Genomic DNA, 144,179 nt, shown 5'->3' on the forward strand with positions numbered 1-144,179 from the left:
TCCTTCTTTTCTTTGTTTTTGTTTTTACTAGGTTGGTAGGTCCATAATAATGCTGTTTGCTTTTTTCAGAAAACGCCATGCAATCATTTCCTACACAAAACCTATCCTACCTCAATGACTCCCTTGACAGTTCCCTTCTGAAGTCATTAGATATGTTCATAAACTCACAGCAAGGCAAAATTGATGCCAATGTTATGATGCAACATGCCTTAAAGGTAAAAAGTGAACACAAAACTAAAATTATAATGCGAGGAACGGGTATATCTGGAACCTTTGTGTTGGTGTTTCTGCTTTGTACAGTTTTGTTTTATTTAAGACGAAAAAATAAACCAAATAATAATATACCACTTCATCAAATCTCGGTTAACTGGATACCACACTCTTAACTGGTGTACTTCAGTGGTTACGTTTGAGCATTAGTTATTTAATTAGTTTATTAGTTTATTAATTTTGTTTATTGTACTTCAGTCTTTATTAAACAGTCTCATGTTAAAATAAACAATACTGTAGAATAGATATTCTTGCATTAATATAGGGTGGATTAAACAGGTGTTGCTATGTAATTTTCTAAGTGAAAAATCTATTTTTGTTTATTCATTGTCATCTAGATTTGTTACACTTATTATAACGATTTATGTGTGAACTATGTGATTCATGAGCGTACAGTGCTTTAGTAAAGTGATAAAGTATTTTCAACACACTTAATATGAAGTGTGTGTAATCGTCTATGTCAAGAGTTTTCATTGCTTGTGTTAGTGCTTTTGCCGATTGAAGAGTGGAGGAATGTCGAGTGGTAAAAATCGAGGGCGACTTTCTCCGAAGAGTAGAGGAATGTTGAGTGGTACTTAAAGACAGGTAAATAAATTAGTGAAATCAATGTGAAGTAAAGTAGAAATTAGAAAATAAATGAAAATCTTAGTTAGTTTAGAAGAATTACACACTGGCAAACAGCAGACAGAGCAGCAGTGGCAACGTCCGGCGCTTGCAAGTCAGCACGTTCAAGAGAAGCCATCGCCCTCCCCACATAAGCAGAAGCTGTCCATCCAGCCGTCAGGGCATAGCTCGACTGGCTCACGTGTTTCTCAATTGTCACATGTGATCAAAGGCCCTCGCCTACATTCCAAGAGCCAATAACCGACGTTAAGAAGATTCTTCGAGAAGCATTTCAACGTGACAGAAGAGGCAATGACCGGCTCACGTGTTTCTCAGTTGTCACATGTGATCAAAGGCCCTCGCCTACATTCCAAGAGTCAATAACCGACGTTAAGAAGATTCTTCGAGAAGCTTTTCAACGTGACAGAAGAGGCAATGACCGGCTCACGTGTTTCTCAGTTGTCACATGTGATCAAAGGCCCTCGCCTACATTCCAAGAGCCAATAACCGACGTTAAGAAGATTCTTCGAGAAGCTTTTCAACGTGACAGAAGAGGCAAAGACCGGCTCACGTGTTTCTCAGTTGTCACATGTGATCAAAGGCCCTCGCCTACATTCCAAGAGCCAATGACCGACGTTAAGAAGATTCTTCGAGAAGCTTTTCAACGTGACAGAAGAGGCAAAGACCGGCTCACGTGTTTCTCAGTTGTCACATGTGATCAAAGGCCCTCGCCTACATTCCAAGAGCCAATAACCGACGTTAAGAAGATTCTTCGAGAAGCTTTTCAACGTGACAGAAGAGGCAAAGACCGGCTCACGTGTTTCTCAGTTGTCACATGTGATCAAAGGCCCTCGCCTACATTCCAAGAGCCAATGACCGACGTTAAGAAGATTCTTCGAGAAGCTTTTCAACGTGACAGAAGAGGCAAAGACCGGCTCACGTGTTTCTCAGTTGTCACATGTGATCAAAGGCCCTCGCCTACATTCCAAGAGCCAATGACCGACGTTAAGAAGATTCTTCGAGAAGCTTTTCAACGTGACAGAAGAGGCAAAGACCGGCTCACGTGTTTCTCAGTTGTCACATGTGATCAAAGGCCCTCGCCTACATTCCAAGAGCCAATGACCGACGTTAAGAAGATTCTTCGAGAAGCTTTTCAACGTGACAGAAGAGGCAAAGACCGGCTCACGTGTTTCTCAGTTGTCACATGTGATCAAAGGCCCTCGCCTACATTCCAAGAGCCAATGACCGACGTTAAGAAGATTCTTCGAGAAGCTTTTCAATGTGACAGAAGAGGCAAAGACCGGCTCACGTGTTTCTCAGTTGTCACATGTGATCAAAGGCCCTCGCCTACATTCCAAGAGCCAATAACCGACGTTAAGAAGATTCTTCGAGAAGATTTTCAACGTGACAGAAGAGGCAAAGACCGGCTCACGTGTTTCTCAGTTGTCACATGTGATCAAAGGCCCTCGCCTACATTCCAAGAGCCAATAACCGACGTTAAGAAGATTCTTCGAGAAGCTTTTCAACGTGACAGAAGAGGCAAAGACCGGCTCACGTGTTTCTCAGTTGTCACATGTGATCAAAGGCCCTCGCCTACATTCCAAGAGCCAATGACCGACGTTAAGAAGATTCTTCGAGAAGCTTTTCAACGTGACAGAAGAGGCAAAGACCGGCTCACGTGTTTCTCAGTTGTCACATGTGATCAAAGGCCCTCGCCTACATTCCAAGAGCCAATAACCGACGTTAAGAAGATTCTTCGAGAAGCTTTTCAACGTGACAGAAGAGGCAAAGACCGGCTCACGTGTTTCTCAGTTGTCACATGTGATCAAAGGCCCTCGCCTACATTCCAAGAGCCAATGACCGACGTTAAGAAGATTCTTCGAGAAGCTTTTCAACGTGACAGAAGAGGCAAAGACCGGCTCACGTGTTTCTCAGTTGTCACATGTGATCAAAGGCCCTCGCCTACATTCCAAGAGCCAATAACCGACGTTAAGAAGATTCTTCGAGAAGCTTTTCAACGTGACAGAAGAGGCAAAGACCGGCTCACGTGTTTCTCAGTTGTCACATGTGATCAAAGGCCCTCGCCTACATTCCAAGAGCCAATAACCGACGTTAAGAAGATTCTTCGAGAAGCTTTTCAACGTGACAGAAGAGGCAAAGACCGGCTCACGTGTTTCTCAGTTGTCACATGTGATCAAAGGCCCTCGCCTACATTCCAAGAGCCAATAACCGACGTTAAGAAGATTCTTCGAGAAGCTTTTCAACGTGACAGAAGAGGCAAAGACCGGCTCACGTGTTTCTCAGTTGTCACATGTGATCAAAGGCCCTCGCCTACATTCCAAGAGCCAATGACCGACGTTAAGAAGATTCTTCGAGAAGCTTTTCAACGTGACAGAAGAGGCAAAGACCGGCTCACGTGTTTCTCAGTTGTCACATGTGATCAAAGGCCCTCGCCTACATTCCAAGAGCCAATAACCGACGTTAAGAAGATTCTTCGAGAAGCTTTTCAACGTGACAGAAGAGGCAAAGACCGGCTCACGTGTTTCTCAGTTGTCACATGTGATCAAAGGCCCTCGCCTACATTCCAAGAGCCAATGACCGACGTTAAGAAGATTCTTCGAGAAGCTTTTCAACGTGACAGAAGAGGCAAAGACCGGCTCACGTGTTTCTCAGTTGTCACATGTGATCAAAGGCCCTCGCCTACATTCCAAGAGCCAATGACCGACGTTAAGAAGATTCTTCGAGAAGCTTTTCAACGTGACAGAAGAGGCAAAGACCGGCTCACGTGTTTCTCAGTTGTCACATGTGATCAAAGGCCCTCGCCTACATTCCAAGAGCCAATAACCGACGTTAAGAAGATTCTTCGAGAAGCTTTTCAACATGACAGAAGAGGCAAAGACCGGCTCACGTGTTTCTCAGTTGTCACATGTGATCAAAGGCCCTCGCCTACATTCCAAGAGCCAATGACCGACGTTAAGAAGATTCTTCGAGAAGCTTTTCAACGTGACAGAAGAGGCAAAGACCGGCTCACGTGTTTCTCAGTTGTCACATGTGATCAAAGGCCCTCGCCTACATTCCAAGAGCCAATGACCGACGTTAAGAAGATTCTTCGAGAAGCTTTTCAACGTGACAGAAGAGGCAAAGACCGGCTCACGTGTTTCTCAGTTGTCACATGTGATCAAAGGCCCTCGCCTACATTCCAAGAGCCAATGACCGACGTTAAGAAGATTCTTCGAGAAGCTTTTCAACGTGACAGAAAAGGCAAAGACCGGCTCACGTGTTTCTCAGTTGTCACATGTGATCAAAGGCCCTCGCCTACATTCCAAGAGCCAATAACCGACGTTAAGAAGATTCTTCGAGAAGCTTTTCAACGTGACAGAAGAGGCAAAGACCGGCTCACGTGTTTCTCAGTTGTCACATGTGATCAAAGGCCCTCGCCTACATTCCAAGAGCCAATAACCGACGTTAAGAAGATTCTTCGAGAAGCTTTTCAACGTGACAGAAGAGGCAAAGACCGGCTCACGTGTTTCTCAGTTGTCACATGTGATCAAAGGCCCTCGCCTACATTTCAAGAGCCAATAAGCGACGTTAAGAAGATTCTTCGAGAAGCTTTTCAACGTGACAGAAGAGGCAAAGACCGGCTCACGTGTTTCTCAGTTGTCACATGTGATCAAAGGCCCTCGCCTACATTCCAAGAGCCAATAACCGACGTTAAGAAGATTCTTCGAGAAGCTTTTCAACGTGACAGAAGAGGCAATGACCGGCTCACGTGTTTCTCAGTTGTCACATGTGATCAAAGGCCCTCGCCTACATTCCAAGAGCCAATGACCGACGTTAAGAAGATTCTTCGAGAAGCTTTTCAACGTGACAGAAGAGGCAAAGACCGGCTCACGTGTTTCTCAGTTGTCACATGTGATCAAAGGCCCTCGCCTACATTCCAAGAGCCAATGACCGACGTTAAGAAGATTCTTCGAGAAGCTTTTCAACGTGACAGAAGAGGCAAAGACCGGCTCACGTGTTTCTCAGTTGTCACATGTGATCAAAGGCCCTCGCCTACATTCCAAGAGCCAATAACCGACGTTAAGAAGATTCTTCGAGAAGCTTTTCAACGTGACAGAAGAGGCAAAGACCGGCTCACGTGTTTCTCAGTTGTCACATGTGATCAAAGGCCCTCGCCTACATTCCAAGAGCCAATAACCGACGTTAAGAAGATTCTTCGAGAAGCTTTTCAACGTGACAGAAGAGGCAAAGACCGGCTCACGTGTTTCTCAGTTGTCACATGTGATCAAAGGCCCTCGCCTACATTTCAAGAGCCAATAACCGACGTTAAGAAGATTCTTCGAGAAGCTTTTCAACGTGACAGAAGAGGCAAAGACCGGCTCACGTGTTTCTCAGTTGTCACATGTGATCAAAGGCCCTCGCCTACATTCCAAGAGCCAATAACCGACGTTAAGAAGATTCTTCGAGAAGCTTTTCAACGTGACAGAAGAGGCAATGACCGGCTCACGTGTTTCTCAGTTGTCACATGTGATCAAAGGCCCTCGCCTACATTCCAAGAGCCAATAACCGACGTTAAGAAGATTCTTCGAGAAGCTTTTCAACGTGACAGAAGAGGCAAAGACCGGCTCACGTGTTTCTCAGTTGTCACATGTGATCAAAGGCCCTCGCCTACATTCCAAGAGCCAATGACCGACGTTAAGAAGATTCTTCGAGAAGCTTTTCAACGTGACAGAAGACGCAAAGACCGGCTCACGTGTTTCTCAGTTGTCACATGTGATCAAAGGCCCTCGCCTACATTCCAAGAGCCAATGACCGACGTTAAGAAGATTCTTCGAGAAGCTTTTCAACGTGACAGAAGAGGCAAAGACCGGCTCACGTGTTTCTCAGTTGTCACATGTGATCAAAGGCCCTCGCCTACATTCCAAGAGCCAATGACCGACGTTAAGAAGATTCTTCGAGAAGCTTTTCAACGTGACAGAAGAGGCAAAGACCGGCTCACGTGTTTCTCAGTTGTCACATGTGATCAAAGGCCCTCGCCTACATTCCAAGAGCCAATAACCGACGTTAAGAAGATTCTTCGAGAAGCTTTTCAACGTGACAGAAGAGGCAAAGACCGGCTGACGTGTTTCTCAGTTGTCACATGTGATCAAAGGCCCTCGCCTACATTCCAAGAGCCAATGACCGACGTTAAGAAGATTCTTCGAGAAGCTTTTCAACGTGACAGAAGAGGCAAAGACCGGCTCACGTGTTTCTCAGTTGTCACATGTGATCAAAGGCCCTCGCCTACATTCCAAGAGCCAATGACCGACGTTAAGAAGATTCTTCGAGAAGCTTTTCAACGTGACAGAAGAGGCAAAGACCGGCTCACGTGTTTCTCAGTTGTCACATGTGATCAAAGGCCCTCGCCTACATTCCAAGAGCCAATAACCGACGTTAAGAAGATTCTTCGAGAAGCTTTTCAACATGACAGAAGAGGCAAAGACCGGCTCACGTGTTTCTCAGTTGTCACATGTGATCAAAGGCCCTCGCCTACATTCCAAGAGCCAATGACCGACGTTAAGAAGATTCTTCGAGAAGCTTTTCAACGTGACAGAAGAGGCAAAGACCGGCTCACGTGTTTCTCAGTTGTCACATGTGATCAAAGGCCCTCGCCTACATTCCAAGAGCCAATGACCGACGTTAAGAAGATTCTTCGAGAAGCTTTTCAACGTGACAGAAGAGGCAAAGACCGGCTCACGTGTTTCTCAGTTGTCACATGTGATCAAAGGCCCTCGCCTACATTCCAAGAGCCAATGACCGACGTTAAGAAGATTCTTCGAGAAGCTTTTCAACGTGACAGAAGAGGCAAAGACCGGCTCACGTGTTTCTCAGTTGTCACATGTGATCAAAGGCCCTCGCCTACATTCCAAGAGCCAATAACCGACGTTAAGAAGATTCTTCGAGAAGCTTTTCAACGTGACAGAAGAGGCAAAGACCGGCTCACGTGTTTCTCAGTTGTCACATGTGATCAAAGGCCCTCGCCTACATTCCAAGAGCCAATAACCGACGTTAAGAAGATTCTTCGAGAAGCTTTTCAACGTGACAGAAGAGGCAAAGACCGGCTCACGTGTTTCTCAGTTGTCACATGTGATCAAAGGCCCTCGCCTACATTTCAAGAGCCAATAACCGACGTTAAGAAGATTCTTCGAGAAGCTTTTCAACGTGACAGAAGAGGCAAAGACCGGCTCACGTGTTTCTCAGTTGTCACATGTGATCAAAGGCCCTCGCCTACATTCCAAGAGCCAATGACCGACGTTAAGAAGATTCTTGGAGAAGCTTTTCAACGTGACAGAAGAGGCAAAGACCGGCTCACGTGTTTCTCAGTTGTCACATGTGATCAAAGGCCCTCGCCTACATTCCAAGAGCCAATAACCGACGTTAAGAAGATTCTTCGAGAAGCTTTTCAACGTGACAGAAGAGGCAAAGACCGGCTCACGTGTTTCTCAGTTGTCACATGTGATCAAAGGCCCTCGCCTACATTCCAAGAGCCAATAACCGACGTTAAGAAGATTCTTCGAGAAGCTTTTCAACATGACAGAAGAGGCAAAGACCGGCTCACGTGTTTCTCAGTTGTCACATGTGATCAAAGGCCCTCGCCTACATTTCAAGAGCCAATAACCGACGTTAAGAAGATTCTTCGAGAAGCTTTTCAACGTGACAGAAGAGGCAAAGACCGGCTCACGTGTTTCTCAGTTGTCACATGTGATCAAAGGCCCTCGCCTACATTCCAAGAGCCAATAACCGACGTTAAGAAGATTCTTCGAGAAGCTTTTCAACGTGACAGAAGAGGCAATGACCGGCTCACGTGTTTCTCAGTTGTCACATGTGATCAAAGGCCCTCGCCTACATTCCAAGAGCCAATAACCGACGTTAAGAAGATTCTTCGAGAAGCTTTTCAACGTGACAGAAGAGGCAAAGACCGGCTCACGTGTTTCTCAGTTGTCACATGTGATCAAAGGCCCTCGCCTACATTCCAAGAGCCAATGACCGACGTTAAGAAGATTCTTCGAGAAGCTTTTCAACGTGACAGAAGAGGCAATGACCGTGAAGTCGTTCATCTCCAGTGAACTGAAGTAAATAAATACGCGAGACGCTGTGGGCCCGACAGTAGTAGTTTTCAGTTCAGTTTCGGTGCTGAAGACCGTCATGCAGGAAGAGACTACATCGTAGACAGAAGCACCAAGTCCGCCGCTGTGATAGAATAGCAAGCCGCAGCCTCGCCACCAGAAGACAGAAGTTAGAAGGTATTCGAAGACTGATTTTTACGTACCCGGGTGACTCGTGAGGACGAGAAGGAGATGACCTCACATCAGCAGTCACCTGTGAGCTGGGATGAAGATCTGACAGCCGAAGACTGGCAAGCTGGAGTCCGTTGTTCGAGTCCGGGACACTGGCCTTCCCCCGCCGCGTCGCTCCGCTGGCCGACGCACAACACGGACAGACGCGGCCGCATAGAGAGAGAAACACTGGGACGCCACATCCAAGGAATCACCAACCGATTCACGAATTCGTTCTCAATAATTAAACGGGCCAAGCACGAGGCGCGTCTCCAGTCAACAGGGCGAAACAGCGACACGAGATATACACCGCCAGGCGTAATCAGACGCCGCCGCTCACGCAGCAAGGCTTCGCAAACGACACAGCTGCCGCTCTCCCTGCCAGGACAATCCAGTAAGGAAACCATTGTACAAATCTTTCAATAAAAGTTATCTTATGTAAAAATGCTGTTTCATTCTACCTCATATCCGAGCCAAGGAAGAACCCAAAAAAAATGGCTCTGAGCACTATGGGACTCAACATCTGTGGTCATAAGTCCCCTAGAACTTAGAACTACGTAAACCTAACTAACCTAAGGACATCACACACATCCATGCCCGAGGCAGGATTCGAACCTGCGACCGTAGCGGTCACGCGGTTCCAGACTGAAGCGCCTTTAACCGCACGGCCACACCGGCCGGCGGAAGAACCCACCCTGCCCACATGTTGTTAAGAGAGAAAAAGTAATTTATTTAGTGTTTTTCGCCCTGACATAATGCTTTACAATCAAATGCTCTTTGCAGTAATGCTCATCCTGACAAGTGACTAGCATCAAAAGAGAAAACCCAGTATCATCAGATTTTGTGCGTATAGACTTTTTTCTGTGGGGAAAGCTGAAAGGCGCTGTCTACAAAGACATACAAACTACATCCGATGATATGCGACTCCGTATTACTGCAGCCTGCTCGGACATCTTCGCTCAAATGCACGTGTGTAGCAATCGTTCTGTACCAGGCTGGAAGCGAATATTGCAGCTGCCAGTGGTCACGCTGAACACAGTCTGTAATAGTCAGGTGTCTCGTTACTCCGCAATACTAGCGCATGCGCTTGTGTTGCCCTTTAGTGTGTGTTACCACAGGTATTGTACAAATGCCGGTGTGGAACTTTTCACAATACGATATCGTGTAAACGATTCGCACTGTAATACTGCAGTAAACTTCACTGACATTCTAATTTACCCTAGTTTTAGTTTGTTAATGTCAGCAGGCAATGTTCCATTTATTTTTGCACAAAAAGTATACTTTCTGAGTATTATTACAGTCTGTTGATTGGCTAATAATACGAGCCCCTAACTATCAATCCATTCTATGAAAACTGCACGTCAATAGCACTTTCCATTTCCGCAGTATTTGCGGTTCAAGTTTTAGATGATTCACCCTTTATACAGGGTGGAGAAAAATTGTGCCACGAAATTTTAACCCTGGACATCGGATGCCAGTAGGAACCAAAATTACTAATGTTAGGTAGGTCGACAACGCTCCATTTTTAAACTACGGAAACTTGGTGCGACGCCCCCCGATTGGCCTGGGATTGTCCTGTTGCCGTTCGTCGGTTGACGGGTAGCGTTGTGGTTGTCGGTTCACACGTACAAACGTCCCTCACCCCGTCATTGCCCCAACGTGATACGCATACATGTCAAATAGGTTTTTCTGTTTGTCTTTACCTCACGTCAGAGGCATTCACTCGTAAGGATCGTTTCGGAGCATACACACGTCACCTGCGATTTAGTTATGCAGTAAGCATGGCGGCACAGTATTCGTTTGAAGAACAACGACAACGAGATATGGTTTTTGTTTATGGACTAGCCGACGGTAATGCGCATGAAGCTCGACGGTTGTATGAGGAACGGTTCCCAGCAACACGCCACCTACACCCGCAATACCGGCGACTTGACGAAACAGGCTCATTAGCGGGATATCATGGTGAGCTGGAAGACGAAAGGATGCTGCATTTGAAGAGACTGTTCTTGAGAGCTTCGAGGAAGCACCTACGACAAGTACTCGGGCGGATGGACACGACATGGGGGTTACTTATCGGTTACTCTGGGAGGTTTTGATCCATGACGGTTAGCATCCATTTAATTTCCATCCTGTCCAAGACCTAAATCCTGTGGCGTACTACGAATGCAGGCTAGGGTTTGCGGTGGTTTCTGCGACGTGGTGCGCGAGATCCCGATTTCCCCGCCATTGTGTTGTTTACCGAGTGCACCTTTCATCGGGATGGTCTTTACAATACACGAAACATTTGTTACGGGGCAAGGGGAAATCCTCACGTCACGTACGTCCACGGAGACCAGGAACTATTTTCTCTCAACATTTGGTCAGGCATTGTGGGTGACCATCTGGTTGGGCCGGTCCGTCCACCTCCTCGACTTACCGGGGAAAACTACCTCCACTTTTTGCAAGAAACTCTACCCAGCCTCCTGGAAGATGTTCCCCTACGCATGTGGTTGCTGCATGATGGGGCGCCCGCACATAACAGTCGTGCTGTGTGCGGGTATTTAAATGAACTCTTCGTCGGCCCGGTAACTGGCAGAAATGCTCGTAGGACAAGGCCCCTTGATCACCAGACCTCACGCCACCAGACTTTTTTCCTGTGGGGATTCTTCAAGTTTCTAGTTCACCCAACCGGACGCGAACCACCTAGAAATAAAGAGGAATTAATGGACCGCATTCAACATGCCAGCAATCACCTCAGGCTATGCCAGGAATCTTTGAAAGTGTTCGGCAAAACATCGTTCGACGTTACCAAGCTTGTATTGCGTCAGAAGGTCGCCAGTTCGAGCACCTGCTTTAAGTAAACAATGTCCTAGCTATAAAAAAAAGGCCCTTATCAGGGCCAACACAATTTATAAAACACTTTCTGTACGCGAACTAACAGCTGTTGACGGGTTTGTTCCCTGTATGTCTTATCATGAAACTACAATGGATGTGTCGGTACCCCGGCGGATTCACCACCAGGCCCCCAGAGTGGAAGGCTGGCGCGCTACCACCGAGCGTGCAAGCCGCCTTGGATACAGCGCGATCTCCGGCAGGCAAAGGATTGGCGGTCACGCGGTGTCCAGAGCATCCGGCAACAGGGCAGTCCCGCGGCCAATCGGGTGCGTGGCGCCTAGTTTCCATAGTTTAAAAATGGTGCGTTTCGACCTACACAACATTAGTAATTTTGGTTCCTACTGGCATCATATTGGCATCAGCTATCCAGGGTTAAAGTTTCGTGACACAATTTTTCTCCACCCTGTATATGTGTTGAGTCTGATATGTCATGTCTATCAGCGCGACAGCTCTTACAATTATTTCAGCGCGGATGCACATTACGTGCGAACTCCTGTAGAAATAAGGATGAACTGCCAGTAGGAGGTGGTTGGACAAGGACGCTACTTGCGTATGACAGGATGAGAATTTGCGTCGGCTGAGAACCATCCCAGGGTAGCCGACGGGCTCAAGGGGACCGCTCACGTTAAGCGGGAAATCGGAATTGGAGTCCCTGCCCGGCACAAATTTTCTCCTGCCGTCTTTGGATTTAATTCAAAGCCCGAATGCGGTTGATGTCAGTGGAGTCTCTCAAATTAACGTCTATAAAACATTAAAGAAAATATATGATAAAAATAAGTTAATTTTAAGCAAGAACTAAATGCTTAGCAATCTGTTAACTAAACTCGAGAACCGGAACTTAAATAGTGTCAACTATTTATTCACAACCGATACAAAAGAGTTACATGTTTGCACCTGCTACTGTCCTTCAAAGTAGTCACCAACGTTGTGTAGAACCCGTTGTCAGCGATGTGGAAGGCGTAGTATACCGTTAGCAGAGTTTGTTCTGTTGATGGTGCGAATGGAGCGGTCTACTGCCTGCCGAATCTCTGGAACAGTTCTGAAGCTAATGCCACGAAGTGGTTCCTTCATCTTCGGAATCAAATAAAAGTCACAGGGACTTAAGTCCGGGGAGTATGGTGGCTGGTACAGTACTTCCCAGCCCCATAGACCGAACAGAGCAGCCCAGCTTGCGCTGTATGCGCCCGCGCATTGTCGTGCAAAATGATTGGTGGGTTGCGCAGAAAGTGTCGCCGCTTCTTTCGCATAGCTGGTCCCAGGAGAGGCTCCAAAAACGAACAGTAATACTATGCATTGAATGTCTACGGTGGAGGAACGTAATGCGTTAGGATAACACCATCACAGTTGTACACGAGAATCACCATAACTTTCACCATACTGGGGCTGTTACGCACTTCCGACTTTCTCAGCGACCCATTATGACGCCATTCGTTGGATTGGCGTTTCAGTTTTGGCTCGTACAATGTGGCCCATGTGTCATCCATTGTTACGATACGGCGTAAGAAAGCCTCTCCTTCGCGCTCGTAGCGTTCCAAGTGCGTCTGAGCAGCGTCGTAACGCATCCATTTCTGCATTTCCGTCAATTCATGCGGAACCCATCGTGATGCAATTTTGCGCATGCCCAGGCGTTCCTTCAGGATGCGAAACGCCATCGTATGCCGTAATCCGGTTTGGTGGGCGAGCTCACGAATCGTACGGCGTCGATCACTGTCCACTAACGCTACAACAGCATGTACTTCTTCTTCAGAGACGCTAGGACGACCTGCCCGATGCATGTCTGCCACTGTTTGCAAGACCTTCGTTGAAGGCTTTTACCCAACGTGCCACCATTCTATACGGCAATGCCGATTCCCAGCAAGCCTCTTGAAGACCTTGATGACACTATCGTACTGTACGACCTCTGGCACATTCAATCTTCATCCAACTCCATTGTTTCGAAAACATAGTGACACCGTTACGTTAGACCACTCGCTCACAAGTGACTGTGTTTCCCTCGATTGTACGCACGGCGGTGACGTGGGACGGGCGAGGTAAGGTAGGTATGTCAACAACGTGTGCTATCAGCGACAATAGTAGATTCCATTTGAAACACGTATGTATTCATTGCCAGCGATGGCGAGGCATGACAGAATCTCTGACCAGAGAGTTATTTATCGTTGTTAGTCTGCGCTTGACCGCGCGAGAGTTCAGTAGTGTGTGGCGAGAGGGCAGAGAGAGTACTCAGTCTGGTACAGTTGTGTGTGGCGAGTCGGCGTGCGTCCGCGGTGTGTTCTGCCCACGAGTCTGGTCAGGAATGTGGTGGACGATATGTATATTATTATAGAAGGTAATGAAGCAGCATTGCGCTCACCTAATAACGTATGTTAATTGTAATTGATTTGTTCAAAAAATGCCCCAATAATAATTTTTCTATAAAGTAACCTTTTTAAAGAAAAAGATTCATTTCAAGTTAAATAATATTTCCTATGCATTCCCTCCAAGAATCAAAATTAAATATACGCCAGCATTGCACGGAGCTGTGCCGAAAAATAAGAGCAGATATAGATGCAGTGTTACTGAGGTAAGAATTTATCAGGTTTAATTATTTCACAGGGCCGAAGGTCAGCGCAGCTGCCCTTATAAAATTTATCAGGTTTAATTATTTGTGTTAAGATGTTACATACAGTTCTTGGTTCAGTATTTAATTAACATTATTGTGGGTTTAATGAGCAATCATCTTAACGTTAATTTTGTGGGGACTTTACATTTGGGCAATTATTATTCTTTAATTTTGCAAGGAGGTTACACTTGGCTCTCATTTTTATTATTCATTTTTGTGGGAAGTCAACATTTGGCACATTTTTTTATAATCATTGACTTTCTAAATTTCTAGCGGGGAGGTTACACTTTCATTATTATTGACTTTTAAAATTTTTGCGGGGTGGTTACACATTGCATAGTGTCTCCACAGAAGTGTTGCCTCTATTTAAGTTCCAACCTCCGTATTTCGATTACTCTTCTGATTCCAATAGATTTGATGGCCCGTCCCAGCTACATGCGTCTATTTAGTATTTTTCCTCCTTTTTGCCAGCGAGAATTCTTCTACGCAATTCTTTCATGGGACAGATCTAGTAAAGAGATTGCCTACACTATGCTTGGCCGTCCTCTTTTGGAGTACTGCTGCGCGGTGTGAGATCCTTACCAGATAGGGTTAACGGAGTATACCGAGGAAGTTCAAAGAAGGGCAGCATGTTTTGTATTATCGAAAATAGGGTAGAGAGTGCTGCGGAAATGATACATGATTTGGGGTGAACATCATTAAAACAAACGCGTTTCTCGTTGCAGCGGAATCTTCTCACGAAATTTCAATCACAAACTTTCTCCTCGGAATGTGAAAATACTTTGTTGACACCGATGTACATAGGGAGAAACGGTCATCATAATGAAATATGGGAAATCAGAGCTCGCTTTTCCCGCGCGCTGTTCGAGAGTGGAATAATAGAAAATTATCGTGAAGGTGGTTTGATGAACCCTCTGCCAGACTCTTAAGCGTGATTTACAGAGTAGCCATCTAGATGTATATGTAGATGTAGACTGGTCTCCACGTGGTTTCACCAGTAGTTTCTGTGAACTTTTCTTCTATGTTCTATATGTTAAACTGCTGCCGCGTGTCCACATTCCTTGGTTGTGCATGGACATGAAGAAAGTTAAACAGACCTGCAATGAGGATATTTGTACAGGACCAACCATAACGTCCTTCCCCAGAGAATTATTTAACTTAAGCAGAAACAAAAGGATGGCACTTGATGAAATCCAACCAAAATAATATGACTAAGACTTCGGAAAAACGAACCAAAGACCAGTACAGGCATCTGATGGCCTCGTGAGAGTCCGGTTAGTGAAAAATGAAGTCTACATCATGCCATGCGGGTAATGAAAACCATAATGATGATTTCTGAATTTCGCTTCAGTCAGTTATTTCTTACTAGAAGCAACCATCGATGCCGCTGACCGTTATCACTAATGACGATTGCTTAAGGGGAACATAACAGCCTAGTAGAGACTGACTGGGCTATGACCATCTGAAGTTGAAATGGAGTTCAAAAATGGCTCTGAGCACTATGGGACTTAACTTCTGAGGTCATCAGTCCCCTAGAACTTATAACTACTTAAACATAACTAACCTAAGGACATCACACACTTCCATGCCTGAGGCAGGATTCGAAACTGCGACCGTAGCGGTAGCGCGGTTCCAGACTGTAGCGCCTAGAACCGCTCGGAAACTCCGAACGGCTGAAATGGAGTATTTATTATTTGTATTACTGAGTCATTACTTTAAGTACGATTAAAATGTTTCGAAAACTTTAAACTTTGACAATAATCTGATGGAAACTTCAAATGGTTCAAATGGCTCTGAGCACTATGGGACCTAACATCTTAGGTCATCAGTCCCCTAGAACTTAGAACTACTTAAACCTAACTAACCTAAGGACATCACACACATCCATGCCCGAGGCAGGATTCGAACCTACGACCGTAGCAGTCGCGCGGGTCCGGACTGAAGCGCCTATAACCGCTCGGCCACACCGGCCGGCCTGATGGAAACTATGGAGTATTTTATGCTTGTTAGGTCTGCAAGTTCTATTCATGTTACTGTACTGAAAAGCAGATCAGTTATCAAATTAGTAACGTATTTTGTCTCGAAATGAATTTTCGTTCGCTTTAAGAAAGATGTACCCGGCAGTCGAAGTGAACAATCCGCATTTCGCAGACGTATTTTGGTTACGATTAGAATTACAGTCGGATCGAATTCCAAAAATCCTCTTACATTTCAAAACGATGTGCATTTGGTGCCCACAGATCTGAAAGCCAGTCTGCGAAAGGTTTCAGCTGTATCGAGTGAGCTGAAGTACGCTGCCCAGTCGGTCCATTAGCAGTTCAGAAATATTCAAACGTGCTTTGTCACAGAGAATAACAATGCCTTTCGACAGGATTACAAAGTGTTTCGGCCGCTTTTTACTTTTTCACCGTGCATAACAGCCGTTATTCCATTGTGTTTTCGCGGAATTCAAATAGGAGATACGTGTTTCGTTTCCTGTGAGGATACACGACAGAAATGCGTAACTTCCCTTAATGTGCCTCTGCGTTAACTCCACATTCTGTGATTCCTTTGTTCTCCACGCGCTTTGTGTAGAACCTACTCAGCGCCGCATTTAATCTCGATAGTGATGCACTAGCTAATAGTACTACTCATACCAAGCAAAGCTCTCTGGCTCTTTCAGCTTTCCATCTGCTTTCGCTGTATCATTTGATGTAATCATGTGACGACTCTCCGACGGACATATTATGTTGCAAGGAAAAGCGTTCGTCACAGCTGTTTAAGCTGATACGGTGCTGTTCACTTGCAAGGTGGCAGGCTAGATGGCATGACCAAAATATTGACTAATTGCGCCTTATCACCCCGTAACTGGAAGAATGCATCTTTTGAAATAAAACCTAAATCTGAAGGGATTATATTTTGTAACAGTAGGATGTCATCGTCCATGTATTTGAGTGCTTATGTACCACGCTATTAATGCGTCAGAGAAGGCTGCGTGTTAACAACAGTTTAACATTTTGTAGGTTGCCTCGAGAGCCCCAAGACCAAACACATTAGCGTCTCGCCGTTACTGCACTCCCGAGGATAATCGTACTTTCCGCCCTCGTTACTATACGCTGTAGTTATTTAGAAACACCTTAATACTATGACGTGGCATGGGAAGTAGTAGGTTAGCTACAAATAATAATAACGATACCATAATGAACCGTCAATTTTAATTAAGGGGTGCATTGCCCTCTCTGAATCTGCATCTCACATTAGTAAAGGACTGATAATTATAATCATGCTTGGCGCCTACTTTTCATGACGAGAGCACACGAAAAGCTTCTAACTCTGGCGAACGTCTTCCCTCGCATGCCATTAAAGATATTTCAGCAGTTCATGTTAAGCCGCGCGGGATTAGCCGTGCGGTCTAGGGCGCTGCAGTCATGGACTGTGTGGCTGATCCCGGCGGAGGTTCGAGTCCTCCCTCGGGCATGGGTGTGTGTGTTTGTCCTTAGGATAATTTAGGTTAAGCAGTGTGTAAGCTTAGGGACTGATGACCTTAGTAGTTAAGTCCCATAAGATTTCACACACATTTGAACTAGTTCATGTTAAAAATTATCTTTAGCACGAAACAGATACTCACTGCAGAAAGCGATCTTCCGTTCCTTACCCATACATGGAACCCAACTTCCACAAACGCCCTGAATTTACAAAATGTATGAAATTGTGAAATATTATATAACGAAATTTGCGCTGCCACACGGGACTTTAAGCGAACATTCTTAAAGAAATACTCGCTCAGCAACGCGTTATAAAACTGTATCAGAAGTCCGCGCCTTAATATTGCCTACACGCGATCAGCAGTTCACCTGTGTGACTGAATAATGAAGACAAAACTTTAGAAATTCTTGTGTATGAACAATGAAGACAAAACAACAGAAATTCTCGTAAGTGTAAGGCCACGCACCGCAATCACCCATTATGTTGAAAAAGCTTTTTGACCCTAGAACACAGACCTACAAAAATTGCACTTGCACACGCAGTTAATAGTCACTTGCTACACGAAAGGTTACTTTCTAACATTTCGTGTAAACAGTGCGAAATTTGCCGACGGAAAAAATCGCAACACCAAAAATAATTATGTAGAGTCATAAAACATCGGGAATACATTTTTCTAGGTAGCAAATTTATGTGATTAACGTTCTAAATACACGGGTTGATATACGCTCGAGGTAACTCATTGCAAATGTGAAATGCTGGTACATCAGGAACCGGTGTAACCGCCAGAAAGTTAAATGTAAGCGTGCAAAGCGCATGCATTGTATTTTACACGTGGCGGATGTCGGTTTGTTGGATGGAGTTCCATGCCTATTGCACTTGGTCGATCAATACAGGAACGGTTAATGCTGTTTGTGGATGACACTGGACACGTCGACCGATGGTGTCGCAACCAAGACAACATTTTGACACTCTTTAAGGCATGTTGAGATACAACAGCGGTATGCGGTCGAGTGTTATCCTGTTGGAATGCTGTTCATGAATGGCAGCACAACAGGTCGAATCATCAGATTGACGTACAGATTTGCAAAGTGCGAGGAATAACGACCAGAGTGCTCCTGCTGTCATGCGAAGTCGACACCAGACCACAAGCCGGCCGGGGTGGCCGAGCGGTTCTAGGCGCTACAGTCCGGAACCGCGCGACTGCTATGGTCGCAGGTTCGAATCCTGCCTCGGGCATGGATGTGTGTGATGTCCTTAGGTTAGTTGGGTTTAAGTAGTTGTAAGTTCTAGGGGACTGATGACCTCAGATGTTAAGTCCCATAGTCCTCAGAACCATTTGAACCATTTGAACCAGACCACAACTCCAGGTTTAGGTCCAATGTGTCTGGCACGCAGACAGGTTGGTTGCAAGCATTGCGACCGGAGCCCGAACTTCTTGCGCCGTACATTCTCGTAACCATCGCTGCCAGCAGTCACGTACAGTGGCTACGTTCCTGCCAAGTGTTGCTGTAGTATCTCAGAAGAAACATCAAGATTCTCCTAACCCTACTACATGATCCCTTTCAAACTCAGTGAGATGTTGATAACAGAATCTTTATCGCGTTAAAGGCATTCTTGACTAACATCAACTCACCACGTCCAATCTCAAAAGTAACTAAGCTCATGACCGTTACAGCGTGTATTTAAAGCATCTACATCTACATCTACATACATACTCCTCAATCCACCATACGGTGCGTGGCGGAGGGTACCTCGTACCACAGCTAGCATCTTCTCTCCTTGTTCCATTCCCAAACAGAACGAGGGAAAAATGACTGCCTATATGCCTCTGTACGAGCCCTATTCTCTCTTATCTTTGTGGTCTTTCCGCGAAATATAAGTTGTACTGCAGTCAGCCTCAAATGCTGGTTCTCTAAATTTCCTCAGTAGCGATTCACGAAAAGAACGCCTCCTTTCCTCCAGAGACTCCCACCCGAGTTCTTGAAGCATTTCCGTAACACTCGCGTGATGATCAAACCTACCAGTAATAAATCTAGCAGCCCGCCTCTGAATTGCTTCTATGTCCTCCCTCAATCCGACCTGACAGGGATCCCAAACGCTCGAACAGTACACAAGAATAGGTCGTAGCGGTCTCCTTTACAGATGAACCACATCTTCCCAAAATTGTACCAATGACAACTGCCATCACATGCTTGTCCCACTTCATATCGCTCTGCAAAGTTACGCCCAAATATTTAATCGACGTGACTGTGTCAAGCGCTACACTACTAATGGAGTATTCAAACATTAAGAGATTCTTTTTCCTATTCATCTGCATTAATTTACATTTATCTATATTTAGAGTTATCTGCCATTCTTTACACCAATCACAAATCCTGCCCAAGCCATCTTGTATCCTCCTACAGTCACTCAACGACGACACCATCCCGTACACCACAGCATCATCAGCAAACAGCCGCACATTGCTATCCACCTTACCCAAAAGTTCATTTATGTAGATAGAAAACAACAGCGGACCTACCACACTTCCCTGGGGCACTCCAGATGCTACCCTCACCTCCGATGAACACTCACCATCGAGGACAACGTACTGGGTTCTATTACCTGATTAGCATCCACATAGGGGCGCTACTAGCACCACTCTTATGCGACTGGCGTGAAGGCATCATTTTTCAGGTGTAGAAACACGCCTTCAAACTTTCGCCCAATTCCTTGGTGTTGCGATTTTTTTCCCATCAGTATAATTACCTGTCGCTATTCATATGCCGTTCCTGACGCTCAGAACAGTGCCCAAAAGAGTTATTATTTTGAAAAGTGTTGTACCAACGCAGAATGAACATTTTTAGGGGTGCGTTCATGTACGCGACGTGCCTCCAAGGCTGTCTGAAAGTGAATAGTTGTTGCGAACGCGACGGTTCTTCAACCGGCGTCACTCCCCACCTCACGTATGTATCAGCACAGTGAGACACATCGGAATACTCAATTTTACAAATGAGTAAACGCATACTAAATTTCATGAAGAAAACTAATTCATTAGGTTCTGTCATCCACTACTTTCTTAAGCATGTCAGTAAAATAAACAGCCAAATCTGAAGGGTGCGAAATACACAGGGGCTATTTTACTACGTTTCCAATATATCGAGATATCCGATGGCAGATCGGTATGGGGGTTCCCCTTCGACATAGGCGATCAATAAGCTTATTAACTCATGGAAGGTCTACCTACACGAAGACTGTTGTAGAACAGTCTAATTACTCTCCATACCCATCTAACTTGCAGCCATGTCAGCTATCCGCCCTTACAACACACAGTGACTCACCGACCTCTATATGTAATGTCCAGTAGAATGACTGGCCAGCGCCATTTCATGTGCTCTCTTTTACTTGAGTTTAGTTATAAACAGTTTTTCCCAAGTCACCTAGTGGGTTGGGCGAATTCATCTTGTCTTCAGTATTACGAAAATATTACTTGCGACTTTAAATAAAAGTAAATGAAAGATAGATGGGGAGATATTTACACAATACTACGCAACTCAGTTGCTACGGTACACTTTCTACAAAGCCTACAGACAAAGCTGCATATACGAGGGCTGTCCAGAAAGTAAGTTACGATTGATCGCGAAATGAAAATCACAGTGAAAATCAGAAATGTTTCATTTGTAACAGTTAGCTACATCTTTCAGCTACTTCTCTACGTAGTCGCCGTTCTGACTCAGACATTCGTCGTAGCGTTGTACCAACTTTCCAATACCCTCATCATAGAAGGCAGCCGCCGGTGCTTTCCGCCAATTCTCTACGCTGGCCTAAAGCTCGTTGTCTGTGCCAAAATGTTGTCTTCATAGCCAGCGGTTCGTTTGAGCAGAGATGAAACTCAGTGGGAGACAATTACGGGCTGTATTGTGGGTAACCAAACATTTCCAATTGAAACGATGCAGAACATTTTCATTGCCCCTGCAGAATGAGGCTGAGAATTGTCTTGAAGAAGAAACCGCACGACAGTTATGTAATGTTGGTTGCATAGCTTCAGGGGAACATTCTCACCAGGCCCTCGTACTTGACGGGAGACACTATTTTCTATAACATCTTTACGCGCTCACTAAGAGCTCAGGAATGAAAAGAGCGACATAATTCTACCTAGAGTCATACTAGAGACACTGCCCAACACATCTTTGCAAAGCTTTATCGGATTTTCATAGTCGTTCCCATTTCGCGACCGATCGTAACTTACTTTCTGGACAGCCCTCGTACCTGCAAATAATGTGGGTTTTGGTTAGGAACCGCCCGATATTACCAAAGCTCACTTCTCGTTTCCCTACAGTAACAGTAAAAGAACCTCTCTAATCTACTCCCGTCGTCTATATTTATAAAGCTAGTCAAAATTAACTTCACCGGGCGGCATATCAGTGCTGAGAGATCGCTTTGGGGCGCTGCAGGCAGAGGTGCACAAATTATCATTCCTGCCTGCCCGCCCCTGTCTCGCCGCAACCATTAAAGCAGCTCCGCCTGCCGCTACGGAGATAAAAGGAAACGTGTACTGAAGTACAGGCCAGCTTAGGTTTCCGCAAGCAGGGCAAGTTTCACGGAACTCTTTCAGCTTGCTGCATCTGACAATAGGTTGCGCTGTCAATCCAGAGTTACTACACAAAAGCCAGATCTATGTTTGCTTGGATAGTTTCACTGCAGCTCTTTTATTATAACGGTGGAAGTTTGTAAAATGAACAAAGAAAACTCAAAGGAGATGGAGGATTAATTAAGGATTTGGGAATATAAAGTGGTCGTTTATTTATGAGGCAGCTTCAGATAAATCGGTAGGTGTCTCGCAATGCAATTTTTTTTAAAAAGTCACTAAACACTCATTTGGGAACCTCGAATATGTTACGATATGTTTATAAATTTGACCATCAGTTACATCACTCCATGAATGCTTTGAAAGAGGACAAAGACTTAGTGGCTGACAGCGATGCGAAAAAGTGTGCTAACGACTTTAGGCCATTTAGCAATATAAGTTGTTGTGGTCCTAAGCCCGAAGACTGGTTGGAAAAATTTGGCAATTTGTGGTAAGGTCTTATGGGACTAAACTGCGGAGGTCATCGGTCCCTAAGCCGATCCACTGCTTAATCTAACTTAAACTAACTTACGCTATGGACAACACACACACCCATGCCCGAGGGAGGACTCGAACCTCCGACGGGGGAAGTCGCACGGACCGTGACAAGGGGCCACAGACAGCGCGGCAACCCCGAGTGGCGAAGACTGGTTGGATGAAACTCTACAAGCTAGTATATACTGTGCAATCCTCTTCATCTCCTAATAACTACTGCAGCGTACATCCATTTGAACCTCCTTACTTTATTCATCTCTTTATCTCCCTCTACATTTTTTTAGCCCGACACTTCCTTATAATACTAACGTGGTGATTCCTTGATGTCTGAGGATGTGCCCTATCAAAAATGCCTTCTTTTGGTCTAATTGTGGTATAAATTTATTTTTTCTCCAAATTCGATACATTACCTCTTCATTAGTTGCTCGATTTACCTGTCTAATCTTCAGCACTCTTCTATAGTGTCACACTTCTAAAGTTTTTATCATCTTCTTGTGTGAACTGCTTATCGTCCACTTCCACCGCTGTACAAAGCTATACTCCTTTTTATTTGAGTCATCAGTCTTATGACTGGTTTCATGCGGCCCCGTACGAATTCCTCTCCTGTGCCAACCTCTTCATCTCAGAGTAGCACTTGCAACCTACGTCCTCAGTTATTTGCTGGATGTATTCCAATCTGTGTCTTCCTCTACAGTTTTTGCCCTCTGCAGCTCCCTCTAATACCATTGAAGTCATTCCCTGATGTCTTAACAGATGTTCTATCATCCTGCCTCTTCTCCTCGTCAGTGCTGTCAACATATTCCTTTCCTCTACGATTCTCCGCAGAACCTCCTTATTCCTCATCTTATCAGTCCACGTAGTTTTCAAATTTCGTCTATAGCATCACATCTCAAATGCTTCGATTCTCTTCTGTTACGGTTTTCTCACAGACCATGTTTCACTACCATACAATGCTGTACTCCAAACGTACATTCTCAGAAATTTCTTCCTCAAATTAATACCTATGTTTGATACTTCTAGACTTCTCTTGGCCAGGAGTGCCCTTTTGGCCAGTGCTAGTCTGCTTTTGATGTTTGCCTCGCTCCAACCGTCATCGGTTATTTTGCTGCCTAGATAACAGAATTCCTTAACTTCATTCCTTACTTCATTATCACCAATCTTTATGTTAAGTTTCTCGCTGTTTTCATCTCTGCTACTTCTCATTACTTTCTGCTTTCATCGATTTACTCTCAGTTCATATTCTGTACTCATTAGACTGTTCATTCCATTCGGCGGGTCCTGTAATTCTTCTTTTGCTGTAGATAGCAATGTCGTCAGCGAATCTTATTACTGATATCCTTTCATCCTGAACTTTAATTCCATTCTTCAAACTTTATGTACATCATTGCTTCTTCGATGTACAGATTGAACAGTAGGAGTGAAAGACTACATCTCTCTCTAACACCCTTTTTAATCCGAGATCTTCGTTCTTGGTCGTCCACTTCTATTATTCCCTCTTGGCTCTTGTACATATTGTCTCTCCCTATAGCTTACTCCTATTTTTCTCAGAATTTCGAGCATCGTGCACCATTTTGCATCGTCGAACGTTTTTCCCAATTCGACAAACCCTGTGAACGTGTCCTGATTTTTCTGTAGTCTTACTTCCATTATCAAGCCCAACATCAGAATTGCCTCTCTGGTACCTTTACCTTTCCTAAAGCCAAACTGATCCTCATCTAACACATCCTCTATTTTCTTTTCCATTCTTTTGTATATTATTCTTGTCAGCAACTTGGATGCATGAGCTGTTAAGCTGACTGTGCGGTAATTCTCGGACTTGTCGGCTCTTGCAGTCTTCGGCATTGTGTGGATGATATTTTTCCGAAAGTCAAGTGGTATATCGGCAGACTCATACAGTCTACACACCAAGGTGAATAGTCGCTGTGTTGCTATTTCGCCCAATGATTTTAGAATTCTGATGCAATGTTATCTATCCCTTTTGCCTTATTCGATCTTAAGACTTCCAAAGCTCTACACTGAACCCCCTATCTCTTGTATATCGACTCTCGTTTCTTCTCCTATCGCGTCATCAGACAAGTCTTCTCTCTCATAGAGGCCTCCGTTGTACTCTTTCCATCCATCTGTTCTCTCCTCTGCATTTAACCGTGTACTTCCCATAGCACTCTTACTGTTACAACCATTGCTTTTAATTTCACCGAAGGTTGTTTTGACTTTCCTATATGCCGAGTCAGCCCTTGCAACAATAATTTCTTTCAATTTCTTCACATTTTTTTGCAGCTATTTAGCCTTAGCTTCGCAGTACTTCCTATATATTTCACTCCTAAATGAACTGTATGTCTGTATTCCTGAATCTTCCCGAACATTTTTGTGCTTCCTTCTTTCATCGATCATCTGGAGTATTTCTTGCGTTATCCAAGGTTTCTTCGCAGGCATCTTCTTTGTGCCTATGGTTTCCTTTCCAGCTTCTACGATTGCCCTTTTTAGAAATTTCCATTCCCCTTCAACTGAACTGCCTACTGAGCTATTCCCTATCGCAGTGTTTATAGCCTCAGAGAACTTCAAGCACATCTCGTCATTCCTTAGTACTTCTGTTCCCACTTCTTTGAGTATTGATTTTTCTTTACTAATCTCTTAAACTCCAGTCTATTCTTCATCACTACTAAAACGTGATCTGAGTCTTTCCCTGCTCTTGGGTACGCCTTACAATCCAGTACCTGATTTTGGAATCTCTGCCTGACTATGATGTAATGTAACTGAAATCTTTTCTTATCTGCCGGCCTTTTCCAAGGATACCCCTGCTCTTGTGATTCTTGAACAGAGTGTTTGGTATTACTAGCTAAAATTTATTGCAGAGCTCTATTATTCTTCCTTCTCTTTCCTAGTCCCAATCCCATATTCTCCTCTAATCTTTTCTTCTACTACGTCCCCTACGATTGCATTCCAGTCCCCCATGACTATTAGATTTTCATCTCCCTTTACGCACTGTATCACCCTTTCAATATCCTTATATACTTTTCCTATCTCCTTATTTTCGGTTTGCGACGTCGGCATGTATACCTGAACTATTGTTGTCCGAGTTTATTTGCTGTCCATTCTGATGAGAAGAACCCTATCACTGAACTGTTTGCTGTAACTGACTTTCTGTCCTACCGTCCTATTCCTAACGAATCCTACTCCCATTATACCGTTTTCTGCTGCTGTTGGTATTACCCTATACTCATTTGAAGAGAAATCCTTGTCTTCTTTCCATTTCACTTCACTGACCCCCACTATATCTATATTGAGCCTTAGATTTCCCTTTTCAGATTTTGTAGCTCCCCTACCACGTTGAAATTTCTGACATTCGACGCCCCGATTCGTAGGACGTTATCCTTTCGTTTGTTATTCAATTTCAATCTTTTCCTCATGGTCATTTCTCCCTTCACAGTCCCCCCCCCCCCCCTACGCGGAGGTCCTAATGGGACACTATTCCGGAATCTTTTGCCAATGGCGACATTACAAGCCCCATGTCCTGTGGATGCACAGTATGTGTCTGCAATGCAATAGTTTCCATTGCCTTCTCAATCCTCATGCCATTGACCGTTGCTGATTCTTCTGACTTCAGGGTCACTTTTCCATCCCAAGAACAAGAGGGTACGCTGAACCTCTGTCCGCTCCTTCGCCCTCTTTGACAAGGCCGTTAGCTGAATGAGTGTGACTTCTTTTGCCAGAAGTCTTTGGCTTCTATTGCTGATGATTTTTGTTCAAAATTTACGAGGTGGCAGGGTTCGAACCCGGGACCGAGGACATTTTTGTTAGTAAACTACTCGGCAAGACGCAGCAGAGGAGCGCCTCTGAGGATGTCCAGCGCAGTCCTGGACGAAACTTCAGGAACAGAAGAGTTTCTTGTGAAACGTCCCCTTACAATAATAGTACACTACTGTGCTTAAACTGACACACAATATTTTTAGCGCAACGCAATCTGACTTTCAAAATTCCCTACAAAAGAATGGCCCTGACTAACATTAAACTATACCTTTCACAAATCACTTACCTCACAAAAATCTTGGTTACTCCCACTACTGCAATACAGCAAGCGCCACTACTGCCAGCTAAATAAAAGATTCAAACTATGGAAGGCACTAACTACTGATAGGGATAGTTAGCAAATGAAAGATATTAATAGAGAACAAACAATGTATTTACCTTGATATCATATATATATATATATATATATATATATATATATATATATATATATATATATATATATAGAGCAGTTCATGACAAATTTCAAAACTCCGCCATCTCTCTCCCCACATCCACCACTGCTGGCGGCTCACCTCCAACTGCTCAACGATACGCGCTGTTCAACTACAATGGCGAGTATTACAACAATGCAAAGCAGCCACAGGCTGCACACAGCACAGCCAGTGATTTTCATACAGAGGTGGCGTTACCAATAAAAAAAACCTAAACAGCCTACTTACATAGCCCCCATGCTCCCCACAAAAAATTTTACAAATTGGTTGGGGCAGTGGCCAATACATATTTGTTAAAATTTTTCATAATCGTAATTACAATAACAAAGAAATCAAATGCACACACTTATAGATACAATGTTGGTCAAAAGCTAAAATTTTCTCACAGTCCATAAAGACAGTCCTGATCATTCATCATAATAGTAATTACTGTTTTTTTTCACAAAGTCTCATTAGTAAAAGAAATTGCACACAGAAGTAGTGGATTTCCATGCAGTCTTGAAGAAGTAGTGTTGTCCTTCCAATGGAAAGACAGTGCTGACTCTTGACATGCTGACAGGTAATGGGCCACAACAGAGCAAACCCACAGCGGAGTCAATCGAAGTTTTGAAGAATATCGTTTGGTAGGTCATCACAGAGCAGACCCACTGTAGTCCTGGTAGAGATTACGGTATTGGTGGGCCACCAGAGGCGCAGACCCACTGCAGTCCTTGCAGAAATAATGGTACAGGTGAGTCATCAAAGATGCAGACCCACTGTAGTCCTTGTAGAGATAATGGTACTGGTGGGCCACCAGAGGTGCAGACCCACTGCAGTCCTTGTAGAGATGGCCAGCAGCCATCTGTTGTGACTGTGCAGGTGCACAATCACCATTGAAGAGTCTTGCGGATAATATAGCAAGTCCATAAACCACCACTTGTGCACTCACAAAGTTTTTTTATTGTCTTGAGAACCAGCAATGCTGTTAACCAGTCCCTTGCTGAATTATTAACACACGTGCAAACACTAACAGTCCCTACTTCTCACATATTGTCCATATACTATGACCAATAGAAACGTGTGCAGTGAAATGTAACTTACAAGTTACTTAATTTGATGACCTGGTGTCAATTACAATTTTATAACAGAAGAATACAATTACAAAGGTACAAAATACATCATTAAAGAACATAACAATACAGATAACATTTGTAGTACAGGTTTTACAATAGAATAGAAATAAACATATACATCAGTGTTACAAAAATAATGACATAAGTACATACATAAAGATTAGAATAAATTTTGAAACATCAACTTCACACATGAGCATTAAAACAAAACAGAATAAATAATGTCTAAGCATATTTGCAAGGTAAATAACATATTATTAATGCCAATTATATTTGAGGATAACAGTATTCCTCATCATAGTGAATGTAGCTTAGTATTAGAAAAATTCTACAACATAAGTCTTATCAGATAAACATATAAATACAGGAAAAACATAAATACACAAGGGAACACAAACACATAGTGGGATAACACAAGGAAAGGACAGGGTTTCTTTTACTGCAGTATTTTGCAAACAAAACTTTCTTTACTTCTCGGAGATCTCCCTTCGTTCCTCACTATTTCCAAAAAGTCCTATCTATACCTGTTTTCTGTATTCTAACCATATTTCTTTCAAAATAATTATGGCTCTTTGTACAATACTCATTTTGGCCCAAATCTTTCTTTATATACCTTGTCAATGCATTGCTTCCAATTCATCATAGTTAGTTTCTTATATAGTCTACCCCCTCTTAAGCAACTTAAATCTACTGAGCTCAGATGCTAAACTAAGGGACGAGGCAATGCAGTAGCACAAAACAATTAACACAAACAGCAATGATCAAAAATACAAATGGCGAAGCAAGCAACATAAATTACAACTAACATAAGGCAATGAGCAGCAAACAAGAAAAATAAATCTGGCTAAGCAGAGTAACACAAATTAAAATTCAGTAGCACTATGCCTGGCAAACAGCAGCAGCAAAAAAAAAAAAAAACTTATCTCTAAACATGACATAGCTCAAGCAGAAAAAATATTACACTAAAAATGGCCATGTCTAATACCTATGTCACATCTTAACACTAGAGTGATGCATCACGATAACTTACTCTACCAAAAAAATTACCAAGTAGTTGAAAAGAAAATTATGTATGCAGTTCCTGTTACTAGTCCCTTCTTATTGTTCTTTCCATTCCAAGAGCTCCTTTTTCGACGAATGTGGATCATAAAGTAATTATTTAATAGATCTGTTGACAGAAAGTGTTCACATTAGCAAATGCATTTAATTTTATTTTATGAAACCAATGCTGCAAGACAGCTGGAAACCAGATATCAAATGAAATAAGCAATTACGCAAACCAAAGCATAAAAATATCATTCAATAGTCATGTGACATTTCATAAGTTAGTAGACATTCTCTCAAATCTCGTAGATATACACTTGTCCTAATCAGGTGTGCAGATGTAAGAATGTTTCCAAGTTATTATTAGCGTGTCGTATTTACAATGCTTTCTACAAAGGAACGTCAATAGCGAGGATAATGGCCTCCCTTTTTTTTTCTACCTGTGCCGCTGAAAAGGGCTCGCAATAATGGCTTTTTCTCCAGGCGTCTGACACACCTGGCCTCTCAGCTGGGTGCCCACGACGCTTTACGTGCAGGTGGTCACTGAACTTTCTTACCGAAATATTTACGACACCAGTTTCCGCTACAGTGACAGTCTCATATAAATATATTTCACAGGTCAAGAATTTGGGTTACAAATCTGTAGAAACAAAATCCTATAAATATAACAGCGTCCAAAAAATTTTAGCCAGCATTGTGATACATTTACGCATTTACACACATTTCCTACCTCTTAAAGTACGATTCTTGTTTTCCAACATCCTTTTTCACAAGTCAGTGTCCCTAACCGCTACTCATTACTCCTTACCTTATTACACATATATATATATTCGTCGACGCTTCTTTAATATTTCATTGTATGAAATATGTAGCATAATCAAATTCCTCATATAGCATCAGCTTCTTGACCATAAACATACCTCAGCAGCATAATACACATCGTCGTCGTAAAAATAACATCATAACACCTCAGTCAACTCTCAAAATCGTCGTAGCTTCCTCCAATAATTTCAAAACCTAAAAGGAATTCTCTGCTCATTTCAAAAGTGTTATCTACTTCAAACGTACTTTAAAATCATGCTCCCTTACCAAATACATCTTTCAAAGCTCTCATAGTATCACAATGGTTCCAAAAAAATATGAACAGTTCATAAAGTACAGACAAAATACAATTTCATAAGTGTGAAGTTACCCAACTGTGTAATTACGTAAACATCTGTCACTAATGTAGTAAAAAAATGTTTGTTTCTTTGTTAAATAATCAGATAGCTGTGTAATTCTGTGTTAGAGAAATATGGTACCGATGTGTAAAGTTGTATAAGCAAATACCACATTAGCTAGGGTTCCTTGTGCTTGCCAAACACATGGTACACAAAGTAAGCGTGTACCCCCCTGAGGATTAATGTAATTATACCCTCAGGTGTTACAGATTACAGCAATGGAATGAAATGTATCACGGAAAACTTTCTTTGCAATTCAAAAATCTTTAAAAATAAACGTTTTAAGTACAAAATTAATCACTCAAATACGTGTCCTGTAGCGCTAAACTGTGTGTCATGTTGTAAGATAATCTCTGTGGAAGTCTCGTAGTTATAGTCCTCCGAAAGCTAAGTTCTGCAGAAGTCAATGTACTTACCTCATGATAAACAAAAGTGAAATGCTTTGTGTATAGATATCGTAGTTATTACGCTTATTGTTGTGATGAAGAAAGTACTGTGCTGTAACGTATTGTTGTGCCACGAAAAAGGCTGTCTCATTGTTGCTATACCACAAAAGTTACTACTAAAACATGTTTTTCTTTCCAGAAGAATTCAGAAAAACTGTGCAAATATAAAACAGATACACCGCAAAAGCAACATTGTAAATTGTCACTCATTAGTAGCGTCGTGATAAAATCGTGTAGCTGTCACATAAACTAACCTCTGTGTCATCTGGTATCTCTCAGAAAGCACTTTAATTTCAGAATGTATTTTCAAATAAACCAAAATGTTGCATTAAAATCTCATTAACAGTACTGGTAAATGTTCTAAGTATGTGAGCCTTATAGTCGTTATGTAATCGTGCAACAAACAAGCAAGAATGCACACACACAATAACACTGTGTCGTCTGTTCACTATAACAATGCATTCGCAATTTCTGTTGAAATAAGTTCTCTTGGTTCTTGACTGAATATTTAACTTCAAACAGTGTTGCATGTTAACAGTTTCTTAAGTCTGACAAAGCATACTAGAAATGTGAAGTGAAAAGTTTTATGGCAAAGACAAAGTTAAAAAGAAGATTATTTTTCAATAAACGGTTTTACATGTGAAATATGGTGTAACCCTTTGCTCTTCCTAGTACGCAGACTTTCAACTTTAACGCAATTGTCAAGTTGTATACATCGGTAAAGAATGCTAAAATTTTTCTCAAGGCTAGCGTCTTATGTTATTGTTCTCGGAGCCAGCGGGCGCACGCGGCTGCCTCCTTGTGCGAGTCATTGTCTGTCTCTTTGTTGGCGCGCGCCGTTATTGGGATTAGGAGACCTAACTTCTACAAATTCACTCTGACGAGAAGGCCCTGCCCTGTTTAAATCCCGCCAGTTCTGGTGCAATTCAGGTCTGTCGTTACGAATATATCGTCTGTCGTCATGTCGGTAGGTTCCGTAGTTTCTCCCTTGTCCGTCACGTGGTGGAGAATTTCTCCCTGAATCGTAACTGTGCGCCGAACTGTTGCGTCTGAAGTTATTCCTCCCTTGATAATAATTGTTTTGGTTCCCATATTGTCTGTTTCTATGGTAATCTCTATCATGTTCATTACTATGGAAATGCGATCTTTCTCTGTAACTATTATTACTCTGCCAGTGGTTGTCATATGGGTGGCGTCTGTTTTGGTCACGATTTGTGTTGTGAAAATAGCCTTGTCGTATCCAGTTATTATTTCTTTCGTCACGGAATTGTGACGGATGTGACCTGTAGTTGTTGTGTTTCTGTTTTCGCGTTCCGCGACTGTCAGTGTCAATTTCCAGTTCTTGTAAGAGTCCCTGAAAAGCTTCAATGTCGTCTTTGCAACGTCCTGCCAAAATAATATGTCGTAAATGTTCAGGTAATTTGATTAAGCAAATGCGGATGAGTTCTGAGGGGCTGTATGGGTTTGACAGGTACTGATTCTTGTGCATCATGTCTTCAAAATATTTCACAAGACTGGAAAATTCAGATTGTTCGAAATGTTTCATCATTATGATGCTATGTTTTACTCGGTCTTGTGTGGCTTGAGACCAATATGCTGAGAGGAAGGCATGATAAAAATCTCCTTCACTGTGACAATCGTGAATGACCGATCGCATTCTTACAGCTGGTTCATTCTCCAAGTAGCCACACATAAATTCTAACTTGTGCTCCAATGACCAGTTGGGGGGAAAACAATGAGAGAATTGATGCAACCACGCTTGTGGATGAATGTCGTTGGCAGAATTCTTAAATGTTTTGAATTTACGTGTAGTAATGAACAGCTTATAGTCAAAGTCATCATGTCGGCGAGTCGCGTATCGGTCATTGTTACGTCGTTTCGGCGGTTCCACTTCAAAATTCGGTGCACCTTGCCAATTTCTTTCATAATTTCCGAAATGCGCTGTGTTATTCTTTTGTGGCTGTTCCGTATTTCTATGTCCCTCTTCCTGTATTGGGGCGCGAGTGTCCTCTGAAACACGTAATTCTTGTATTACCTGTGTCAGCTGATCTTGTACTTCTCGGATTTCTCTTTGGTGTTGCGTATTAATTTGATTCTGATTTTTTTGAATTTCCTAATTTGTTCGCACTCTTCTGTGTCATTCAGATTATCATCTACCTTCGTAGATAAATTATTTAGCTGATCCGAAAGTTCAACTACTTTCTCTGATAGTGTACTTATTTCCTCAGTGTGTTTTTCTGAACCAAGTTTCAGAGTGTCCATTTGTGTTGAAATCGTATCTACTGTGTCCTTTAAGTTTTCTTGAGTTTTTGCAAATTGCGTAACCGAATCGGTAGATGCAACTGAGTCAATTTTAGCTTGCAGGGTGTCGTGATTTTCATGAACAATAGTTTGCAGTTCTTTTATGGCTGCTTCGTGATTCTGTAATGCATTTTCATGACGCGAAAAAATAGGTTGGAAATGCTCACAAATTTGTGTTTTTACGTCATTACAGACTTTTTGACATTTCGATTCAATGTGATGTAACTCAGTAGTTAAATCCTCACGTGTTTGTTCAAGAGTTTGCTCCAATGAGTCTAACTTTTGAAGCTTTTGCTGTGTTTGTCTCTGATTTTGTTCCATTGTGTCTAACTGTTGCTGTGTTTGTCTCTGGTGTTGTTCCATTGTGTCTAACTGTTGCTGTGTTTGTCTCTGGTGTTGTTCCATTGTGTCTAACTGTTGCTGTGTTTGTCTCTGGTGTTGTTCCATTGTGTCTAACTTTTTAAGATTTTGTTCCACTGTGTCTAACTTTTGAAGATTTTGTCCCATTTGTTGCATTAATTGCAATAATAATGTATTAGTGTCTGGAATCTGTTTCTCTATGCTTTTTTGCAGTGAATTTGCACCGGCAACATTCACATTTTGACAAGTGGAAAATGTGTCTTGACTCATTTGAGAAAACGGTGAGAACCCAAAACCGGAGTCTACAGTATTTGCAATATTGTGTTCTGTCATTCCCGATTCCTGAGGCGAGCTGTTGCCGACCGATCGATCGATAATGCTTCCCTCTTCACTAATTGTTTCACTGTCCACGCCATTGTTTGCCGCCCGCTCCATTTCCCTATGCACAATTACCAAATTACTACTTTGAACATTAGTTAATTCATTACTCGGTGGCGCTAACACACTGCTTTCGTCTTTACTGTCATTTCTCAGTTTACTTTGGAGCCTAGTATTACGTTTTTCACACGCCATTATTGTCACAGTATTTCACACGACAACACAGAAAAACACAATTTGAAGAGCAAAAATAAGAGAACACATTAACATAACACTGAAAATAATATCTAGTTAATTGCAGCTGCGAAATACTTGGTGCAAATCTACATGCATGCCACAACTGTTTTACTGTACAACAATGAAAGACTGCAACTACAAAGGAGATTTTCTCTACAATTACGCGCTAGCAATAAACAAAAGCTACACTAATTACACAAACTACAAGAAAAAAATCAGAAGATTCCAGTGAGGTATCCTGGCAGGGTCGCCATATGAAACGTCCCCTTTCAATAATAGTACACTACTGTGCTTAAACTGACACACAATATTTTTAGCGCAACGCAATCTGACTTTCAAAATTCCCTACAAAAGAATGGCCCTGACTAACATTAAACTATACCTTTCACAAATCACTTACCTCACAAAAATCTTGGTTACTCCCACTACTGCAATACAGCAAGCGCCACTACTGCCAGCTAAATAAAAGATTCAAACTATGGAAGGCACTAACTACTGATAGGGATAGTTAGCAAATGAAAGATATTAATAGAGAACAAACAATGTATTTACCTTGATATCATCATATATATATATATATATATATATATATATATATATATATATATATAGCGAGAGAGAGAGAGAGAGAGAGAGAGAGAGAGAGAGAGAGAGAGCAGTTCATGACAAATTTCAAAACTCCGCCATCTCTCTCCCCACATCCACCACTGCTGGCGGCTCACCTCCAACTGCTCAACGCTACGCGCTGTTCACAGCCAGCTGCCTAACACTACAATGGCGAGTATTACAACAATTTAAAGCAGCCACAGGCTGCACACAGCACAGCCAGTGATTTTCATACAGAGGTGGCGTTACCAATAAAAAAACCTAAACAGCTTACTTACACTTGGACCACGACCTCACATCCCGAAAGGTTTACCAGTAGCTATGTCATCCGGTCGTGAAAGCCTTCATTCTGCACTGTGATCTCTTCTGGAGCATACAGTTTCTCGATTTCAAATTGTGACACACAACGGCGGTCGTGAAAGCCTTCATTCTGCACTGTGATCTCTTCTGGAGCATACAGTTTCTCGATTTCAAATTGTGACACACAACGGCGGACAGAATATTGACCATTTCTCGCGCCAGTATCATGACAATTAGAAACCGATGTCATTTTGCTGTTTATGCGGTTTTTGGACCCAAGACAATTAAAAACCGACGTAAGTTTTTATGCGGTTTTTGGTCTCCGGACAATCAAAAATAATGTCATTTTTCTTTTTATGCCGTTTATGGCCGAAGAACAATTAAGAACGGATGCGGCCTTTGGCCGCAGGATAATTAAAAACTGATGCAATTTTGCTTTTTATGCTGTTTATGGCCTCGGGACAATTACTTTTAGAAACTGATTTTTCCCATTCGATTTGGTACGACCTTGCAGTGGCGGATGGGCTTACCTAACTAACAGTGCCACAACATTTGACAGTCGAGCTTGTGCAGTCATGCACACTAAACAGTACAGATGGTGTAAATTGCAACTCAAACCATAACCGTCGTATTACGATTCATCAGTCCTTTGTAGCCGACCCCATTTACATTAAGACCCTTACAGCGCCAATGTCTTCTTCTTCTGCTTTTACAGCCTCATTGGACGACTTCAGTCAATCATTTTCTCGTCATCTTCTTCAACAAGCCAGCGCCATCTATTGTACCAAATTGTCTTTTTTTTCATGACGTTTTCTCTTGCGTCAATAATATGCTGTTCAAATTTGACGTCATTCTGAGTAGTTCTTCTCTTTCTATAGTGTTTTGAAACTGTAAGTTTAATTACAGACATCCCGTACGCGTTTTTATGAAAACGCAAGCGCCATATCGCAGCGCAACACTCTCTCAAAATCACCCGGTATTAACCGTTCACAAAATGTGTGTGGCTGTTTGGAACAGCGGTTGAAACGTAGCAGTCCACATCCATTCAGTTTGGTGGTTCCACGGGATTTAATCACAAATGAGTGGCTTCAGCCTAGATACGGCGTACTCGAAGGAACATTATGGGCTGCCATTATTACACACACAAAAGACTGGCGTTTTGATTATTTCGTCGTCGAGGTTGTTAGTGACGGGTATTTGGCGCGAATGGACAAGACAAGGAGCGGAAACAGAGCGGTTCTGGCTGGGGCGAAACCTCTCCTCCCTTCCTCCCCTCTTCCACTCCTCTCCTCTTCCCCTCCACGCCTAGATCCACCCCTCGTCGAACAGCCATCATCCCGCACCGCTACAGAGAACACAGGCTGTGTGTTATGCCCTCCGCTGGTCTTGTTTTTCACACATGATTTACGAAGCTGTCAGTTGCAGAACCATTCTTGTTTGTTGATGCTACTAGCATTTTTAGGAAAGGACATGAGGAAGCTGATTCACAACAGAAAGTCGCTTTAACAACAGAAGAAACAGAAAGATAACTCACAGATATTTGTATGGTAGTAAATTATCAGGAGACGGTATGGACGAGCCTTAGAGACATCAGAACAACATCAACAGGAATATAATCCTACTGGTCTGCAGCATCAAACACACGTCTTGTAACCAGCCCCTTCCTCATCGGCCTATTGGATTGCGATATAAGTGACCGTGATCGCTTATGCCTGGTGAAATTTTACAGGGAGGTAGGCTATCATGACCGAAGGAAAATAATACTGATCAGTAGGAGGAAAGTATACAACAGACCTGGAGGAATAATCTATTGAAAACCTAACCGAAATAGTGACAATACTTTTGAAATGGGTGGAATTTCGTGCAGTAGTTTACGAACCACGCAAGAGGGAAAACGGTACAAGTAATATTTAATACAAAAAATACTCATTACCGAAAAAAGGGATAATTAAACGGTCGTCAGTCCAATAGGACAATGAATATCTGAAATCCTAAGAAAGGTAATGATAAAGACGCAAACAATCACTGGCGTGACAATAGGAAGTTGTCACGCCGTTTCACAACACAACAGTTCACGAGGAAATAAATGAATCAGAAAACACTGAGTTTGCAGTTACTTAATCCGAAATACTACATTTTGAAAACAATGTTAAATGAAGTTGCTGGTTAAATAAATGAGTGACTGTAACCGAAACTTGGTTACGTAAAAAATGACTTACAATAACCTCATCGTAACGTAATGCAAAATTTGTAAAGGCAAATAATTTACTTTTAATTATTGAAACAGTGAATTGAATTTATTTTAAGAAAATGATCAACTGATTTACTTATAACATAAGAAATATGAAATACGTACAAGGCCACCAGAAGACACTTGCTAAGATTAATATAGAAGAAATGAAATTCCCACTCTTAATTTGTGCTTATTAGTTTCGCCAGTGAAATTTTACGTTACCATAAGTGGGTGAAGTTAATACTCAAAACTGCAAATTAGTTGAGTCTCTGCTGTGGAATACTATAATGAACACTTACTGAAGCAGCAAAATTTACAGTGAAACTGGTCATTTTCAAACAAACAAAACTGGCAATCTTCATATTTTTACTACACTCGGTTATTGCATGGAAAGGAAAGGGAGCCTGATTGGTAATAATGTCTGAGGGCAACAACAACACAAGTACCCTGTGAGTTTTAAATAATGCAGGCTATTATTCATGAAAGATAGTTATTAAAGTTTGTGAAAGAAATGCCACTGGGTAGTGCCAGAACAATATTAGTTATACTCTGACAGCTGTTGTAGCCGATGACAATGCTTCATCCACCTGTCCACTGTGACCAGGCTTCCAATACTCGAGGATTAATAAAGTAGGAACGCCAACGTTGGCGCGATCGTAACTGCACACCACGTTTGCGCGTGCGCCCAACAATCACTTCCTCACTTTTTCAAGACTGAATCTTGTGTATCTCCTCTCTGCTCGCAGAGCGACGGAGACTCCCCATACGCAAAAATAAACAACGGCACAGCTACTGCCACTTCTTCGTTGCTATCGAAACATTTAAACATAGGTCCCTTGGCGATTACCCTGCAACATACAACATTTACTTTATAATTACAATCAATTCTACACTGAAGAACTAAAGAACCTGGTATACCTGCCTAATATCGTGTAGAGACCCCGCGAGCACGAAGAAGTGACGCAACACGACGTGGCATGGACTCTCCTAATGTCTGAAGTAGTGCTGGAGGGAACTAACACCATGAATCCTGCAGGTATGTCCATAAATCCGTAAGAGTACGAGGGGATGGAGATCTCCTCTGAACAGCACTTTGCAAGGCATCCCAGATATGCTCAATAATGTTCATGTCTGGGGAATTTTGTGACCAGCGGAAGTGTTTAAACTCAGAATAGTGTTCCTGGGACCATTCTGTAGCAATTCTAGACGTGTGGGATGTCGCATTGTCCTGCTGGAATCGCCCGAGTCCGTCGGAATGCACAATGGACGTGAGTGGATGCAGGTGATCAGATAGGATGCTTACCTACGTGTCACCTGTCACAGTCGTATCTAGACCTATCGGGTGTCCCATATCATTCCAACTGCACACGCTCCACACCATTACAGAGCCTCCACCAGTTTGAACAGCCCCCTGCTGAAATGCAGGGTCCATGGATTCATGAGGTTGTCTCCATTCCCGTACACGTCCATCCTCTCGGTGCAATTTGAAACGAGACTTGTTCGACCAGGCAACATGTTTCCAGTCATTAACAGTCTAATGACGGCCCCAGGCGTAAAGCTTTGTGTCGTGCAGTCATCAAGGGTACACGAGTGGGCCTTCGGCTCCGAAAGCCCATGTCGATGATGTTTTGATGTTTCGTTGAATGGTTCGCACGCTGACACTTGTTAATGGTTGTAACTCCGCTTCCTTTGAACGAAAAATGAAGAATATAAAAATAGTACCCCAACGCCCAAAAGTCCCAAAAACCAAGTTCCAAATTTCATAAAAAAACAAAGAAAAAATGAAACAAAGTCGCTTTTGGAATAATGTTGCTTGAATAGTAGCCCGTAGATAGAAAAGAAATTCAGTACCAAGTAGATTAGTGTTTTGAAAAAGAAAGAAATAAAAACGATAGAATCCCATTAGTTTCAAAATAAAATCATTGTAGATCGCAAAATACCGTAATTAGAAATCACGGAGCAGAACGAACGATCTTAAAGAATACTCCTTATGAGTACTCTTTAATAATCGTGTGTAATACCTAAGAGAGAGTCATGCATTGTTACTGTGTTAGGAGAGTTTGCCGGAGCAAGTCATACCTCAGCGTGTGCTCGTAAACGTGGGCGCGACGAGATTGTTTTCTTGAACGCTAAAGATTTGTGATCTACTACGACGCACTGAACTTGTAGGAAGTAAATCAGTAACTTCAAATAGGATCTCACGTAGAATCTAGATAGTCAAAGATTCGAAATTGTCTTAAATTGAATATTTTCAACAAAAGACTGGACAGTACCCACAGTTAGAAACTTTTAATGATGGACCGATATAGAGACTAAACTTTGAAACCGAATTATGAGAAAAGAATTAACTTTCGTAAAATCAGTTAATGGACTCTGGAACTTGCATAATATCTTGGACTGAAGTATACGTCATTAATTCCACCCAGATAGGAAAAGCTACTTCCTTACGGCAATGTCATGATGTGAAAATAGTGCAATAAACCAGCATTCAGTGTTATTACTGCTTTAATAACTTCTTTCAATCCGTTCAGTATTGTGTACTCAGTAAATAATTATCTGTGCGGCGACATTGATTGCCCAAGGGACGCGGCGTACATAAGTACTCTTTGCCCCATAACAAATTATCGCTCTGTTACGAACTACTAGTCTCTAGTAAACTGAAAAACTTTAGTGGAGATATTGGTGTTGTACATGTAACGAAGCTATGATTAATACTGGAATAGGAATTGATATATCCCTACGTGCAGCTGTGTTTAAATACGCCGGGGAGCACGTAATTGTTTGACTTGATCGAGACAAATAATACGCACTCGATAGGACTTCAGAGCAGCCCAAAAATATTTTTTATATAACGTCAATATATACAGCTCTACCGCTAGTTAGCCAGACTGAGACGTTATGTGGTCCAGCATTGAAATCTGCATCAGTTTGCCGAAGGTCCCGTTTCTGCAGGATCTTTTCCTGGCCGCAGCAGTGTCGGAGATCTGATGTTTTAACGGATTCCTGATATTCACGGTACACTCGTGAAATGGTCGTGCCGGAAAATTCTCACTTTATCGCTACCTCGGAGATGCTGTGTTCCATCGCTCGTGCGCCGACTATAACACCACGTTCAAACTAACTTAGATCTTGATAACTTGCGGTTGTAGCAGCAGTAACCGATCTAACAACTGCGCCACACACTTGTTGTCTTATGTAGGCATTGCCGATCACAGCGCCGTATCTTCCTGTTTACATATTTCTATAGTTGAGTACGCTTGCCTATACCAGTTTCTTTAACGCTTCAGTGTATATGGTCACAAATAAATGCACTATTACATCCATTACGTATTAAATATAGTTTCTGTAATAAAGCTTACAGATTCAGAAATAGCAATATATTACAAGCTATCCATAGATATTAAACGGCAAAAAATTTTGGATGGTGCAGATGGTGTTTCATCTGCATTTTCGGTGTTACGATTTGGCCGCATATATAGTTTGTTAGTCACATGTTCCGTATATCATTTGAACGATTCTTCTATCGAAATGATATGGACCGATTCAGTTTCAGGATATGTGATTAGTGTTAACATTAATGAACACATTTTTAGTTCTACTCATGCACCTGAACTTTTTTTACTGAATTTCCATTTTTAGGTACAAATTATTCACTGTAATAGAAGGAGTTTTCCGGGGGAAATGATTTTAAATTAGATTTAAAAGTTTCTTTCTCTACCTGTCAGACGTTTTGTGATATTAGGCAAGCGACCAAAAATATTTGTAGCTATATGTTGAACTCCTCCGTGAGCCACTGTCAGTATTAACGATGGGTAATAAAGGTCATTTTTCCCTCTAGTGTTGTAAGTATGCACATCATGTTCTCCTCAAATTGTGATGGACTACTAATGACGAAATGAATTTCATTAGTGAATATATGTATTGTGACGGCGGAGTTACAATGCCCAGCTCCTGGAGGAGGTACGAACATATGACTTCCGCGAGTGTACACCACATATTATTCTTACTGCTTGCTTTTGTGTAATCAATACTTTCTTTCTAAGTGATGAATTATCGCAGTAAATTATTCCGTATGACACTATTAAGGAAAATATTCCAAATATGTCAGGAATTTGATACCTTTGCTTCCAAGATTCGCGATTGTACGAAGTACAAATGAGGGGGTTAAAGCCAAAGTGGTGTAAGTCATGTTTCATGCATTTTGAGAAACAGAAAGTTTTGTGAGAAGCATTATAATAAATTCCACAAGAAATCAATACCACTTTTTTTGTGTTTTACATCACAGGAAGGTGTCATTGTTTCAACGTGTTCATAATTGAAAACGGTTTAATACAAAATTATGTGTCTTTTGAAGGGCCCAAATGACTTACACCATTTTGCCTTTACCCAATCTTGTATTTGCAGTAAATTTAAATAAAACTAAAAGTCATTTTTCATGACAAATGATATATTTCAGAAACAACTAAGAGCAGTACAACGAAATATCCTTTCTTAGCTATGACAATGTTCAGTCATTCAGTCACGTTCAGTATCAACAACATCCAGCGGGCCTGCATCATCTACTGTTGCTTCAGCTGTTGTAAGTCCCTGGAAGTAAGCATGGTTGATGGGTGGAATGTATGGTAGAAGATCGAGCATGTCCCTTTTCTTTTCCTTGGTTACAGGTCTTGGTCCATGGTATAGGTTTTCCATAGCAATACGTCCAAGTGAAACTGGCCTTCCTGGTTTGGCTGGCTTTAGACATAGAGCGGAGAATGGAAAATCCTCATTAAGAGTCTCCTTGTAATAGAGCATAAAAGGTTCGTTCTTCATAAACGAATCCACTGCATATTAAACCACGACACTGGTCTTTTAGCGACATTTTGTTTTCTCCTTGTAGTAGCTTGTTCAACATTCTTCGTTGACTTGAAGTCTTCACGTGACATTTTCATAACAATAAAAGCTTTCTTTCTTCTTGATTTTGCGATTATGGAGCACCAATCAGCAGGAACATAAACTGTTTTACCTCTTGCATAGGATTCTATAGATTCAAAATCTGAATCATTAGGGAGATAGGAGTGGCCACTAACCATAAATTTATGGTCCATAATGTCGATGTTAACACTGGTGTGAAGCAACTTCATGAGACACAATGCAAATTTCAAATTCCTATTTTGCCCCGTACAAGTGTCACTATACATGACAACATGTTTTGAAGCTGAAGCTCTTGTAGTAATATGTTTTGTAACACAAGAACCTATTTCTTGTGACCCACGTGAGGCCATTGTCTCATCCCATGTGTACATAAAGCCAATATCAGTTGACAGCTCATGACAGCCAAGATTGTATAAGTACATGTTTCTTTTACAATAGGCCACAGAAGTGGTCAGTTTGGGGAATGGTAGAGCTTTCTGCAAGTCAAAAGTGAAGGCATAATACAATTTATCTTATGCAAGTTCCAGATTCCATTAACTGATTTTACGAAAGTTAATTCTTTTCTCATAATTCGGTTTCAAAGTTTAGTCTCTATATCGGTCCATCATTAAAAGTTTCTAACTGTGGGTACTGTCCAGTCTTTTGTTGAAAATATTCAATTTAAGACAATTTCGAATCTTTGACTATCTAGATTCTACGTGAGATCCTATTTGAAGTTACTGATTTTTTTATCTAATTTCATTGATGTTCTAGCAGCCTCCGCCTTTCGAAAATGAAGTTCGTGTTGTACTTCCACGTTCTTTCTTTCTATTGCATCTTCTAAAGTGGACATCCGTATTTTGTACTTGTCACACTTCACACAGGTATCTTTACGTGGAGCACGAAAGTGCAGGTTGAAGTCATGACTGAAACATCTGCGATAAATGGGCTCTTTAACAGGTAAGATTTTTTTCTCTTTGCAGTATTCTCTGTATAAGTTATACATAAGACGTACATTAAGGTCAGGGGATAAATATTTTCTGTTTGGATTTTGAGCTCTTGTATAATGAGACTGGTGTGAGGGGAATGATGAAATATGCTTCCAGACAATATCCATTCTTTCATCAGAGATTTTGTTCACGGGTATCCCACTTCCTCGTTTGTCCGATCCTGGTTGCTCTCCCATTTTCAACTTTTGTACAGCTCTGGTCATCCGCCCATCTGATATTTGGAATGTTTGAAGGAAATATTGTTTGCGTACTTTAACACTAGTTGCATCAACTTGAATATAAAATTGATTGCTGGTTGACTTTGGCAATCTTGACCCATCTCTAGGACGCCTGTGTTCAGGACTTGTTTGCTTAATTAACCGACATAAAGAAGCATTCTGACAGGAAAAAGAACCTAAATTCCAAAATGTTTCGAATGAACTTCTGCGTGTCACTTCTGATATCTTATCTATACATTTTAATCTGCAGTTACAATTTATGTTTGAGAACGTCTTTTCAGGAACCTTTCTCCCTTCCTTAGTTTCATATGCCTGACCCAAATTTCTTTTTTTCTTTCTTTCCTGCTTCGTACTCCCCCTTTTTTGCCTCTTTGTACTTCGATTTGGTAATTCATGTTGTGTTATTTCCACTTCTTCCTCTGCAACCAAACAAACAGGCATAATTATTTTCCGAATGTTATGCTACAATGTTTTGAGGTTGTGTATCAAGACTGTTACTATTTTTACCAATTGTTTTGCAGAAATTATGCTACATCGTTTAGCTCGCGCACCACGTTTGCTTTTATTTTCAGTGAAATTACGTTTATAGGCCAGTCATTGCTAAACTTCAAAGACATGATAATGTGTTACTAACGTAATTGGCCAAATGATAGACTACGTGAGTTAAACTTACCTGAAGAACCAAACATTTCATTCTCTGAAGGATCATAATCATCACTAGATCCTGCATTTTGCAATATACTGGGTTCACTACTTGTGTCTTCATCAAATTGAGGATCCATCTTCACCAAAACACGTAAACTACACAGTAAGGAAAGCACACCTTAGAAGCACTTAGAGGAGTAATGGCGTAAGTCAGACTTGCACCGCGATGCCTGTAAACAAAGCGGCTGTTTCATTCACAAGTGAAACTGCTAACGCCATCTATGGCGGTAAGAACAAAACTGTGAGTTACACCATTCTTCCATTTAACAGCTCTATATTTCAAAATTGTATTGCAGCACGTAAGTCAATAATTTTAAAAACGTGATTTACACCACTTCGGCTTTAACCCCGTCAAATGTAGCTGAACTTAATTGTTTGAGAAGCTCAATAATATGCTTCTTCCAGTTCACGTTTTCATCAGTATGAACAACCAAAAGTTTGGAGGATTCTACTCACTTCCTGACTTCTACTCATGTGCTACATCAGTTGATGGTACGACTGTATTCGTTGCACAGAACTGAATATACTGTGTTTTTTCAAAATTGTGGGAGAATCCATTTTCAGACAACCATTTATTTAATCTTCAGAAAATGTAATTTATCAACTCTTCTGTTGCTTTCTCTCTATAGGGATATATTATAACATTAGTATCATCTGCAAAAAGCACCAATGTTGTTTGTTGACTGTTAAGTGGAAGATCATTGACATATACAAGGAATAGGAGTGGACCCAAAATTGAATCCCGTGGAACTCCCCAGTCACTAAAATTTTCTACCTTTCGGACATTGTATGAATTATTCAGCACGGCCTTTTGCATTCTGTTTGAAAAGTAAGATTCAAATCAGCTGTGTGTACAGCCATCAATCTCAAAACTTAAGTTTTTGTAAGAGAGTATCATGATGCTGCGTAAATGCTATGCACTATCAATCATCTTCGGATGTAAAACAGACGGAAAAAATACTCTTTGTAAAAAGTTCTGTCTACTGATTTGTGCAATATAAAAAGAAAACAAAGTGACAAAAATGTCGTTACAGGGCGTAGCAGGTCACATGTCGTGAAATCAAGTAATGAGTCTTTAAAATTACTCTGTGTTTCCTGACAATGCTATTTAAGGCAAAAAGAAGCGTAAAATTGCTAGAGAGCACCACTAACTGGTTTGATGCAGCTCTCCAAGCTACCCTATCCTGTGCAAGCCTCTTCATGTCCGAGTAACTACTGCAACCTACAACCCTCTGAAACTGCCTACTGTATTCATCCTTTGATCTACCTCCACGATTTTTACACCCCTCCACCCACGATTTCCTCCATTACTAAATTGTTGATCCCTTGATGCCTCAGAATATGTCCTACCGACCGATTCCTTCTTTTAGTCATATTGCACCAAGAATTTCTCTTCTCCCCAATTCTGTTCAGTAGCTCCTCGTTACTAATGTGATTTACCCATCTAATCTTCAGCATTCTTCTGTAGCATCACGCTTCAAGAGCTTGTATTCTATTCTTGTCTAAACTGTTTATCGCTGATGTTTCATTTCCATACTTGGTTACACTCAATACCAATACTTTCAGAAAGGGCTTCCTGATACTTAAATCTATAATCGATGTTCTCCCCTTCGAAAACGCTTTTCTTGTTATTGCCAGTCTACGTTAAATATCCTCTCTACTTCGACAATCATCACATATTTTGCTTCCAAAACAACAAAACTCATTTACTATTTTAAGTGTCTCAATCCTAGTCTAAATCCCTCGCATCACCTGATTTATTTCTTCTACATTCCAGTATCCTCGTTTTGCTTTTGTTGATGTTCATCTTATATCCTCCTTTAAAGACACTGCCCACTCCGTTCAACTGCTCTTCCAAGTCCTTTGCTGTCTCTGAGAGAATTACAATGTCATTGGTAAACCTCAAAGTTTTATTTATTCTCCTTGGACTTTAATTCCTACTCCAAATTTGTCTCCTGTTTCCTTTACTGCTTGCTCAATATACAGATCGTATAACATTAAGGATAGTCTACAACTCTGTCTCACTCCTTCCTGAACCACTGCTTCCCTTTCGTTCTCCTCGTTTCTTATAACTGCCGTTTGGTTTCTGTACAAATTGTAAATAGACTTTCCTCCCTGTATTTTACCCCTGCCACATTCAGAATTTGGAAGAGTGTGTTTCAGTCAACATTGTCAAAAGCTTTCTCTAAGTCTACAAATGCTAGAAACGTAGGTTTTCCTTTCCTTAAGTCATCTTCTATAAGTCGTAGGGTCACTATTGTCAACCGTTTTCCTGCATATCTCCAGAATCCAAACTGATCTTCCCCGTTGTCGGCTTCTGCCAGATTTTCCATTTGTCTGTAAAGGATTTGTGTTAGTATTTTGCAACTGTGACTTATTAAACGGATAATTATGTAATTTTCACATCTGTCAGCTCGTGCTTTCTTTTGAACTGGGATTGTTATGTTCTTCTTGAAGGCTGAGGTTATTCCGCCTGCCTCTTACAACTTGCTTACCGGATGCAAGAGTTTTGTTAGGACTGGCTCTCCTAACGTTCTCAGAAGCCTAACGTAATGTTGTCTACACCTGGAGCGTTGTTTCGACTAAAATTTTCTGTGCTTTGTCAAATAATTCACGCAGTATCGTATCTTCTTGTTATCTTCCTCTACGTCCTCTTCCATTTCCATAATATTGCCGTCAAGTACATCTCCCTTGTATAGACCCTCTATATATTCCATCTCTCTCCTTTCGCTTCTTTGCTTAAAAAAAGTAATTTAACAAAGTGTAAAGTACAAAAACAGAATGTTTTAATGTAAAACGGTTCGTTTCGCATCAGAAAATTGCGAAATAATTTAATAAATAAAATGTAAAATACAAAAGGGAAGCAGAGAGGGAAGGCTGTTATGTCACCGAAGAATTCATGACAGCCGCCAGGAGCAGCTTCTACCCGGCACGCTGTGTGCTGCTGTTGTTGCCGGTACTCGCCAGTGTGCTGATGTGGGCGAATGGCGCAGCGCCACGCGGAAGCAGAGTCGCCGTCCTTCCGTCTTCAGACGAGGCAGGAAGTGTGATAATCACTTTTTCTTCAGTACATCATCGTGTCATATTTTAACACACGTCGTCAAAATATCACATCACCAGAGCAGTTCCTCAGCAATGTTAAAATACTCGTTCTGATGAAACTCTCAGTTTGCATTTAAAATCTGTTCCGCACAATACTTTTTTCTACTAAAGATTTTGATTTCCTGTAGCACACAGAGCAATCTTCCTTTAGACGCTGTATGTAGCAGCTTCATATTAATTTGTATATCTTACGTAGTGTGTTTATTTCTGACAAGGGATTTACCAAAATCTTTTTTATTTTGGGAGTGTGATCTTTAAAGCGTGTTTTACACGACAGTCTTATCATACCTGTGTAAAAGTGATCGCAGTCAAGTAGTTAATTTTGTACACACCTGAATTGAAGAATTTGTCACGTTTAGGTCCATGTTTATGCCGTGACGTAAACTCCACGTATTGCTCGTTTGAACACCTATTGTAACATTCGGTATTTTAAAAATATTGTTCTATTTTTTTTGTAATTTTTGCCATTATATGTCACAGAAACGTACTCAGTTTTGGTTTCCTGGGCCTTAATTAGGTAGTGGAGCGATTACTTTTCTTGGGTGCAGCGTTACACGTCAGTATGAGTCCTGTCAAAGTATGTGGTGCTATGGCGTACCTAGCCTCACTCAGGAAAGGGAAAGGTAAGCTCGCTGGACTAATAGCAGAAAACGTATAGTGGCGTGGCAGAAGTCATGGGATAGCGATACGCACATATACAGGCGGCTGTAGTAAAGAGTATAAGAGGGCAGTGCGTTGACAGAGCTATCATTTCTACTCAGGTGATTAATATGAAAAGGTTTCAGATATGATTATGGTCACACAACGGGAATAAACAGACTTTGAACGCAAGAATGGTAAGTGCAACTATATGAATGCGATACTCGATTTCGAAAATCGTTAGGAATGGCTCTGAGCACTATGCGACTTAACTTCGAGGTCATCAGTCGCCTAGAACTTACAACTAATTAAACCTAATTAACCTAAGTACATCACACACATCCATGCCCGAGGCAAGATTCGAACCTGCGACCGTAGCGGTCGCTCGGTTCTAGACGGTAGCGCCTAGAACCTCACGGCCACTCCGGCCGGCAAAATCGTTAGGAAATTCAATATTTCGAGATCCACAGTGTCAAGAATATGCCACGAATCCCACGTTTCTGGCATTACCTCTCATCAAGGACAATGCCGTGGCCGACGGTCTTCGCTTAACGACTGAGAGCAGCGTGAAGTTGTTAGTGTTAACAGGCAAGCAATACTGTGTGAAATAACTGCAGATATCAACGTGGGATCTACGAGGGACTAATCCGCTAGGACAGTATGGCGAAATTTGCCGTTAGTGGGTTACGGCAGCAGACGACAGATGAGAGTGCCTTTCTATTAGTACGACATCGCCTGCAGTGCCTCTCCTGGGGTCGTGAAAATATCGGGTGGACTCTAGATGATTGAAAAACCGTGACCCGTTCAGATGAGTCCCGATTTCAGATGGTGAGAGCTGATGGTAGGCATCGAGTCTGGCGCAGACCCCGCGAAGCTGTGGACCCCAGTTGCCAACAGGGCACCCCTTGCAAACTGGTGGTTGCTCGATAAAGGTGTGGGACTGTGTCCTCTGGTCCATCTGAACCGATCACTGGCTGGAAGTAAATGGTTATATTCTGCTACCAAGAGACCATCTGCAGCCATTCCTGCACTTCATGTTACCAGACACTTTCAGTGTACGTGTAAATAGACTTCTCAAGAGCAGGATCTTTAAGAAATTCAAACTGTGAATTTGACAATATATTCTTTGTGGTCAGATGATTAACAAGTCATTTGTAAGTTGCTGTTTCCCAAAATATTCGAAAATGTTGGAATTTCTGTACAGAAGCTTAACTTAAGGACGTTTCAGCCAGTTGGGAAATGTTCCAGTGATAAACGACTGGTTACACAAATAACTTGCTACTAACCATAGAAGGATACACTAATTAACTTTGTCAGTATTTTATCGTAACGATTAGAATTTTTTTTATATTTTCAAAATTTTATTCTAGACATTAGTTTGTCTGATACAGTGAGGGTTATATTCACATTACTGAAGTTATTAGTATAACTGTCGTAATACATTCAATGGCAGCATCGAATCAACGTGACAAACCCCATCGCTTACGTAATATTTATGGAATGCTCGTCAAAAACTTTTGCGATACTATACACATCTATTAACAACATATAATGAATACTTTATCTTGCCAAACACAACTAGCTCTTTACTCACACAAAGGAATTTCAAATTGATGCCGTATTTCTAGATTTCCTAGTTTTTGACACTGTAGCACACAAGCGACTTGAAGTGAAATTATATGCTTGTAGAATATCGTCTCAGTTATGTGACTGAGTTCGTGATTCCCTGTCACAGAGGTCACAGTTCGTAATAACTGACGGAGATCATCGAGTAAAACAGAAGTGATTTCTGGCGTTCCGCAAGGTAGTGTTATAGTCCCTCGGCTGTTCCTTATGTATATAAATGATTTAGGAGACAGTCTGAGCGGCCATCTTACGTTGTTTGCAGATAATGCTGCCTTTTGACGTGTAGCAAAGCCATTAGTAGATCAAAGCAAATCTGTATGGTACGAAAATTGGCAACTGACCTTAAATAATGAATTACTGTCGCGCTTTCGTATGACTCAGCTGCACAACGATTGGGATTCACGATATCCAGATTTATGGAGCTATACGATAAGTTCGTTGATTCGAAAAAAGCGTATGGAACATGAAGATGGCAAAATGAATTGCTGTATCTGGTTGCATTCGAAATAAAATGAAAGATCTTAAAGTGTACGGCTGATGGTAACGTTTACTGAATTGAAAAAATTATTAATATCTGAGGTTTGAAATGTGACATAATTCTACCTCTACATCATACTCTGCAAGCCACCTAATGGTGTGTGGCGGATGGTACTTTCGGCACCACTATCTTATCCCTGTTCCACTCGCGAATAGTGTGTGAGAAGAATGATTGTCGGTGAGCCTCTGTATTGGCTCTAATTTATCGAATATTCTCCTCGTGGTCAATACGCGAGATGTATCTGGGGGGAAGTAATATGTTTTCTGACTCCTCCTGGAAAGTGCTGTCCCAAAATTTCAATAGTAAATCTCTCCGGGATGCACAACGCCTATATTGTAACGCCCGCCAGTGGAGTTTGTTTAGCATCTCCGTAACGCTCTCTCGCCGACTAAACGATCCCGTGACGAAAAGCGCCGCTCTTCGTTGGATCTTCTCTATCAGTCCTCCCTGACAGGGATCCCAGATAGATGAACAATACTCAAGAAGCGGATGAACAAGCACCTTATAAGCCTCTTCTTTCGTGGATGAGTTACATTTCCTTAAGATTCTTCCGATGAATCTGAGTCTGGTATCTGGTTTTCCCACTATCTGTTTTATGTGGTCACTCCACTTAAGGTCGCTCTGGATATTTTACGGCTAGATATTTTACGGCAGACGCTGTCCCCAGGTGTTTGTCATCAATAGTGTAGCTGTACAGTAGTGGAATTGTTTTCCTGTGTATGCGCAATATGTTACATTTACACTCCTGGAAATGGAAAAAAGAACACATTGACACCGGTGTGTCAGACCCACCATACTTGCTCCGGACACTGCGAGAGGGCTGTACAAGCAATGATCACACGCACGGCACAGCGGACACACCAGGAACCGCGGTGTTGGCCGTCGAACGGCGCTAGCTGCGCAGCATTTGTGCACCGCCGCCGTCAGTGTCAGCCAGTTTGCCGTGGCATACGGAGCTCCATCGCAGTCTTTAACACTGGTAGCATGCCGCGACAGCGTGGACGTGAACCGTATGTGCAGTTGACGGACTTTGAGCGAGGGCGTATAGTGGGCATGCGGGAGGCCGGGTGGACGTACCGCCGAATTGCTCAACACGTGGGGCGTGAGGTCTCCACAGTACATCGATGTTGTCGCCAGTGGTCTGCGGAAGGTACACGTGCCCGTCGACCTGGGACCGGACCGCAGCGACGCACGGATGCACGCCAAGACCGTAGGATCCTACGCAGTGCCGTAGGGGACCGCACCGCCACTTCCCAGCAAATTAGGGACACTGTTGCTCCTGGAGTATCGGCGAGGACCATTCGCAACCGTCTCCATGAAGCTGGGCTATGGTCCCGCACACCGTTAGGCCGTCTTCCGCTCACGCCCCAACATCGTGCAGCCCGCCTCCAGTGGTGTCGCGACAGGCGTGAATGGAGGGACGAATGGAGACGTGTCGTCTTCAGCGATGAGAGTCGCTTCTGCCTTGGTGCCAATGATGGTCGTATGCGTGTTTGGCGCCGTGCAGGTGAGCGCCACAATCAGGACTGCATACGACCGAGGCACACAGGGCCAACACCCGGCATCATGGTGTGGGGAGCGATCTCCTACACTCGCCGTACACCACGGGTGATCGTCGAGGGGACACTGAATAGTGCACGGTACATTCCAAACCGTCATTGAACCCATCGTTCCACCATTCCTAGACCGGCAAGGGAACTTGCTGTTCCAACAGGACAATGCACGTCCGCATGTATCCCGTGCCACCCAACGTGCTCTAGAAGGTGTAAGTCAACTACCCTGGCCAGCAAGATCTCCGGATCTGTCCCCCATTGAGCATGTTTGGGACTGGATGAAGCGTCGTCTCACGCGGTCTGCACGTCCAGCACGAACGCTGGTCCAACTGAGGCGCCAGGTGGAAATGGCATGGCAAGCCGTTCCACAGGACTACATCCAGCATCTCTACGATCGTCTCCATGGGAGAATAGCAGCCTGCATTGCTGCGAAAGGTGGATATACACTGTACAAGTGCCGACATTGTGCATGCTCTGTTGCCTGTGTCTATGTGCCTGTGGTTCTGTCAGTGTGATCATGTGATGTATCTGACCCCAGGAATGTGTCAATAAAGTTTCCCCTTCCTGGGACAATGAATTCACGGTGTTCTTATTTCAATTTCCAGGAGTGTATTTACGTTCATGGCTAACTGCCAGAGCCCGCACCATTCATCAATTCTCTACAGGTCGCTCTGCAAATTCTTACTATCTTCTGGCGTTGCTACTTCGGTGTAGACAATTGCATCATCTGCGAATAGCCCTAAAGAGCATCCGACTCTTTCTGCTTGATCATTTATGTATATTGTCAACAGCAATTGTCCTATCACGCTTCTCTGTGGTACTCCGGATATTACCTCTACATCTGTCGATTTTGTTCCGTTAAGAACGACGTGTTGAGTTCTATCTGCAAGAAAGTCTTGGATACAATCGTAGGTCTGCTCCAATACTCCGTAAGCTCGTATTTTTTTCATTAAGCGGCAATACGGGACGGTGTCAAATGCCTTACTGAAATCAAGGAACACGGCATCAACCTGACCGAGCTGCGTTTCGCAGGATCTCTCTTTGCGAAATATATGTTGATTTCTACAGAGGAGATGTTCATTTTCGAAAAACTGGTGAACGTGACAACTCCTTGTTCCTTGATTTTCACTCTATACAAATATTATGTTAATCCTGTAGCATTTAACGTAATTACACCGGTGGTAACGAATGTTCAAAGAGGCAGATTATGAATGGGTCTGAAGAATTGAAGAACAGCTGAATGGCATTCTAGACTGCAAGAAATACACTCCTGGAAATTGAAATAAGAACACCGTGAATTCATTGTCCCAGGAAGGGGAAACTTTATTGACACATTCCTGGGGTCAGATACATCACATGATCACACTGACAGAACCACAGGCACATAGACACAGGCAACAGAGCATGCACAATGCCGGCACTAGTACAGTGTATATCCACCTTTCGCAGCAGTGCAGGCTGCTATTCTCCCATGGAGACGATCGTAGAGATGCTGGATGTAGTCCTGTGGAACGGCTTGCCATGCCATTTCCACCTGGCGCCTCAGTTGGACCAGCGTTCGTGCTGGACGTGCAGACCGCGTGAGACGACGCTTCATCCAGTCCCAAACATGCTCAATGGGGGACAGATCCGGAGATCTTGCTGGCCAGGGTAGTTGACTTACACCTTCTAGAGCACGTTGGGTGGCACGGGATACATGCGGACGTGCATTGTCCTGTTGGAACAGCAAGTTCCCTTGCCGGTCTAGGAATGGTAGAACGATGGGTTCAATGACGGTTTGGAATGTACCGTGCACTATTCAGTGTCCCCTCGACGATCACCAATGGTGTACGGCCAGTGTAGGAGATCGCTCCCCACACCATGATGCCGGGTGTTGGCCCTGTGTGCCTCGGTCGTATGCAGTCCTGATTGTGGCGCTCACCTGCACGGCGCCAAACACGCATACGACCATCATTGGCACCAAGGCAGAAGCGACTCTCATCGCTGAAGACGACACGTCTCCATTCGTCCCTCCATTCACGCCTGTCGCGACACCACTGGAGGCGGGCTGCACGATGTTGGGGCGTGAGCGGAAGACGGCCTAACGGTGTGCGGGACCGTAGCCCAGCTTCATGGAGACGGTTGCGAATGGTCCTCGCCGATACCCCAGGAGCAACAGTGTCCCTAATTTGCTGGGAAGTGGCGGTGCGGTCCCCTACGGCACTGCGTAGGATCCTACGGTCTTGGCGTGCAGCCGTGCGTCGCTGCGGTCCGGTCCCAGGTCGACGGGCACGTGCACCTTCCGCCGACCACTGGCGACAACATCGATGTACTGTGGAGACCTCACGCCCCACGTGTTGAGCAATTCGGCGGTACGTCCACCCGGCCTCCCGCATGCCCACTATACACCCTCGCTCAAAGTCCGTCAACTGCACATACGGTTCACGTCCACGCTGTCGCGGCATGCTACCAGTGTTAAAGACTGCGATGGAGCTCCGTATGCCACGGCAAACTGGCTGACACTGACGGCGGCGGTGCACAAATGCTGCGCAGCTAGCGTCATTCGACGGCCAACACCGCGGTTCCTGGTGTGTCCGCTGTGCCGTGCGTGTGATCATTGCTTGTACAGCCCTCTCGCAGTGTCCGGAGCAAGTATGGTGGGTCTGACACACCGGTGTCAATGTGTTCTTTTTTCCATTTCCAGGAGTGTATAACTGGAAGTACAAATTCTTGTGTCTGACGAAATGTTCAACTCATAACTGTTTGTATGTATTAATTATGGTAGAATTATGCTATTCAGTTTCATTCTTAAACTAAATGTTTGTCTGAAACCTAAACTTTCTGAAGACGTTGATTTTTCTGACCATCATGCCTCAGAAAAGTTGCTACCCCTGGAACCTATGGTATTTTACAACTCATAAATGTGTCTCCCCCTTGCCTCTCCCTTACGCTGAAATGACAAAAGTCGTGGAGTTAACGCCTAATGTCGTGTCGGATCTCATTCTGCCCGGTGTAGTGCAGCAATTCGACATGGCATGGACTCAACAAATCGTTGGTAGTCCCATGCAGAAATACTCAACTCATCTGCGTCTAAGGCCGTCCATAACTGCGAAAGTGTTGCCGGTGGAGGATTCCGTACACCAACTGACCTCTCGATTATGTCCCATTAATGTTCGATGGGATTCACGTCGAGCGTTCTGGGTGGCCAAATCATTCGCTCGAATTGTCCAGAATATTCTTCAGTTGAAACGTCCGGGCTGAGAGGCCGTGGTCGATATATAAAATTTCTACCTGACGTTTCGTCTCCAGCTGCGAGAGACATCTTCTGAGGTCGTCCGGCTACTGCCACTGAGGCTCCAGGTACTCTAGCATTTATAGAGAGTAAACACCCGCTTAGCCGAACATAAAAGAAACTGTCGCTTAGGACACATCGAAAAATCGGCCGTAGCTGAGCGTGTTTTTCGAGATGGGAATAACGAAATTAAATTTAATGAGATAAGGGTTCTAGGACGAAAATCGCATTATCATGCGCGCATGTATAGAGAAGCAATAGAGATTCACAAACATCATAACAATTTTAATAGAAAAGAGGAAGTTTTAAAGTTAGACAAAATATGGATGTCGACGTTGCGCCAGCAGAATGAGAATTGATTACTCTCAATCGACATTGATGACGCCTTCCAAAGATAGGCATACTGTCGGCATCACGTGACGTATGGTGGTGCCCTCTATGCTCTCTATAAATGCTATTTAAGGTCAGTTGCCAATTTCCATACCATACAGATTTGCTTTGATCTAATGATAACTTTACTACACGACAAACGGCAGCATTATCTACAAACAACGTAAGATGGCCGCTCAGACTGTCTCCTAAATCATTTATATACATAAGGAACAGCCGAGGGACTATAACACTATCTTTGGGAACGCCAGAAATCACTTCTGTTTTAATCGATGACCTTCCGTCAATTATTACGAACTGCGACATCTCTGACAGGAACTCACAAATCCAGCCACATAACTGAGACGATATTCTCTAATCGTTACGATAAAATACTGACAAAGTGAATTAGTGTATCCTTCTGTGGTTAGTAGTAAGTTATTTGTGTAATCAGTCGTTTGTCACTGGAACATTTCTCAACTGGCTGCAACGTCCATAAGTTAAGCTTCTGTACAGAAATGCCAGCATTTTCGAAAATTTTAGGAAACAGTAACTTACAAATGAATTGTTAATCATCTGACCACAAACAATATGTTGTCAAATTCACAGTTTGAATTTCTTGAAGATCCTGCTGTTGAGAAGTCTATTTATACGTACACTGAAAATGTACTTAATATTTTAGGTAAGAAATTACAGGGTGCTGATGTTGTCTGCGATCGGTCAAAGATGTCTGACTGTGTAAATCACCGTATCATTTGAAGTAAATGTGCGGTCAGTGAAACTAACATGGGAATTAATAAATTGTTGCTAGACATTTTTTTGTTATTAAACTTTGAAAATCCACGCTATATGCTATTCGAAAACTATTGAGAGCGCCTCCCAGTACCCGTCTAAAATACAGAGCAGATAGAAAATGTTGACAGTGGTAAGTGTTCTTGGAATTTCAACTCGATAATAAATCCAGTTGGGAACAGAATACCTCAGAACTACTGAAGCACACAAACAAATTTTTACTTGCCATGCGTACGTTATCAGACACAGGTGACATAAAAGTAAAAAACTAGCATACTTCTCTTATTTTCAGTTTGTAACGTCATACGGGTGCTTAGGGCCTTGTCGCAGTGGTAACAGCGGTACCTGTCAGATCGCCGAAGTTAAGCGCTCTCGGGCTGGGCTAGCACTTGGATGGATGACCATCCGGTATGCCGAGTGCTGTCGGCAAGCGGGATGAACTCAGCCCTTGTGAGGCAAACTGAGGGGCTACTTGATCGAGAAGTAGCGGCTCCGGTCTGGCAAACTGACGTACGGCAGGGAGAGCGGTGTGCTGACCACATGCCCCCTCAGTATCCGCATCCAGTTACGACTGTGGGCTGAGGATGACACGGCGACCGATCTGTACCACTGGGCCTTCATGGCCTGTGCGGGAGGAGTTTAGTTTTAGTTTAATGTTCTACGGGTAAGCTAAAATTTTCAGCGTCTAAAAGCGTGTAATACGAATTATATGCTGCGTGAATTCAAGAACGTTCTGAGCGGCCTCTTCATGGAACTGAGTAAACTAGCTACCGATTCCAATATATTTCTTCCTTAATGAAATATGTCATAAATAAATCATGGAATCAGTACTACAAACAAGAATAATCTTTACAAATATTTTAAGCTGTTTGCTTTATTCCCGAAACATTTCTTCAACAACTTTCCTGCGGATGTAAAAAGTTTAGATACTAGTAAAGCTCATTTTAAGACGACCATTAGGGATTTGTTAGCGGCAAACTCCTACTCCACTGACGAATTCCTTTGTAGAACGCACTGACGCAAGTACATTATTAATAATACGAAATAACGTGTTACGAAAATCGAAATTCTGTACATCCTCAATCCCAATTGAAATTACAAGTTTACAGATACCAGTAGCCACTTATTTTATTTTGCCCGTACGTTTCAGAGACTTAAACTTACATTACCTGCTGGATGCATGTCAGGTAATAAGACAGGCATGTGTCTTGAATACGACTCTGGGGCACATACATACATTAATCCTTGTTCCATAGATCATGAATACAACATTTCGTAATGATGTGGAACGTGTCATTTTAACATAAGTTTTCTTCATACAAAATAATTTTTTTTTACAGTTACTACTTCATATCTAAGAATTCATCTACTGAGTACAAGGATTAGTCATTCAGAAATTCTTTTAATTTGCTTTTAAATGTTGGTTGGCTATCTGTCGGACTTTTAATACTATTTGGAAAATGACCAAAGATTTTTGTGGCAGCATAATTCACCCCTTTCTGTGCCAAAGCGAGATTTAATTTAGAATAGTGAAGATCATCCTCTCTTCTAGTGTTGTAGGTATGCACCTTGCTGTTATTTTTTAATTGGGATGGGTTATTAATGACAAATTTCATAAGTGAATATATGTATTGCGAAGGTACTATGAATATCGCGAGTTACTTAAATAAATGTCTGAAAGGTGATCTTGGGTGGGCCCAGCTGTTATTCTGATTACCAGCTTTTGAGCAACGAATGCTTTCTCTCTTATGGACGGACTGTCCGGAAATATGATGCCATATGAAAGAATAGAAGCTTTCGAAATGTGGTGCTACAGAAGAATGCTGAAGATAAGGTGGGTTGATAACATAACTAATGAGAAGGTATTGAATACAATTGGGAAGAAGAGAAATTTATGGCACAACTTGACTAGAAGAAGGGATAGGTTGCTAGGACATATTCTGAGGCATCAAGGGATCGCCAATTTAGTATTGGAGGGCAGCGTGGAGGGTAAAAATCGTAGTGGGAGACCAAGAGACGAATACACTAAACAGATTCAGAAGGATGTAGGTTGCAGTAGGTACAGGGAGATGAAGAAGCTTGCACAGGATAGAGGAGCATGGCGAGCTGCATCAAACCAGTCTCTGGATTGAAGACCACAACAACAACAACATGAAAGCAGTGAATGACAATAGGCATAGTAGGGTAATTTAATGATATGTTTATCATCAAAATTTGCAATAACCCTAATAGCATAAGTAGCTGAACCTAACTGTTTCAGCAGATCATCGATGTGTTTGTTCCATTTCAATTTCTCATCAATGCCCATAAACAGAAATTTTGAGTATTCTGTCTACATTTATCAATCGTGCTATGCCATTTACTGTACAGAATTGTATATACTGTGTTTTTCCAAATTTAGCGAGAATCCATTTGTAGATAACCACTTAATAATTTTCTGAAAGACGTTATTTACAAGTTCCTCAGCTGATTCTTGCTGGTTGGGTGTGATTACTATACTTGTATCATCAGCAAAAAGAACTAGCTTTGTATCTTCTTGAATATAGAGTGGCAAGGGACCCAAGTCTGAACCCTGTGGGACGCTATTTTTGATACCTCTCCACTTATAGGACTCTGCTGGTTTTTGCAAACTATTTGTTCTGTTAATTTCAACCTTCTGCAATCTTCCTGTTAAGTATGAATTAAAGCATTTGCGCACTGTCCCACTCATACCATAATACTTAAGCTTATCTAGGAAGAATTTCATGATACACAATAAAAAGACTTTGAGAGATCACTAAATAACACAATGGATGATGTTCGGTTGTTCAGTGCATTTAATATCTGAGCAGTGAAATCATATATAGCATTTTCTGTTGAAAATCCTTTCTGAAAGCCAAATTGACATTTTGAATTTTTACAGATATTTGATGAAACTCTTAAATACATTACTTTTTGAAGAATTTTGGATAAAGCTGTCAGAAGTGAGATGGGTGATAGTTGTTAGCATCAGCCCTATCCCCTTTTTTATGCAATGATTTAACAATAGCATATTTCAGTCTATCTGGAAAAATTCCCTGTTTCAGTGAGCTACTAAATATGTGGCTGAGAATCCTACTTATTTGTTGGGAACAAGCTTTTAGTACACTGCTGGAAATGCCATCAATTCCATGTGGGCTTTTACGTTTGAGTGAATTTATTATTTCCTAATTTCAGTAGGAGAGCTGGGTTGAATTTCAATTTTATCAAATTGCATAGGTACTGCCTCTCCCATATACTGCCTTGCATTTTCTAGTGAATAACCGGATCCTATTTTCTCTACAACACTTAAAAATTGTTTTCTACTTCTGACTTCTTGTTAACAAACTTTCATTGTGTTTGATAAAAATACAGTCTTCCTGTGCTCTGAGTTGCCCTGTTTCCTTTTCAACAGTATTCCAAATTGTTTTAATTTTATTATCGGATGTGCCAATCTCAGACATAATGCACGTACTTCTGGACTTTTTAATAACTTTTCTTAACACAGTGCAGTAGTTTTTATAATGTTTCAGTGTTTCGGGATCATTACTCCTCCTAGCTGTAAGATACATTTCCCTGTTCTGTTTACAGGATATATTTTATCCCTTTAGTAAGCCATGGCTTTTTACATGGTTTCTTACAATTATATTTCACTATTCTCTTAGGGAAACTGTTTTCAAATATACTCCCAAAGGTATAATGAACTAGGTCAAATTTTAAATTAGCACCTCTGTACACCTCATCCCACTATTTTGGAAGACTGTTTTGCATTACTGTATGGAGCTATATCAAATACTGTAACCAGTGGAACTGATTTCAGTGGTCTCAGGTTGCTTTTTCGGTCGTGTTTATATTGCATACATCATCACACACATCACTGGAGAGAGGGCAGAAGTTGCCCCAAGTATGTACACAAAATACATATATCTTCGTGACTGACATAAATCCAAATGATGACGGAGATTTAAACATCTTAAACGCATAGTGGAAATAAAATAAACTGTGACTGGTAACTGTGACCCTGTAGTTTCAAAGTATATACATACACATGTGTGTGTGTGTGTGTGTGTGTGTATTTTGTGGTGCGGGTATTTCTACTGATTTCTGTTGTTGACTGAGGATGGGGTACTGAACAACATTGCATCAGTACTTACGTCATTTGCAAACTAATAATTATAGCTATTACAAGCCATATGTTTTTAGGTCAGGTACTACCTCTAAGTAAATGTGGCAAGAGAAAGGCATTGATGCTTGTACAGCTGGTCAGGTGTTGAAGTGCGGATGTGTGGACGCTAAACAGTCCGTGTTGACAGGCATATTATGCTTAGTGGTGCAGTTACAACCAAGCAGAAATCATCAGGTAGTAAATTAGATGACATGTTTGCAGATAAAAAACAACCAATACACTGATGAGTCCACATATTAAGGTACTACATATAAAAATATCTGCACTTATATATATTCCAGAGGAAACATCAGTACACTCTTTTTGGAGGTTTCCAATCCACTGATGATTTATTGTTGTAACAGTGCGACTGGAATACATGGAAAGGTTACATTTTCATACTAATAACACAAGTCCTTCTGAAGTACTAGGTATCGACTCAAGGTGGAACACTCATATTAGTATGTGGTGTGGACACCATGGGTGGCAATACAGGAACTGACTCTGGCATCTAGTGCATCGTACAGATGGTGAATACTGCCCTGGGATAGGTTATGCCACGCCTACTCACGTGTTCACGTAGTTCTGTAAGAGTTGTTGGTTGACGACTCGCACAAATAACTTCTCGCGTCATCATATCTCATTCGTGCTCGATTGGAGACAAGCCCAAAGGTGGTGCTGGTCAGGGAAGTTGCTGCACGTCTAGCAGAGCACGTTGAGTTTCAAGGACAGAGTATGGGCGAACATTATCCTGTAGGAACAACACATCACCTTCCTGTTGCAAGAAAGGCAAAAGAATGGAGCTAAAAACATTCTGCACATGCTGAGCGCCGGTTAGCTCCCTTTCTTAAACACCAAAGGTGAACGAGAGTAGCTTATCACACCCCAGACCATGAGGCTTGGGTTGGGACCAGTGTGTCTTGAACGGATGCACTCTACGTCACAGCGCTCACCAGGTTAACGTCGTACGCGCCAACGACCATCAGTTGTGTGCATACATTATCTGCTTTTATCACTGAACACCACGGGACGCCATTCTATCTTCCAAGTGATCCTCTGACGGCAGCAATCGAGCCGTGCACGTCGATGGTGTGGCGTGATTGGGAGACGGGCTAGAGGTGTGCTCGCCCATAGTCCCACTGCTAATAACCGATTCACAACAGTTCATCCTGATACATGTGGGCTACAAGCCCTCTCATCTGTGCTGTGGTAGCTGTACGATCTGCCAGTGCTGCCCTTACAACACGGCGATCCCGGCGGGCGTCTGCACTACGTAGACGACCAGAACCTGGTCTCCAGGTTTGAGAATGGTCACGTGACCACTGATAACATCATGTTGCACAACTGACGCAGCATGTCCACTTTGTGTGGCAGTTCTCCGAATGGACCATCCCGTCACTCAGAACGCCACAATTTCACCCCTTTCAAACTCGCTCATTTCGCTGTAGGAAGCACGAGCGCGTCTCCGTGGTATGATTGGGTGCATGCTTCACACATTTGCACCAGACTCAACCTTCTGGCTGTGAACATTCCTTGTAAAAGGACAGATAAAGACGACTGTCTAGTGGCTATGCCACTACGCAATCTGTCGACGGATGATGGTGAAACCATTATCAGTAGGCCTACTACTACTACCCCCACGAGACATATGCCGCCACTGGATAAAAATCGACGTCGTCTTTCCAGCTGTACTAACTCTTTTGCCGGCAATATATACAGGGAGTCCTATTTATGCCGCGCGGGATTAGCCGAGCGGTCTAGGGCGGCCGGCCGAAGTGGCCGCGCGGTTCTGGCGCTGCAGTCTGGAACGGCGAGACCGCTACGGTCGCAGGTTCGAATCCTGCCTCGGGCATGGATGTGTGTGATGTCCTTAGGTTAGTTAGGTTTAACTAGTTCTAAGTTCTAGGGGACTAATGACCTCAGCAGTTGAGTCCCATAGTGCTCAGAGCCATTTGAACCATTTTTTTTTTTGGTCTAGGGCGCTGCAGTCATGGACTGTGCGATGGTTCCGGCGGAGGTTCAAGTCCTCCCTCGGGCATGGGTGTGTGTGTTCGTCCTTAGGATAATAGGTTAAGTAGTGTGTAAGCTTAGGGAATGATGACCTTAGTAGTTAAGTCCCATAAGCTTTCACACACATTTTTTTTGTCCTATTTATCTTGATCACCCTAAATTGGCCGGCTGGTGTGGCCGATCGGTTCTAGGCGCTTCAGTCTGGAGCCGCGCGACCGCTACTGTCGCAGGTTCGAATCCTGCCTCGGGCTTGGATGTGTGTAACGTCCTTAGGTTAGTTAGGTTTAAGTAGTTCTAAGTTCTAGGGGACTGATGACCTCAGTGCTCAGAGATATTTGAACCATTTGAGCCATCCTAAATAACTCTTTGTTCAGATGCAAATTACAAAATGTTTTAATCAAATGTTCTTTAGCTGTCACGGGGACATCAATCAGCATGATTGCCGTCGTTGTAGCTTTGTTTTTTACAAAGATATGAACAGCGGTATGACTTTTTAAATGGAACCGTGTATTTTTATTCTGTAGTTCATTTCCCCTCCTCAATCAATCAATGTCGTATGACTAGGGCCTCCCGTCGGGTCGACCATTCGCCTGGTGCAAGTCTTTCGATTTGACGCCACTTCGGCGACTTGCGCGTCGATGGGGATGAAATGATGATGATTAGGCCAACACAACACCCAGTCCCTGAGCGGAGAAAATCTCCGACCCAGCCGCGAATCGAACCTGGGCCCTTAGGATTGACATCCTGTCACGCTGACCACTCAGCCACAGGGGGCCTCCTAAAACACAACGTTATTAATTACGTAACACAACATTGACTTTGAGCCCGGGATCACAAACTCGTCGACTTGCTGGAGTTGTCAGACAACAAATGATACCAAGTAAAAAGAAGACACAAAATTGGTTTTGACTCTCCTGTACCATTGCCCAGGATTAGAACATTGAAAGGTGCTCAAAGTGGTGACCCTGGACACCGATACGCTGGTGCACTCGTTGAATGAAAGAATTATTTACTGCTTCCAGTGTTGCCTGCTAAACAGAATTACAAGCAAGCACGATACGTTCCTGCATGTCCTCTGGAGTTGTTGGAATATCGCGATAGACAACGTCTTTAATTCATCCCCAAAGAAAAAAGTCCTGAGGATTTAAATCAGGAGACCTAGCAGGTCACGTAACAGTTCCTCCTCGACCAATCCATCTGGCAGGATACCTTCGGTTCAGAACACGACGTGCACGCAATGCCTTATGTGCTGGACATCCATCGTGTTGATACCACATAAGCATTCTGGTTCTTAGCGGCACTTAATCCAGAAGAGGAAGAATTCGTCTGAGGAAATTGGCATACGCTGTGCCCATTACACCACCATTGATGAAATGTTCCACCTGTCTAAGCCATCATGGGTTGTCGCTGGACCAATAACGCATGTTCCTTGTATTTACCTGTCCTTTGTTTTAGAAGGAACATTCATCGTTAAATAGAAAATTGGAGAAGAATTTCGGTTTGGCGAGGATTTGCTGCTGTGCCCACTGACAGATCTGTACACGATTCTGGAAATCATTCCCATGCAATTCTTGATGAGGTGTACATGGTAAGGATGGAACCGGTGACGTGTAAGAATTCGATGTACACTGTTTGAGGAATGCCAATACCATGTTCAATCTGTGTGTGCTCGCATGTGAATTCATAGCAAGAGAAGCGAGAACAGTGACTTCGGCAGCTTCGTCTGCGCGAGTGCTACGACTATTGCGTGGGTTGAAACCTCCCGTTTCGTGAAGCGTCGCAACAAGACGAGAAAACATCCGTCGCGGAGGTGGGTTCTTGTCAGGATATCGCTCTCTGTACAGTTCCACTGCCTGCGTAGCATTTCGCCTCACTTCAACAACAACAACAATAAAAGAAACGTTAAGTCGATGCAGTTTGTAGGGAGGACAGCCTTTACTGTAAGCCTGCTCTACACAACAGTATTTAAAAGGACTAAACTACTGTACTACATGTACCCGTAAATAAGACAACATTATTGCAATTACTGTTCTGCTAACTTACTTTCCCTATAGATGAGTAGCATTTCTACCTTCTCTTTTTTGGTGAACATTTTACTCACACAATTCTTCAGCTGACGATGGCTGACGGAATGACGGGTGGGCATTCTACTTATGTTTACATTTGTCCTCTGTCAACGTCAGCACGTGGATGTGTTCCATTATCCCCAGTACCAGCACTAAGAGCTGGGAGGGTGAATGTCAATGTTGTATTATGCAATTAATAACGTTTTGTTTCAGTGAATGGTACACTGTGATACATTTTTGAATAGGTCTTTAGGAGAGGAAACGAATTACCGAATAAAAAATACAGGGTGCCATTTAAAAAAGTCATACTGCTGTTCATATATTTGTAAAAAACAAAGCTACAACGAAGGCAATCATGCTGATTGATGTCCTCCTGACGGCTAAAGAACATTTGCTTGAAACATTTTGTAATTTGCATCTGGACAAACAGTTATTTAGGGTGGTCAAGGTAAATGGGACACCCTCTATATAGGGTGTTCCATTGATCCTGACCGGGCGAAATATCTAACGAAATAAGCGTCAAACGAAAAAACTACAAAGAAAGAAACTTCTCTAGCTTGAAGGGGGGAAACCAGATGGCGCTATGGTTGGCCCACTAGATGGCGCTTCCATAGATCAAACGGATATCAACTGCATTTTTAAAAATAGGAACCCACATTTTTATTACATGTTCGTGTAGTACGTAAAGAAATATGAATGTTTTAGTTGGACCACTTTTTTCGCTTTGTGATAGATGGCGCTGTAATAGTCACAAACGTGTAAGTACGTGGGATCAGGTAGCATTCCGCCAGTGCGGACGGGATTTGCTTCGTGATACATTACCCGGATTAAATTGGATCGTTTACCAATTGCGGAAAAGGTCGATATCGTGTTGATGTATGGCTATTGTGAAGTGGGGTTCGAGCTGTATTTGGAGTTTAAACTGAGCATTGACATGAAAGTGTTGTGCTTCCTGGCTCAGCTATTTCTCCGTCGAGATTACGAATTGTGTATGCGATGCTGAATGTGCTGTCTGTTTTATCTAAAGGTCATCGGGCGCAACAAGTACGGCTCGTGTCATTTGGTAATTTGGCTGCATTTCGCCGTACTGCTCTGGATTTTTATCGTAGCCATAGGAGGGGTCACGCGGACGAATAATCGGCGAGCTTCAGTTTGATGCAAAAGCATTTGTCAGGCTTGTATTAACGCACGCCACCTATTAATCTTGTTTAATAATCGCATGATGTCTGGGAGATTTGCGTTCTAGTCTACATTGTGAGTGGTACACTATGTTTTGTTTTGAGTGAGTGCCATTATGTTTTGTGTGTTCACATCGATGGCTTTTGCAGCTGTGTTTTTTTAAAAATTATTAATGAACGGGCACCCTTACCCTTCATAAAGCTTTTTTAATTTTTTTAAAAGTAAATATATTTTCTAGCTTTGTTCTTGGTTAAGATTAGTGAGTTGTTTTCCTTAGAGAGATATTGGCTAATCTTTGACTCATGCCATGCAAGATGTTTTTGAAGTCATGTTGTGGGAGAGTCGTTTCAATCTTTTAGTGCCTGATACGTATTTTGTCTTAAGTATTGATAAAACGTTACTATTTAAGTCATAATTAATAGCAGAAATTTATTCAGTGGAGCTCCTGATTTAAGATCTATTTCAGATCACATTGCCCAAGAAAGTGTTCCGGTTTCGTTTAGAGCGTCAAGGATAAACTATCTTATTTAATTTTGAGACGTGTTATAATAGCTTCTTTTGTCAGTTGTAGATCACTGAAGAGTGTGATCCCCTCATTATCATAAATAACCTATTTGAGACAGTTGACTGCATTTTGGGAGACCCGATCAGACGGTTATGTTGGAAGCTGTTGTGTGATGTTGTATGACACAAAGGTTTTGTATGCAATTTAATGTTAAAACTGCACATGCCTTAAAGAAAAATAGTTGTTTCCGTTGCCGGCCTTTATTGTGGTTTTCAGTTTTTTAAGCTGGCTGCTTTTATTGTATTTGTTTGATAACATAAAATTATGTAAAAAATTATAGGTCTCCATTTCTCGATACCTTCCACTACTGAATGTGTATACTACCTCACGGTGATTCTGAGATACCTGTATAACATCTAAATCTGCATGGATACTCTGCAAATCACACTTAAGTGGCTGGCAGAGGATTCATCGAACCACCCTCACAATAATTCCCTATTATTCCAATCTCGAACAACACGCAAAAAAAAAAAAAAACGAACACACATTTTTCCGTGCGAGCTCTGATTTCCCTTATTTTATTATGATGATCGTTTCTCCCTATGGAGATCGCTGGTAACAAAATATTTTCGCATTCTGAGGAGAAAGTTGGTGATTGAAATTTCCTGAGAAGATTCCGCTGCAACGAAAAACGCCTTTCTTTTAGTAATATCCACCCCAAATGCTGTATCATGTTAATGACACTCTCTCCCCTATTTCGCGATAATACAAAACGTACTACTCTTCCTTGAACTTTCTACGTGTACTCCGTTAATCCTTACTGTAAAGATTCCAGACCGCGCAGCAGTACTCCAAAAGTGGATAGACATGCGTAGTGTAGACAGTCTCTTTAACAGATCTGTTACATTTTGCAAGAGTTCTGCCAATAAAACACAGTCTTTGGTCTTCCTTCCCCACAACATTTTCTGAGTGTCCTTAATTGTAATTCCTAAGTATGTAGTTGAATTTACGAGCTCCAGATTTGACCGACTTATTGTGTAACCGAAGTTTAACGGTTTCCTTTTAGCACTCATATGGATGACCTCACACTTTTAATTATTTATGCTCAATTCCCAATTTTCACGCCATACACATATCTTTTCTAAATCGTTTTGTAGTTTGTTTTGACCTCCTGATGACTTTATTCGACGATAAACTATAGCAGCATCTGCAAACAACATAAGACGGCTGCTCAGATTGTCTCCAAAATCGTTCGTATAGATAAGGAACAGCAGAGGGCTTATAACACAATCTTAGGGAACGCCAGAAATCACTTTTGTTTTACTCTATGACTTCCCGTCAATTACTATGAACTGTTACCTCTCTGACAGGAAACCACGAATCCAGTCACGTAACACAGACGATAATTCATAAGCATGCAATTTGACTACAAGCCGCTTGTGAGGTACAATGTCAAAAGCCTTCTGGAAATCTAGAAATATGAAATCAATTTGAAATCCCCTTGCCAATATGACTCATCACTTTGTATGAGTAAAGAACTAGTTGTTTCACAAAAACGGTCTTTTCTAAATCCTTGTTGACTGTAAGGGAATAGACTGTTTTCTTCGAAGTAATTCATAATGTTCGAGCACAATACATGCTCGAAAATCCTGCTGCATATCGACGTTAACGATATGGGCTTGTAACGTAGAGGATTACTCCTACTACCTTTCTTGTATATTGGTGTAACCTGTGCAACTTTCCAGTCTTTGGGTACGGATCATGTCATCGAGCGAGCGGTTTTATATGATTGTTAAATGGTTCAAATGGCTCCGAGCACTATGGGACTTAACTTCTGAGGTCATCAGTAGGCTAGAACTTTGAACTACTTAAACCTAACTAACCTAAGGACATCACACACATCCATGCTCAAGGCAGGATTCGAACCTGCAACCGTCGCGGTCGCGCGGTTCCAGACTGTAGCGCCTAGAGCCGCTCGGTCACTACGGCCGGCTATGATTGTTAAGTGCGGAGATATTGCATCAGCATACTCTGAAACGAACCTGGCTGTTATACAGTGTGGACCGGAAGACTTGCTTTTATTGTTTTGAGTTGCTTCAGTACTCCGAGGATATCTACTTGTAAGTTAGTCATTTTGGTGTATACAAGGTGAATCACCTAAAACTTGCACCGCAAATATTGCGGGAGTGGTAAGTGCTATTGATGTGCGATATTCACATAATGGATTGGTAGTCAGGGGCTCGTATTGTTGTTAACCAACTAACAAGCTGCAAAAATACTCAGGAAAGTTTTTTATGCGCAAATATACACTTTTTTTAAATGGAACAATGCCTGTCGACATTAACAGACTAAAAATAGGCTAAATTAGAATGACATTGTGTTTGCTACACGAGTCTAGTGTGGCTCGTTTACGAGATATCGTGTTTTGAAACGTTCCCACACTGACATTTTTACAATACCTGTGGCAACACACACTAATGCACAGCACAAGTGGATACACTAGTTATGTGGATTCAGACCAGTAACGAGACAATTGACCATTACAGGCTATATTAAAAATGACCATCGGCAGCGGCAGTGCACGCTTCCAGTCTGGTATAGAATGACTGCTGCAAACGTGCTAGCATTTCAACGGAGATGTCCAAGCACGCTGCAGTATTACGTCGTTGCATATCACTGGGTGTAGTTGGCATGTCGTTATAGATATCGCCTTTCACCTTTCCCCACAGAAAAAAAGTCTACAGGCGTAAAATCGGGGGAACGGACCGGCCAAGGTACAGGTCCTCTGCGTCCAGTCCAACGATTTGGAAACAATTTGTGAAGACATGCTGAAGTACTTCGTGCACTGTGGGGTGGACAGCCACCATGTTAGAACCACACGTTTCTCTTAATTTGCAGAGAAACGTCTATTAGCATCCGTGAAAAATGGTCTGTTAGGAGGCTGTGCTACTAGTGCTTGTTCTGTGTTCCGTCTATGAAAAACTAGCCTATGAGCTGAAGGTTCCCTATCCCACGTCACACGTTAACACTCCATGGACGCTGACGTTCCATCTTACGAAGCCAATGGGGATCGCCAACAGATCAATAGTACACGTTTCGGCGGTTTACTTGGCCATGATTGGTAAATGTGACTTCATTAAAATCGAGATACGATTCTCATAATCGTTTCCACGCAGCTCTTCATGGAGATAGATGTGATGGGGATGGAACCTATGTCGATGGAGAATGCGCAGGACACTCGCCTGGTTCATGCCGTTTCCCCGTGCGACTTCGCGGGAGCCAACGTGCGGGTCACCTGCAACAGCAGCAAGAACATTAATGTCTCCCTCTTATGTCGCCACTTGTTTCCTTCTTTTATGTTGTCTAGGTGTTACACTACCACTTTCACGAAACTGACTGAAGACGTTGATAAATAACTTCCCAGGTGGTTGACGTCTGTTGCGATATTTTGGCGCATGAACAGTACAAGAACAAACTACATTCTTCCTACACTCACCATACACAATGAGCAAGTCAGCTTCTTTGCATTGAGATTTCCCATCCTCCACTCAGGACCTAATGCTTGGATTGCCACACACTAACTGTGTGTGCACAGTCGCAGTGCACTTAAGAAACACACAAACACGCCGTAAGTAAACATAACAACACCGTACCTAGCAACTATCCAAACTGAATGGCGCAAACAATTTCGTTGTGGGAATCTTTCAAAATACGTTATCTTATAAACGCCTATCACTAGAATCCTGCAACAAACAGCACTGCCATTCTAATTTATCATAGTTTCAGCTTGTCAATGTTAATAGGCATTGTTGCTTATAAAAAGTGTATGTTTGCACAAAAGATTACACTTTCTAAGCATTATTACAATCTGTTGATTCGTTAAAATACGAGGCCCGGACGACCAATCCATTTCGCGAAAACTGCACATCAACAGCACTTTCCATCTGTGCAATATTTGCGGTTCAAGTTTTAGGTGGCTCACCCTGTATATACACTCCTGGAAATTGAAATAAGAACACCGTGAATTCATTGTCCCAGGAAGGGGAAACTTTATTGACACATTCCTGGGGTCAGATACATCACATGATCACACTGACAGAACCACAGGCACATAGACACAGGCAACAGAGCATGCACAATGCCGGCACTAGTACAGTGTATATCCACCTTTCGCAGCAGTGCAGGCTGCTATTCTCCCATGGAGACGATCGTAGAGATGCTGGATGTAGTCCTGTGGAACGGCTTGCCATGCCATTTCCACCTGGCGCCTCAGTTGGACCAGCGTTCGTGCTGGACGTGCAGACCGCGTGAGACGACGCTTCATCCAGTCCCAAACATGCTCAATGGGGGACAGATCCGGAGATCTTGCTGGCCAGGGTAGTTGACTTACACCTTCTAGAGCACGTTGGGTGGCACGGGATACATGCGGACGTGCATTGTCCTGTTGGAACAGCAAGTTCCCTTGCCGGTCTAGGAATGGTAGAACGATGGGTTCGATGACGGTTTGGATGTACCGTGCACTATTCAGTGTCGCCTCGACGATCACCAGTGGTGTACGGCCAGTGTAGGAGATCGCTCCCCATACCATGATGCCGGGTGTTGGCCCTGTGTGCCTCGGTCGTATGCAGTCCTGATTGTGGCGCTCACCTGCACGGCGCCAAACACGCATACGACCATCATTGGCACCAAGGCAGAAGCGACTCTCATCGCTGAAGACGACACGTCTCCATTCGTCCCTCCATTCACGCCTGTCGCGACACCACTGGAGGCGGGCTGCACGATGTTGGGGCGTGAGCGGAAGACGGCCTAACGGTGTGCGGGACCGTAGCCCAGCTTCATGGAGACGGTTGCGAATGGTCCTCGCCGATACCCCAGGAGCAGCAGTGTCCCTAATTTGCTGGGAAGTGGCGGTGCGGTCCCCTACGGCACTGCGTAGGATCCTACGGTCTTGGCGTGCATTCGTGCGTCGCTGCGGTCCGGTCCCAGGTCGACGGGCACGTGCACCTTCCGCCGACCACTGGCGACAACATCGATGTACTGTGGAGACCTCACGCCCCACGTGTTGAGCAATTCGGAGGTACGTCCACCCGGCCTCCCGCATGCCCACTATACGCCCTCGCTCAAAGTCCGTCAACTGCACATACGGTTCACGTCCACGCTGTCGCGGCATGTTACCAGTGTTAAAGTCTGCGATGGAGCTCCGTATGCCACGGCAAACTGGCTGACACTGACGGCGGCGGTGCACAAATGCTGCGCAGCTAGCGCCATTCGACGGCCAACACCGCGGTTCCTGGTGTGTCCGCTGTGCCGTGCGTGTGATCATTGCTTGTACAGCCCTCTCGCAGTGTCCGGAGCAAGTATGGTGGGTCTGACACACCGGTGTCAATGTGTTCTTTTTTCCATTTCCAGGAGTGTATGACACAAGATTTGGTACTATACGTTAAAGACTCTTAAGGCTTCTTCATTTATCCCTGAGCGCCGCAACCTATATTTAGTTGAGACTCCTTCGAATAATCAAGCCTTGGTCTCCGTCTAAATTTTTATCCTCACTTCACTCCCTCTCCCCTCCCTCCACTTTCTTTTATTAGAAAATTAACGATTCCTTAGCTCCTCAGGGTGCGTCCTGTCAATCGAGCGCTTGTTTTAGACATGGAATGCCATTTTCTTTTACTCCCAAAATCTGTTTTGTGGCCCTTCACTAGTTTCCGATTTTCCCTTCTGCTCTTCATCATTCTTCCGTTGCACTACGCATTACAGCCGTCTGTTCTATTCTTGTCTGTTCCACTTCCGCACAAGGACACACTTCGGACCAGCACGTTCAGAAAAGAAAAAAATGGTTCAAATGGCTCTGAGCACTATGGGACTTAACATCTGTGGTCATCAGTCCCCTAGAACTTAGAACTACTTAAACCTAACTAACCTAAGGACATCACACACATCCATACCCGAGGCAGGATTCGAACCTGCGTCCGTAGCGGTCACGCGGTTCCAGACTGAAGCGCCTAAAACCGCACGGCCACACCGGCCGGCGTTCAGAAAAGACTTCCTAACACTTAAGTTTATATTCGGTGTTAACAAATTTCTCTTTTCCAGTGACGTTTCCTTGCTATTTCCAGTCTCCTTTTTACACCCGCTCTAATTCATCAATCGTCAGCTGTTTTGCGGCGTTAACAGTAAACATCATCTACTACATTTAATGTCTTATATCCTAATCTAATTCCCTCGGCATCACCTCATTTAATTCTGTTTCAATCCGTTACCACCGTTTTACTTTTGCTGATATTGATGTTATAACTTCTTTTCAAGATGCTGTCCATTTCCACTTCGTTCAACTGTTCTTCTAAATTCTTGTTGTCTCTGTTAGAATTAGTCAGAAAGAAATAAAATAAATAGAAAACAGATTTCGCAAGCGATCTGCGACCTGTGACCTCGCTACATTCTCAAATAACGAAATAACAGTTACCAAATAAAAAGAAATACAAAAAGAACACGCAGAAAAAACTGGTCTGCAAATCTCTGCCGGCCACTGTGGCCGAGCGGTTCTAGGCGCTTCAGTCCGGAACCGCGCTGCTGCTACGGTCGCAGGTTCGAATCCTGCCTCGGGCATGGATGTGTGTGAGGTATTTAAGTTAGTTAGGTTTAAGTAGTTCTAAGTCTAGGGGACTGATGACCTCAGATGGTAAGTCCCATAGTTCTTAGAGCCATTTGAACCATTTTTCAAATCTCTCTCCAGATGTCTGAAGTCTCCTGCTGAAAATTAAACATACAAAAATTAGACATAAAATACGGCAATATATACAGAGTTTCTCATTTCGAATATCTAGGTGAAATCCTCGAACCTACAGGAGGAGAGAGAATCTCACAGAAGATTCGACTACGGCAAGATACAGGACTTACATAATATGAAATGCATATCCATCCACACAAACATCAGACACTGCACCGAGCAAGGCGGCGCAGTGGTTAGCTCGCTGGACTCGCATTCGGGAGGACAACAGTTCAAAACCGCGTCCGGCCATCTTGATTGAGGTTTTCCGTAATTTCCCTTAATCGCTTCTGGCAAATGCCGTGATGGTTCCTTTGAAAGGGCACAGACGACTTTCTTCCCTCATCCAATGGGACTGATGACCTCGCTGTTTGGTCCATTCCCTAAATCAACTTATCAGACATGAAATACTTTCTGCAAAGGGGACACTAATGTTCTTTATGAAAAGCGACACGGGAAACATTCTGGAGGAAGAGCGCAAAGTCATGAGAAAAAAGCTGACGGAAGAGGGATATATATTACAGTATAGGAAAACCATAGAGAAGATCTTAAACGTACCAGTAGGTGTGACAAAAAGAAGGTTAAGGCTCTACGAGCGCATCAGCTTGTTACCGTTAATAATATTACCCATATAATTCTGACATATATGGAAGGAGTGAAATCAACACGACCATGAGTCACGTAAGTCAAACTTCAGCTATAAAAAGTGCGAAGCGATCCAACAGAAACCGAGGACAGAAACATATGGAGAGACAAGATACAGAAGTGGAATGTGAAATCAGAAAATTGTTGGTAACGGGGGTGCCAGGTTGAGATTCATTGGGAGAGTCCTTAGAAAATGTAGTCCATCAACAAAGGAGGTGGTTTACAAAACACTCGTTCGACCTATGCTTGAGTATTGCTCATCAGTATGGGATCCGTATCAGGTCGGGGTTGACGGAGGAGATAGAGAAGATCCAAGAAAGAGCGGCGCGTTTCGTCACAGGGTTATTTGGTAAGCATGATAGCGTTACGGAGATGTTTAGCAAACTCAAGTGGCAGACTCTGCAAGAGAGGCGCTCTGCATCGCGGTGTAGCTTGCTGTCCAGGTTTCGAGAGGGTGCGTTTCTGGATGAGGTATCGAATATATTGCTTCCCCCTACTTATACCTCCCGAAGAGATCACGAACGTAAAATTAGAGAGATTCGAGCGCGCACGGAGGCTTTCCGGCAGTTGTTCTTCCCGCGAACCATACGCGACTGGAACAGGAAAGGGAGGTAATGACAGTGGCACGTAAAGTGCCCTCCGCCACACACCGTTGGGTGGCTTGCGGAGTATAAATGTAGATGCAGATGTAGAATTGTGGGAGCAGGGAATCCTTCGACTCGTGAAACAGTGGGACACTTATGGTCAGGTCTCTAGTGGTGAAGCATAGGCTGTTCCACTCTCGGTGCAAAAGGGAACGCACAAATGACGACAAGTGAAAGTTAGTAGAGATTCGCATGTCTGTGAAAATATCTATACGCAAAACATACGACAACTAACACCATCACACGTTAGCAAAGGATCTGGCAGAGCACGCCAGGAAATTCTAAGGAGGAGGAGGAGGAAATTGGTGTTTAACGTCCCGTCGACAACGAGGTCATTAGAGACAGAGCGCAAGCTCGGGTGAGGGAAGGATGGGGAAGGAAATCGGCCGTGCCCTTTCAAAGGAACCATCCCGGCATATGCCTGAAGCGATTTAGGGAAATCACGAGGAAATTCTAATCTTAGGTAAAATCGCTAAGCGCGTATAAGCAAGCTGGACGGAAGATAGAAAGAGACTCCAAAAGGGAAAAAATGAAAGAACCGTGGAAGATCAGAAAGAATGCTCAAATGACACAAAATGAATTGTCTGATCTAAATGGTCTCGATGCAGATTATACGGTCTCCGGCTGCTCGCTGCATAGCAGCACCGTAATTATTATTTATTCGTTTGTTACCTCGTTTCTGTAAAAATATCTTCACAACATAGAGTAAGCCTGTAATACGCTATAGCTTAAACATGCGTCAAGCGACACACAACAAAGGGCAATGCAACAAGCATTAAACGAAACACTGAAGGCCTACTGTGGCGTGGCTATTGTCGCAGCTTCATTGCATTCAGTGAACCTAAACACGAGTTGCATATTCGGCAACTCTTCATCAGGAAACCCATCCACAGTACTGTTGTGTAGCGGTGTCAACGTACAACTGACACTGTCGGAAAAGCAAACCCAAGGCAGAACCGAGAAGTACAGAACCCAGACTCCAGGGCAACGAGTTAAAGAGGGCATTACTGTTTCAACCGTAGGTACGGTGAGCGAATGCAAACGAGACACACCGCGCGTAGCGTCGACTTTTGCATTGTTGAGCACTATTTTCAGTGCAATGCAGATTCAGAGCTAACTGGGGTAAGAAACCAAAACAAAACTCAACAGTTTGGTTAAGAGCAGCCGAAGACCAAGTTTCCCTTATACGAAAATATTCAGGAGGGATCCCTGAATAACCTCGTTATATATAATTTACACTTTTTATTTTTTAACTATTGAAATGGCATTTGTAGACTTAGAGAAATCTTTTGACAATGTTGACTGGAATACTCTCTTGGAAATTTGGAGGTACCAGGGGTAAAATACAGGGAGCGAAATGCTACTTACAACTTATAGAGAAGCCAAACGGCAGTAATAATGGCGAAGGGCATGAAAGAATCTGAACACTGAGCAAACAGTAAAGGAGACCAAAGAAAAATATAGAGTAGGAATTAAAGTACAGGGAAAAGAAATAAAAACTTTGAAGTTTGCCGATGACATTGCAATTCTGTCAAAGACAGAAAGGTCTTGGCAGAGCAGTTGAAAGAAAGTGATAGTGTCTTGAAAGGAGGATATAACATGAATGTCGAGAAGAGCAAAAAAAGAATAACGGAATGTAGTCGAATTAAATCAGATGAAGGTGAGGGAATTAGATTAGGAAGCCAGACACTTAAAGCAGTAGATGATTCAAATGGTTCAAATGGATCTGAGCACTATGGGACTTAACATCTATGGTCATCAGTCCCCTAGAACTTAGAACTACTTAAACTTAACTAACCTAAGGACATCACACACATCGATGCCCGAGGCAGGATTCGAACCTGCGACCGTAGCAGTCGCGCGGCTCCGGACTGAGCGCCTAGAACCGCTAGACCACCGCGGCCGGCGCAGTAGATGAGTTTTGCTATTTGTGCAGTAAAATAACTAACCATGGCCAAATTAGAGAGGAAAAAAAAACATAGACTGGCAATGGCAAGAAAAACACTTCTGAAGAAGAGAAATTTGTCAACATCTAATATAGATTTAAGTCTGGATATCTTTTCCGATTGCCGGCCGCTGGTGGCCGAGCGGTTCTGGCGCTACAGTCTGGAACCGCGCGACCGCTACGGTCGCAGGTTCGAATCCTGCCTCGGGCATGGATGTGTGTGTTGTCCTTAGGTTAGTTAGGTTTAAGTAGTTCTAAGTTCTAGGGGACTTATGACCTCAGCAGTTGAGTCCCATAGTGCTCAGAGCCAGCCATATCTTTTCCGAAAGTATTTGTCTAAAGCGTAAACATATACAGCAGTGAAACATCGACGATAAGGATTTCAGAGAAGAAGAGTATAGAGGCTTTCGAAATGTGGTGCTACAGAAGAATGTTGTAGATTAGATGAAGGTGGATCGCGTAAGTAATGAGGAGATACTGAATAGAATTGAGGAGACAAGAAATATGTGACACGACTTGATCAATTTAATTTAGTATTGGTGGTAAGTGTGGGGGTGAAAATTGTAAAGAGAGACCAAGAGACGAATACAGTAAGCAGATTCAGAAGGACGTAGGTTGTAACCGCTACTCGGAAATGAAGAGACTTGTACAGGATAGAGTAGCTTGGAGAGCTGCATCAAACCAGTCTTCGGACCAAAGAAAACAACAACAACCACCTATTTATTTTTTTATTCGATATCCATAGGAACCATGTCACGATTTGCGAAAAGCTCTTTTTTTTGTAAATATGTACTGTGTATTCTTGTTTCGTGACATGTTCTGCATTCTTGAGAATCTCTTCATACTGTTTCTACGTAACAAAACGTATACCTGATCTTAGACACACAAACGGAGTCGCTGCAACAAAGTAGATGCGGCAGACGGGAAGCTTGTATCAGTTTGGGTGGAGACCAGAGCGAGAGAGTGCGTGATCCAGTGTGTGGAGTGGCTGCCTCTGGGCGGCAAGGCGGCGCTTGCTTGGACGGGACTGACAGCTCACAGCTAACTCTGCCCGCGGCAGACAGGAAGAGGCGGCGCCCACGTGCCATCGCACGTGCCGCCGCTGGCAGCCGCCTGTCACTTCCGCAGGAGCGGCGCGGGGGCGGAAGCGCTGCTACTTGCTTTATTTCTAGTGCGAAAATATGACTTGCGGTACGAGCTGTTCTCAGGCCTGCTCCACGCTCTGGAAATGCGGAGGAAAACTTCCAGAGATAGACTGAAGAGCCAAAGAAACTGCCTAATATCGTGTAGGGCCCCCGCGAGCACGCAGAAGTGCCGCAACACGACGTGGCATGGACTCGACTAATGTCTGAAGTTGTGCTAGAGTAATTCACACCATGAATCCTGCAGGGCTGTCCATAAATCCCTATGAGTACGACGGGGGAAGATCTCTTATAAACAGCACGATGCAAGGCATCCCAGATATGCTCAATAAAAGTTCGTGTCTGGGGAATTTGGTGGCCAGTGGAAGTGTTTAAACCCAGAGGAGTGTTTCTGGTGCCACTCTGTAGGAATTTTCGACGTGTGGGGTGTCGCACTGTCCTGGATGCAGGTCATGGGAGATAGGATGCTTAACTATGTGTCACCTGTCAGAGCCGTGTCTAGACGTATCACGGGTCCCATATCACTCCAACTGCACACGCCCCCACATCGTTACAGAACCTCCACCAGTTTGAACAGTCCCCTGTTGACATGCAGGATCCATGGGTTCATGAGATGGGCTCCATACCCGTACACGTCCATCCGCTCGGTACAACCTGAAACGGGGCTCGTTCGACCAGGCAGCATGTTTCCAGTCATCAACAGTCCAATGTCGGTATTGACGGGCCCCGGCGAAGCGTAAAGCCTTGTGTCGTGCAGTCATCATGGGTACACGAGTGGGCCTTTGGCTCCAAAAGCCAATATCAATTATGCTTATCTGAATGGTTCGCACGTTGACACTTGTTGATGGCCCAACGTTGAAACCCGCAGCAATCTGCGGAAGGGTTGCACTTCCGTCACGATGAACGATTCTGGTCAGTCATCGTTGGTCCCGTACTTGCAGGATGTTTTTGCGGCCGCAGCGATGTCGGAGATTTAATGTTTTATCGGATTCCTGATATTCACTGTACTCTAGTGAAATGGTCGTAGGGAAAAATTCCCACTTCGTCGCTACCTCGGAGATTTTGTGTCCCATCGCTCGTGCGCCGACTGTAACACCGCGTTGAAACTCACTTAAATCTTGATAACCTGCCATTGTAGCAGGAGTAACCGATCTAACAACTGCGCCAGATACTTGTTGTCTTATATAGGCTTTGCCTACCGCAATGTGTATTCTACCCGTTTACATATCTCCGTAGTTGAATACGCTTGCCTATATCATTTTCTTTGGCGCTTCAGTGTATTTAGTAATGTACGTTTTTCTGTTTGATCTGAAAGGGCTTCGTTTGGAGAGCAACACGATCAACGATTATCATCGTAGCTCTTTATAACCACATACCGATTTTAAACGGATTTCCTTTTACCCTTGTAGGATTCATTAGTTAAAATTTCCGGGCTGAGAGACCGTGGTCGATCTGCAAAGTTTCTTCTTCCTGACGTTTCGTTGCCAACTTCCGAGGTGCCCGCAGTTGGCAACGAAACGTCAGAAACAAGTAGTTTTGCAGATCGACCACGGCCTCTCAGACTTGAAGTTTTAACTAATGAAGACGCCGGTCGTGAAAGCCTACAGCTTGTAGCATTGTTGCAGCCCTCCTTCCTTTCAGTCCTTTTAACGATCGCTGGACGGTATATCAACAAAAACTGTAGGGTTGCTGACAGGTTAAAAGACGTAACAGTGCCCAACTAGGTTTCACAACAATTAACTCTCACAGCACATCAAAACTGCGTGCTGGGTCGGGATTGGAACTTGGAACCTTGCCTTTTACGGTAAATGCTCTTTCTACGTGACACGTCCAGGCCCAACTCATGACCTGCCCTCTCAACTGCAATTCTGCCAGTAACATCCTCCTCCTTTCCTCTCGAAATGCGTTATTAATATTATTTTCAATGAAATAAAGGAGGTAAATAATTACCTTCTTCATCTCAGAGGGTGTGTCATGAGTGGAAGATTTACTGTATCTTAATTATTCCTTGAGAGCTCGCTAACGCAGTTGTGCGATACATTACAAATCTTCAGCGCGCAGCTGGGTTGTCCCTTCTAGTGAAAAGCGGTTGTTCCTCTCTTGTAATGGCGACATAAAGTCTTCCTTGTTCATGTCGATCGGGACAGCTCGGACATTATACAGCTATGAGGGGCGTTCAATAAGTAATACAACAGATTTTCTTTTTGAAAGCAAGATGGTTTTACTCAGGATTCCAATACATCATATTATTCCCAAATCTTTTCACAACAAAAGTGGTCCGTGCGGCTTTCCCCGTCGGAGGTTCGAGTCCTCCCTCGGGAATGGGTGTGTGTGTTGTCCTTAGCGTAAGTTTAACTTAGATTAAGTAGTGTGTAAGCTTAGGGACCGATGACCTCAGCAGTCTGGTCCCACAATACCTTACCACAAATTTCCAAACTACAGAAGCCTTTCTCAGCGCACTCTCCGGTCAATGCGACGGCCTTACGCCTCCTTACTAGGAGAACCTGTATGCCCGCGTGGTAGCACTCAACAGGCTTACTTTGTCGCCAGCGTCATGTTGCATCAGTAACGTTCACGTCATCCATGTGCTGCTTTCTGCAGAGTGCACCATTCATTGGCCAAAATAGATGGGAGCTGTATGAAGAAGAACAGTCTAATGAAGTTTTGTGAGCTCCTCTCGGGTTCACAGACTTGTGTGAGGCCTTACGTTGTCATCGAGAAGAAGAACTTAGTTTGCGTTTTTGTGGCGACAAACACGCTGAAAACGTTTCATCAGTTTCCTGAGGGTAGCAAAATACACTTCAGTGTTGACCGTTGCGCCATGACGGAGGACATCCAACGGAATAACGCTTTCAGAGTGCGTTAATACCGTCGGCGTGCGGCTTTGTACCGTTTCTTTCTGGGAGAGTTGATGTGGCGCCAGTCCATGGATTGCCGTTTTACACTACTGGCCATTAAAATTGCTACACCAAGAAGAAATGCAGATGATAAACGGGTATTCATTGGACAAATATATTATACTAGAACCGAAATGTGATTACATTTTCACGCAATTTGGGTGCATAGATCCTGAGAAATCAGTACCCAGAACAACCACCTCTGGCAGTAATAACGGCCTTGATACGCCTGGGCATTGAGTCAAACAGAGCTTGGATGGAGTGTACAGGTACAGCTGCCCATGTAGCTTCAACACGATACCACAGTTCATCAAGAGTAGCGACTGGCGTATTGTGACGAGCCAGTTGCTCGGCCACCATTGACCAGACGTTTCCAATTGGTGAGAGATCTGGAGAAGGTGCTGGCCAGGCCATCAGTCGAACATTTTCTGTATCCAGAAAGGCCCGTACAGGACCTGCAACATGTGGTCGTGCATTATCCTGCTGAAATGTAGGGTTTCGCAGGGATCGAATGAAGGGTAGAGCCACGGGTAGTAACACATCTGAAATGTAACGTCCACTGTTCAAAGTGCCGTCAATGCGAACAAGAGGTGACCGAGACATGTAACCAATGGCACCCCATACCATCAGGTTGGCCCTGACTAGTATTATTACGCAATCTGACTGCATAGAACAACAACAAAGAATGAAATGGAAATTTTCATTAACACAATTAATTAATTAAGTCCCCAGCAACTATAAAACCTACGAAACCAAAGCACAAGTGTAACTGTTCTGTGTGTGGAAGTATGACTCAACGTACGCATCTGGCACGGTTCTTCTTCAACAACACAAGAAATTTTAAATATCATTTATACTGAATTAATTAAAGAAAATAGAAATACCATAATTACTCAAGAAAACCAGAATTACACTCTAATACAAGAACACAAGCCAGATGCTTTGTTGACTGAACCTGTAATGACGCATTATTCAGGACATTGAAATAATGAGAAAGAAAAGAAAAGTAGTTTGTTACCTTAATTTATATTGATGAAAAGCACTCTAGACATTACAATCTCTCCACACCGACTCGCTACTATCACATCTCAACAAGAACTTTTCAGTATCACACCTCAGCAAGCACTGCCTACTAGCTCATCTCAACAAACACTCCTCACTACGATATCTCAGCACTGACTACCACGAGTTCTCCCAAAGCACTGCCCACTACGAGTTCTCAATAATCACTGCCAGTGGAGGCGGCGGAACAATACTCTCTAGCGCGATCTCTGGCGCTGTGGCTCAGTGTAGCCACCTTTCATATGCCCTTCCTCCACGGGCTAGAATTTGATGGTATTTTTGCCAGCATTGGTGGTGAAAATACCACCAAATTCGTCAAAAAAATACAGTCAGAAATAAAAGATAATATTAATGCGTAAATATCATATAACTAGATAAAATTTTGGCTTCGCACTGACCTTTCAATAACCTAATATATAAAATACAGTAAGCAATACAAATTCTTTCATACATGTGACTTTACATAACAGTTTACACAAGTATTATGTGGTTAAACAGTTCAATCAATAGCGTCAGCAATGACGAATATGTGCAGGTAAGAGTCTCATAACTTTTCACAAACAGTAATACACAAAAAATCAGTTTATACAAATATTCACATAAACGCTTTCCATAGCTCAAGAATATGCAGTTGACAGTTCCAGCAGTAGCACCCAGCAATGGTCAACAGGTGCAAATACCAACAAGTAACATTATTTCAATAGAAGCAGTCCATCAGTGGCACCCAGCAATGTTGAACAGGTGCAGACACCAACAAGTAACACCATTTCAGTATAAGCAGTTCCATTAGTTGCACCAGCAATGTTGAGCAGGTGCACACAGCAACAGGTGACATCTTTTCAGTAGAAGCAGTCCACCAGTGGCACCCAGCAATGTTGAGCAGGTGCCGACACCAACAAGTGACATCATTTCGGTAGAAGCAGTCCATCAGTGGCACCCAGCAATGTTGAGCATGTGCAGACATCAACAAGTAACACCGTTTCAGTATAAGCAGTTCCATCAGTGGCACCAGCAATGTTGAACAGGTGCAGATATCAACAGGTGACATCTTTTCAGTAGAAGCAGTCCATCAGTGGCACCCAGTAATGTTGAATAGGTGCAGACACCAACAAGTAACACCATTTCAGTATAAGCAGTTCCATCAGTGGCACCAGCAATGTTGAACAGGTGCAGATATCAACAGGTGACATCTTTTCATTAGCAGTAGTCCATCAGTGGCACCCAGTAATGTTGAATAGGTGCAGACACCAACAAGTAACACCATTTCAGTATAAGCAGTTCCATTAGTGGCACCAGCAATGTTGAACAGGTGCAGACCGCAGTCCATAATATTCACTTTCACTAATCACACTGTTCATCAGCAGAAATTAAACATGACTAAATGTCACACATCATGTTGAAAAGTGCAGCACCATCACTAATCAGACAGTTCAGGCATGAACAATAGTTTGAATACACATACAATGCTTTTACACTAAACATGCAAATCATAACAAATACACAAATGATATCAGATAATTGTCCTATTAACTATTACAATACACAAATACCAGTAAACCTATAATATTTATGGGTGTCAGTGCAAGCCACAATAAACAAGTAAAATAATATTTAGGAGATGGGTTGGGATCACTTCTCTGGGATTATAAAAGGAAAACACACAAAACACACTCACTCATCTTTCATCCACATTAGTGCTACTGTGTAATTGAATAGTGTTAACTGTGTAAATGCAATTCTGTCAAAATTTTATGTTCATCATGTGTATCAAGTAGTAGTGGCAGCAATGTATAACAGTCAATAATAGATAGTCAACGTCATAGTCATCATGTCAAGACCAATGTTTGCCAAGCCAGATCAAAATGTACGGTTGCTGAACAACTGTCAGTGAGCCAAGATATGCAAATACTTCCTCTCTTCAAAAAAAGTATATACTGCTTAGTGATTTAACAAAGTGTGTGTGTAGACAATCTTCCTTCTACTTGAGTGTTCTAGTCTGCCATCTTTATCCTCCTTGTTCCATATAGACCAACAAAAAAAAATATGCTCCTCACTTACTTCACCTCTTATCCACCAAAACTCCAATAATCATCAGCATCACATAATCTCAATACTTCAATAATACCTCTTCAATACGTCGATCATCAATATCATTTACCTTACCTCTTGTCCACGAAAACTCCAATCATCATCAACTTCACATAATCTCAATACCTCAATCATACCTCTTCAATACGTCGATATATATAAACCTCATTGCCAATATCATTTCACTTCCATAACAACTCTTTCCTCTAGTCAGTCTCCTCGAACAAGTGCAGACAAAATCCTAATGCAAACCTCAATTCATCATCTCATACAATCCGAAGACACAATGTCAACACACAACCTCTCGTGTAATCCATCTGATCCAAATCTGCTACTCATTATAAATTATAAGATACATTTTGTTTACCTTGTCCATCATTAAATAAAAGAAATGCGTACATGACCTCTAACAGACTTAGTTCGAATAACTCTCAGTAATTAATTACGATTACGGAGTGTGAATGATCATAATATTTCACAGTGTGTACACCACTTCAAGAATCATGGCAGAAGCAAACATGTGGAGTATTTCTTGTCAAGTGTCACTTCCTATTTCAATTGCTCACGAAGAATGCAGTGTAATAACTGTCAATGGTCTAAACCTAGTGTTGGTATGTCACGTCGTTAGCTTCCTTCCTATTAGCATAAATTTATACAGCTTCCTAAAAACCTCCAGCTCATGTGACTTCTATGCAGTTTCTTGTACCAATGTCGTTCGTAGAATTATAGCAGTTCATTTTCTTATCTTAAAAATATAAGGCACTGAGCGTAAGCAAAACATGCAATAGCGCGTAAATATACCAGTAGAGAACAGAATGTCAACAAGTGGATACAGCACAATCCCTACAACGAGGCTCTGCCAAGCGAACAATCTATAATTAATACCACAGTGTAACCTAAACTCTATGTTTGTACACAGTATATCAGCATTTCTATATACCAACTTATAGTTATGACAACAAAACAGAAGTGTGTAAATATGCAATCCATACGCACAGCAGCAAACATATATCTTACGTAATAAACAAGTCATTAGCATCATTCAGCATAAGCAAATAAATGTTCATATGTAATCTTAATAAGTAAACATGAAGGCGCAAGCAGATAAATCACAAAGTGTAACCTACATACCTAACTACAGTCAGCACAATTAATCAGGTGATAATTATAATTTAAATAAATAAGCACAGCAGGCACATAATAGAAAAATATGACATCAGTGAAAAAGCAGTGCAGCCAAGCGATGCATAATATATACAAATAACAAGCCTGTTCATTAATCAATCATCGTCAAAATCAGTTAATGTGCGTAAGCACGTCGCTTCACAAGTAAATTCATAGAACATGAAATTTAGCACAAAGTATGAATCACGTAATCGCAAGCAGCAAATTACGTCTAAAGTACGTACCTAAGTGGAAATATTTTACCTGAAAAATAAACTCAATTAATCATTACCTTTTTAGTTTATTAGTTTCATCTTCGAAATTACATTCTTCCTGAAATTTTCTCGATAGTAAGTCCTCTTAACGTCGGACACACACAGAATTTACCTGAAGGTCTTAAATATTTTACACAACCGTATCCTGAAAAATACTGAACGTTAATAACATAATTTATAAAGTCACCATAGCTTTGTACAGAATTTATTCGGAGAATTTAGATTGTGTATTTGTTTACGGCTGTCAGTGCATTCGCACTGAGCGCTCGATCAGCTGTAGGCGCGTGACGTAGGAAGTGATTGTTTGCGGTCAACGACTGCCTTGTGCGGCGCGCAGACTTCACTGTTGCTTTGAGTATCTGCCGCCGCCGGAACACGGCGCGGTATCCTTGTACTCTCCGCATGTTTACGTATAACTGTTGATGTCTCAAAAATATGTCATTCCACAAAAATTTTAACGTTCGATATATGATGTATTCCCTTAGAGCGTCGAGATTTAAGAGTTTCTACTTCAACAGTGTTATCATGGATAATTTTGCGAATTCTATATGGACCGTTATAAAGCAGAAAAAATTTGCGACATAAGCCTTTTCCTTTATGAGACAAACGGTGAGAATTAACACCTTTGACCAAATGACAAAATTTTTAAACGACCAGGACGTTTAGCTGATTTCTCTCTTCTTGCAGCTGCAGACGCAATATTTCGTAGAGCCAGGTTGACAACTTCAGAATGCCGCAGTTTCCGTGAAGGCGGAAAAGGAACGATTTCAGAAATGCGATTTGTTGGTACTTTATTTTTTAATATCAGTATAGGCGGTAAAGAAGTTGAGTCATTAGGAAGTTCATTCAGAATGTTTTGAAAAATATGAAGATACTGATCCCAAGTTCTGTGATTCTGATGACAATAAAGACGGCACAATTTATTGATTTCCTTCATCAATCTCTCTGAAGCATTAGATTGAGGGTGAAAAAGTGAAATAAAAATTGGTTTAATCTTACGACGCCGTAGAGTATGAAGCCAAATTTTAGAGCGAAACTGTGATCCATTATCTGATATAACCTTTCCAACATGACCAACTTCTTTAAGAAAATGTTTGATGAAAGCATTAGATACTGAACGAGCTGTTGCTTTGCGTAAAGGTGTAAAACACACATATTTTGACGTCAATTCCACTGCTACGAAAATGTACGCAAAACCATTAGTAGAACGAACCACTGGACCGAACAAATCGACTGCAGCCATGTCCTTTAATTTCGCTGGAATGATAGGAAACAACGGTGCTCTGTGAGAAACAGTTGGCGGCTTAGCCTGTTGACATAATTTGCATTTGGCAAGAACAGAACGAATACGTTTTTCCATATTACTGAAGTAACAATTTTCTCGTAATTTATGAAAGCATTTTCTGGGACCAAAGAGCGCATAACTGAAATGTGTAAACGAGGTGTGGCCAAATCATCCAATCTAACAAAGCGTCTAAGAAAATTACAGACACCAAGGAAACTACGAACATCACTTTTTGTGGAAGGAACAGCATAATTACGAATAGCATCTAGTTTCTCTGGATCGGGAAGAATACCTTCTGTAGAAATAATGTGACCGAGAAATTTCACCTGAGAACGACCAAATTCAGATTTATCCAAGTTCACTGTAATGCCAACTCTTCAAAAATACGTAATAATGAATCCAAATTTTTGTTGTGCTCACTCCAAGAACGTTTAGCAATACGAATATCGTCAACATATGAAGTAATGTTGTCACGAAGATAAACAGGTAAAATTTCGTTTAAATTACGAATGAATGCTGCAGAAAATATAGTAAGTTCAAATGGCTCTGAGCACTATGGGACTCAACTGCTGTGGTCATAAGTCCCCTAGAACTTAGAACTACTTAAACCTAACTAACCTAAGGACAGCACACAACACCCAGCCATCACGAGGCAGAGAAAATCCCTGACCCCGCCGGGAATCGAACCCGGGAACCCGGGCGTGGGAAGCGAGAACGCTACCGCACGACCACGAGATGCGGGCAAAATATAGTAAGTCCAAACGGTAATTTCCGAAGTCACTTTTGGGTAAAATCGTCATATCCGGTTAATTTTTTACCTACTGTCTAGATAGATGGATAGTAGAAGAGTTGTTTTTATAGATGCAAAGAATAGTGAAAGAGTAGGCAGCGGTGCAGAAAACTAAAAGGGAAATAGCACCACTACAGCTCGGGGCCCTGTGAAGGCTACGACACATATTCACTTAGTGTAGTGAATCCCCTGAGGACATTAATAGCTGCACATAAATTTCAGTTTGTGACTTTGTGGCACATCTGGCGGAAGTGCGTACGTAAATTGATCTAACCATGAACATGGATGTATCTCATTCTTAGAATTACGAAAGATCTTAAATTTCCGAACAGTCAAAAAGTGTTTATAGTCAAAGTTTTCGCCTCGTGGCGACAAAGACCTACCGCGTCTGTCCCAGTCCCAGTGTTGATTATTGTCAAGTTCGCGCGCCTGGCGCTCTCTTGTTGCATCCCGTAAATGAAACAAATTACTTTCTTCAAAGCCCTCTGCTATCTGTGATACTAAAATTCGTCTGCTGTCTTTTCCTACGATTTCGCTTTCAGTTTGTTTGACTTGCTTTCGTAATGCCTCAACTTCCCTTTTAACACGTTCATTAAATTTTCCTTGATACTCTTCGGTCTCTGCAATTGGTAATGGAGCTGTATCATCCGAATCTCTATCCCCATTTAAACTAAGACTTGTCAATTTATCTGAAATCTCCTCAACTCTTTCCGATAAATCACCTATTTTTTCTTTCTGTTTATTTACGTCTTCCGTAAGTGTCGCGACTCGGGTTTCAGTATTGTCACATTTAGTAGTTGATTGTTCACACTGTTGCGTTAAGTCATTTGTGCTGTCATTTGGTACGGATTCCTCGATTTTCTCAAATATTTCCTCCTTATCGTGTGCACTTTGTAAATTTAACTCTGAAAATTTTTGTACTATGACGCGATCTTTTTCTTCCCGTTCTCTGTCCTGTTCCTCTTGTCTGATTTCTGTTGAAATTAAACTATTATTGTGAGCATTCAAAATCGGTTGTGCTTCTTCTCTAATTTCTTTGTTTGATTCATCATTCGTATTTTTGAAACATGTCCCTATTCGTGAGCATAACCGTGTTGTCAAAGTTCCCATCTCTGTTTTTAATTCAGATCCTAACCGTGTTCCCATTGTTCCCATCCGTGTTTCCATTTGTGAGTCTAACCGTGTTGCCAAAGTTCCCATCTCTGTTTTAAATTCAGATCGTTGTGAGTCTAACCGTGTTTCCATTCGTGCTCCCAAATTTAATATAGCACTCATCAACTGCTCCATAATAGCCGGTTCGAAATTCTTTTCGCCCCTAACATTTCCCGCGAAACCAACTTCTTTTGTCATAGCTGTAAAGCTATCTGTGTTCGATACTATTTCAGAATCTTCTATCGTTAATCTCGTATTCTGTAAATTTTCTGATCGAGAAAAATTTTGAAATGGTTCCGGACTATTTTCCCGACTTATTACATTGTTTTCCACTTCATTATTCATCACACTGTTTTCCTCTGTTGGCGAGTTCGCCATGTTAACAATTTCGTCATTCTCACTATCCATCATTTTTGCCTTTTTCATTTATCGCGTGATCATTTACAAAATATACAAAACTCGTCACTATAAAAAAATTACACACAATGACACTATATCTCCAACAATATCATTCACACGAAATGCTTCCCTCAATCACGATCATCGAACAATTGAAATAATTGCACTAAATTGTCAAACCCATAGACAAGACAACAAAAATTAAATTTTTAAAAAATACCATTAGAAAAATGCCAATTACCAAATCTACACATGCAATATAGACTACAATTACTAAATTACAAATTACTACAACAAAACTACTGTCTACTATTTTTTACAATCAGAAGAATACCAAGGGACGATCCTGGCAGGGTCGCCACGTGCATGGGGGCTTAATTAAAATAAAATGCAAATAATTTTAATTTTTTGATTTAGTAGCTGTCTGTTCGGTTACGAAGTCTCGTAACGGTTGGCCCTGACTAGTATTATTACGCAATCTGACTGCATAGAACAACAACAAAGAATGAAATGGAAATTTTCATTAACACAATTAATTAATTAAGTCCCCAGCAACTATAAAACCTACGAAACCAAAGCACAAGTGTAACTGTTCTGTGTGTGGAAGTATGACTCAACGTACGCATCTGGCACGGTTCTTCTTCAACAACACAAGAAATTTTAAATATCATTTATACTGAATTAATTAAAGAAAATAGAAATACCATAATTACTCAAGAAAACCAGAATTACACTCTAATACAAGAACACAAGCCAGATGCTTTGTTGACTGAACCTGTAATGACGCATTATTCAGGACATTGAAATAATGAGAAAGAAAAGAAAAGTAGTTTGTTACCTTAATTTATATTGATGAAAAGCACTCTAGACATTACAATCTCTCCACACCGACTCGCTACTATCACATCTCAACAAGAACTTTTCAGTATCACACCTCAGCAAGCACTGCCTACTAGCTCATCTCAACAAACACTCCTCACTACGACATCTCAGCACTGACTACCACGAGTTCTCCCAAAGCACTGCCCACTACGAGTTCTCAATAATCACTGCCAGTGGAGGCGGCGGAACAATACTCTCTAGCGCGATCTCTGGCGCTGTGGCTCAGTGTAGCCACCTTTCATGGTGTTGTGTTAAGGCGGCGAGGAATACAGCGAGCTCACACGTTCGAGTACCCCAGCTGGTGGACGAGTGCGTCAGTACTACCAGCAGAGACGTCCAGTTGTGCAACGAGGTGTTTGGCGGTGATACGTCGATCACCTCCAATGAGAGTGTCCGCACGTTCCAACATTGCAGGAGTCGCAGATACCTGCGGCCGGCCGACACGCAGAAGATCGGACAGGTTTGCGCGATCTTGCTGCGATGATGACAGACGCCTCGCCGAACGAATCAGTATGTTTTGTTCACTGCCAGGTGTCCGCAGATATTCTGCAAGCTCCGATGAATATCTGCGATACTCTGGTTTTCGGCCAAAATAAACTCAATGACAGGTTTCTACTTGGAACGCACCTCCGTTACGGACGCCATTTTTGAAGGCAACGTATAGCGCTCCCATTTATCAACCTCATGGACCTGTAGGGCATGAAGCGGGAATATTTCACTGTGTCCCACAGCAAATTCTGCTTTTTTTCAACTGAAATTGGCCGAGAAAAAAATGTATTGCGTTATTTATTAAATGCCGCTCGTTTTTACGTCTCCTCCCTTTTATTCTTCTTCTTCTTCGTCACTTCATGGATTAGGCAGTGTAGTCAGTTCCTACTTCAAAACATCTTACCATCGTTCCCTTCGTTTTCCAAGATATATTTTTACCTTAGGCGTATAATAGTACAACAATGTCCTTGAGATCCACTCCTTCCGCATTGTATCAGCATGCTGTCTCCAGTCACTTCCGTAATTTACAGTTTTTCCTTCCAAGGAATTGACTCCTAGTTTTTCCCTTATTTTTTTATTTGCAATTTCATGTGAAAGAGTACGGGTGTTCAAAAGGCCTCTCCGCATTGCCGTGTGATTGTTAGCCGCGCGTGCCGTATGCCTCAGTGAATATACCGAAATGGAACTCAGTGAAATACAAGTTATTAATTTATTGAATATTAATTTTTACTTACAGATTTTCACATTAAATGTTGAAAGTGTCCCCCTGTTGTTGAATACACAATTCAATTCGTCTAATCATGTTTCCAAACACAAGCTGTAACATTTCTTCTGTAACAGAAGCCGTGAAAGTGGATATTGCAGTTTTGAATTCATCGATCGATTTTGGACGGTTTTTATAGACAGTTGCTTTCGCTGCACCGCAGAAGAAAAAGTCAGGTGGTCCTAGGTCAGGCGATCGTGGAGGCCAAAGTCCCTGTGAAATTATGCGATCACCAAAAACATCAGCAAGCAGTGACATTGAAACGCGAGCTGTATGCGCGGTTGCACCATCTTGTTGAAAATAACAGTTCAGTATTTCACTAAACACAAGTTATCCTATGAATGGGTACAGAATACCACTGCAGTATCGTTGTGCGTTTATCGTTTCGTTGAAAAATATGGCACCAACAATCTGACGTCTAGAAATTGCAATCCAAACTCCTATTTTCACAGAATGAAGCGGTCCCTCATGAATACACCATAGATTTGCAGTACTCCACATACGAGAATTTTGCGAGTTCACGTACCCGGATAAATGAAACCCCGCCTCATCAGTCAAAAAGGTTTCATTAGGAATAGCCCTTCCATTTTGTTGATCGAAATTTTTCAACCATTGACAATAATGCAGTCTCTTACCATGATCAGCGTTTTTCAGTTCTTGCACGACTGTCACTTTGTATGGGAAAGGTTCAATTTTTTCCTTACAGCTGTGTGGGCCGTTCCGACAAAATGTTCAAATGTGTATGAAATCTTATGGGACTTAACTGCTAAGATCATCAGTCACTAAGCTTACACACTATGGGACTTATCCTAAATTATCCTAAGGACAAACACACACACCCATGCCCCAGGAGGGACTCGAACCTCCGCCGGGACCAGCCATACATTCCATGACTGCAGTGGCCTAGACCGCTCGGCCGTTCCGACACTAACATCGATTTCCTGGGCGAGTTTTCTTACTGACATGTTCCGACTCATGGACATTTCATCGGAAAAAAACTCTAGGACGACCACTTCTCAGTGCATCTATCACTGAACCCGTACTTCGAAATTTGTAAGTCAGATCTCGCACAGTATCGCGATGTGAGAGTGTTGTCTCCGGGAAAACTGAATTAAATGTTTGGCGAACTGAAACTGTGTATTTACCGCCAGCTTTGAACACTTGTTCGACTAAAACACACGTTCTTCAATGGTTAGCATTTTAACAATGACAAAAACGAAACAAACGAACTGAGGAACTAAACTTAAACGTTCAAGTCAACATATAACGACACACACCAACGGTACCACTGACGCTGGCTGAGATAAACGAAACAGTGGAATGTTGGGAGAGCCCACTTGAAGGGAAGTAACCCAGGCAGGCGAACAGTCATACGGCACGTGCGGCTAACAATCATAAGGCACTGCGGAGAGACTTTTTGAACACCCCGTATATCCTTGTGCTCTTGCTTAAGAATCTCATTTCTCGACTTTGGATAGAAATGTCGTTTCTGTTCGTCTCATTGCGTATTTCTAACAATTACCTTCTGCACTACGGTGTAGCAGTTCTTTCTACGTATGGTCCAATTGCTTCGAGCTGGTGTCACTTGGCAATGACACATCATGCGAAAGTTAATTCCGACCTTAAGTTTTGCACACCATTTTCGTTTCATGTAAAGGTGATTAAGATTAAATCCACAAATTTCGTTTCATCTTACATGTTTTGCATCCATATATAGAGTTCAACACTAGGATTAAGGAAAATTGACTAGTTAATTGTATAGAGCTTTCAGTTAAAAAGATAAACACCAAACGAGCAGTTGGAGAAGTTTACCGAAAATCAACATGAAATAATACAGGGTGACAATTATTGAACTATATGAAACAAAACGTAAATTAGTCGCAAACTATGGCGTGCAGACACTTTATTCAACATGTGAACGTCACTACAGATGACATGTTCGATATGTAGGCCATCATTGGCGATGATGTGGCGCAGACGAATAGCGAAATTCTGCATGACCCGCTGAAGTGTCAGAACATCGATGCTCCCGATGACATCCTGAATGCCTATTATCAGCTCAGCAATGGTTTTGGGGTTACTGCGGTAGACCATGTTTTTAATATAGCCCCACAAAAACAAGCCGCATCTGTTTAGATCCGGAGAATATGGCAGCCAATCGAGGCCCATACCAGTGGCCTCTCTATACCCCAGATGCAGAATGCCGTCCTCAAAGTGCTCCCCCAGGACTCGATGGGGTCGAGCTCCGTCTTGCGTGAAACACATCTTGTCGAAATCAGGGTCACTTTGGATAATGGGGATGAAATCACCTTCCAAAACCTTTACATAGCGTACGGTAGTCACCGTGCCATCAAGGAATGTCGCACCGATTATTCCGTGACACGTTCACGCGTTGAGGGTGAAGCGACTTCTCGATCGTGGAATGCAGATACTCAGTTCTCCAAATGCACCAATTTTGTTTACTGAAGAACCCATCCAAATAAAAGAGGGCTTCGTCGCTAAACCATGCATGTGCATACTAATTCCTACTATGCCCCGCTGCCAAACGTGCAGTTCGAACGTCCTAACGCAAATCGTTCAGAAGTCATGACGATTTTTTTTCATATAGTTCAAGAACTGTCACCCTGTATTATCATTACTGAATATTCCGATATACCATCAGCTCAGAAGAAAACAAAATTTATTCCTTACTGCAGATCTACTGTTCTTAGGTGTGGTACACAAATTAAATATTTGTTCTTAAACCACTTCAGTTAACAATAAAGATTAATTTTATAACATTACAACACTATTATTAATAATCTGTGATTTTTTCCGTCTACCTGCACCTGCGGAAAGGCTCTGAGCACTATGGGACATAACATCTGCGGTCATCATTCCCCTAGAACTGAGAACTAGTTAAACCTAACTAACCTAAGGACATCACAGACATCCATGCCCGAGGCAGGATTCGAACTTGCGAGCGTAGCGGTCGCGCGGTTCCAGACTGAAGCGCCTAGAACCGCTTGGACACTGCTGCCGGCGCGGAAAGTTTTGGTCCCAGAGGAAAAGAGGACCAAGACCATTTTTGTAGGAAATCTAATGTAGTTAATTCTCTACTATAAAGCATTTTCGGTAGAAGCCGCAGTTCTCGTGTTACTCAAGAAACTCAATAAAAACATAAAAAGTGACCTTTAAACCCAACCCCACCTCCCGCTCACACCCCACCGGACAGGTCCGCCACAATCCCACCCAAACATAGTACAAAAATGTTCGAGTACACGAATTTTTCGCCTTCTTTTCCTCCGTTGACTGAACTATAGCAAAAAGATGGGTTCATGTTCCTGTCACAGTCCGATAAAGAAGAGTAATAAAAGTAACGTGCTTGCGTTTATTAGTTTAATTGAGCGTCTTGCCACGACTGCTGTATTTGGGAGTCAGGATGTGAATTCAACTCGTGTTTCAGGAAGCATAGTGATGCTAGTAATTCGAGTGCGTTGGAATGACACGCTATTGATAATAGTATGGAACTTCCACATTCGGTATAGAAGGGCACAACACTTGATGTCCTCGAAGTAACTGAGACCTTTCCACAGCACAAAAAAGTGGCTTCAGTAGAAATCGTTTTTTTATCCCTGTTTTGCGACCATTCGAATTATCTCTGGACCTCTGTGTGTCAATTCAACAACACTGTATTAGAATATTCCCTTGTGAAGAATCGTTTCAACAATGACAACTTTTATTTGTACGTTTTAAGTTTTTTCCAGTTTATAAGCAATAACTTAGAAACTGTTTACATATTTATACTGTTCACTTTGTATCTGGTGCTGTGCTTTGTGATTTGCGGTTGTGGTGTCACGGATGTAGCTCATTCTGTTTCATCTGGGGTGAGTTGCGCTACTGAAATTGCAACTAATGATGATCGATGCTTTGCAGTATGATGTAATGACTGTCGACCACGGTGTTACGTAACTTGCTAATGAGCCATAAATATCTATGGTACCTTTTAATGGTAATAAATGTTTTTGCTCCTTTCCTTTCCATATTTGTAAATGTTTAATTATGGTCTTTTATTGTTTCGAATGTTATGAACTATTGTTTTTTAGATTGTAAGCGTCATGTGTCACTTCTTTTAAATAGGGTGGTCGAAATTTCCTTATTGAATGTTCACATCTGCACCGTAGTTCTATGTTGAAGTCCAAAAGCTTGGTGTGCTGCGTCTTATTGTTAGAAGAAATTTGCATCTGCATTGACTGGTAACTTTTTATAGCCTAACTGTAAAGGACAGGCTCGTTTTTCTAGTGTCACATGTTGCTAAGTCATTTTGTGGTTGAAATTTATACACTGAGCTACTGGGTTTGGACAAAAGTTACGGAACACTGCGAGAAATGCCTGGCTGAAATAAATGCAGGTGCTAGTAAAGTCTGCCGGTAGCGCTGTTGTACATCACCACGAGCGGCGCCTGTGCAGTCTCGCCTGTCTCATACATCTTGCACACCAGATGTAAGAGTTCCGTCATGGCTGGCTCTCCTAGGCCTGTCAGGACTTCTGACGGAATGTTGGCTACTCCGAGAGCCTTACTTCGACTTAGGTCTTTCAGTGCTCTGTCAGCTTCTTCTCGCAGTGTCATGTCTCCCGTCTCATCTTCATCTACATACTCTCAGCTTTCCCTTCTTTGCTTCGTACTGGTTTCCCATCTGAGCTCTTGGTATTCATACGTCTGCTTCTCTTTTCATCAAATGCCTCTTTAGTTTTCCTGTAGGCATTTCTTTCTCCTAGTAAAATATGCTTCGAAATCCTTACATTTGTCCTCTATGCATTCCTACTTAGCCATTTTGCGCTTTACTTCAGTCTAATTTTTTAGACATTTGTGTTGCCTTTCATCTGCTTCATTTGCTGCATTTTTATATTTTCTCCTTCCATCAGTTAAATTCAATATCTCCCGTCTTATACAAGGATTTCTATTAAGCCTTGTCTTTTTACCTATTTGATGCTTTGCTGCCACCACTATTTCATCTTTCAAAGCTGCCCATTTGTCTTCTTCTGTATTCTTTCCCCCTGTTCCAGTTAATCGTTGCCTAATGTTCCCATCAGAAACTCCCAATAACCTCTGACTCTTTCAAGTTATCCAGGTTCTAACGCCCTAATTTCCTACATTTTTGCAATTTCTTTAGTTTCAATCTACAGTTCATAGTCAATAAAATTTGGCCAGAGTACACATCTGCCACTGGAAATTTCGTACAATTTAAAATCTGGTTCCGAAACCTCTGTGTCACCATTATATAATCAGTCTGAAACCTTCCAATATTTCCAGATCTCTTCCACGTATTTAACTTTCTTTCATAATTCTTAAACAAAGTGTAAGCTATGATTCAATTACGCTCGGTACAAAATTCTACTAGGTGACTTCCCCTTTCATTACTTTCCCTCAGTTCATATTCTCCTACAATTTTTGCTTCTCTTCCTTTTCCTAGTATCGAATTCCAGTTCCCCATCACAATTAAGTTTTCATCTCCCGTAACTATGTGAATAATGTCTTGTACTTCAATCTCTTCGCCATCTGCGGAGCTATTTGTCATATAAACTTTCACTACTTGTTTTTTGTGTCTATTTTTACCATGATAATTCGTTCACTTTGCTGGTCATTGTAGATCATTCACGTTTTTACTTTCTTATTGATTATCAAACCTACTCCTGCATTATCCCTATTTGATTTTGTGTTTGTAACTCTGTACTCACCTGACCAGAAGTCCTGTTCCTCCTGCCACCGAACTTCACTAATTCCTACTACATCTAACTTCAACCTATCCGTTTCCCTTTTCAAATTTTCCAACCTACCTGCTCTATTAAGGGATCTAACATTCCACGCTCCTATCCGCAGATGGCCAGTTTTGTTTCTCATGATGACGACGTCCTCCTGAGTACTCCCCACTCGGAGATCGAAAGGGGGACTATCTCGTCTCCGCAATATTTTACCCAAGAGGATGCCAACATCATTAACTACACATTAGAGCTGCGTGCCATTGGAAAAAATTACGGCTGTTATTTCTCCTAATTTCCAGCCGTTCACAGTACCAGCACAGCAAGGCCGTTTTGGTTGATGTTACAAGTTCAGATCAGTCCTTCATCCAGACTGTTGCTTTGCAACTACTGAAAAGGCTGCTGCCCCTATGCAGGAACCACACATTTGCTTGGCCTAGATTAGATTAGATTAGATTAATACTAGTTCCATGGATCATGAATACGATATTTCGTAATGATGTGGAACGAGTCGAATTTTCCAATACATGACATAATTAGGTTAATTTAACAACATACTTAAGTTAATATAACAACTTTATTTTTTTGTGTTTTTTGTTTTTCTTTATTTTTTATTTTTATTTTTTTAATATTTTTTTCTTTTTTTTCTTAATTTATATCTAAAAATTCCTCTATGGAGTAGAAGGAGTTGTCATTCAGAAATTCTTTTAATTTCTTCTTAAATACTTGTTGGTTATCTGTCAGACTTTTGATACTATTTGGTAAGTGACCAAAGACTTTAGTGCCAGTATAATTCACGCCTTTCTGTGCCAAAGTTAGATTTAATCTTGAATAGTGAAGATCATCCTTTCTCCTAGTATTGTAGTTATGCACACTGCTATTACTTTTGAATTGGGTTTGGTTGTTAATAACAAATTTCATAAGAGAGTATATATACTGAGAAGCTACTGTGAATATCCCTAGATCCTTAAATAAATGTCTGCAGGATGATCTTGGGTGGACTCCAGCTATTATTCTGATTACACGCTTTTGTGCAATAAATACTTTATTCCTCAGTGATGAATTACCCCAAAATATGATGCCATATGAAAGCAATGAGTGAAAATAGGCGTAGTAAGCTAATTTACTAAGATGTTTATCACCAAAATTTGCAATGACCCTTATTGCATAAGTAGCTGAACTCAAACGTTTCAGCAGATCATCAATGTGTTTCTTCCAATTTAATCTCTCATCAATGGACACACCTAAAAATTTGGAATATTCTACCTTAGCTATATGCTTCTGATTAAGGTCTATATTTATTAATGGCGTCATACCATTCACTGTACGGAACTGTATGTACTGTGTCTTATCAAAATTCAGTGAGAGTCCGTTTACAAGGAACCACTTAGTAATTTTCTGAAAGACAGTATTGACAATTTCATCAGTTAATTCTTGTTTGTCAGGTGTGATTACTATACTTGTATCATCAGCAAAGAGAACTAACTTTGCCTCTTCATGAATATAGAATGGCAAGTCATTAATATATAATAAGAACAACAAAGGACCCAAGACTGACCCTTGTGGAACCCCATTCTTGATAGTTCCCCAGTTTGAGGAATGTGCTGATCTTTGCATGTTACGACAACTACTTATTTCAACTTTCTGCACTCTTCCAGTTAGGTACGAATTAAACCATTTGTGCACTGTCCCACTCATGCCACAATACTTGAGCTTGTCTAGCAGAATTTCATGATTTACACAATCAAAAGCCTTTAAGAGATCACAAAAAATCCCAATGGGTGGTGTTCGGTTATTCAGATCATTCAAAATTTTACTGGTGAAAGCATATATGGCATTTTCTGTTGAAAAACCTTTCTGAAAACCAAACTGACATTTTGTTAGTACTTCATTTTTACAGATATGTGAAGCTACTCTTGAATACATTACTTTCTCAAAAATTTTGGATAAAGCTGTTAGAAGGGAGATTTGACGGTAATTGTTGACATCAGATCTATCCCCCCTTTTTATGCAAAGGTATAACAATAGCATATTTCAGTCTATCAGGGAAAATGCCCTGTTCCAGAGAGCTATTACACAGGTGGCTGAGAATCTTACTTATCTGTTGAGAACAAGCTTTTAGTATTTTGCTGGAAATGCCATCAATTCCATGTGAGTTTTTGCTTTTAAGCAAGTTTATTATTTTCCTAATTTCAAAGGGAGAAGTGGGTGAGATTTCAATTGTATCAAATTGCATAGGTATGGCCTCTTCCATTAACAGCCTAGCATCTTCTAATGAACACCTGGATCCTACTATATCCACAACATTTAGAAAATGATTATTAAAAATATTTTCAACTTCTGACTTTTTGTTCGTAAAGTTTTCATTCAATTTGATGGTAATACTGTCTTCCTCTGCTCTTGGTTGACCTGTTTCTCTTTTAATAATATTCCAAATTGTTTTAATTTTATTATCAGAGTTGCTGATTTCAGACATGATACACATACTCCTGGATTTTTTAATAACTTTTCTTAATATAACACAGTAGTTTTTATAATTTTTGATAGTTTCTGGGTCACTACTCTTTCTTGCTGTCAGATACATTTCCCTTTTGCGGTTACAAGATATTTTTATACCCTTAGTAAGCCATGGTTTCTTACAAGGTTTCTTACGAGTATATTTAACTATTTTCTTGGGGAAGCAGTTTTCAAATGCATTTACAAAAATGTCATGAAATAAATTATATTTTAAATTGGCATCAGGTTCACGGTACACCTCATCCCAGTCTAACTGCTGTAGGCTTTCCCTGAAATTTGCAATTGTTAAATCGTTGACTGAACGTACCACTTTGGAGGACTGTTTAGTATTGCTGAATGGAGCTATGTCATATATTGTAACTAGCTGTGCACCATGATCAGAAAGACCATTCTCAACAGGCTGAGCATTTATCTGGTTAAACTTATCTTGGTCTATAAAGAAGTTATCTATCAGTGAGCTGCTATCCTTTACCACCCGAGTAGGAAAATCAATAACGGGTGTCAAATTGAAAGAACCGAGTAATACTTCAAGGTCATTTTTCCTATTACCCTCTTTCAGAGAATCTACATTGAAGTCCCCACAAATAATAATTTGCTTCCCCCTGTCTGACAGATAGCACAACAAGGAGTCCAAATTTTTCAGAAATAGATGAAAATTTCCTGATGGGGACCTATATACAGTTACAATTATAAATGTGCCTTTATTTAATTTAAGCTCACAGGCACATGCTTCTATATGTTTCTCTACACAAAACTTTTTTGTTTCTATACTTTTTGCACAATGATAACTTTTGACATATATGGCAACTCCTCCTTTCTCCATATTTTCTCTCATTACATGTGCAGAGAGCTTATATCCACTTACATTTACCTTATCCATATCAGTAACAATGTGATGCTCAGACAGGCATAGTATATGTATTTCATTCTCAGCTTCTAAATCTTCTAAACAAACCAGAAGCTCATCTACTTTATTCTTTAAACTCCCAATATTTTGATGAAATATACTTACATTATTTTTAATTATACCTTTATGAGAACCTTTCCTTATTCTAACATTTGCAGTACTCTCCTGTCTGAGTTTCTCATTGTGCTTAGGCCTAGTTCCTATACCAGTGGTCACACGGTGTTCAGAGAGGCAGATTATGTCAACTGGGTTGGGTGACTTTAATTCATCAATGCAATTACCTAGGACTGAGCTACAACTTGGTGGAAATAAAATTTCTGGTGATTGGTGAAAATTTATAATTGATAGCTGTGATTGGTGATCCAATGTGCTAGAATTGTGCTGTTTAATTTCTTTCCTAAACTGAAGATTTGTTTCAATCCTGACCTCTCGTAGAACTTGACATCTTTCTGTCTTACCTATCCTAAAAAAGGTGCTGCTCCAACACCTGTAACCACTGGTATTTTACCATTCATGGCAGTGCCTCCCCCCCTTAAATTTCCTGCTATTACCCCAGCCAGTTTCCCCTTCCCTTTCCTGTTGAGATGTAGGCCGTGCCTGGTATAGTCCCACCTACTGAGATAAACAAAACAGGAACCACACCAATATGAGCCCCCGCACCCGACCCAAGCAGCCGTTCCAACTCCAAATTAACTCTCCCAACAGAAGAGTCCAAATGAGGCCGGTCATGACGTCTCAGGACAGATACAAATTCAACATTGGTGTGTCTCGATGCCGACGCAATCTTTACCAGGTCACACTCTATACTGTACCCAGGATCTCTGTCAATGCTGTTCCCTGGCCCTCCCACAATAACCACGGTGTCTTCCCTGGTAAATCCTTTACAGAGTGAACCTAAATCCTCTGTCACCTGATCCAGACTAGCACTTGGTTTGAAAAAATTTGTGACCTGGTATTCTGGTCCTAATTCCTCCTGCAGAAGTTGGCCTACACCTCTGGCATGAGAACTGCCTAACAACAAAACTTTCTTCCTTTTCGATAACTTTCCTACATTCTTTTTCAATTTCCTATTGAAAGTTTGTTGTGTCCTGTCTACACCTACCTCTGCTTGAGGCTCATCAGTTTCTAACTGAAGCAACAGGTCAAACTTATTTTTGACATTCACCACAAAACTGTCAGACTTAGTTCTAGGCCTGTTCCTTCTGCTACCTGTTGCCACTTCCCACCTCTCTTTGCCCTTCTCCCTCCTTAACCTGTCCAGATCTTCCCTAGCCTGATCTAGCTCAGCCTGAAGGGCAGCAATTTTCCCCTCCTGTTCCACTATCTTCCTATCTCTGCTGCAAATCCTACATAACCACTGATGAGCCTGATCCACTTTCCCAACACCCACGCCACTGCAGTCCCCCCAGTGAAAAAAACTACTACATCCATCACACCAAACCCCGGAACTAACAATTCTACGGCAAGTCAGGCACTTCTCACTCATGGCAAAAATAATACTTTAGCTAGAATAAATCAATTAAATTACCGAAAATCAAAAAAGACGTTACAAGAATTAAGCCTATTCACAAATGTATATAAGCAAGTTTCTGATTTAAAATTCCGCTGTTTTTCTGAGATCTGTATTAAAACAATGAAGGTATACGCTATTTATTATATATTTCACTCGATGGAATGAAAAAAAGGACAATTAAACGAGATACTTTAACTTTGATTCTCCAAAAACGTTACGAGAATTAGGCCTATAAACAAATGTATATAGGCAAGTTTCTGATATAAAGTTACGCTGTTTTTCTGAAATCTGTATTAAAACAATGAAGTTATACGCTATTTGCGGTAGTTTACTTATTTGTTACCGAGAAACTAGTTAAATTACCGTGAAACAAGAAACAAACACGTTTACAAAATTTAAGCCTAAGCGCGACTTCGCGAAGTTACGATCTTTTTGTGTTTTCTGAAAAAATACGCAAAGAAAAGTGAAACCTTTAATGGCAAGACTAAACGATACACTAATGCACGTATTTAATTTGTTGTCGGCGTTAAACCTCTCAACAGATACCACTCTGCTGTGGTTGCACCTACGGTACAGCTATCTGTATCGCTGAATCACCCAAGCTACTCCACCGACGGTAAGGTCCATGGTCCATGGAGGGTGGATCTTGTTATTTACATAAGCTAAATACACGACTCATATGCACCTTGATCGATAGACAATCGCCTGTCGAGTTGCCACTAAGAAATATCAGTAGTAAGTAATTATTCTATGCATGCTATTAGGTTTCAGATGCTAAAAAAGATAGGTATTGCGGAAGAAACATCGGTGAAAAATGACTTTATCACCACATTGCTTGTTTTGTAGGGTAGAGCAGGAGAGGGGGGGGGAGGGTGTCTGGAGGATTTGTTGCTCCCTGCTGAAAGGACATCTCAGGCAACAAGATACGAATCACAGTAAGAGTTGTTGGTTCCGTTGGTACTAGCAACCTAATGCTCTAAAGCTTCGGTGTTCTCTACTAAAGTGATGCGTAGTAGCAAGGGGCAATGTAACTCGTGACACACAAACTTACAGCGTCATTCTGCAGCATCTGTGCATAGCGTGCGCTGCTAAGTGTATGGACATCATTTAGGTTGATTTTCACGTTGCTGTAGATACGGTGACGCTGTTTAACTATTGTCGTGTTCATTACAGGTGACGCAAGGTAAACACGACCAGCATCATTGGTGCGTAAGTTAGAAGAGTTTTTCCATAAGTTTATCAATAACACACTGAAGCGCAAAAGAAACTGGTTTAGGCATGCGTATGCAAATATAGAGATATGTAAACAGGCAGAATACGGCACTGCAGTAGGCGACTGCCGGCCGGTGTGGTCGAGCGGTTCTAGGCGCTACAGTCTGGAACCGCGCGACCGCTACGGTCGCAGGTTCGAATCCCGCCTTGGGCATGGATGTGTGTGATGTCCTTAGGTTAGGTAAGTTCAAGTAGTTCTAAGTTCTAGGGGACTGATGACCTCAGATGTTAAGTCCCATAGTGCTCAGAGCCATTCGAACCATTTTTGGTAGGCAACTTCTATATAAGACAAAAAGTGACTGGCGCAGTTGGTAGATCGGCTGCTGCTGCTACAATGGCATGTTAGGTAAGTGTCGTGTAACTAGGGCCTCCCATCGGGTAGACCGTTCACCAAGTGCAGGTCTTTCGATATGACGCCACTTCGGCGACTTTCGCATCGATGGGGATGAAATGATGATAATTAGGACAACACAACACCCAGTCCCTGAACGGAGAAAATCTCCGACCCACCCGAGAATCGAACCCGGGTCCTCAGGATTGGCATTCTGTCACGCTGACCACTCAGCTACCGGGGGCGGTCACAATGGCATGTTATAAAGATTTAAGTGAGTTTGAACGTGGTGTTATAGTCCGAGGAAGCGATGAAGTGGGGTTTTCTCATACGGCCATTTCACGGGTATACTGTGAACATCAAGAGCCCGGTGAAACATCAAATCTCCGACATCGCTGCGGCCGGAAGAGAACGGGACCAACGACTACTGAAGAGAGTCGTTCAGCGTGACAGAAATGCAAACCTTCCGCAAATTGCTGCAGATTTCGATGCTGGGTCATCAACAAGTGTCAGCATGCGAACCATTCAACGAAACATCTTCGATATGGGCTTTTGGAACCGAAGGCCCACTCGTGTTCCTTTCATGATTGCACGACATAAAACTTTACGTCTCGCCTGGCCCGTCAACACCGACATTGGGCTTTTGATGACTGGAAACATGTTGCCTGGTCGGACGTCTCGTTTCAAATTTTATCGAGGTATGGAGAAAACCTCATGAATCCAAGGATCCTGCATGTCGGCAGGGGACTGTTCAAGCTGGTGGAGGCTCTGTAATGGTGTGGGGCGTGTGCAGTTGGAGTCATACGGGACGTACATAAGCATCCTGTCTGATCACCTACATCCATTTATGTCCATTGTGCATTTGGACAAATCCAACAGGACAATGCAATACCCCAAACGTGCATAATTCTACAGGGTGGCTCCAGGAACACAATTCTGAGTTTGATCACTTCCGCTGGCCACCAAACTCCCCAGTCATGAACATTATTGAGCGTATCTGGGATGCATTGCGACGTGCTGTTCAGAGGAGATCTCCACCCCCTTGCACTCTTAGGATTTATGGACAGTCCTGCAGGATTCATGGTGTCAGTTCCCTCCAACAGTACTTCAGCCATTAGTCGAGTCCATGCGACGTCGTGTTGCGACACGTCTGTGTGCTCGTGGGAGCCCTACAGGATATAGGGCAGGTGTACCAGTTTCTTTGGCTCTTCAGCGTGTAATCTCCTACGTTACTTACAACAGTCTGCCAACGCTGGGGTAGCTTTTCGATCCTGCGAGTGTAGAAATCACATGGTTTTGAGGCAAAGAGCTCGTCAAGCCATGTTCGTAGCGCATCTTCATCCGGAAAGGAAGTTCCTTGAAGGTTGTTCAATAGAGAGCGGAGAAGGTGATAATCTGACGTAGCAACATCAGACGAAAAAGGCGCATGCGGAATTAATTTCCAAACCCAACTCCCGTCCAGTGTTTTCTGTCACTCTAGTACAATGCGGGCGGGCGTTATCGTGGAGTACCATCGCTTCACGCTGTTCAAATGGTTCAAATGCCTCTGAGCACTATGGGACTTAACATCTGAGGTCATCAGTCCCCTAGAACTTAGAACTACTTCAACCGAACTAACCTAAGGACATCACACACATCCAAGCCCGAGGCAGGATTCGAACCTGCGACCGTAGCAGCAGCGCGGTTCCGCACTGAAGCGCCTAGAACCGCTCTGCCACAACGGCCGGCTGCTTCACGAAGTCTTCCTGGTCGTTGTTCTTGGACTGCGTCTGCAAGACGTCTCAGTTATTGACACTACAAGTCAGCAACGATAGCTAAACTTCGGAGAAGCAATTCGCTGTTCCACCAGTTGCGTAACATTATCGTTTGTGGATGCACGCAGAAGTTTCTACGTGGAGTTCATGCTTTGTTTGGGCTCATCCTCTCCTTTCTTTTCCTTATGCTGGCATAAAAGCACCATTTCTCGTCATCAGTAACGATAAAGCATAGGAATGGTCGTTGTTAGTCATGTGCCAAATGATAATGAGGGAGCAAGGATGCACCTACGGCCATCCGCTGATTGTCATTTTGGCTTAGCACGTGCGGTACCCATACACCCGATTTTTGAACCTTCCCCATTGCCTGCGAGTGTCGCACGATGGTGGAATGATCACAGTTCATCAAATTTGCCAGTTCTCGAGTACAGTCATGTTGATCATGGTGGATTAAAGCGTTTAATCGACCTTCATCTAACCCCGAAGGTCTTTCTGAATATAGAGAGTCACTAATGTCAAAACGATTCTCCTTAAAACCAGAAAACAATTTTCTTGTCTTGCTCTATCCGACAACATTAACCTCATTCATAACGCAAATGTTTCTCACTATCTCCGCTGTTGTCACCCCGCTATTGAAGTCAAACAGAAGAATATGTCGCAAATGTTCTGATTTCTTCACTTGGCATTCCATTTTCTAGCGTCCACAGTTTCACTCAGTATCTCCAAATGGCAATATGTAAACTCACGTGGCAAGAGTGAATTACAAATGAAAATGGTAATCGAGAAATAAACTCACAGCAATCGGAATACCAACATGCAAATGATTTCGTTGCAAACTTATGCGTCATCCTCAAACCAAGAAAAAAAATCTGGTAAACATGGGTTCTAAAATGCATACCTTAAGAGCTATGATCACTTGTTCATCTGTGATATTGTGAAATACATCTCGTCTACTCAACAAGTGCCCAAGTTCACTACACTTTTTTTTCCTTGTTTTGATCCCTACTACAACCTCTGAGAGTTGTCTACCCTACAATCCTAGCAACAACAGTGCTGGTACAAGTATTCCACGGTCACAGGCATCAGGGCAATTTTCGTTCATAAATTGCGACTCGGTCGTTTCCTACCAGGCTCCCTTACCTCAAACTGATGGACTTATCTTCTCCATCATCTCTGAGAGTTCGTAACATCGTCACGGAATTACCACGTGTAAATCGGAGTGACAGTTATAAGCAGAAAAAGTGACTACACTTCCTTTTTACCCCCATATCTTTGATAGGCAGATGGTTGTTGCCCCATGGAGATTGTCGAATGGCAGTATGGAATATGTGTACAAAGCTCGGTTGAAATCGGTCCCGTGGTTAGGAGGAGATTTGGAACATGCATACATATACACATACATACATATATTTTTATAATATGTATGGATTTTATATTACACACTCTAATTTTCACAAATCATTTATGTTCTGAATATAGGAGGACAGCGTAGATTATCTTTAATCTGAAAGATTCCTAACAATTAGTAATAAAATGTTATTTATTAAACATGAACAAATACTCAACTCAAAAGATGATTCTTCTTGTGAAATGTTCGGCACAATTAGAAGTTTCAAATTATTATAAGTCCTCTAAAATATTAAAGTCTTATCACTATGCCTCTGAGTGATGCCTACGTAGGGTCCAGACATGCCCTACAATGCCTACAGAGCCGAAGCCTCGAGATGACGGACGAACACTGCAGCTTGTACACTCGGCGGTAACTGTAGACTGCACACGACTCGGCCTTCTTATGTGAAACAAGATGCTGAACTGACACTGTTTGCTGATGATACAAGCATAATTATTAATCCAGTAAAAGAAAGCCCGATAGAAAATGATACAAATAAGGTCTTTGGAGAAGTTATTAATTGGTTTTCTGCGAATGGGCTTGCTCTGAACTTTGAAAAAACACAGTACATCCAATTTTCTGCTGCAAGAAGTACAATTTCTTTAATAAACGTAACACATCAAAAGAAGTCAGTAGACAGGGTAGAGCATACTAAGTTTTTGGCTGTACATATAGATGAGAATCTTAATTGGAAAATTCATATTTTGGACCTTCTAAAGCGACTAGGTTCAGCAAATTTTGCAATCAGAATAATTGCCAATTTTGAGGATGTAGAAATTAGTAAGCTAACATTCTCTGCATACTTCCACTCTCTGATGTCACACGGAATACTATTCTGAGGCAACTCAGCACTTAGGCAAAAGGTATTCACTGTTCAAAAGAAAGTAGTTAGAATAATGTGTGGGGTTCATAGTCGCACATCTTGTAGGCATCTGTTTAAAAGGTTAAGAATTCTTACAACTGCTTCACAGTACATTTATTCAGTAATGAAATTATTTCTCAACAACATGGACCAGTTTAAAATCAACAGCGACATTCATGATTACAATACTAGAAAACAGAAAGACCTGCACTATCCCTTACTCAACCTATATTTGGCACAGAAAGGAGTAAAATATGCTGCTATAAAACTTTTTGATAAATTACCAGATGAAATAAAATGTCTGACAGACAGCAGTAATAGTTTCCATAACAAATTGAAATCATACCTCCTTGACCACTTCTATACCATAGATGAATTTTTGAATATGAGTAAATAAATCTGGAGATATAATATATGCATCTTGTGCCATTTAAGGGAATGGGATAGATAATAGAAATATTTAGGTATAACACTATAGTTTAAACAAAAAAAAGAAAAAAAGACTTGTTTCCCGTGCGCATTTCTTGTGCATTTGACACGTTCCACATCATAACGGTTTTCCCTGCTATTGCTCAATGGAACACGTAACTAACTAACTAATAAGAGAACTGTCCGCCGTAGCTTAGTGCTCCGTTATTTAACGAAGTATCGACCAATCGCTATCCACACACGTGATGCCCACAGTTTGGCAACTGCAGCCCCTGGCGGATTTCGGTGTAGTTCCTACTGCCAATCCACACAGCTGCGGCGCTACGTGTGTTTCGAGCGTGGCTTATCGACTGTGGTGCGGTACTCTCTGGAGTTGTGAGTACCGTCACCACAGTTTAAGCCTTCGACAAAACGTATCGCAAAAATAATAAGAGATAAAATTACAACTTGGGACAGACGAAACAAAAGCATTTACACAAACAGTTCTCTACAAAAAAAAAAAAAAAAAATGTTCAAAAGTGTGTCAAATCTTATGGGACTTAACTGCTAAGGTCATCAGTCCATAAGCTTACACACTACGTAACCTAAATTATCCTAAGAACAGACACACACACCCATGCCCGAGGGAGGACTTGAACCTCCGCCGGGACCAGCCGCACAGTCCATGACTGCAGCGGCTTAGACCGCTCGGAACAGTTCTCTACGCCAGTACCAGATGAAAGTAAATGCTATAATTACACAACATTGGCGTATACAGAGTGAATCATCTAAAACATGCACCGCAAATATTACGGAAATGGAAAGTACTGTTGATGTGCAGTTTTCACAGAATGGATTGGTAGTCAGGGACTCGTACTGTTTGCCAATCGAGATTGTAATAATACTTGGAGAGTATATTTATTGTGCAAACATATACCTTTTTAAACGGAACAGTGCCTATCGACGTTTACGTACTAAAAATAGAGTAAATTAGAAGGTCAGTGGTGCTTCTTCCACGATTCTAATACGACTCATTTACGAGATAACGTATTTTGAAGGCTCACACACTGACACATGCGCAATACCTGTGGTAGCACACACTAAAGAACAGCAGAAGTGCATACAGTAGTTACATGGGTTCTGACAAGTAACTAGACAGTTGACAATCACAGGTTGTATTCAAAATGACCACCGTCAACGCCAATACTCGCTTCCAGTCTGATATGGAACGACTGTTGCAAACTTGGTAGCATTTCAGCGTGGATTATGATGTAATAAAATAAAAGTGATGTTGTTATTCAATGGAAAAGTTGGAATTTCAGATTTCGTTTACTGTTTTACCAATCACAATTGGTGTAAGAATCATGGATTGACCATTGTCATAAGATATTGCATTATGAAATGTGAATAGTCTTTACTTGCAGTTTCGCGTGGCTTGAGGCAGTCACAGCTAGCGTGCTATTGATTAAGAAATTGCATTATCGTCTTTCTAATTACTTCATGATCGTAGATACGATCATATCCGGTTGTGAAGTTATTGTTAGCACAAAACAATTTCCTAAGGGACCAAAAGTTCTTAGGGCACAAAAACAACTGTAACATCACACAAGAGGGGAATTCAGTATTAAAGCTGATGCAAGAAGACGATAAAACGCTTTTTTTTTCAATGTAACATGCGCAATGGACTGCCGATCTTGGTGTCTAATCTTAGCAAAACGCATAATTAAAATGAAAATGATACTGAGGAGATGATAGGAATGATTCAATATTTCCAGAACAAATATTTATTATAACTAAAACATATATCGTACCTTATGCGTAGCAGAACAATGACGGTAGATTTTTATGTCCGTTTAATGTCCATTGAGCGCTCTTTTATATAGCCAATGTCCTCTTGACTCGCTCGTGCGTCGTCACGATAAGTTATAACAGTTCTTCTTTTTACACTTCACTCAAACTTAGACGGAACACGTTTTTATACATTTAGTAAAAATTAGATCAGACCGCCACAAATCTGCGTCCGTCTTCCTTAAGAAAAACAGTACAAGTGTTTAGCGCTCAAGGGTTCATTTGTTCTCCAGCGAACAAAATAGTGAAGGATCGCATATCGATCCGTATTCTTCTGCTGATATTGCCGCCCAAAGACGACGAATTACATTATTTAGGAAATTCCACCGTCGCTGTGCGACGCCTTATTATACATTAATCGTTCTTTATAAAGAAGTATTCGCCTTCTGCCTGAAAGTGTTAACTATTTGCTGTTTTAATGAAGCCAGAAATAGCGAATATCACACTGCCTCCCATAAGGAAAGAGGGAATGGCGAAGGATTACCTCGATCCCCATGTCATCATGAGATATTCGTGAGTTTTGGTATGACACTTACATAATATTCCTTCGGAAGTTGCTGGCGTACTAAGTACATAAATTGAAATCACATTTATAAACATATATCAGATATGTATTATTTTTCAAAATAAAGTTTTTCATTCTTTGTTCATCAGTCACATCATTCCTTAATACCAAGATTCACATTTATGTGCATATTTAAGATTGGTCCACATTTGCTTATAACAATAAGTGACTGTTCATTTCTCACTTCGGCGGATAGAATTCAAAATTTACATTCTCTTGAGCTTAACAACTAATACATGAGTACAGTGAGTGTTTATTTTCACTAAACTAGAGTGAACAATGTTAGAGTCAGTCTTGACTCATTGTGGTTCAATTACAGTTTAATAACGTAGCACTACACTTGGTGATGCTTTCACTTTCTGTATTAGTTGTCTACGGCGTTCATCATGTAGTACATCTGTCCTTTCCATTGTGGTGACAGGAATTCGAATGGCTTCCCCAGTTATTATTTACAATACGGAACAGAATAAGTGGAAAATTATTAGTATAACTTACAACCTATTGGATACATTGGTTAAGGATCGGGACTGTTCTGGAGTTTAGAGTCTTCCTATAGTGCGCATTCATTTTTTTTGTCCATCAAGAGACAGGATTATAATTCATTTTAGCTGTGTTCAGGAGTGGAGGTATTAATGGCTTTAAGGTCTTAGTAATCAGACATCTACTTCCCACTCATCTTAACTTCAACTCGAGAAAATTGTTCAATTTTCATATGAAAATGTACACACACAAGTGTGCAAATGTCTTCCCTCCAGTATGTACGATTAAGGTCATGGTGGTTAGCAGTTTAAAGTCTGGATTGTTTCGTCACCCGCACTTCAGCCACTCACAGCGGCTGCACAGTCTTGCGTGAGCTCAAATACTCAGTATCCGTTCGCGCTCAGGCTGTAACAGAGCTGCCGGTCGTCGATCGCCCCCCCCCCCCTTTTTTTCTTTTTTTTTTTTTTACTTCGTATCACGGGAGTGCATCAATACACACACCTCGCGCGCGTTTTCCATCGGAGGAGCCGGACAATGAAGCAGCCTCCATACTTCCCTGTCAACTGCCTCCCATGAGGCTCACAGGTAAGTGATGACGAATATTTTAGTCGTCGCTGCACTTAAAACAACACTGAACTTATCGTTGCACCTATTGTCGTAGCCTTGACTTCTTTTTACACTTGCAGTATAACACTGCGACTAAGACGCACTGAACAGTTAATCTTATTATGCACGTCGCTCTGTAGTGTGCATCTTCACAAAGAGTTCGTACTCACTTCCGTCGTCGATAGCGTTCATTTACAAAACAGTGAAATTTGCGGGTTTCCTCCATTGGTACGGAAAGACTTATATTCTGGCATTTACAAAAGATCACTTACAAGCTAATATTTACAATTATTTACTTTCACTAGTGAACCTAAAAATATATTCAGGGCTCATCTCCTCGTTAAGAAAACTACAGATTTCGCAACACTCGTTGCATTTAATCTTTCGTGTACCCAAGATCATTTTCTACTGCCACGCAGCATATATACCACTTAACGAGTACGCATTTAACGCTGAAACTTTTCTTCTGTGCTTTCCTTTGTGCTTGCCTGAGGGCAGCCTGGATAACTATAGGTCTCCCTCTTCGCTTCATGTATTCAGCAATCGTTCTCGGTAAAAATAAATAAATAAATGAAGTAACGCTTATCTACAGTTTTTCGCATGAAAACCCACGCTTCACTGGGTTTACGCAACCTTTCCATAACAAACATTACCAAAGCTAGCGAAGTTAATCGCGCTACGTGTCTCATTTCTCATAAGCACTGCTTTGCCTCCAAGCACAAGGGCCTTTTACAAGTCTACCCTTGGTCTGGGTTTATGAACCAGGATCAAAAGGAATGGGCACAAGGAAAATGGCTTTCATAAGAGGAGTGTCGTAGGGGACATTTTTACGATAAAATCAGCATGTAAATAAAATTATCATTATAAAAATAGACAATATATAAATTTTTAACCTCTTTCATTGCAGCATGCTTTGCTACTTCTAGTCTTACTCTCCTTATAATCAGTATTACGATTAAACATCACTGCATTGTTTGTTCTTTAGATTAGCCTTTAATTAGGGTATTGAATGGTCGCTAGATTACACTACAAAGCATCTGAAGATCTTTACTTGGACTTATTTATGATACAGGGGGCTTGCTCTATGGTTAATTAGTACCTTGATTCTACTGAAATCAATTCGTCAGCTAACATTCCTCATATACCCTTTAGATTGGGCTCAGATCACAGGGAAACAGTATACTTTCACGGCAATTAATGGCCTCGTGGTGTACTTACGCTACATTATTCATGCTTCATGGTTTGTCTCTCTTTGTATTGTATTTCAGCTAACTTCGTTTACTGAAGCTTATTGTCTCCTTACGTGAACACATGTGGGTTACCACTTGTTTTCTGATTTAACAGCACGCTTTAAAAAATGGTCCTGAGCACTATGGGACTTAACTTCTGAGGTCATCAGTCCCCTAGAACTTAGAACGACTTAAAACTAACTAACCTAAGGACATCACACACATCCATGCCCGAAACAGGATTCACACCTGCGACAGTAGCGGTCGTGAGGTTCCAGACTGTAGCGCCTAGAACCGCTCTGCCACCCCGGCCGGCAGCACGCTTTAACTGAACTTTAAGCTATTTCCTCCACTCCTGTTCACTGTCTAGACGTTTTGAACATGTATTTTTTAAGCAGGTAATTTGGGCGTTTACAACAGAACTTGAAGTACTTACATTACCAAATATAAATCTATGAATCTTCTTGCACCTTGAGAGAAGTGCTTATTTACGCACCCACCTCCATTTCTCACCTTTACATATTTATATAGCTCCGGGCAATCACCTCGCAAGCACATTTTTTTTTATACTAACTTAAAGTCAAATTCAAATTCTTTCTGCAACTTTAAATTTCCTGCTTCAGCTTCTTGAAGACATATAAGTTCATGTCCATCACTGTAAACAATTTTTCCATACTTAACATTTAGTACTTATAGTTTCCATGTAACAGCTGTTACCATGTAGTCAGGGCACTGTCCAACACAATACTTATATAAGGAAATTTCCAGTACGCAAGAGGCAAGAAACCAAAACAGATTCTATCTGCAGTTGAGGCTGTGTCTGTAAACTCTCTGTTTCAGTAGACCAATCGCTCCCGATATGGAGCAACCCTGAATCGGCAATGATAAAACTTTTGAAACAGAAGACACCTGTTTGAAGAGACATGATGACATGACATTGATGTTTGCTCATGTATCAACAATGGCTGTGACAGGAATGTTGGCAATAGAAATCTTAATCGAAGCCTGAACCTGTTCATAATAAATGTCATTAATGTCTTGAGCTTCTTTGTCAGGTGCAAGGTTATCTCGTAAGTCGGTCTCATGGTCGTACCGAATCGCACTAATGTATTCAGAACCAGAGGATTCGTTAGTGCCCTCGCTCAAACCCTCAGCGACCTCTACAAGGCTGAAAGGCGCTGCCTCTAATTTTCCGCATGATGTTTAGTCTGTTTGTCAGTCATGGCCTTGTTTGATCCGTTTCATATTGGTGCTGGTTATGTGGTTCAAATGCCGGTGTAAAGGGGTCAAATTCACTGGATGCATTCACTTGTGAATATGATACTTGACACGGCTGCTGTAGCCCCATCTTTTGGTTGCCGGCAAAACCATTTCCTTATGAAGGAAAGTTCGCATTCGGTGCCGTTTGAAAATTGTTCCGCGGTCCTCTATCCTGTGAAAAGTTGTTCTGATGTTGTAGTGGGTGGCCTCCGCCTTGTTCATGCCACTTACTATTTTTCCACCTACAACTTAGATTGTCTGGCCCATTTGAAAAATTACCACTCGTTTGTGAAGAAATTACATACTGCTCAGGCGCAGAATTAAATGGCCGGTTTCCATATTGATGTTGTACCTGGTGGATATAAACTGGGTGGTATCTCTGCTGATTACTGTAATTGGTTTTCTGCTTCCTATTAAAGCTATTGCCGTTTGTGTTTTCATAACGGCTGGCAGGTTGGTACCAGCGATCGCGGTAGCGCGCTCTCTCCTTCGGCGCGTTGTTGTCCACGTGCGATGCATTCTGCTGGCTGCCAGGGAAGAATTTGCCGCTGCCAACCGTGGAGCGCACATCCTCGCTAATTGAATCTAAGGAATCCAACACAGAAAGGAATGCATCTATGTCTTCTTCGGACACATTTACTAGTTTCTCTCTGACAGACACTGGGAGTTTGCTTTTGAGAATCATAATTACGTCCTTGGAAGTAATCGGAGAATCCCAGAATTTAATTTTTGCTACATGATTCTCAAAGTATCGCCGGAGACTTCCATGCTTCTCATTGAAAATATCCGTACAATACACCTCCTTCCTTTATCTCTGCTGTACCCCATTACTCCAAAATTTTGCCAAGAACATTTTCTCAAACTCTTTATAATTCCTACACGTGTCTACCATGTCCGTTCCCCATAATGCTGCATCACCGGACATAAATCCAGTGACGAACTGAATATGCTGTCTGTCTGTCCAGCTCCTGGGAAATATGCCGGAAAAAATCTTTAGTAACACGATCGGGTGCATTTCTCGCTTCTGCGGATGAAAAACAGGGAAAGTGCGATGCTTAATCACTCTTTCCTCTTGCATTAAACTCACAATTGTGGGCGGATCACTTGTTTTCCCCACTCGGGGCTCAACAGGACTGTTGTTTTGCACCTAATCAGGCGGTGAACCATAAGGAGTTGACCGACATTCGTCAGCGTCTAAAGAGTTATTCCCTATAGTTTGCGTATGCGTGTGCGGAATTTCTACACTGTTTCTCAGCATTCTGACTTCGTCCACTACTTGCTGCTTCCACTCAGGAAGATCCCGTGTAAGTGTCCCCCGAATCTGTCCCAATTCAGACGCCACTGTGTCTCCCGACTTACCAGGAGCAGCTAAGATTTCATATGTTACAACCTTGACAGTCTCCCTAAGATCCTCCCTGACCTTCTTTTCGATAAAAATATCTTTACCATTTATCCGTTCACCGTAGTGTTCCGACAATGCCTCTGCGTGTGCTTTCACGGTGTTCTTAACCTGTTATTCGATATTGATTGATTCTATCTGCCTCGACAGATCCTCTACTACACTTTCAATGTCAGTTACCGCATTTCTAACTGATTTCTTTGGTAGCTGCCTGAATTTTTGTGTTTAATGTTCCAGATACTTCAGATATTTCACCTTTCACCTGTTTCAGCACTTTCTGAATTTGATCCCTGATCTTAGGTTGCACCTCACCCAACTGGGTATTTAATTCAGCCGTAATTTCTTTATGCAGATCTGTTTTGATTGTGCGTAGCTGTGTTTTTACTGATTCGCTTACAGCATCTAATCGGGCGTTAACAGTCTCATTTTGTGTTTTTACTGATTCGCTTACAGCATCTAATCGGGCGTTAACAGTCTCATTTTGTATTTTTATAGTCTTATTTACTGTGTCCAACTGTTGTTTCAGCATTTCCATTAACACACCGAAGTCATTTGTAGCTGCAGCGGGAAGTGTTTGGACTTTGGAGTCACTTTCCCCTGTTACAGACATAGTTCAGTTTCCACACGGGAACCTACCGTTCGCGATCGTAAAGGGTATGGAATACTGTTAACGTCTTCACTCTCGTCTCCTGCTGTCACCTCTTTCTGTTTACTATCTGCCATTTTCATCAATAAGTCACGTCCACTACGCAAGGCTTTCGTCGTTTGTCAGTGACGTGGTGCACTGCTTGCTGGGAGTCCGCTAAGAGAACCGCTCTCGCGTGAGCAACAAATGAAATTCTATCTGGCGAGAAGATAAGATGGAATTTAAACATTTCAGACTAATGAATGAAGGTGCTCTTCACTGCAAATTGCACACAATGTCCACCGAGTTGAAAATGTAATACAGCTATTCTAACAATGGAGAAAAAAATTTATATTACTAGACTACGAAGAATTTTACTTTTGAAAGATAAAATAAAGCAAATTCTCTATAGCGGCAACGAGATAGAAAGGATGTGGATCGACTTGGAAAAGCAACGTCGCTACTAAAGTACTACACTGCGTATGCAAAATTCTGACTTACTTTTTGATGGCTTGATTACCGCTATGTTTTCTCAGCAAAATCGCGTCTCTTTTCTTTTCCTTCCTCTCGGTAATTAAACTGCGTTATCGACCAGAATATTTTTCGTCTTTCTCTCAGAGAGATGATGTGTACATGAAACGACAGAAAATTTATTAACAAAAGCACGTAGAAAATTTTCCAAGTATTTGAACTAATTTTTGGTCAGGTCCCTGTTCGAGCGCCAAGTGTGATGTAATAAAATAAAAGTGATGTTGTTATTCAATGGAAAATTTGGAATTTGAGATTTCGTTTAGTGTTTTATCAAATTGGCGTAAGAATCATGGATTGACCATTGTCATAAGATATTGCATTATGAAATGTGAATATCCTTTACTTGCAGTTTCGCGTGGCTTTAGGCAACTAGAGCTAGCGTGCTATTGATTAAGAAATTGCATTATCGTCTTTCTAATTACTTCATTATCGTAGATACGATCATACCCGGTTGTGAAGTTATTGTTATGACAAAATAATTTCCGAAGGACCAGAAAGTTCGTTAGGGCGCAAAAACAACTGTAACACCACACAAAAGGGTTCAAATGGGTCTGAGAACTATGGGACTTAACTTCTGTTGTCATCAGTCCCCTAGAACTTAGAACTACATAAACCTAACTTACCTAAGGACATCACACACATCCATGCCCGAGGCAGGATTCGAACCTGCGACCGTAGCGGTCGCGCGGTTACAAACTGTAGCGCCTAGAGCCGTTCGGCCACTCCGGCCGGCCCACAAAAGGGGAATCCAGTATTAAAGTTGATGCAAGAAGATGATAAAACAGTTTTTTTCTTCAATGTAACACGCGCATTGGACTGCTGATCTTGGTGTCTGTAATCTTAGCAAAATGCATAATTAAAATGAAATTAATACTGAGGAGATGATAGGAAAGAGCACTGCTAAATTATTCAATATTTCCAGAACAAATATTTATTATAACTAAAACATATATATCGTACCTTATGCTTAGTACAAAAATGACGGTAGATTTTTATGTCTGTTTCATGTCAATTGAGCGCTCTTTTATATAGCCATTGTCCTCTTGAATCGCCCGTGCGTCGTCACGATAAGTTACAACAGTTCTTCTTTTTACACTTCACTCAAACTTAGACGCAACACGTTTTTATACATTTAGTAAAAATTAGATCAGACCGCCACAAATCTGCGTCCGTCTTACTTAAGAAAAACAGTACAAGTGCTTAGCGCTCAAGGCTTCATTTGTTCTCCAGCGAACAAAATAGTGAAGGATCGCATATCGATCCGTATTCTTCTGTTGATATTTCCGCCCAAAGACGACGAATTACATTACTTACGAACTTCCACCGTCGCTATGCGACGCCTTATTGTACATTAATCGTTCTTTATAAAGTAGTATTCGCCTTCTGGATGAAAGTGTGAACTATTTGCTGTTTTAATGAAGCCAAGAATAGCGAATATCACAGTACAAGTGTTTAGCGCTAAAGGTTTCATTTGTTCTCCAGCGAACAAAATGGTGAAGGATCGCATATCGATCCGTATTCTTTTGTTTATATGGCCGCCCAAAGACGACGAATTACATTGTTTAAGAAATTCCATCGTCGCTATGCGACGCCTTATTATACATTAATCATTCTTTATAAAGAAGTATTCGCCTTCTGGCTGAAAGTGTTAACTATTTGCTGTTTTAATGAAGCCAAAAATAGCGAATATCTCAAGATGTCCGAGCAGGCTGCAGTAATAAGTTGTTGCATATCATCGGGTGTAGCTGGTATGTCCCTGTAGACAGACAGAGTCTTTGAACTTTCCTCACAGAAAAACGTCTGCAGGCGTAAAATCTGGGGGACGGCCCGGCCAAGGTACAGGTCCTCTGCATCCAATCCTACGATTTCTTGCACTATGGGCTGGACAATTATCAGGTTGGTGACACATGTTCCTCCTAATTCCGCAGGGGAACGTCTTCTAACATCCCTGGAAGTCTATTAGGAAGTTGCGATACTTGTGTGTGTGTTCAGTGTTCTGTCTATGAAAAAACGGGCTGATGGTTCACTACCCCACACCACACGTTTACAATCCTTGGACGCTGACTTTCCACTGTCGAAGCCAACGGGGAATGTCAACTGTCCAACAGTGCACGTATCGGAGTTTACATGGCGATTATTGGTAACTGTGGCTTCATCACTAAACAAGATACATGATACGTCTACTGTACCCTGTCTTAATGTACGGAAGCTAATACAGTTCTCATTATCGTTCCATGCAACTTTTGGAGAGAGCTGCGATGGGAATGGAATCTACACGATACAAAGAACATAAATCAGGTACCGCACGAGCAAAATCAGTCTTTGGCCATCACATAACTTTTAATAAGCATGTCGAAGGGAGTGTACAAGTCCTTCATTACGCTAATAAAGGCTTATTATTAAATATTTCGGAGGAAATCGAGATATATGCACATTATAGTGATGAATCGGCAGTGCTTCTCAATGAACAGTTGGATTTTCGTGGAAAACATTTTTATGATCTCTTTGACGAAATTCTATGAACACGTACGTACTGTTTTGTTCAAAAAATCATAAAACGCAGTTGTATCCATGGCAGAAATGTACCTTCGGACAGTACGTAAATATTAAAATCAGAATTTTGAACTTCCAACTAGAAATATTACGAAATATGACTCCATTTTTAATAAATCAGTTTTATGACATTTAAAAAAATGTAATATCATACCACTCTGCAGCTGGTCATTCCAAAATCACGTATATATACAGTGGCAAATAAAGTTAATATAAGACAGACAGACTGAATCTGGCATAGATGTATACTTGCAGTCGAGTCACAACTCACATATCGATATGATGCCGCAATGCCAAAGATCTCCACAACATCGTTGACTTTGAAGCCATTGTGACAGTACCACCTTAGCCCATATAGGGCACACTGCATATACTTCGTCTGTACAGTTATTTCAAAGCTTTTAATTGATATTTTATACAATATTTAAGTAATTCCATGGTTGTAAAGAGATATTTTATACATAACTATTTTTGTGTTATTATTGTACTTCGCTTTTTTTTACGTTTTGACGATTATGTGAACCCAATTTATACTGATTGGTTGACGTGAGGTGGAGGGAGAAGAGGTAGGCGGAGCATCTTCGTACTTAAGCGTATGCCCGTCACTTGCTGGCACCAGTTGACATCACAGCAGCTGTGAAGAGTGCTCCACCTACCACCTTCCAAGGCTGCCATGGGTATAACACGTCTTATTGTATTTTATCCTTATAACCATTTTGTCATATTTTGTTGTCAATCTAGTAAGCTTTCTATTACTTTCTAAATTAAATTACAGGTCTGATGATGGTCATGTGATATGAGCGAAACTAGTCACCTATGTTCTTGTAGCATACATGGTGTGATCAAGACTGAATTTTAAAAAGAAAAATTTTAAACATCACTGACATTCTAATTTAACCTACTTTTAGCTTGTGATTGTCAGTAGGCATTGTTCCATTAAAAAAATACACTTTCTAAATGTTACTACAATCTGTGTATTGGTTAACAACACGAGCCTCTGATTACCAATCCACTCTGTGAAAACCGCACCTCAGTAGCACTTGTCGTTTCCGCAAGATGCAAGTTTTAGGTGATCCCCTTGTACATTACGATATTGTGCAGTAAACGGAAAAAATTACGTTTTATATAAAATTCTTTGGTTGCGTTTGTATTAATGTCTTTACTGTATCATTGTTGTTGTTGTTGTTGTGGTCTTCAGTCCTGACGCTGGTTTGATGCAGCTCTCCATGCTACTCTATCCTGTACAAGCTTCTTCATCTCCCAGTACCTACTGCAACCTACATCCTCCTGAATCTGCTTAGTGTATTCATCTCTTGGTCTCCCTCTACGATTTTTACCCTCCACGCTGCCGTCCAAAACTAAATTGGTGATCCCTTGATGCCTCAGAACATGTCTTTTAGTCAAGTTGTACAACAAACTTCTTTTCTCACCAATCCTATTCAGTACCTCCTCATTAGCTATGTGATCTACCCATCTAATCTTCAGCATTCTTCTGTAGCACCACATTTCGAAAGCTTCTATTCTCTTCCTGTCCGAACTATTTATTGTCCATGTTTCACTTCCATACATGGCTACACTCCATACAAATACTTTCAGAAACGACTTCCTGACACTTAAATCTGTACTACATGTTAACAAATTTCTCTTCTTCAGAAACGCTTTCCTTGCTATTACCAGTCTACATTTTATATCCTCTCTACTTCGACCATCGTCAGTTATTTTGCTACCCAAATAGCAAAACTCCTTTACTACTTTGAGTGTCTCATTTCATAATCTAATTCCCTCAGCATCACCCGACTTAGTTCGACTACATTCCATTACCCTCATTTTGCTTTTGTTGATGTTCATCTTATATCCTCCTTTCAAGTCACTATCCATTCCGTTCAACTGCTCTTCTAAGTCCTTTGCTGTCTCTGACAGAATTACAATGTCACTGTATCATTATAAACTAACAAATTAGAAAATAAAATTTTGAGTTTTCTCTTTATTTGTAGTGCTTACATTATTTATAGTAATGAGTATAGCACTGAAACCAGCGGCATTTTGAAAGAGCGTTTATAAGAAGTACGTGAGATGGCAGTGTTGTGGTTTGAGGAAATGCTGAATGCGCGTTGCTCACGAATTGCAGTCGCAATCAGCCAGCGGTCGTCCTTCGCGAATGGCACATGCGGCGCAGCGCTCAAGTGTCCCACGTGACGTGGATGCACGTCACGGACAGCTGACGCCGCTACCTGCGTGACTGTGGAAGCGCTCCGAGCCGCAAATTAGTTCTGTTCAGCCGCGGGCCGCGCGGTGCCCTAGAGTGCGCTGGACGGCTCTCGTGCAATCTGCGCGGTGCCCTCGCTTCCCAGCTGTCCAGCCCTGGCGAAACAGCTCCAGCGTAACGTGGCAAAGGTCTTCCACCGTTCGAGAACGCCACGCAACCTGGTTCCTCGCAATACCTGCTGCTCTAAACACCATGTCCAGAAAAAAATTCATCAGTTTGACTCTTTCAGACCCTCTGGCTACAATTGTGTTAATCAACTATGACTATTTCTTACCTGCAACAGAAGTAGTTTTTCCCAGTGGATACCTGAAATATGTTGTTGTTGTTGTTGTTGTGGTCTTCAGTCCTGAGACTGGTTTGATGCAGCTCTCCATGCTACTCTATCCTGTGCAAGCTTCTTCATCTCCCAGTACCTACTGCAACCTACATCCTTCTGAATCTGCTTAGTGTATGCATCTCTTGGTCTCCCCCTACGATTTTTACCCTCCACGCTGCCCTCCAATACTAAATTGGTGATCCCTTGATGCCTCAGAACATGTCCTACCAACCGATCCCTTCTTCTGGTCAACTTGTGCCACAAACTCCTCTTCTCCCCAATCCGATTCAGTACCTCCTCATTAGTTATGTGATCTACCCATCTAATCTTCAGCATTCTTCTGTAGCACCACATTTCGAAAGCTTCTATTCTCTTCTTGTCCAAACTATTTATCGTCCATGTTTCACTTCCATACATGGCTACACTCCATACAAATACTTTCAGAAAAGACTTCCTGACACTTAAATCTATACTCGATGTTAACAAATTTCTCTTCTTCAGAAACGCTTTCCTTGCCATTGCCAGTCTACATTTTATATCCTCTCTACTTCGACCATCATCGGTTATTTTGCTCCCCAAATAGCAAAACTCCTTTACTACTTTAAGTGTCTCATTTCCTAATCTAATACCCTCAACATCACCCGACTTACTTCGACTACATTCCATTATCCTCGTTTTGCTTTTGTTGATGTTCATCTTATATCCTCTCTTCAAAACACCATCCATTCCGTTCAACTGCTCTTCCAAGTCCTTTGCTGTCTCTGACAGAATTACAATGTCATCGGCGAACCTCAAAGTTTTTATTTCTTCTCCATGGATTTTAATACCCACTCCGAATTTTTCTTTTGTTTCCTTCACTGCTTGCTCAGAATTTTCAACCTTATTAAGCGCACGTGCTGCCAACTGTTGGGCAACACTATGAAAATATCAGAAAGTCAATATAGCAGCGCACAGCAGCTCTTGACCACCAGAATATACGGATGTGGTTAGTTCGCTATATTCCTCTGTATAATTGAATACTGTTATTGTTATTTTGCATGGTAAGTGTTGAACGATCATTTCGCTTTTTATTACAATAGAGAACAATTCGTAATTGTTTTTGTCCATAAAATGAAGCCAAGTGTTGTTGTTGTTGCTGTTGTTGTTGTGGTCTTCAGTCCGAAGACTGGTTCACTACAGCTGTCCATGTCAGTCTCTCCTGGGCGAGCCTCTTCATCTCAGAATAGTTACTAAAACCTACTTGCTTCTGATTCTGCTTACTGTATTCATCCCTTGGTCTCCCTCTACGATACTGTTCTCCCACACTTGCCTCCAGTACTAAGCTGGTGACCCCTTGATGTCTGACGATACCTCCGATCAACCAATTCCTTCTTTTGGTCAAGTTGTGCCACAAACTTTATTTCTATTCAGTACCTTCTCATTAGTTACGTGATTCACCCACCTAATCTTCAGCATTCTTCTGTAGCACCACTTTTCGAAAGCTTCTATTCTTTCTTTTTCTAAACGGTTTATCGTCCATGTTTCACTTCCATGCATACAAATACTTTCAGAAAAGACTTCGTAACACTTAAACTATATTCGATGTTAAGAAATTTCTCTTCTTCAGAAACGCTTTCCCTCTCATTGCCAGTCTATATTTTATGTCCTCTCTAATTCGGCCATCATCAGTTATTTTACTGCCCAAGTAGAAAAACTGATCTACTACTTTAAATGTCTCGTTTCCTAATCTAATTCCCTTAGCATCACTTGATTTAATTCTGCTACATTCCATACTCCTTGTTTTGCTTTTGTTGATGTCTTTGTCTTAAACCCACATTTCAAGACACTGTTCATTCCGTTGAACTGCTCTTCCAAGTCCTTTGCTGTCTCTGACAGAACTACAACGTTATGGTACTTTCGACTTATCCAGGTCCAACAGGTCCCATCTCCTTAATCTCCCAACTTTCCCCCAATTTCTTTCGTTTTAAACTACAGTTCATGACCAATAAATTATGGACAGAGACGACATCTGGCCCTGGAAATGTCTTACAATTTAAAACCTGTTCCCTAGATTGCTATCTTACAATTATATAATGAACTAGAAACCTCCCGGTGTCCACAGGTCTCTTCCACGTACACAATCTTCTTTATTCTTAAAGCAAGTGTAGAAAATATGTTTTGAAAACGGGTTCATATTTTTGTGGAAATCTTTCATCTAAAATCATTAACTAAAGTGCTGGAAGCATTCTCACACTTTCCTATGGCATCGATGTTAAGTTTACATAAACAAGATGTGAGATAAAAGCGAGATGACTGATTTTTTATATATCACAGTTTTTATTTTTTTCAAATAACGATGCTGTCTCCATCAAAATGGTTTCCTCCGGCAATTATCCACTGGCGGAGTCGTTGCCTATCTTGGTAGCCGCACTGAAGCGCTCCAAGTGGTAGGGCCTTTAACATTTCGACCACATTCTTTTGAATGTTCTCTAGTGTCCCAAAATGATGTCCTTGTAAGACATTTTTGAATTCCGGGAAAGGAAAAAAATGACAAGGACCCCGATCAGGTGATGAGAGGGCTGTTTGAACAACAGGAATGCCTTCTGAAGTAAAAAATTTCGTGATGGAAATCGCCAACTCCGGTCTCACTCACCCTTTTCCTGAGCCTTTCAAGAAAATCGTTGTAAAACACTCGGTGGAGGGTTTACCCTGGAGGAACAAGCACGATATCCCTACTGTCAAGAAAGGAAATCGAAATTCACTGAAGCGCCAAAGAAACTGGTATAGGCATGCGTATTCAAATACAGATATAAGTAAACAGGCAGAACATGGCGCTGCGGTCGGCAACGCGTACATAAGACAGCAAGCGTCTGGCGCAGTTGTTAGATCGGTTACGGCTGCTACAGTGCCAGGTTAACAAGATTTAAGTGAGTTTGAACGTGGTGTTATAGTCGGAGCACGAGCGATGGGATACAGCATCTCCGAGATAGCGATGAAGTGGGGATTTTCCCGTACGTCCATTTCACGAGTGTACCGTGAATATCAGGAATCCGGTAAAACATCAAATCCCCGACATCGCTGGGACCGGAAGAAGATGCTGCAAGAACGGGACCAACGACGACTGAAGAGAACCGTTCAACGTGACAGAAGTGCAACCCTTCCGCAAGTTGCTGCGGATTTCAGTGCTGGGCCATCAACAAGTGTCAGCGTACCAACCAGTCAACGAAACATCATCGATATGGGCTTTCGGATCCGAAGGGCCACTCGTGTACCTTCATGACTGTACGACACAAAGCCTCTCCCTTCGCGTGGGCCCATCAACATCGACACTTGACTGTTGATGACGGGGAATTTGTTGCCTGAACGGACTAGTCTCGTTTCAAATTGTATCGAGTGGATCGAAGTGCACGGGTATGGAGATAACCTCATGAATCCATGGACCCTGCATGTCGGCAGGGAACTGTTCAAACTGGTGGAGGCTCTGTAGTGATGTGGGGCGTCTGCAGTTGGAGTGATATGGGACCCCTAATATGACTAGATACGACTCTGACAGGTTGAAACTTCTTTATTTAAATGAGTGTGTCTGTACTTAAATTGCTGAATGACTGAGAAGATGAAAGTTCTACGTTATTTGATTCTGAAACAGCTGAGTAGAACTGAACGTACTGGACCTACTTTCTCTTTACTTTTTCTTATCATGTTGTGGGGCGGCAGGTGGAATAAGTGTGTATATAAAATGTTTTGTTTTTCCCGGCCGATTAGCGTATGTGGGGCGGCGGGTTGAATTATTGTTAATAAAGTGTTCCTATTATTTATTTATTTAATGCTGTTGTGTGCCGTTCTCAACACTGGCTCTCTAACTACAATATTGGCAACCAGAAAATGATTAGCAAAACGTGAAGCCTGTAATTAGAATTCCTAGTGCCCACTTCATCTGAGAAATACATTTATAGCTACAGCTTATAGCTCTGAGGAATTAGGAGATTGTCTGGGATTCATAACCAAAAACCATTTTCTCTAAAATGTTCACTATATTCTGAAAGTCACAGACCGAAAAGAATCCACACAATCCAACTACCAGAGCAGTTCAGAGTCTAATGCACTGATGTAACTATAACTGTTAAAATTAAATGTTTAAGTGAATGCTCGCTATAATTTGATGATAATGTTCATCAAACGCCACGCTAAATAATGGTAGAATGTCTGTCCCGCGGCGGCACGTGAAAATACGACATATGCAAACTGAAGACAGATCATTGAAGTCACCCCAGAATTAACACTTCACTCGAAAACGGTTTCATGGTTACGCGTATCCCGAGTAACTTATTACGGCATCCAAGGCTGTTTATAGCAATGATACCGACGCGACGCGACTCCTGGCATAGGTGGTGCGCTAATCAGCGTCTGGAGAGAACTGGGGCATTTTCTCTCTCGCGCAGCGTTCATATATATAAAGCCACGGTGCGGACGGCTAAGGGAACGCCTGATCAAACCCGCTCTCCCGACTAGCCGCTAGGCTAGTAATGCACCACTTCAAGTTATCTAATAAATCATTGCTTCCTTTGCTGATGGCCGATGAAGCTCTCAATTTAAATGTGCAATCAGCACACGGGTAAGTAATCATAACAAAAGTGTGACGTGGCTAAGTCAAATATTTTGGGCGAGAGAATTAATTTAATTACACTACACACAGTAGACGAGCTCTGAACTTGCCCTTTGGAGATACGCTATCGCTATAGTTTTATAGTAATTCAGTTGAAACTTCTCACTTCTTTATGATTATAGCGGATCTCCCCTCTACTTAAATTTAAACATCCTAGCTTCATTTATTCGCCTACTTAATCTATCTTGCTTCCTTAATTTTTCAGACAAAAACCAGAAAATCATGAATTTCAACTAAAATTTTAATTTGTGAGATCCAGAATACTGTTTCTACTAAATTATTATGAAAAAGCAATCTAAATATAAATTTTTAAGTTTCTAGCTCTTTTCTGTTGCGACAATGATTTTTACAGAAAAACGTCCAAATTTCGAAAATGGTTAAAGTTATTGAACTGATATTCAACACACATTGATTTAGTATTACTCCTGACATGCTAGAAACGTTTCAGGTTATTTACTTGATTTTTAAAGTATTGCGCAACATTTATGACGTCAGAGCTAGTTACAGCGGACTGGCTGGCACACAATGGAAAGACTGATGTGAATTTTATACGGCGTGAGTAGGTTGCTTCCCTACAATGTCAACTCTGACCCACAATATTCTAGCGCAACGCAATCTGACTGCTCAAAAAAATTACAAAAAAATGTTCAAATGTGTGTGAAAAAACTGCTAAGGTTATCAGTCTCTAAGCTTACACATTAGTTAACCTAAATTATCCTAAGGACAAACACACACACCCATGCCAGAGGGAGAACTCGAACCTCCGCTGGGAACAGCGGCACAGTCCAAGACCGCAGGTCCTTAGACCGCTCGGAAAAAAATTACAACCTGACTTCAAATAATTAATTCAAAAAAATGGCCCTGACCAAAAAGAAATCCTAACAGTAACCTATACATTTCATTAAGCACTTACATCACAAAAATCTTCATTACGCGAAGTACTGCAATACAGCGAGCGTCAATACTGCCAGCTAAATAAAATATTCTACTAAAGCTACTAACTACTAATAGGCATGTGGTTAGCAAAGGAAAGATTTTGTTGCAAACCAAATAATGTATTTTTTTACCTTAATAATGTGACATCCAGTTCAAACACGAACATAAATCGTCATTGACATCTAGTACAAAGGTATATAATCATGAATAATATTCAGTCTCCAAGTCGAACATGTACAGATTGTTAGCCAACGCTAACACTTCAGACCTCTACCCTCCATCAGTGCTAACCTCTCACATCTAACTTCCATCACTTCTGGCGACTAACTTCCAACTGCCCAACAGTACTGGCAATTAACTTCCAACGAGTCCGACTAGCCACAGAGTTTCTTACAAGAAAGCGTAGTCAGAGATCCAATGCAAAGCGCTACACAGCGCTGCCAACACAGAAGCAGCCCATTTATACACCGTTTGCCAGTGGATGCTGCGAGGTCAGACGCCATTTGCCGTGCAGTACTAAGGCAGTACTGTCGTGCTCTTACAGCCAAATAACAGTCGTCTCTTTCTGATGTCACACGTAGTTGGCACTACCCGGTCTTTTGGATACCGTTCCGGTCTCTATAAACTGTTCCCATATCCGAGAAACAACAGAACGACTCACATTAAGCCATCGGGCCAAATCAGTTTGCGACTGTTCTACTTTCATTCTTCCTATGGCCTTCCAGGGCAGAGAGTCGGCAGGCGTCTTCTCTGTACCATGCTACACCATGTGTGACTGTGTACACAGTGGTTGTGGATCTGAGACTACCCAGCAACCACTACCCTGTTTCATAGGTGCACTGACGTCATCGTTGACGCGGTTGTTCATTGACCGGAATGCCATCTTCCATGAACAACACCACGTACAGACATCTGTTGACAATTTGTATGATTATATCGTGAATTAGACACGGGACGGGGAAATACCGGTTTGTTGCTTTAATTTTGGACACTAGTGTATATACTTAATTCAAAGCTGTTTCTTAAGTACAGTGGGCCAAATGAGACTCGGCAAGTTAATTTTTAGTAATATATTACGTGGTTCATTCGTGTTTTCGTGTGCAGAGACAGTGGAAACAGCACATCGATTGCAGACCGACGATGTGACGTTGTCACTGAATGTTTCACGTACCGCCTGGTCAGTGGTACTGTCAACCCTACTTGGTCGAAATTAATAAACGATATTCAAGACTTCAAGCCTCATAGATGGCTGTGTTGACACCTGTCTTTCTCGCAAAGCGAATAACTAACTTAAAAAGCTACAGTGTCAAACTCTGTATCTATGTTATTTGGAAGCTCCGTGTCACTTACTGCTTATTATAGTTCATTTTTTTTATTCCCATGTTCGGTTTACGTCTCTGTGTAAAAGATGACACGCTCATTTACGCCATAACATTATGACATGTGATCTTCTGACGATTGCACGCGTTCATTATTTGTGTATGTATTGTACTGCATATTTGTTATCAGTACACACCGAAACGACCAACGGCCTACAGTGGTACCACCGGTTCTCGTCAGATCACCGAAGCTAAGAGCTGTTGGGTTTGGCTAGCACTGGGATGGGTCACCGTCTGGCTCTGCCGAGTGCTGTTGGCGAGCGGTGCGCTTTCGGCCCTTTTGAGACGAATTGAGGAGCTACTTGATTGAGAAGTAGCGGCTCCGGTCTCGTAAACTGACATAAGAGCGGTGTGCTGAGCACATGCCCCTCCGTATTTGCATCCGGTGATGCCCAAGGATGAGGATGACACGGCGGCCGGCCGGTGCCCTTGGGCCTTCAAGGCCTGTTCGGACGATGTTTGTCTTTTTTTGTTTTTTACCCATTGAAACGCTGTTGTACGTATGGGTCGCATTTTAAAACTTAAGTCTACTTCACGTGAGATTTTAGTGTAGCATAATGAAACAGTTTATTGTTCCTTAAAGCTATTGGTTTTCTGCGTGGCACTGAATGCTGGAGGCTAGCTCTGCATTGTCAGAGCGCTGATAATGGATGATAAACCCAAAATAATAACTGATAAAAAAAGAGAACTTCTTAACCGACGAATTAAGTCAGTGCTTTACTGCAAGACGTATCTTTCCTGGCGAGACAGAGCAGTTCGAAAACTGTAAAAAGAATAGTAAATAAAAACTGAATAAAACAAGACACCTGGTTACAATTTGTTTGAAAGCATTCTGGATTCAGTTTCTGTTGACAGCTTTCTGTCTGGAATAAGATGCTGTAAAAAGTCTGTAACATTATTGTTAGCTGATAATATTGTTGTCGGGTATTCAGCCGGATCATAACGTCATCTTGACACAATATTTCCGCGGTACAACTGGCCGCATTCTTCAGGTGAGAGTGCTGGTACATGATCTCGCCGCAACTGACTTCTCAGCGGATTTTTTTTCCCCTTTATTGTTATTTTAAACCTGTACAACAGGCAGGCTGTCAGCAGCATTCTACGCCGCTCTTCAGCCAGAGGATACACAATTAGAAGAAACACTGAGAAGATACATAAGTTACAGAACGGTGGGCAAGAAAACAGTAGACACATAAAGACAAACACGGAGCCGTTCACACACGACGATAATCCACACTGTAAACTGTTGATACGACGCACAAACACTGAAGAAGACGATGGCACTGGTGAACGATGGAGTGTGACGGTGAACACTGAACACTAAACATGACGGCACACACGAAACACTGATGGCGGTGATCTCTGGCGCGCGAATGTCCACTTAGCGTGTGTGAGTCCGGGGACCTGCCAAGAGGGGAACAGGGGTGAGGTTGGGGAGAGGGGAGAAAAAGGATGCCAATGGCTGAGGAGAAGGGGGCAGGAGGAGAGGGACAGGGGAGGGGAATCCCGGGGGAGGAGGGGGGGAGAAATGGAGGAGGGAGGGAAAAGGGAGAAAAGGGAGGGAGGATGCCCAGAGGAGCAAGCACAGGAGGAGGGCGGGAGGATCAAAGTTGGTAGGAGGGGTAGATGGAGGGGAGGAGGGCATCATCAGGGAGGGGGAGCTGGCGGAAGCCACCTTGGGAGAGGGTAAGGAAGGTGGAGAGATGGAGACCGGGTGGGCTTCTCAGCGGAAGCGGCGGCCCCTATATTGGCCGCAGAAGGCCCACGACGCGTGCGCGAGAGGATGCCGTAACTCCCCTCGAGCACAAGTAAACATACCGCGTCGCCAGTAGTGGAAACAGGCGAAATTGAGATTTCGCTATCAAAAATTGAAAATTATTCCGACGATCTAAACACAGACCGTTGTTTTTTAATGTCTGATAACACCGGGTTTCAAGTCTTACTTAAAAGGTAACCCTTGTCTCTGTTAATAAGATTATCAGATAAACGAATCTCTATGGATACTTTTAAAACACAGTCCCAATAGCGAGACCGAGCGAGGTGGCGCAGTGGTTAGCACACTACACTCGCATTCGGGAGGACGACGGTTCAATCCCGTCTCCAGCCATCCTGATTTAGGTTTTCCGTAATTTCCCTAAAATCGTTTCAGGCAAATGCTGGGATGGTTCCTTTGAAAGGGCACGGCCGATTTCCTTCCTCATCCTTCCCTAACCTCGTTGTCGACGGGACGTTAAACACTAACCTCCTCCTCCAATAGCGAGATGCAGAGGCAACCATTTGTGTCTCGTCATACAGCATTCTATGTCCCTCGGTGAGACAGTGCTCCGCCACTGCAGATTTCTCAAGCTGAAGCAACCGTGTGTGCCACTGGTGCTCAACACATCGGTCCTGAATGGTCCGGATTGTCTGACCAATATAAGCCTTCCCACAGTGGCAAGGGATCTTGTACACACCGGGCTTCCTCAAACCCAGTTCATCCTTAACAGAGCCAAGAAGCGCTCTAATCTTGGGTGGCGGACGAAAAATACTTTTGATATATTTTCAGAATTCATCCTATCTTCCAGGAAATGCTCCCAGGAAAAGGTAGAAAAGCCACCGATTTGCAGGTATCTTCTGGTGGTTCAGGCGAAGGTCCAAACTGGAAATCACGATGAATCTGTTTATCTGTATAGCCATTCTGCTTGAACACAACCTTAAGTTGGTCCAATTCTTGTGTCAAGCTTTCTCCATCTGAAATGGCATAAGCTCTTCTCGCCAACGTCCGCAGGACCCCCGTACGCTGGAACTATGGATGACAACTAGAAGCATGCAGGTAACGGTCCGTGTGCGTAGGCTTTCGAGAAACACTGTGTCCCAGTGTCCCATCATCCTTCCTGTACACCAGAACACCCAGAAACGGAAGCTTCCCATCACTTTCCACCTCCATAGTAAACTTGATGCTAGGATGCAGGGAATTAAAATGAACTAGGAGGCGGTCGAGGGAGAGAAGTCGTACAACCAGAACGTGTTTTCTTTACTAGCTTTTGAAAGTGAACAGCCCTGTACCCTTCACCATAATGGGAGCCGTAGCTGCGGAAGGACGATAGTTAGTTCCAATTTCATCTTTTCTGACTGAGCTGCCGGTTGTAAAATTGTGGGAAACGTGGAGCAAGACAGTGGCAATGAAAACCAGGTACCGGAGCTTCCCGAAAACGGACGCCAGCAGCTCGGCAGAGCACGTGTCGCCGCCTGCCGACTAACGAGCGCCATTCCCGGTGGTCAGTTCCACAGGGCTCCGTCCTCGGCCCGACGCTGCAGCGAGGAAGGAGGCACGCACCGGCGCAGCGGACGTCTGCGGCTGTAAAACAGCCGACCACGGCGTCCGTGACCAAGCGCGCGTCCCGGACGTGTCCTCAGGGGCTCCGGCTAGCCTCAGGGTAACCTCCGGCAAAGCCACGGGGTGTGCGTGTCTACACGTCCGCGGACTGCACGCACTCCTCACACACGGACAGGGCGCTTCGTCACTTAGACGGGTAGCGCTACAGCGAATGGCGCCGTTATCTGCCGAGGAACCACCGCGTATTGAGCGCGTCACACGCTGATTATTACAGTTGTCAGGGTTTCGAAAGTACAGGAAGTGCATCGACACTAAGTTCGCAGCCAGAATATCAGACACCTTGAATCGGCAACTCCTCGTAACTCATTATTCTGCCCGGAGTAACTTAAGAAACATCCGGAAGGCGTCCGATACAATTCCGCACTGTCGCCTGATAAAGTAAGAGCCTACGGAATATCAGACCAGCTGTGTGGCTGGATTGAAGAGTTTTTAGCAAACAGAACACAGTATTTTGCAAACGCAGACATAATGTCTTATGGGATAACAGCAATCAGTGATTTTATAATGTTACTTTAAAATCCGTCTTGATTGCAAATTTTTTTTTTTATATTATTCATATGACCGGTTTCGGTTCATTCAGAACCATCTTCAGATCTGATATTTTAGTTACAGGAGTAACCCGTCCAAATCCAGCTGGACTTGGACGGGTTACTCCTGTAACTAAAATATCAGATCTGAAGATGGTTCTGAATGAACCGAAACCGGTCATATGAATAATAAAAAAAAAATTTGCAATCAAGACGGATTTTAAAGTAACAGAACACAGTATGTTGTTCGCAGTGGAGAGACGTCTACAGAGGTTAAAGTAACCTCTGGCGTGCCACAGGGGAGTGTTATGGGACCATTGCTTTTCGCAATATATATAAATGACCTAGTAGATAGTGTCGGAAGTTCCATGCCGCTTTTCACGGATGATGCTGTAGTATACAGAGAAGTTGCAGTATTAGAAAATTGTAGCGAAATGCAGGAAGATCTGCAGCGGATAAGCACTTGGTGCAGGAAGTGGCAACTGACCCTTATCATAGACAAATGTAATGTATTGCGAATACATAGAAAGAAGGATCCTTTATTGTATGATTATATGATAACGGAACAAACACTGGTAGCAGTTACTTCTGTAAAATATCTGGGAGTATGCGTGCGGAACGATTTGAAGTGGAATGACCATATAAAATTAATTGTTGGTAAGGCGGGTACCAGGTTGAGATTCATTGGGAGAGTCCTTAGAAAATGTAGTCCATCAATAAAGGAGGTGGCTTACAAAACACTCGTTCGACCTATACTTGAGTATTGCTCATCAGTGTGGGATCAGTACCAGGTCGGGTTGACGGAGGAGATAGAGAAGATCCAAAGAAGAGCGGCGCGTTTCGTCACAGGATTATTTGGTAAGCGTGATAGCGTTAAGGAGATGTTTAGCAAATTCAAGTGGCAGACTTTGCAAGAGAGGCTCTCTGCATCGTGGTGTAGCTTGCTGTCCAGGTTTCGAGAGGGTGCGTTTCTGGATGAGGTATCGAATATATTGCTTCCCCCTACTTGTACCTCCCGAGAAGATCACGAATGTAAAATTTGAGAGATTCGAGCGCGCACGGAAGCTTTCCGGCAGTCGTTCTTCCCGCGAACCATACGCGACTGGAACAGGAAAGGGAGGTAATGACAGTGGCACGTAAAGTGCCCTCCGCCACACACCGTTGGGTGGCTTGCGGAGTATAAATGTAGATGTAGATGTAGAAGAGAAACGAGAGAAATAGGAGAAACGTTTCTTGAAAACGAAGACAAATTTAGAACCGCAAAACAATTCTACAGCACACTGGACTCGCATTCGGGAGGACAACGGTTCAGTCCCGCGACCGGCCATCCTGATTTAGGCTTTCCGTGATTTGCCTTAAATCGCTCCAGGCAAATTCTGGGAAGGTTTCTTTGAAAGGGCACGGCCGACTTCCTTCCCTAATCCGATGAGACCGATGACCTCGCTGTTTGGTCTCTTCCCCCCAACAACCAAATACCAATTCTACAGCTATAATGGATAAATCGTAATAAGAATTTCAAAATTGTGTCGTAAATAAATCTTATTAGCACCGGAAAATACTTTTGACTTATATAACGGGTGTATAAGTATGAAACCGGAATTAAAAAAAAAAAAATGGCTCTGAGCACTATGGGACGAAACATCTGAGGTCATCAGTCCCCTAGAACTTAGAACTACTTAAACCTAACTAACCTATGGACATCACACACATCCATGCCCGAGGCAGGATTCGAACCAGCGACAGTAGCAGTCGCGCGGTTCCAGACTGAAGCGCCTAGAACCGCTCGCCACCGCGGCCGGACGGGAATTTCCATATAGATGGTGCTAGCCGTCAGTGTAGGGCCCGTGAGACCACGTCCGCAGTGTCCTGTAATGGCTGACGACGAATGTCAACACACAGTAACCCAAGTTCCGTGCATCGGTATCTGTTTCAAACCCGTAAACGTGTCGAGTTTTGTGCCTACAAACTACGATTTGAGGACAGCATTGGCTTTCTGTTATCGTTTGAAGAAAAGCTCAGCAGATGCAAAAGAAAGTCGCTTCTCCATCGAATAGTGACAGGTGATGACAAATGGATATATTGTGATACTTCCAAATGTCGTAAGTCATGGGTGAATCCAGGCAAACCATCGACATCCATTGCAAGACCATATCGGTTTGGAAAGAAGACAACGCTCTGTGTTTGGTTGGATCACAAGGGTGTCATCTGAGTTGCTAAAACCTGGTGAAACCGTTAACACTGATAGCTACCAAAAGCAAATGATCGATTTAAATTGAACATTACGTGACAAACGACCGGAATATGGAAAAAGTCGATCCAGAGTCATATTGCTCCATGATAACGCCCCATTACACACAGCAAAACGGGTCAGGGCAACGATCGAGGCGCTCAGTTCGGAAACATTAGGGCATGCGGCTTTTTCTCCAGACTTGGTTCCGTCAGGTTATCGTCTATTTGCATCACTGGGACACGCTCTCGCTGAACCACGCTGCAATTCATATGAACATGCACGAAAATGGCTTGCTGGCTGGTTCGCTTCAAAAAACTACTGTTTTTTTTTTTTTAAGTGGTATTCATAGCCTGCCGGAGAGGTGGGAGAAATGTATAAATAGCAATGGAGATTATTTTAATAAAATATTGTTTATCAGTTGCAAACAACACAAGTGTAATTGTTACAACCAAATCTCGGTTTCATACTTCTACACGTGGTAGCTCAAGTGGATACTGCGTTACATAGTATCGAAACATGTATAATTGTCGTTCAAGAAGTAACGAAACACATCTTTTTCGCGGCCAGGTTTGGTTGGGAAAATTCGGAATTTGCTGTGGGACATCGTGGAATATTCCCGTTTTAACCCCTTTAATTTCATGAAGTTCCGATAGGTTGCGGCGCCGCACAAAGCCTTCAAAATGGCGTCTGTAAAAGAGGTCCGTTCCAAGAAGAGAGCAGTCTTTCTTTTGGCGAAAAACCAGAGCATCGCTCATATTCATAGGCACTTGCAGAATGCCTACAAAAGACAGTGAACAAAAGCGAGGCGTCTGCCGCGTGCCGGCCGGTCGCACACAGCTGTGATTCCTGCTATGCTGGAACGTGCGGACACTCTCATTCGAGGTGATCGACGGATCCCAAACACCTCTCTACTGAACTGGACGACTTCTAACAGGAAACAAACGGCAATCCATGAACTGGCGCCACACCACATCTCCTCCGAAGAAAACTTTCAAAGGACGCCGGTAAAGCCATGGCGACGGTCTTCTGAGACTCTGAAGGGGTTATTCTGTCTGATGTCCTCACTCACAGTGCCATAATCAACTCGAAAGTACGCCGTACTACTCTCAGGAAATTGAAAAAACTGTTCCAGCGTGTTCGTCGCCAAAAAAATGCAAATGAATTTCGCCTTCTCCGAGACAACACAAGGCCGCACACAAGTCTATGAACCCAAATTAGCTCAAAAAACTTCATTGGACTGTTATTCCTCATCCACCCTACTGCCTGGATTTCCCACCTTCCGATTTCTATCTGTTTGGTCCAATGGATGATGCACTGGGAAGCTGTACGTGGATGATGGGGAAGTTATTGATGCAGCAAGACGCTGACTCCGACGTCGACCAGTAGAATGGTACCATACGGACATAGAGATTCTCGCAGTAAGGTGGCGTAAGGCCGACGCATTGAACGGAGATTATGTTGAAAAATAGCGTTTTGTAGACAAAAGAGTGGAGAACAATATGGTGTATTGGAATCCCGAATAAAACCAACCTGTTTTTCTGAAAACATACGTTGCGTTACTGATTAAAAAAAGCCCCTCGTGTTTCCCTGATTCACTCGTCTGCGACATGACCACACGGGGCAGCGATGGGCGCCCTTCAGTTGCTCGACCTCGCAATTGCTTAAGATTACTGTTCGCTCCTTGCCGCGCCTTATGTCCTTTGAAAACACGATCTGCTATTTATACTCAGCTTACGAATTTATTTTCATAAAATGCTGACTGTAGACTGTGTAAGTAGTCTGTTTGTGTGCTTGTATGTTGGCAGCGCCATGTAGCGCTTTGCATTAATAACTCTGACAGCGCTGTGCGCACTCTGTAACAGACTCTGTGGCTGGTCGGACGCAGTTGGAGGTGAACAGCCAGCAGTGATGGAGGTTGGAAGTGAGTAATTAGCATTGCTGAAGGTTAGAGGTTTGAAGTGTTAGCGAAAGCGGATGATCTGGACGTGTCCGATTTGGAGATTTAATATTATTCATGATTATTAATTTTTGGAACTGTGTGAGCGTGGGGTTGATCTGAGATTCTGTTATTCTGCTCAACGGATTAATCTGAGATGTACCCTTTACCCTGTGGCTCCTGCAAGATGCAATTTCCACCCCCACACTACTACAGAAGTCAGACAGACGCTCCTAACGTTCTAAAGAGAAATGCCTGAAAAACTTTCAGCAATAAATATCTTCTGGAGTCGTCCGCGGTAAGAAAATGACACAAAAATTCACAATATTTCTTACGTAACTAGTGGGATACTTGGGTACTGGAGTAGTGCTAGTTAGTGCAAGAAAAACATGAAACTAATGAAAGTTATTATTTATTTTGCAAAAATTCTGAGAAATCACAATGGCACTTTTAGTTATGAATTGAACAAGTTATATCCTGGTTCTTTTCGGAATTTGAAGTTACCTCTCAAGGATAGGATTCACTAATGAAATTTCTATACAAAGATTGTTATTGACTTGGCAGAATAGCTGAGAGCCGCGCCTACTCAACTTGAATAACTATCCTTTAGAATGTTGCTAGGTACGGTCAAGGCTGTCGCGTGTGAAATGCAGTGAAGTGTACTGTTGTGGAGGAAATAAGGGGCTCGCAATAGCTGTAGCGTACAATACCGTAAGCTGCGATGACTGCTGTCTGCACCGCTCACTGCTGACAAATAAGATAACTCTCGTTCTATCTGGATTGACCTTAGCCAGAGAAACTCTCCCTACGCCTTGATGAAGTCAAGGATTCCTATTCGCCCCTAGTCTAACTATTGGTGTGGTACACCGGTCAGATAACTAGTCCACCATGATGCCACTCAAAAATTCGCTCACAGGCGTTTAACTATAACTCTGTCCATTCACACCGCATAATAAGTGTGTCGGCCAACACAGTGAACAACGCTTAATCGCAAGGACTCAATATAGAGCGTCACACTTCGATACGCTCTCGACAGAGGTGGTCTCCCAGTGAAGTACTGAGGAGACACTTGTTCCTCACTCCAAGAGCGACAACAGAACGGCGCCTCTCCACGCCAGACGTGAAGGAGTATATCTTTCGGTCTCTTCCATTACTCCTTCACCTCAAGGCGTCAGAAATATCGTCTGCCAATCAGCATTGCTCTTCTAAAACGGAGAATGACGTTTCGTTTAAGGCGACCAATCTGGAAATCTGTAGTATCGGCGTTTGGCGTTTGCTGTCTCCCTGTGAAAATCTCTGAAACTGCGTGCTATGTGTAAAGAATGCGTAGGCTGGCTGCTCTCACACAATGTAGCGGAATTTGCTTTTAAGCTGAACACGGGGTCGTTCCTCCTTTTCCTCGGGCGAACGCTGACTGCTCCATAGGCGTCCACCGGCCGACGTAGATGGGTTGGGACTGGCCTCCTGGCGTGCGGTTGCCTCTCTCGAACTAAAAGCTCCTGTGACCATCGTGTCTGGAATGTATGTGTGTATGCCAGCCTCGAGTATTTCAACCATGGTGCGCACTTGCGATTTATTAGTTATTTGCATATCGTTTACATGAATTCATACAACATTGACTTTATCTTATCGAGTTTGGGTTCGAATGAAGCGTCTTGATGTGTGGAATATGATTGTGAGGGCGGAATATGTAAGCAATGAATGTCAGGAGACCACGACGTCTTACAACTGGATGTCATGCACGATTATTATTTTTGAACTGGTTGTCACATATTAAGGGAAAAAAATTTATTGTTTGGTTTGCAATAAAATCTTTCCTTTGCTAACCATATGCCTATTAGTAGTTAGAGCCTGCAGTAGTTAGAATCTTTTATTTAGCTGGCTGAATTGGCGCTAGCTGTATTGCAGTAGCTAGAGTTGTGGAGATTTTTGTGAGGTAAGTGACTTACATAATGTATAGGTTATTGTTAGGATTTCCTCTAATTCAGGGCTGTTCTTTTGTATTAATTGTTTGAAGTCAGGTTATCATTTTTCAGCAGCCAGATTGCGTTGTGCTGGGATATTGTGGGTCATTAATAAATAGGAAAAGTTTGAGTTCCGTTTGCCAGGGCACATTCTGTAGGTCATAAATGAATGGATAAAGTCAAGCAAAGAGACAGTAGGTTCAGTTTCACTCAGCAGCTTAATCAGGTTTCCTTGCATTCAGTTTCACTCAGCAGTTTAAGAACATTGAGTAAGCATTCAGCAGTTTAAGTAAAATCGTTTAAATAAAGAAGTTTCAACTGTACCATACTGTTATGCGATCGGTACTGCAAATGGGCTTCGTGTAGGTAGCGTTGTATAGCTTGAAGAAGAACAGTGCACAAGAAGCTTGTAGAATAGTTGTCGCCATTTCACTTCCATTATAAAACTTTATTAATGCTACTCGTAACATACCCCGAAATCTCATGTGTAAGTCAAACCGAAGGTGTTTCTAGATGCGAGTCTATTTAAGGACTCCTAAATGAGTCAGTGTACTTGTGAGGACGTCACATGGATAGTGATTATCAACGTTTTGGAATACAGCCTGTGATATAATTCTATTGAACTGACCAGTCTTTCCTTAAATCCGAGACCAGTTGCGATAGTTTCGAATGAAAACTCGTTTGTAAAATACACTCCTGGAAATTGAAATAAGAACACCGTGAATTCATTGTCCCAGGAAGGGGAAACTTTATTGACACATTCCTGGGGTCAGATACATCACATGATCACACTGACAGAACCACAGGCACATAGACACAGGCAACAGAGCATGCGCAATGTCGGCACTAGTACAGTGTATATCCACCTTTCGCAGCAATGCAGGCTGCTATTCTCCCATGGAGACGATCGTAGAGATGCTGGATGTAGTCCTGTGGAATGGTTTGCCATGCCATTTCCACCTGGCGCCTCAGTTGGACCAGCGTTCGTGCTGGACGTGCAGACCGCGTGAGACGACGCTTCATCCAGTCCCAAACATGCTCAATGGGGGACAGATCCGGAGATCTTGCTGGCCAGGGTAGTTGACTTACACCTTCTAGAGCACGTTGGGTGGCACGGGATACATGCGGACGTGCATTGTCCTGTTGGAACAGCAAGTTTCCTTGCCGGTCTAGGAATGGTAGAACGATGGGTTCGATGACGGTTTGGATGTACCGTGCACTATTCAGAGTCCCCTCGACGATCACCAGTGGTGTACGGCCAGTGTAGGAGATCGCTCCCCACACCATGATGCCGGGTGTTGGCCCTGTGTGCCTCGGTCGTATGCAGTCCTGATTGTGGCGCTCACCTGCACGGCGCCAAACACGCATACGACCATCATTGGCAACAAGGCAGAAGCGACTCTCATCGCTGAAGACGACACGTCTCCATTCGTCCCTCCATTCACGCCTGTCGCGACACCACTGGAGGCGGGCTGCACGATGTTGGGGCGTGAGCGGAAGACGGCCTAACGGTGTGCGGGACCGTAGCCCAGCTTCATGGAGACGGTTGCGAATGGTCCTCGCCGATACCCCAGGAGCAACAGTGTCCCTAATTTGCTGGGAAGTGGCGGTGCGGTCCCCTACGGCACTGCGTAGGATCCTACGGTCTTGGCGTGCATCCGTGCGTCGCTGCGGTCCGGTCCCAGGTCGACGGGCACGTGCACCTTCCGCCGACCACTGGCGACAACATCGATGTACTGTGGAGACCTCACGCCCCACGTGTTGAGCAATTCGGCGGTACGTCCACCCGGCCTCCCGCATGCCCACTATACGCCCTCGCTCAAAGTCCGTCAACTGCACATACGGTTCACGTCCACGCTGTCGCGGCATGCTACCAGTGTTAAAGACTGCGATGGAGCTCCGTATGCCACGGCAAACTGGCTGACACTGACGGCGGCGGTGCACAAATGATGCGCAGCTAGCGCCATTCGACGGCCAACACCGCGGTTCCTGGTGTGTCCGCTGTGCCGTGCGTGTGATCATTGCTTGTACAGCCCTCTCGCAGTGTCCGGAGCAAGTATGGTGGGTCTGACACACCGGTGTCAATGTGTTCTTTTTTCCATTTCCAGGAGTGTATAACATAAAATTCTACATACTAAAAGGTGATTGTGATGTAAATAACAGACACCTTCGGCTACTATATCAAATTGCTTGAAATTATCCGTCCGTTTCGATATTTTTCTTGTCGACCTTTTTACTTGTATTTATTTTATCAGCTTTCTGCATGTGGTTAAAGTTTTCATATTTAGTTTTCCTTTTAGAAGATATCGTCAGCTTATCTAGTATGTATAGAAAGTAAAATCACCTCCCATTCGCAGTGCGCAATAGAATGTGTGTGGCAACAGCTCCAATGTACTAACCCTGAATTGCCTGATAGGAGAACACTGTTCATCTTAACTGTGACTTTTTTAGAAAGCCTATTGAAGGAAGTGATTTATTTCAGTCGAATCATGATGTCAAAATACCTCGATGATGACAACTAGATTTACTTAACATTTGGAAGACGAAGTTCTAATTGCATTTAATTAAAACATCGATTACTCCCATAACACTTTGCTTAGACGAACTCCAATTATGTAAGTAGGCTATTTAGGTTTTCTTATTGGTAACGCCACATAGCGCTCTGTATGAAAATCACTGGCTGTGCTATGTGCAGTCTGTGGCTAGTTTGCATTGTTGTCTGCCATTGTAGTGGTGGGCAGCTGGATGCGAACAGCGCGTAGCGTTGGCAGTTGGAGGTGAGCCGTCAGCAGTGATGGATGTGAGGAGAGAAATGGCGGAGTTTTGAAATTTGTAAGACTGGATGTCATGAACTGCTATGTATATTATGATTTTTCAACACTATTAAGGTAAATACATTGTTTGTTCTCTATTAAAATCTTTCATTTGCTAACTATGCCTATTAGTAGTTAGTGCCTTCAGTAGTTTGAATCTTTTATTTAGCTGGCAGTAGTTCGAGTAACGAAGATTTTTGTGAGGTAAGTGATTTGTGAAAGATATAGGTTAATGTTAATCAGGGCCATTCTTTTGTAGGGATTATTGAAAGTCAGATTGCGTTGCGCAAAAAAATATTGTGTGTCAGTTTAAGGACAGTCATGTATAATTGTTCTAAGGGGACGTTTCAATTACTGTTTCGTAATCGTCTGACCAAATGGAACTGTATGATACACATCACAAAACATTCTTTGGTTTTTATTTTGGCATTTTTATTCTAATTTTTGATATTAAAAAATTATGAGCTGGTAACACTGACTAAACACGTACAAGATGTCTTTATTTTTGTGCTGAACAATAACGAACAGACTTTATGCAAAGTATTTGTTTGTTATTTATAAATTTACAAAAAAATTTCCTAAGTCAAAACATAGTCAACATAGTCACCCTGGCGACGAACACATTTCTCCCAACAAGAGGCCAGTTTGTTCATTTCATCACTGTAGAGTGTTCGACTTTGTTGACGGAGCTACAACCTAATCTCTGTTTACACCGCTTCATCACTATCAAAATGAAGTCCTCGAAGGCGTTCTTTAAGTTTTGGAAACAGATGGGAATCGGAGGGGGCCAAGTCTGGACAAATGGAGGATGATCGATGACAGTGACCACAAAGCTTCGGATTATTGCAGATTTCGGAAAGCTCGTGTGTGATTTGGCATTTTCACTGTGGAGTGGGTGTATTGTGTTATGAGCTGGGGACCTAGAAACGACGGAGAGGCTTCGTCCGGCCATAGCCCTCAGTGGTTCACATCCCCACAACAGGCCACAGCAGTCCACCAACCCCACCGCCGCCCCACACGGAACCCAGCGTTATTGTGCGCTTCAGCCCCCAGTGGACCTCCCCCACCCCCCCTCTCCCCCTGGAAATGTCTCATACCAGACGACTGTGCCCCAAATCTTGGCGTGGTAGAGTAATTATGGTGTACTCATATGTGGAGCCAGTATTTGCGCATCAACTGCCGACATAGTGTAACTGAGGCGGAATAAGGGGGACCAGCCTGCATTCGCCAAGGCAGATGGAAAACCGCCTAAAAACCATTCACAGGCTGGCTGGCACACCAGACCTCGACATTAATCCGCCAGGCTGATTCGTGCCGAGGCCCAGCACGTCTTCCCGCTCGGGAAGCAGCGCGTTAGACCGCGCGGCTAGCTGGGTGGGCTATGGAATGGGTGCTCCATGTATGGCGAACTCTATGTAATCGAAACTCGCGCACCGACATAGCTACGTTACACATGGCGCATAACCATGTTACATGCTACAATTCGGAACCCACTAGTGGCAGAGGCCTGCAAATATGTAGAGATGACGAATAAAGATGTTGAACGTAAATAAGATTTGTTTTATTTAAAAAGCATTTAAAAATCTTTAAGACTTTTCATACAAAAAATTCGGAAGCATTACATTCCAGCACGCCCTCGTATTTCTATTACCTTTGTAACATCGTTTCATTTATTTCCTTATAGAGGTGTTGAAAGCAACTGTTTCGTAAAAACCAATAACGCATAGTTCATTGTCATTGTCTTCGGTTATTTGACATGAAACCCGTAAGTTATTGAGTAGTTCTTGCATTTAAAACACACACACACACACACACACACACACACACACACTCATGTCTCAAAGCCATACGTCAAAACTGACTTTCCCATTGCAGACACATAAAAGCTTAATTCTGATAATTCTAATTTGTTTATCAAAAGCATTGCAAACAATTTTGACTCTTCTGCTCAGTCCTTTTGCTGTTCATCTAATTGTTGTCTTCGTGTACCCAACATACAAAAACCCTTGAAGTGGTTCTATGGTTTTACTGTATATTTTTTTCTTCTTGGCTTGCTGATAATACACTGTTTTAGTTTCATTGTGACTGAAATTTCAGTCCAACTATTAAACAAACCATAGTACAATGTCATGAAGTAAATGAAACTGGTGTTCTATTTACACATATTCTTTCACACTTTTCACAGTTTTAGGGTCTGTAAACTCCCTCAAACATTTGGAATGTATTCGCCTTATTCCTCTTTCAATTCTGAATTTCCTCTCTTCAGAATGGAACATGAAGCACTGACGTGCGTTCTCTTCACTATACTAAGATACGTATTCTTCCTCGTCGACTATAAGTATACATTCTGTTCAAGCTGAGTTAAAAGCTTTTTTTTCAAAATATATTAATCTCAGAAAAATACTGATTCATCTTCATAGCCTCGGTCGATAATTTCGTTCACAGCTTTCAAAAGACTTACTGTGTTCAGTACTAAGCTTTACAAAAAGTAAGTTATAGTCTATGGTTCAGCTGAATACACTCGTTTATAAATGTCAAGCCAACTTTCTCCTGCACTGGACCTATACCACTTCCCCTCTTCTATTCGTCTGAGGTGTCACTTCTTGGAAACGTCTAGGATTCCTTTTGTCGACGTCTCACTGCTGAAACTCGCCCAGAAATCGAAAGAGCTAGTCTTTGGATTCGATAGGTTATCTGGAATGTCATTCTCGGAGACACATTAAAGGCTAATTTCACTCCTCCACCAGTATAGCTCTCTTACTGCACGACGTGGGTGCATCTTCACATACTGATTTTGGGCATGCGAAGATGTTTTATTGTGTTGTGTATTCTGTGGGTCCTTTACATTACGACAGGCTACACAAAGGCGTCAAAGAAGTCTTCTTGTAGGACACAGTGCAAGACGACAACCATACTTATAACATGAAAATTATTGATTATTCTTTCAGATTATAGGAATTTTCAGTTTCGATTACTTCTCTTAACGCAAAGTATCTGTATTTCGTTGTTACTAATCCTTTTTGTGCATCTCATTTATCATTTGATTACTTTAGCCATTATTTTTCTATCATTGTTGCTCATAATTTATTCATTGTTATTTTAACATTCAGAATTTGCTATTGTAAGCTACCTCTCATATTTTCTTATAAGTTATCATCCAGGTGTAGTCATTTTTGGGAATCATTCTTTGTTACTAGGAAGATATTATAAACTAACAGCATACAACATGAGGGCATATATTCCTCACTCACTACAGACAGAAGAGAAGGGAACTTGAAAGGAAAATAAAGTTTCATGCAGTTTGGACCGCACAGTACGGCAAACTGTATTCGCCAAAGAGTAGCGGACTCCTTACAGAATCTAATTACTGTCAACTTTGAAAGACATTAGATCTTCTCCTAAAATGTTTCGCAGACCTAGTTGTCTCTTAAATTTCGGGTCTTTCTTAACAGCTTCCTTTCTCGTAACATGTACCTGGTAAGGTGTCTTGAAAAATACCTGCCCAGGCTTTCATTCAGTCGGCATTCATATCTTTTCCCTTCACGAGGCGTATTCGAGAATACATTGTAATGAATGGTTAATACTTCATTAATTCTGCCATTGTTTATCAGAAATTTTATCTTTTGTCTGTACATTAGCCTCTATTTTTTCCAGGGTACAGTTCTCTTCCAAATTAGTATGTTGCACACTATTCCTGAATTCAGTATCTTCCTGCAAGTATCCCTTATTCCTCATTACTCTAATAGGCAGTTCCATGCGTCGTTATTACTGCCCACATAATCTGATCAAAGTCAGTCTTTCCTTGATATTTAGGTAAAACTTCTGTGCCAGTCAGCATTTCGACACCTAATCCGGACACGATTAAAGAAGGATGGCCGATTATTATGTTACCTATGCCAGTTAGTATCAAAGTTTCCTGCTGTACTGGTCTAGAAACTTTTTCAGCAGCACCTATTATTCTTAAACAACTTACTTTCATGACAGTTAACTCATTCTTATTAGGAATACAATCAAAGAAGCTTGGGACAAAGCACTTGCTTAGCTGCCACTATCTAGTAGGCAAGGCACTGTTATTCCTGAGATGATAGTTTTTATAACAGGGTGAGCTATTTCAGTTTGAACAGGGTTCTCATGAAAGTCTTCTAATAAATCATTTTGAGACTGTCTCCAGCTAGTATAATTTTGTTCAGTCGCAAGTACATTTATACGTAGATTTACGGGGTCACCAGCCTCTTCATCGGCAGCTGCATTTTCCAATTTTAAATCAAAGCAC

The sequence above is a fragment of the Schistocerca nitens genome, chromosome 4 (genome assembly GCF_023898315.1).
Source record: "Schistocerca nitens isolate TAMUIC-IGC-003100 chromosome 4, iqSchNite1.1, whole genome shotgun sequence".
NCBI classification, from domain to species: Eukaryota; Metazoa; Arthropoda; class Insecta; order Orthoptera; family Acrididae; genus Schistocerca; species Schistocerca nitens.